At 34.2% G+C, this 118,471-nt stretch overlaps 11 protein-coding genes, 1 non-coding gene and 1 pseudogene across 19 annotated transcripts; 5 read left to right on the forward strand and 8 right to left on the reverse strand.

Annotated features, from left to right (window-relative positions):
• The first annotated feature begins 1,848 nt into the window (after positions 1-1,848).
• LOC140822710 (poly(A)-specific ribonuclease PARN) lies at positions 1,849-6,733 on the forward strand. The gene is made up of 7 exons (XM_073183559.1): positions 1,849-2,259; positions 2,903-3,033; positions 4,096-4,424; positions 4,611-4,724; positions 5,078-5,204; positions 5,285-5,555; positions 5,777-6,733. The coding sequence occupies exons 1-7, from the start codon at positions 1,865-1,867 to the stop codon at positions 6,387-6,389; spliced, it is 1,980 nt and encodes a 659-aa protein (XP_073039660.1). The 5' UTR covers positions 1,849-1,864; the 3' UTR covers positions 6,390-6,733.
• Positions 6,734-8,245: 1,512 nt separating this feature from the next.
• Positions 8,246-10,845, reverse strand: LOC140822711 (probable L-type lectin-domain containing receptor kinase S.7). Its single transcript, XM_073183560.1, is given in 2 exon segments — positions 8,246-8,572; positions 8,574-10,845. Coding segments are annotated over 2 exon segments (1,962 nt in total). The 5' UTR covers positions 10,437-10,845; the 3' UTR covers positions 8,246-8,473.
• A 2,874-nt stretch (positions 10,846-13,719) lies between these two features.
• Positions 13,720-18,642, reverse strand: LOC140822712 (oxaloacetate tautomerase FAHD1, mitochondrial-like). Of its 4 annotated transcripts, none has more exons than XM_073183563.1 (8): positions 18,414-18,642; positions 16,459-16,678; positions 16,206-16,371; positions 15,603-15,655; positions 15,390-15,452; positions 14,896-14,946; positions 14,709-14,826; positions 13,720-14,068 (listed from the first exon to the last, which is right to left on the reverse strand). In XM_073183563.1, the coding sequence occupies exons 2-8, from the start codon at positions 16,660-16,662 to the stop codon at positions 13,971-13,973; spliced, it is 753 nt and encodes a 250-aa protein (XP_073039664.1). In that variant the 5' UTR covers positions 16,663-16,678; positions 18,414-18,642; the 3' UTR covers positions 13,720-13,970. The 4 variants fall into 4 exon arrangements, with proteins under 4 accessions (XP_073039664.1, XP_073039666.1, XP_073039662.1 ...); XM_073183565.1 differs by having other exon boundaries at positions 16,459-16,643; positions 18,414-18,594; XM_073183561.1 differs by having other exon boundaries at positions 16,459-16,701; positions 18,414-18,594.
• Positions 18,643-21,967: 3,325 nt separating this feature from the next.
• LOC140822713 (glycerophosphodiester phosphodiesterase GDPDL3-like) lies at positions 21,968-29,043 on the forward strand. Its single transcript, XM_073183566.1, has 9 exons — positions 21,968-22,359; positions 23,440-23,733; positions 23,920-24,035; positions 24,134-24,635; positions 25,664-25,702; positions 25,844-26,128; positions 26,533-26,675; positions 27,278-27,761; positions 28,426-29,043. Exons 1-9 carry the CDS (start codon positions 22,257-22,259, stop codon positions 28,716-28,718), a joined length of 2,259 nt encoding a protein of 752 aa, XP_073039667.1. The 5' UTR covers positions 21,968-22,256; the 3' UTR covers positions 28,719-29,043.
• A 657-nt stretch (positions 29,044-29,700) lies between these two features.
• LOC140822715 (uncharacterized) lies at positions 29,701-31,806 on the reverse strand. Its single transcript, XM_073183569.1, has 2 exons — positions 31,529-31,806; positions 29,701-30,846 (listed from the first exon to the last, which is right to left on the reverse strand). Exon 2 carries the CDS (start codon positions 30,790-30,792, stop codon positions 30,607-30,609), a length of 186 nt encoding a protein of 61 aa, XP_073039670.1. The 5' UTR covers positions 30,793-30,846; positions 31,529-31,806; the 3' UTR covers positions 29,701-30,606.
• A 2,124-nt stretch (positions 31,807-33,930) lies between these two features.
• On the forward strand, positions 33,931-36,022 carry LOC140822714 (probable serine/threonine-protein kinase WNK11). 2 transcript variants are annotated; one of them, XM_073183567.1, is made up of 3 exons: positions 33,931-34,085; positions 34,503-35,006; positions 35,456-36,022. In XM_073183567.1, exons 1-3 carry the CDS (start codon positions 33,999-34,001, stop codon positions 35,831-35,833), a joined length of 969 nt encoding a protein of 322 aa, XP_073039668.1. In that variant the 5' UTR covers positions 33,931-33,998; the 3' UTR covers positions 35,834-36,022. The 2 variants fall into 2 exon arrangements, with proteins under 2 accessions (XP_073039668.1, XP_073039669.1); XM_073183568.1 differs by having other exon boundaries at positions 33,954-34,243.
• A 2,548-nt stretch (positions 36,023-38,570) lies between these two features.
• LOC140824518 (heterogeneous nuclear ribonucleoprotein 1-like) lies at positions 38,571-39,828 on the forward strand (annotated as a pseudogene).
• Positions 39,829-39,933: 105 nt separating this feature from the next.
• Positions 39,934-47,438, reverse strand: LOC140822716 (UDP-glycosyltransferase TURAN). 3 transcript variants are annotated; one of them, XR_012116018.1, is made up of 17 exons: positions 46,974-47,083; positions 45,495-45,528; positions 44,993-45,048; positions 44,775-44,915; positions 44,173-44,321; positions 44,007-44,096; positions 43,848-43,914; positions 43,713-43,776; positions 43,504-43,618; positions 43,091-43,257; positions 42,865-42,975; positions 42,726-42,787; positions 42,523-42,575; positions 42,365-42,440; positions 40,635-40,763; positions 40,489-40,566; positions 39,934-40,155 (listed from the first exon to the last, which is right to left on the reverse strand). XR_012116018.1 is itself a non-coding variant. In XM_073183570.1 (17 exons), the coding sequence occupies exons 2-17, from the start codon at positions 47,064-47,066 to the stop codon at positions 40,543-40,545; spliced, it is 1,431 nt and encodes a 476-aa protein (XP_073039671.1). In that variant the 5' UTR covers positions 47,067-47,083; positions 47,283-47,438; the 3' UTR covers positions 40,325-40,542. The 3 variants fall into 3 exon arrangements, 2 of the variants coding, with proteins under 2 accessions (XP_073039671.1, XP_073039672.1); XM_073183570.1 differs by lacking the exon at positions 39,934-40,155 and adding an exon at positions 47,283-47,438 and having other exon boundaries at positions 40,325-40,566; XM_073183571.1 differs by lacking the exon at positions 39,934-40,155 and adding an exon at positions 47,194-47,218 and having other exon boundaries at positions 40,325-40,566.
• Positions 47,439-48,274: 836 nt separating this feature from the next.
• LOC140822718 (kinesin-like protein KIN-14Q) lies at positions 48,275-54,050 on the reverse strand. The gene is made up of 17 exons (XM_073183572.1): positions 53,811-54,050; positions 53,630-53,701; positions 52,747-53,339; positions 52,475-52,643; positions 52,309-52,376; positions 51,989-52,199; positions 51,805-51,881; positions 51,621-51,720; positions 51,373-51,471; positions 51,111-51,287; positions 50,731-51,016; positions 50,452-50,613; positions 50,141-50,356; positions 49,973-50,010; positions 49,700-49,863; positions 49,485-49,610; positions 48,275-49,289 (listed from the first exon to the last, which is right to left on the reverse strand). The coding sequence occupies exons 1-17, from the start codon at positions 53,890-53,892 to the stop codon at positions 48,450-48,452; spliced, it is 3,480 nt and encodes a 1,159-aa protein (XP_073039673.1). The 5' UTR covers positions 53,893-54,050; the 3' UTR covers positions 48,275-48,449.
• Positions 54,051-55,457: 1,407 nt separating this feature from the next.
• Positions 55,458-75,705, reverse strand: LOC140822719 (alpha,alpha-trehalose-phosphate synthase [UDP-forming] 1-like). Its single transcript, XM_073183573.1, has 18 exons — positions 75,480-75,705; positions 74,394-74,815; positions 74,157-74,254; positions 73,641-74,029; positions 73,065-73,179; positions 72,792-72,893; positions 72,324-72,474; positions 72,085-72,173; positions 71,537-71,585; positions 67,777-67,877; positions 67,156-67,343; positions 66,109-66,226; positions 58,035-58,214; positions 57,845-57,967; positions 57,687-57,774; positions 57,464-57,594; positions 57,237-57,335; positions 55,458-56,121 (listed from the first exon to the last, which is right to left on the reverse strand). The coding sequence occupies exons 2-18, from the start codon at positions 74,743-74,745 to the stop codon at positions 55,720-55,722; spliced, it is 2,775 nt and encodes a 924-aa protein (XP_073039674.1). The 5' UTR covers positions 74,746-74,815; positions 75,480-75,705; the 3' UTR covers positions 55,458-55,719.
• An 8,181-nt stretch (positions 75,706-83,886) lies between these two features.
• On the reverse strand, positions 83,887-92,465 carry LOC140822720 (probable leucine-rich repeat receptor-like serine/threonine-protein kinase At3g14840). Its single transcript, XM_073183575.1, has 24 exons — positions 92,229-92,465; positions 91,955-92,120; positions 91,156-91,227; positions 91,000-91,068; positions 90,833-90,904; positions 90,629-90,700; positions 89,997-90,068; positions 89,837-89,908; positions 89,670-89,741; positions 89,412-89,483; positions 89,253-89,324; positions 88,941-89,012; positions 88,240-88,305; positions 87,753-87,815; positions 87,631-87,663; positions 87,496-87,536; positions 86,914-87,293; positions 86,625-86,820; positions 86,374-86,523; positions 86,169-86,287; positions 85,845-86,055; positions 85,163-85,400; positions 84,921-85,071; positions 83,887-84,563 (listed from the first exon to the last, which is right to left on the reverse strand). The coding sequence occupies exons 1-24, from the start codon at positions 92,323-92,325 to the stop codon at positions 84,174-84,176; spliced, it is 3,018 nt and encodes a 1,005-aa protein (XP_073039676.1). The 5' UTR covers positions 92,326-92,465; the 3' UTR covers positions 83,887-84,173.
• A 3,565-nt stretch (positions 92,466-96,030) lies between these two features.
• LOC140822721 (uncharacterized) lies at positions 96,031-100,827 on the forward strand. 2 transcript variants are annotated; one of them, XR_012116019.1, is made up of 6 exons: positions 96,031-96,205; positions 97,220-98,098; positions 98,238-98,438; positions 99,405-99,600; positions 100,172-100,508; positions 100,611-100,827. XR_012116019.1 is itself a non-coding variant. In XM_073183576.1 (5 exons), exons 1-5 carry the CDS (start codon positions 96,089-96,091, stop codon positions 100,351-100,353), a joined length of 1,575 nt encoding a protein of 524 aa, XP_073039677.1. In that variant the 5' UTR covers positions 96,031-96,088; the 3' UTR covers positions 100,354-100,827. The 2 variants fall into 2 exon arrangements, 1 of the variants encoding a protein (XP_073039677.1); XM_073183576.1 differs by having other exon boundaries at positions 100,172-100,827.
• A 10,607-nt stretch (positions 100,828-111,434) lies between these two features.
• LOC140824856 (small nucleolar RNA R71) lies at positions 111,435-111,540 on the reverse strand. Its single transcript, XR_012116475.1, has one exon. It is a non-coding gene; the product is annotated as a small nucleolar RNA R71 (small nucleolar RNA).
• Positions 111,541-118,471: the final 6,931 nt, after the last annotated feature.

Consider the following 118,471-nt stretch of genomic DNA (forward strand, 5'->3'; position numbering starts at 1 on the left):
GATGAAACAGAGAGGCATCTGTCCCAATATCACAACACTTGCGGTTCTCGTCCATGCCATCTATTCTAAAAATAATTCTGCAATGGGCGAGCGCATTTTGACACATTTGGGGAAAGAGGAGCTGTCCCCGGGTAGGAGAGCTTCTAGGGGCAAGATTAATTTGATTTAACAAGAAATTCATAACAATTCTAAGGGAGTGTGCTATGAACTATGTTGCATGAATACGGGTATGGGTATCGTATCGAATACGATACAGATATGGCGATACAAAATTTTTTGAAAATATAAGACACGATACGGCTAGAACATAATAATTATTAAAATATATATAAATTTAATATTAAAATTATAGAGATATACATATTTATATAAATATATTGTAAAAACATATATGCACATTTATGTAAATATATACAATGTACAACTTCAGAACAGTGATTTAAAAAAAAGAAAAAAAATTCAGACTAAAAAAATTCAATTTTTTTCCGAAACGTATCCAAAAATGTGTCCACGCCTTGTCCATGGCGTATCCAACTGGTCAAACGTGCAAAAAGTCAACGACAACGATTTTACCGTATCCGATATCTGCATGTTGTGTCTGTATCCATGTCTTATCCGTGTCTGATACTTAAAAAAAAAATTTAAGAATGTTCGTGTTACATATGCTATGAAGCAATATGTTGGGAGAGAGAGCAAGCAAGTGGAGGTGTAACGCGTGAGGAGAAGCAAGGGTCACCGTGAAGAAACACAAGGAAAGGGAGCAAGGTCGTGGGTGTCGGCCACTCCCAAGAAGCCGAGCCTATGGTCGAGAGGGTGGGTGACACCAATTGAAGGTTTGGCCTAGGCTAACCCTAGAATGAGAGGTCCCGACACTTCACACATGCGGTCGTCATATTTTCTGCTATAAACATCATGTTTGAGAACCTCGTTTATTTATTCACTATATTAAATTCAAGCAACGCCCTTAGCTGATGATATATCTCTAATCTTAACTTGATCGTCAGATGAACTACTTCGGGATATCCTCTCGGTCCCTTCTAGCGGATTTTTCGTGATTTCAAGCTCAAACCAGGTCCGAAGGCTTAAACTAGGTCCAGAGTTTGGATTTTGACTAGTCTCATCCATCATAATTGAACCCTATATTTTTAGTGAGTATGAGATATCATATTATCGGAATATTAATGGAGTGACACATTTGCAAACTTGTTAATTGTATACTAAATTCTCTTTCAAAAATAAAAATAAAATAATACAATATACCAAATTCCATGATTAATAAGAAAGTAAACTCATTTTTTCCCCTTACCTTGAAGTACTTTCAACAATCTAAACTCCTCAACATCAGCGATCATCATTTGTTGAACTGTTTCAGACACTTTAGTTTTCTTACAAGTCCAGGTACTCTTGAGACAACTTCGGATACATCGGTGCTCTTACGTCCAGGTCATGACCACATGATGATCAATGCCACCAAGGAGGTGCAATAGTTTGATACCACTACCATCCATTTTCCCCTGAGTCCAAACATCATACATTTGAAATATTTTGTTATTTGCAGAACGACGTCTAAAATAACTTATAAGATTACATTTATCATAATTCATTTTCCTTGATATTGTTTATCAAGGAAAATTATAAGGTTTATGATCGTTATAATGTACAGTTATTTAATTTATTGTATCGATATAATTAATTGTAATTATATCTTAGTTTATTTCCATTCATGTATAAATTCTTCAATTATTTCATAGTCCGAATCAAGTAATCTGTCTTTATGCTTTCTATAATGATATCGAATTTTCCTTAAAAAAATATTAATATTGAACAATCGAAAATTCATAAGAATTAATATTCCCAAACTATTATGCTAGCGTTAGCGTTCTGGGCTTGGAGAATGAGCTATCACAGAGAACATTTGGTTCGGGCCCTCTTGAAGGCCCGAACTCGTACCCCACCGTTCACTCGCTCCATCTGCTGCCCGCCATCGGCTTCGAACACGGGGCTGAAGAATGTGACGAAGTCGAACTTCGAACCGGCTCTAGCCGAGCTGCGGCGCCACGTGAAGGAAGCAGACTTCGTGTCTATCGACTTGGAGATGACGGGGCTCACCAGCGCACCGTGGCGGGAGTCGTTCGAGTTCGACCGAGCCGATATACAGTACCTGAAAGTCAAAGACTCAGCCGAGAAATTCGCCGTCGTTCAGTTCGGGGTGTGTCCCTTTCGATGGGACCCTCAAGCCCAGTCCTTCGTCGCTCATCCGTAAGTGTTTCGGCTGTCGGTTAAACTGAACAAAAGCATTTAATTTGGTGATTTGTTTTACCTGTCAACGACATAAATGGATATTAATTTATAAATATATCGACGTATTGGAGGTTAATTTTCTTAAAGGAAGTGCCTTTGAATTTTAGAAAATTAATTTTCACATTTGTCTTGAGTATTATGTTTATACAATCAGGGGTATTAGAATTGGACATTTTGTTTAATCCAATTTGTATAAATGCATTTGGTTGGTTTGGTTTCTATCCTTAGGAAATTGATACTGTTGAGTTTGATCTGAAATACTAAAGATAGAGAGTGGGCAAAAGTTCCGTTAGAAATTTGTACGAGCTTGTAGTATATGCCTCTATAGGAGTAGCGGGTAAAGTAATAACAAAAAGGGAGAATCCATTTCGACAACCATTTACTTCTAGCAATAACCGATTGCTTTTAGCTCCTGTAAATCCTTGTACATGTTTTCCATCTTGTGCCTAGGCTCTATGGTACTCATTTACCTTAGTGCATCTTGTGTCTCTGACGACTATTATGTTTCCTTTTTCATTTGAATGTTTTGTTTTGAAATTGCAAAATACTGACTGGATGCATCAAGATGGTAGTTAAAACCATATTTTTTCTGCTTTGGCAGGCACAATTTTTACATATTTCCTCGGCAGGAAACTCCTGGTGAATGCTCATCTTTTGAGTTCTTATGTCAGACATCCTCACTGGAATTCTTGGCAAAATACCAGTTTAATTTCAATGCATGTATATATGAAGGTGAGCCGGATTCTCTTCTTATTACTCTTGAAATGGGTGACAAGCTTTTATGCTATATTGACGTGTGAATTGTTAAATGATTACGTCTACTGATTGAAATGCTTTGATGAAAATAGTGAAGCTTCATATGCAACACGAATTCTATGTTTTGAAGTTTATTTTAGATGTGCTTCCTGATAATTGTTCCGGATCTCTTCTGTCCCTCAATTTTTCCCCATTTGTACGGAAGATGATGTTTTTTCAATGTAATAAATTAAAATCAATTTGTAGAAGGCATGTTGATTTTGAGCTACAATATTCGGTTTCTAAAAAAGATTACTAATCCTTAACTTTTCGAGGAATCCTTCATCAGTGGTTGTGAATGACTGATTTTTTCAATCTTTTCGACCTTGGTTCCGTAGGAGCAAGTCAGAAAGTTTGAGAAATAGAATTAGATGAAGATTAAGATTTTTGTCATTCTTATTACACTTTTATAGTTAAGTGTAACTTATGATGCAGAAAATTTGATATCATTTGGATCCAGTGTTCTGTTATGCTAATGCTTGATACCTTTTCCAAACCACAGATATACAATTGGATGGTATGTAATTGTGTGGCATCCAATTTTGTATTGGGAGTAAGCTATATTTTGTGTTACATGTGACATATTTCTATCCTGTCGATGTTTTCAACTGCAGTATTAAAGGCGAGGGTCTTAGTAAGAAGGGCATTCTTGTGATTGATCATTTACATTCTGACATACACTGTTGTGATATATTCTTTCTTTCTGGCCTTGTGACCTCGGAAATAGTTTTTTGGAAGATATATGTGAAAAAAATTAGAAATACAAATGAGGATTTCATTGATGCATTAGATGTTTGCTTTTGATGGATCTTTAACTTGGACAAGGAACAACCACTTTATTTTACAGCTGCTCTTCCAGAACTTGAAGTCCATCTTCTAGTTTTATTCAAAAGTGATCCATCTTCTAGTTTTATTCAAAAGTGATCACCCTGGAGAATTTTCCTTCGTGTCTTCTATTTCTTTTATTTGGTAAATTTCTTCTCTCTTAAATAATCTCAGGAATATCTTATTTATCCAGAAGCCAAGAGGAGGAAGCGTTGAGGAGGTTTGATTCAATACACCAGAATGACGTATCTGATTCGCCATCTATCTTGAGAGATGTCATAGATACACAGTTTGTTAGGATGGCAGATGTACTATTTACCGAGAGAATGAAGAGTAAACTCAGTGAATGGCGAACTGAATTATTACATAATAAAAATGGAGGATCTGACATTTTAGGGAGTTCAAACAACCTGATTCAGAAATTTCAAACTACTTTCTTCCAGATGCGACCAGCATTTATGGTGAATGGCTTAACTTCTCGGCAGCTGAGGTTGATTAAATTGGTAATGAATATTTACTCCCTTGAATATGTATATTTTGTACATGAATTCCATATATTCTCATTTAAGTTTGGTTGGCTACCATTTTTTGAAGTGTGCAAGAGTTTTTTGTCTAATTTTTCTTCTGATCACTGATGTGTTACCCTTGTTGAAGTTTTAACTCAGTAATAGCTTGTCTAAAACATGCAGGTCACTGAAAAGAATTTCCAAGATCTTGTTTATGTCCAAGTGACTGATGAGACTTCTGGTCCACAACACTTGATCGTCTATACAGATTCTACAACAGATAGGGATAATTTAATGGTGAGATTAAGTTCTAAGATTAACTAGAGGTATCTAATGTTGGGTTTCTTGCCTGTATTTGGCCAATGCTGCCATATGGTTCTGCTGTTGAGAATGAGAAGAATATTCTCTTTCTTATCAAACTGTTCCTCAAGTTTATTTATCATTTGTAATTGACATTTGAGAATCTTAATGTTTAACATTCTTAGTCATTTAAAGAGCTTACAGTTACTGTGAAATTTATAATTCCAATGCAGTATCAGAAACACAGACTGTGAAGCCCCGCAAATTCTGCACATAAAATTCTCCGTTACTAGCATTTTGTTTTTTGCATTTCATGGAAATTTATCCAATTTTACCTTTATGTTGTGTAGATGGAAGTTAAAGCTTGTCACAGAAAAGTTGCAGAAAAGAAGATTAAAGCTGCAATTGGGTTTCGACATGTTATTGATCTCCTTTCTGCAGAGAGAAAGTTGATTGTTGGTCACAATTGCTTTCTTGGTACAAGTGTTGTATTGAGTTTGTATTGTTTTCACTTTAAATCCTCTATTACTCGCACATAATTTTCTAATGACATGCAGATATTATGCATGTTTACCGCAAATTTGTCGGTCCTCTTCCTTCATCAGCGGACGAATTTTTCTCAGCTGTTCAAATGTATTTCCCATACATAGTTGACACTAAAGTGTTGCTGAATGCGGATGATGTGTTGTTTCATATTATGAAGAAAGGCAGCACATCTCTTTCGAAAGCATTTACCTTACTCTGTCCACAAATTGCTTTCAGTGTCCCAGTCAGTGGTGTGGTTGACAAATCACGTATTAGAGTGGAAGTTCAAGTTGATGATCAGAGGTTTGCTTTCTTTCAGTTTTTAAAATTTGCGGCAAATATTGTCTATCTATTTCGATACTTAGTAACTCTTTATCTGTAGCTTGAGGAGAAATTCTCTTCAACAGTTAACAACTAAGGTTTGAAAGTAAATAGATTCGTGCATTTTCCTTTAGTAAACAAGAGTAGAATGCACAAATCTTTGGAAATCTTCTGTGACTCATAAGTTGAAGACTAATTGACAGTTTCTCAAATTGGAACTCGGGGGCCAAGCATGAAGCAGGATATGATGCTTTTATGACCGGATGTGTTTTTGCTCAGGCATGCTGTCATCTAGGAATTGATTTTAACAACCAAGCACCCCCTGTAGATTTACCAGGAAATGAGAAGCTCCAAAAGTATATCAACCACCTATCTCTTAGCTGGGTGAACGGAGATGTTGTTAATCTTAAAACAGGAAAGTCTGATGCAGAATCCTTAGGCTCTAATTATCATAAGAAGAATAAGAAGATTTTGTTTCCGAATATGGTATTATTTTGGGGACTGACTTCGGAACTTAGAGCAGGAGATATTAGAGACTGTATGCATAAAGTTTTTGGCAAGGACTCTGTAACTTCGATTTACCATTTGGATGACACTGCTGTCTTTGTTCAGTTCAGCGAAGCGAAACTAGTTTCTGACTTTCTTGAATTGAAGAACAGCTTAGATAGAGAAAATAATCCGCTAACTGTTTTGCATCCTTTGTCGAGAATTTTAGAAGGAGGGTGCGTCCGTGCTGCCAGTTATGAGACTTATAAAGATATTTGTAGTTCTCCATTGGCAGAAGTGCTATTTTCTGATCAAGCTGAGGCCGTTTAGGTTAAACGAAAACCACACTCGTGTAGTAACCTGATATTGAGGTTGAAAAGCAGGAAGACAATTAAGTCTGAGAAAGAAAATGAAATGAATGTTTCCTATGTTTGCCAAGACAGGAAAGAGATGAACCATAAAACTGGTGCAACTGCAATCTGTCCAGACGACCACTTCCAAGTGGTGAACTTGGAAACTTTTTGCGAGAATTTTTATATCTCTAACATCCTGTGTATTTCTTTCTTGTCTTGCAATTTTGATCATGCCTAATTATCATTTATCATGCTTTATTTGTCCTAAACGGTTGTTATGTTGTCTCAAAATTAAAAATAAAACCTTATGTGTATGGTAAATGTTTGGGAGGTGATTAGAAGTTGGCCAACCGTAGTTTTACATTTTTATTATTTTTTATTCGTCACATTTTAGGTTTTCATTTTACTCTTCCAAACTGTATCCTCAATGTGGAGTCTATTGAGGATGATACGTTTTGTATGCAGTATAACAAAACTGTAAGGCTACGTTTGGTTGGAAGGATAAGATAAACTAATGATTAGTATGTAAATGATAAAGAAAATGATTGTGGTAGGATTGTAATATATGGTGTAAAATAATATTATATTTGGTAAGATTTTTAAGTGTAGGATAATTTTGAATTTTTTGATGAAAATACAAAATTGCCCATCTCTTTCGCGGTGGCGGCGACGGCCGGCCGGAAAAATCGGCTGGCGCCGGAAATGGTCGGCCGGCGGCGACGGCGGTCGGTGGCGGGAAGTGGTGGTGAGTTTGAATATAAGAAAAAGGTAAAATTGGAAAAGTAGGAGGTATTAAGAGTTGGATAAATAATCCTAGGGGTGAAGAGGTATTATTTTAACCTACTTAATATAACCTAATCATTCATAAGAGGGATTGACTTGGTTAAATAATCACGCGTACCAAACAGCTGACTAGGCGGGATAAAAAAAATAATCCCGCCTAATCACGCGTACCAAACGCTCCCTAATTGAATATATGTAGATATATACATATATGTACACATAATTTTATTATAGTTTATAACTAAATATATGATAAAATTTTATATAAAATATATTCATTAGAGCACTTCTTTTCTTTTTTGTTTTTGTATTTGAGTTTTATTTGTTGTGTTTTTTATTAATAAAAATATGAGAAATGTCGAGGAAGAGGTATTTTGGGGAAGATCTTGATGTATTTTAAATAACAACGTTATTGCTATATGTGCTATTATAAATACAGGTTAGAATATTAATCCATGAGTTTACTCAAAACAAATGTGTCTCTTATTTTTATATTTATAAATTTGATTCTTAAATAGAAAAGAAAAGGTAATTATGAAATTAAATATTTTGATATATTTTAAAATCGTTATTCTAAAGATCCCACGCTTAATAATATAGTATAGATGAGACAATTTGTCATATCTTTGGCCTCATAATACCTGGAGAATTATTCCTCCATGTGGAAACTGATGGGCACCATGATTGCAGGGCATATGGGTCCAGAAACTTAATATTTTTCCTATTTGTCATTTCGGGTTTTTGAGTGAAATGATGATGGTATTGGAAGCATCATAGAGAGTTGAGGTTAAAATTATCCAACTAAATCCAAAATAAAATTTCATTGTCAGAGAATAATTTATCGTGGCTAATCTTATCCTCATTAATTCAAGTGTATTGTAAAATTACTTTCGAAATATCAGTGTATTGGATTGATAAATGTATTAAACTTTAAAAGGTCACTAAATGCAAGCCACATCAACGATCATTATTCACAGCAAAGTGAAGCAGAAGAAATATGGTATTTGTCCATAGAAAAATTTGCTTAAATTTAGGGGGGAAAAGAATGCAATGTCCTTAGAAATATATTTCTCGCATTTAATGAATTTTCAGTGCTTAACTTCAAAAAACATATGATCAAAACAGTTCAATTTTCAGTAACATTGAACTGTGCCTAGAATCCAACTCTATGTATACAGAAGTTAAAAAAAAACAGATCAGAACACCTTAAGTTCCTTTGGTGAAAAAGAACCAAAGAATTTTACATCAGAAAATTTACTTATCATCATCTTATATCAGTTAAACTCTTATTTCAATCTGAGATTCGATTATCCCAAATTCTTCCTCAGAATCTGAAACAATTTCATTAATGCTGAGAGGAAGACTATTCGAAAAGGTAAGGACTCGGTTTTGCTCTTGGCACAACCAAAGGTTCAGCTTCATTGTTGAGAATTTGGAAGACTTTCCTCATTGTCGGCCTTTCCATACTGTCTGGATTAGCACAGCTCAAGCCTAGAACCAACAGCTTTTTCATCTCCTCCTCTTCAAATTCTCCTTTCATTCGTTCATCGGCGGCTTTAACGATCTTCCCTTCAGAATACAGTCTCCAAACCCAATCCACCAAATTCACCATTCTTTGGCTTTCTTCTTCTCTTTCAATAGGCCTTCTACCACAAGCGAGTTCGAGTACAACAATTCCATAGCTGAAAACATCTGTTTTCTCGGTTGCTATACCATATTGAAGGTATTCTGGTGCAAGATATCCCATTGTCCCTGCAGTGAGGGTGGATACTGGACTCTTGCCATGATCCATTAGCCTTGCTAATCCGAAATCGCCTAATCTTGCACCATAGTTCACATCTAACATTATGTTACTTGTTTTTATGTCTCTGTGAATCACTTGTTGCTCACATTCTTGATGCAGATATGTGAGGGCAGAGGCTAAACCGACGGCAATGTTGTATCTATATGACCATTTTAAAGGGTTGCCGTTTTCAGAATCTGGATATAAGACATTGTCGAGACTCCCGTTGGGCATATATTCATACACAAGCAGCAATTCTCCCTTTTCAACGCACCAACCTTGGAGTTGAACCAAATTTTTGTGCCTCAAACAAGCTATGATCGTTAATTCAGCAAGGAATTCTGCTTTACCTTCGTGGGTATGCTTTGATCTTTTCACAGCGGAGATTGTACCTGATTCCACGAAGAAGGCCTTGTAAACAGTGCCGAAAGAGCCGTGTCCCAGAATCCTGCTTTGATGAAACCCTTTTGTGGCAGACTTGAGTTCTTTGTAATTGAATTGTCTAGGACCTGTTACAAGCTCCGATTTCAAGATTTTCTCTGATTTGACACCCTCCCATCTCTTCAAAGAAAACAATCCAAACACCACAAGAATCGCACAAAAGAAGGCTGGAAAACCAATGCCAAGCCCCAATCCAATCCTCTTGTGATGCCTGTTAGCAGAATCGGAAACTGGAATTGGCTGTGGCCGTAAGGGGACAGAACTTTCAGATACATTGTGAGGATGAATTCTTGGTATCAGGGGGCGAAACCCACTAGTTTTAAAGCTCCAATTCTCGATGTGATGCTGCTCCGTGGTTCCCTCTGTAGAAGCCGAAAACCCTACATACATAAACTCTTGTATGTAATCAGACAGATCAATCTGCACGGTCATGAGTGGCTTATCCGGCTTGAAACTCGAATAGCTCAAGAAAATTTCCACCTTCTTCTGATCATTCAAGTAATCAATCCAAGCGGTAATCAGATTTCCACTCCTCAAATCAATTTCCTGCAGCTTTGGATCAGCAGTCTTGATTGAGATCAGGCTGTCGATATCCAATCCAACATGATTATCATCAGGATCATTGAAATGCAAATCCTGTCGTGTATCAAATTCGATCGCTATGAATCTATTTTTGGTCAACACCGAGGAATTCACAAGACCGAGATACCCTCCTGGACTACCCAAAGTCTGGTTGTTCGGAGACAGGAAAAAGGTCAGCCCATCCCCAAACGAAGTTGGGTTGCTGTTATCGATCGAAAAAGCAAATCTCGTCGAAAAAGAAGCCGTGATATTCGTTTCTTGATCGAAGAAAACAACCGGGCAGTTGTAGATTACTGAACCGGAGCTTGAAGATGGGACTCCAAGCTCTCTTGTGAGTCCCACTATATCTTTCCGAATGAACGAATCTCCAAGAAGAGTAAGGTTTCTGATACTGAAAAATGGGAAATCAAGACTGACATTTTCTGACGACGCCATGGAAGGATAACCAAGAAAGCTGCAGGGAAACCAGAAATATGGAGAAAACAAAGAGATTTCTTGGAATCATGGTATGATTTCTCTGTAATATATTTTGCAGAATTTTCTATAAGCTTCAAGGACGACAATTGAGCTAACGAAGGCGAAGAAGAGGAGAAGTAGAAACAGTGGAATTTTAACTGTGTGTCACGGATTTTCGTTGGTGGGGGAGTGGGAATCTTCAGTTGGGAAAAATGGAGTTCAAACAGTTTTAACAGGAATGGGCTCGTGGGTCGCTTCTTGAAAATCGAAAGAAAAAGAAAAGATAACAATTAGATTATGATCAGGTTTTATAACGGTAATATAGGGGTGTGGATGGGTGCAGGTCCCTACCAAACGACAGCGTATTCACACTGCATTATTGAGTCTTGGTTAGATAATTACCATTTATATAAATATACTATAAAATTCAAAATTAATAATAAATATTATAATAAAATTAATATATATATATATATATATATATATATATATGTGTGTGTGTGTGTGTGAGAGAGAGAAAGAGAGAGAGAGAGAGGCTATCGAAAAAAATTGTTTCCCCCTAATACTAATTTATTACACTTTATTTATTATTTGAGTGACTCTCATGTGAGACCGTCTCACGGATCATAATTCGTGAGACGGGTCAACCCTACCCATATTCACAATAAAAAATATACTCTTAGCATAAAAAGTAATACTTTTTCATGGGTGACCCAAATAAGAGATCCGTCTCACAAATACGACCCGTGAGATCGTCTCACACAAGTTTTTGCCTTATCATTTTATCAGAGAGAATCTAGTTGGACATATATTTAATATATGACAAAAATCTGTGTGAGACGGTCTCACGGATCGTATTTGTGAGACGAATCTCTTATTTGAGTCATCCATGAAAAAAATATTACTTTTTATGCTAAGAGTGTTATTTTTTATTATGAATATGTGTAGGATTGATCCGTCTTACATATTAAGACGGTCTCATGTCTTAATATATCAGTGATTAATTGTTTATATTGAAAGGATTATAACGCTCATGTGGATTTCTAAGTGGATGGACATGACTTTGTAAGCTCCATTTTCACATGAGACAATATTTGAGTTATGGATGTTATAGTTTCGTTACGTTGTTTATCAATCGTGTTCATTTATGTTTTCATCAACGAGATGTCATTCATTTAATGATGAATTATATCAAAATTGTATATCCAATAAGTGAGTATCACCTCATTAATCATTAATGAACACAAAAATTGACAGTAAACATAATGTAAAAACTAATAAATGACACTGGTGTAGATTTTTTCCCTATTCTTTCTATTTAAAAAAATTGAATGTTGCATGATATTATTTATCTCGTCTATATTTCACATGTATTTGGCTCTTGCTCTTCGTATCATTACTCCAATAACACCTACTAATATTAATACATGATGTGGCAAATAGGTAGTGTTTTACAGCTAGTGCAAGTTGGGCCATCATTGTTTTCTAAATTTCAAAAGAAGCCGTTGTATAGTCCAAGATTTGACCGATTGATAAGATGTTACATATTTAAAGTTTATTATTATTATTATTATTATTTATGGCTGCCGCATGCGACCCTCATAATAGAGATGAACATTCAATATCGTGAATTATATTGTTGAATATTTAAGAAGATCATAAAATTAGAATATAAAATAAAAATAAAGATTCTATATTAATATTAATCTATACAAGATTGAGCAAATCAAGAAACAATAGAAAAATTTGCATATGCAGCAAAAATAAATAAAAAATAAAAAAAAACTCGAGATGTAAAGTTTAAGTTTTAAATAATTGCGTATGAAATTTACAAGTAATTTATTTTACAAGATAAAAATTTACATAGAAATTTCTGGAGTGAATGATTGAGAAGGTCACTTTTTTGTGGGACTTTTTAAATAAAGAATATTAAGATGACAACAGGGGGAGCCTCGGGAAAAGGCTTCTGAATACAATAAATAAATAATAAAGGTAGCCCAAATTTAATTCACTGAAAATCACGGAAAAAGGTACCTTACCTATTCTCAATTAATTAATTATTAATATTAATAAATATATGAATCATGCTAAAAAGATTCAATAAATATGATCTTATCATTCTTATCAACGTAAATATCGCAAGATTCATTATTTTATTTATTCAATCTAATATTATGTTTGATGAATCATATTATTTATTTATCTATCTATCATTTACTTTACATCAAACAAATTGAATTGAAATTACAATATTACTTTCAATAAATAATATTATAAATATTTTGTTAATATTTTCAAAAAAAAAAAAACAAAACATTAATATCACATTATTTTAAATTTTATCAATTAAATCAAACATTACGTTAACTATCATTTTTATATATTTTATTATTAAAAAATATTACTTATATTCATACTATTTTTCTTATATTAGGAACATAACTATATATTAATACAAGACAAAAAAGACGTCATTTAGCCGTTGCAAAACAATCTTGAATTGGATCACACAAAAAAAAAAAAAAAAAAAAGATATTTCCATTCATCGCAATTGACCAGTCTGAGTTTCTAGTTAATATATTCCTTTCGGTTGTGTTTAGAAAGAAATTTTTATTATAATTTCATTATTTATAAAAATAAATAAATCAAATATTAAATTCATATTTAACTTATCCACATAATAACGCAAAATAGAAAAGTAAAAAACTTAAAATTCATCGTAATTAACTTAAAATATTATATAAATAATTTATTTGAAATTTATGATTTTACTTACTTGAATAACAAAAATAATTCGAACAAGTAGGAGAATATGTGAGTTCGTGTTAGTTTAATAGTAATATTTTGTTTAAAATACATGATAGAGAATTAGGCCAAAATCTTGCACATAATAAGGTAACAAGAAAAGCTAAACAAAACAATATTAGAAAGAAAAATACTAGGGAAAAAAGAGTCAATACACAAGAACAAAGTTAACATTAGCCAAATTGGTTTCAAAATGAAGGTTAGAGAATCGAAGATAAACTTACGTAAAAAACACAGAGCTAAACTTTTCATTCGAGGAGTCTTTTGTGGTTAAAGAATTGGACTCAAAGGGGATTTATACACATATCATATCATCGAAAAATTACCTCTAGAAAAGTAACGCAGATGTTCCTTGGGCCAAATTGCTCCCTAATCTGTGCCAGTGGTTGAACCTCATTATCCATCTCACAGACATGAATGAGTATGTGCATGCCAAAAGCACATGAGTCGAACGACATCCACAAACTGATAGTTGCTTAGTTTCATTCAACAACTAAAAGTGCCACAAGTACAGCGGTTTCAATTTCCAACTCCAGGTTTTACACCAAAAACAACAGATTAAAAATCTTGTGCCAGGTTCATTCTGAATTTATTCTTTAGCTCCAGATTGTACAGTTAGAAATAGAAATTGAAAACAAAGCGAAAACATAACTTCAAGCAACACACAAGCCTTTGATGTTATAGTAACGGATGTTAATAGGATTCTCTTCATCTTCTTCCAACATCGAAGTGTATGTCGAACAAGCCTGTAATTCCAGCTTCAATCTTTTGACCTATCTTAACCGGACCAACACCTTTAGGAGTGCCTACATTAGCCGATATGTGAATGATAAGTGGATATGTGTGGTAACAAAAGTATTAATTCAATCAGAAATCTAAAATAATAGAAATGGTCGAACTGGAAGAGATTAAGAACAAAATCAGGGTCAAATGCTACTGACATTCATTGTTAAAGGTGCTTGCAAGAAATTAGTAGAATATACAAAGAGTAGAATAAAAAAGAATGCCAAGTTAACTTGGCTCGAAGTTAATAGACGCGGATCACTGAATTGTTTTTTCAGACATAGGACATGGGGGAAACACGTCTATTTAACCAAATCTTGCTTGCTTGAGATTAAGTAAGACGTGTTTCATAACGATTATGCTAATGATAACATAACAACGTAAAGCTAGATAGATGCAATGCAACATTTTTTTGCATTCCATTCTGTAGTGGACTATTTCTCAACGGGATAAACAAGAATACTCGCAGTTGACTTAGCACGTAGAAAAAAAGAAGCAATATGCCAAAACAAGATTCACGAGTTCGTTTTGATTTTCAGCACCATCAAAAGATAAAATAGCTCAAATAGAAGGTAAATAAATAGTTTCGAAAGAGACATAAACACCGAAGGGCTTATTGTCAAATATTTAATCTAAGCAGGGCATAGTTTAACATGTCCATACCTGTCAGAATGACATCTCCCTCAAAAAGCGTAAAGAGAGAACTGATGTGGCTAATCAAGAACGGGATCTTAAATATCATATCACTCGTTGAGCCTTTCTGTCGTATATCTCCATCAACCTTCATCGAAGAATTCATTCATATAAGCCCGGAATGTCAAGCACGTTAAGAGTAAAAGAATTGTCATACCTTTAACCATAATTCTAAATTATGAGGGTCAGACACATTCGAAGGGGGCAACTGCATTGATAAAAAAAGAAAATTTTAAAAATGATGCTTTAATGCTTCAGAAGCAAAAAGTCATAAGAACAGATAATTGTCAATTTGACACAAAAAACTGAAAATATATATAATAATTTGGTTCAAAAAGTTTCTCCCATGGATCTATGGGACTAAAAAACACTATTCGGTTTAACTTTCACTAGAAAAACCGTGATGTAGCAACTTGACAATAATTGCATTCAGGAAGGTTACAGAAGAGGGAGTCAACAATGCATTTCATATGGGCATTTCAAATCACTAAACAAAGTAGCTTTCTGGTCAAGTTCTTTTGTGTAAAAATAAGTTAAAACCCGAACGAATGGTGATACCCCTGGGCTATAGTCTTATTAGACCTTAAAGATTAGTGGCACCATTCATCACATGATATTTAAGGCGATATAATATACTGATAGCAGCCTTACAACAGAGCTGATAGGTGTGAAGGTATCTCGGCCTTTAGCTGTGGTCCAAGGAAGACCTGCAGACTTTAGAATGAAATTAATTAGGTAAAAATACTTCGAGAATGGGCATAGGGACATGGCACCGAAAAATTAAAACAGCACTATGAGCATTCAAAATTATTTCATATATAACTGATTTGTAATGGACTACTGCAGCTGAAAATATACGCAAACCTTTGCAGCGGATTGGATCTCCCTTGCAGTCATATCCAAAGCAAGAGCATAACCTGCAATGGCAAAACATCAGCAAATTCATCATGTGAAAATGCATACACAAATTAAAGTATGCTTATCACAAAACTGCAAAAGCATTAGAGCATAAGCGGATGAGGGACCCAATTGCCCACTCATACAATAAAAAAGGATTTTTACATGTCATTTTTCAAAATTGACAGTTTTACTTCCACAAATCCATTAAGCTATCTCCTCACCTCATCTTGCCCTCTTCTTTAACTTTATAGATCTGTCCCTGCATTATAGGCCTCACAATCATCACCTTTCTTCTGGATGCAACGTGGGAATATAGTCCAGGACTATTTGGGTACATATCTAACACTTTTCGGTCCTATAGTACCTTTTGGGTGCGCTTAAAATTGGACAAGCAATCATATACGTACATTTCAAGCAGTTTCACAGTTTATACAGTAAATGAAGTTTCAGGCTTCAAAATTGGGAAAAAAAAAAAAAACTAACACGAGCATATTGCTAGCTAAACCACATAATCTCAGCAGGGAACAATGACTTCAGCTATCAACATGGGATTTTCCAAAACAGTACCTCCAACATAATTCATGGCCACTGCTTCAGATACATTGCGGGCACGCTGACCAATGACCACAGCCAGCTCAACCTCATGATCCAGTGCCTCCAGCGGCTCCGGCACCTCAATTTTCCCACCATTTTCCAGATACGATGATGTCGGCTTCATAAAGAGCACTGGTTCCTTCAAAAGACATCATTAATCAAATTTAACTACTCAAACATATCCCATAAAAGATGTAACAGCTTACAAAGTAAATTTCAAATTTACTTTAGGAATGGCATTTCCAAGTTCTTTCGCATGTGCGGCATAGTTGCGTCCAACAGCAATGATTTTTGTGCCGACGGCGAGGAGCTTCTGACATGCTGATGCTGAGCTGGCCATTTTCAGTGGTCTCGACAATGTTTTAGAAACTCTATACCTCCCCAACAGAGGGTTACTCAACGGCGATGAAACTTGTATCAGGGCAAACATACATGTATCAGCTTGTCTGTATGGGTTTGGTAAGAGAATCTGATGAATACTATTCCATAATTAAGGCTACGAAAGCACATGAAACACATATACAGTTAAAATTTACATGAGAAAAAAACGCGAAAATTAAAAACTTGAGATTGATTATGGTGCATAAAAATCAAACTAGCTGTGTTTTGTTCTCTCTGGAAAACGCTCCTCAAATTTATCATTTCCTCCTATTCTATTGGTCGACTCACAATCAAACCAATTCTTAGGTGGAGTTAACATAAATAGTGAATTAGTGGAAAGAGTAGTTCGAAAATTATCAATTATCCTTCTACGGGTTGAAAATGCTGACTTTAAAGAAACTAATGATACTTGACCAACCAAAATGTCTCGAGCTATTGGTGCATGTACAGAGTATTGTCTTGAATTTTCTCTACACCATTGTAGGATTAAGCTTTTCTCGTTTTTATTGCAATGGAAACAAGATGGTATTCACTTCATAAAATGTTTTCTTTTGTTTTACTGGACAAAATTATAATAATTCTTTTTATAATAGTTTTGCTGGCGCAGAAATGAACTATCAGAAAAGAAAGTGGTTTTCAATAGTTTTGCTAGCAAAGAAAAGAAAGCGGTTTTTTTTTTTGAAAATTGTGTTAAATCGTTTTTCTACACTAGAAGCTGATAAATTTTCTGGCCAAAGCCACTTATTTTATTCCTTTATTTTTTTTCAATATTTGACACATTTCTTTAATTTTGAAAAAAATCCCAAAAACTATGTCATTTCAAAAATGAGAAAGGAAGTACTGGGAAACAGTTCCCTAAGTTATCTGTAACGCTACTCTACTTTATACATCTCAACGGGAAGCACATTCATATGTTTTTCTTGGATTATTATACCCAAGTTCTCAGGTCAGGTCTTAAATCTAATCAAAAGCCACTATAATGAGCACATCTCAAGAAATCTTCGATAATTACTTTGGTAAGCAAGTTCTGACCATGGCTGCCAAAGAGGAGATTGATGAAGAGAGTAATGAAGGAGGTCTCTCAGAGCAATCAAAACAGCGGCAAAAAAGAAGTTAGATAGAAAAGAGCAAACACCAACGTTAACTTCATCAAGGAAGCACATAGATGGAAAAAACTCAAAAGAGCTAAATTCGTATTTAAGCCCGCATTTTCGGTCAGAGAAGAAATTTGAACTACAATGATGGAGAAAAAAATTCAAGGGAATACTCCATGCTAGTGCCTAGCATCAATGGCATGAGACATGCTTCCAGTACAAGAATCATCAATCGCATCAGATTCAGGATTTTTGATATTCAGGAGGATAACTTGTGATTTCTGAACATTACTTTTCAAATCCACCGAGTATGCTAGCACTTAGCAACACTAAAAGATTGGAACAGAGGAGGATTTGATGGATTTGAGGACCATATTTTAGAGGAAGATGACGAAGTAAAACAAATCAATTGCCTGAATTCTAGATCAAATTGGTTTGTTGAAATAACCCTTTTAAACAATTTTAACAAAATATACATGTATTTGAGCTAGTGTTCAAAGCTTTGAAGTTTGAACCCACTATACATAATTCAGTCCAATTTCACCAAAATCTCAACTCCAAAAAATTCCCTGAATCAATTTGAAATGATATCAGGCCAGGAAAAAAAAAAGAAAAGAAAAACAACAACAAACTCCAGAAACAGCAGGACGAATAAAAGTAAGAATGTATGATATCCAAGTAAGAAGAAATTCAAATTGAGACATACCCTTGATTCGAAAACGCCAAAAAGCTGAAGGAGAAATCCAAATATCGAAGTATCCTTGTTCACGAGACGAAAATTGACATTGATCAGAATGCCAGATAATATCTCATTGAAAATATTTTATACAAATCGAAATTGCCCAAATAAAAATTATATACAAAGTTTCTGCTTAGGGTTGGTTATATTCGGATACCAAATGGATTTGGGCCAGCAAAGAAAATGGGTCTTTTTTTTTTTGGGTTAAAAAATTCAAATTAATTTCAAATCGAGTGCAGTTAAATTCATCAAGTACACATGTTTGTATTGTGTGAAGTTCAGAAAAAGAAAGTGGATTTTTTTTTTCTTTTTATGATTTGTTATAATTGAAAATTGAATATCCAAACTTGATATTTGATATCAGATGTGGTATAAGTTATAATCCGCGTCTGACATGAGATTGTTCAAGGATATTTGAAGACCAGTGCTATAATTTCCGGATAAATGAAGATTACAAATTTTAGGAAAAATTGTTTTTTTGGTCATGTATGTTTCTCTTTGCGATTTTTATCATTTATGTTGTCAAATTTCAATTTCAGTCTGTTATCTTTTTTTTTTTTTTGCAATTTTATTATTTTTTTCCCGTCTTGACGTGTGACACCAAGGCAGTGCTAATGTGACGCTGATGTATATAGTGTCACATAAGCACTTCTGATAAAAAATATAATTTTTAAATCGGCAAAAATGACAATGGATATTTTCGATATTGGTGGACAAATGTGGTTTATATTTGTAAGTAGCCAATGAATTTCAGGGCAATTTTGTTTTCGAGTTATTTTAGAAAACACATGCAATACATGGGTTCATGACTTGTTCAATTTGTTTTAGTTCCATGATAAAGTTGTTGCGACCATTTTTCTTCTACCAAAGCTTTTAAAATCGCATGGTCTCACGAGTTAATTTTGAGAGACATATATGTTATATGGGTCACCCGTAAAAAAATTATGTTTTTTGAGAAAAAAATTTATTTTTTATTGTAAATATAAGAAAGTTCGACTAATCTTACGAAAAAAAATATATGAAACAGTTTTACTTATATACACACACATAAATATATTAACAACAAATCTCAGTTTCTTTTCATTTGTTGCGAATATATTGACTGTTCCATATAAGGGAATGATTATTAAATAATCATTCTCTTATCATGGCTACCAAACATAGCCATTTTTAGTGAATTCAATATAAAGCACATTTTTCTCAAATCTCAAATATATGTTTATGCATTCCAATTACTTATAATACATATAACACACATATCCGATAACAATTATCTGGTTAATTGAAATAAGCATAAAAAATAACAAACTGAGGTGCAATTTATTTCCCCAAAAAGACACCACGTGACTACACGTCTGTCCATGTCAATCATGTATCTAACCTTCGTGCGATTTGGGGGTGGACAGAGTAAAAGCGAAAACTTGTGTGAGACGGTCTCACAGATCGTACAGATATCTTATTTAGGTCATCTATGAAAAAATATTACTTTTTATGCTAAGAAGTATTACTTTTTATTGTGAATATCGGTAGGATTGACCCGTCTCACTCTCACAGATAAAGATTCGTGAGACCGTCTCACAAGAGACCTACTCCAGAGCAAAGATTGATGCTCGGTTTGAACAAATATATTAAAAAAAAGAGTGAGTCTCATGTGAGACCGTCTCACGGGTCATAATCCGTGAGACGGGTCAACCCTATCCATATTCACAATAAAAAGTAATACTCTTAGCATAAAAAGTAATACTTTTTCATGGGTGACCCAAATAAGAGATCCGTCTCACAAATTTGACCCGTGAGACCGTCTCACACAAGTTTTTACCTAAAAAAAATTAGCGTTTTATAAGAGAAAAAATTTAAAGTATGTATTTGGATAATATTTCTGTAAAACGTTTCAAAAATTATTTTATTTAAGTGTTATCCAAGTATATTTTTAAAAAACAAATGACTGTTTTATTTTTAGAAATGAAGACAATGCATAAAATAAAAACATATTGTTTTTTAAATGTAAAAACATTTTTATAGAATAATTGTTTAAGCATATATTTGTTCTTAAAACAAATAGTTTTATATAAATATTTGTAAGTGATTGTCCAAACACAATATCTCGTATCAAAGAAGCGAATTTTTAAAATTAGCAATGTCAATTTAAATTTTGAAATTTGAAAATCTATTTTTTTAATTTAAAAAAAACCAAATTTTAAGTGCCGATAATGGCCCCATGAATGCGTAGGGTCTCTTGCGCGTGGGGTTTTCGGTCCAGCTGGTTGTTAGACAGAGAAGCGCTGACCCATTTTTGGGGTCGCCAGCTAGCTTTCACGGCTTATAATCGCCGGCTCAAGCCGCAAGCTCCGGTCCAGGCTGAAACAGATTCCAATGACAATTCTACGTAAAAGAGTTTATCCTAACGTGAAATGCTAATTAATTTGCTACCTCCATGTATAATCAAAATCGAATTTATATATTTTTCCATACTGAATTTAAGTCGAATCCATTCAAAGATCGGGTCGAAGCATGCGGTTCGATTTCGGGTTAAATAAAAAAATTTAAGTATGTTAAAATTTTCAGTATATTTGCTTACTTTTAAGTAAAGAATTGAATCAACAATTTTTTTATACTAATAAGGTAAAAACTTGTGTGAGACGGTCTCACGGATCGTATTTGTGAGACGGATCTCTTATTTGGATCACCCATGAGAAAAAATTACTTTTTATGCTAAGATTATTACTTTTTATTGTGAATACGGGTAAGGTTGACCCGTCTCACAGATTATGATTCGTGAGACGGTCTCACATGAGACATACTCTACTAATAAATATATCTTAAGAAGAAATAAAAATTTGGAAATTTTGATTCTGACTTATTTGGTTTTCATGCAATTTGAATTTGGTTTTTTTAGTTTAAACCGAAGAAAATAATCTATCAAGTGTTTGATAGATTGAAACTTGCAAAGTATTAATCAAACCAAATAATTTACATTTCATTTGGAATTTGAATAAAAAATTTCACTTTTGGTAACCAAATAGACATGATATTCATATAAAAAAACATGCAAAGACTAAAAAAATTGGGAAACGTTGCGATAATGATTCAAATGGTAGCATTGTTTTGTATTTAGCGAGATCAAGTAATAATTATTTTAAGTATATAATTTTTTCTTCACTAAAAATGAAAGATTATTAAAATATTTATTTTAGACCATTGCATTGATTAGTTAGTCAATGGTTTAATTTATACATGTTGTTTGATTAAATATAATCAAACTCTGACCTGAGTTAATATATGTTATATCATTAATGTTTATCTCTATTTCAATATTATTAGATCATGTAAGTTTTTATATTTTTACGAAAATTGACTTATATGTTGATGATGCGGAAATCTTGCAATAACATGAGTAGGTAGTATTTAATGTTGCCAGTTTAATGCGAAGAAAGATAATATTAAGTAACAGCCCAAATTTAACTAATAAACAAAAAACTATTTAACGTGTTCGTTGTCGCTTTCGGACCGATTCAGCAAGCCGCGGCTCGGGACAGGACAGCTGCCAAACCGAGCCGCTTCGGACAAAACATGCTGACAACCTCAAAAAGCCCATGAGAACGTGCAAGCTGGGCATTAAACAAAAATTCAACCCCTTCGCCTGAATTTTTCTCCTCCTTTTTAAGCCATTATCGAAGCTAGAATCCGTAGATTTGCTGCGAATCATCATTTTTCTGCTTCGATTTCTGCAGTTTTCGGTGTCTGGAAGATCCGGTGAGCCGTAGTACTTCGGGTTTTGCAGGATATTCACCGGCGGGGGTGGTACCGGCAATGTGGGAGCTCCAGCCTGTTGCTTGCTTGTTTTCGGTTCTCCTGCTTTGCTCTTCGGTGGAGTTGGTTGCTGCTCAGAGATCTAAATGGCAAACTCTTAGCGGTATGAGATCTCCATTCTATCAGTGTCCGTGCGTTTATGTGAACTTTGCTTAAATTTATTTTTCTGTTATATTCTTTATTCCCTGGGGTCACTCAGTGCATTAGCTTTAAGTCCGAACCTTAACTTTTAGCATTCGCTTAAGTGAGAAAGGGAACATGATTTAGCTTGAATCTTGAGCTGCATTTTCTACTTCATAGATAAACCTTTTTCCATCAACTTGAGAAAGGTGGATGTTAAGGTTTTGTTTCGTTGTTTGCGTTGGAATTATTTTGTGGCTCAATCAATTTAATTAATTTTATATGGACACGATATCTAATGTAGGACTCAATGAAGTTATCTAATTAATTATGTGTTTTCAAAGTATTAAATACATTGGTATTGTCCAACTAATGGGTAGAAACTCAGCCTAAAGTCTTCTATGATTGGTCGAAGACTGCTAAGGTTATCATCTAAGACAAAATAAGTTGGTCGATAGGCTCGACATGAATTCCTGACGTGTTGTGATATATGGATTTAATTACATGATTTATATATTTATTTTTTAAATCTCCAACAGTTTGGGCATTAATTTTGTCATTGTCACGTCTATAATGGGAAACTGGAATCAATTTTTGTGACGCTTTCGGATTTTTTTTTGTGTTTGTGTGTGTGGATGAGTTTCGGAGGCAGATAAATTTTGACCTGAATAAAAGTCTCCTTGAAATTAATGACTTCCGTGAATCTAGATAATCATAATTGGATTCCAATGTCCTCTTCCATGATTCAGAAAATGGAGGGTCCTCAAGTCAGATGAGTGAAACTTGTCTTCATGGAGTTCGGCATATTGTCTGCAAAATGTGATAATTCTGCTAGTGTGCGAATTCAAATTCAACCCACCATTCTGCTGTGGACGAATTAATTAAAAACCTAAACATTTCGATATCCGGATTTGTCCACGGTATTACAGTTGCTATTGGGAGTATACATATAATAAACTGGCTGTAAAAGCTTGTAAAATCCCGGTCTCTCATCTTTGCTATTTGGTCATCCTCTTATAGATGTTGGTTTGCGCTAACTTATGTATCGGCTATGTTGTCGCAGGAGATCGACCTCTGGTCGTTGCGAGAGGTGGATTTTCTGGGATATTTCCAGATTCAAGTGATTTTGCATATGGGCTTGCGATGCAAACTGGACTACCTGATTTGCATGTATGGTGTGATGTTCAACTGACAAAAGATGGATCTGGAATTTGCTTTCCAGATATTTTGCTACAAAATGCTTCTGACATTGGAGATTTGTACCCAAAAAGGGACAATACATACACTGTGAATGGGAACTCCATGAAAGGATGGTTTTCTGTTGATTTCTCCCTCAATGAACTAGTGCCTGTCAATCGTAAGTTCGATTAATCAGTCATATCTATATGTTTTACATTGTCCATTTATTACTGGTGTTATTGGTTTATTTATTTATCTTTTTTATGCTGTAAACCAAAATTTTATGATAAAACGAAAGTATTAAGTTATAGCTTTGTAAGTTAGATGTTGCTAAGTTTTTAAGTCTCTTTGATACATGGGACAGTGATACAAGGGATTTTTTCTCGGCCTCCAAATTTTGATGGTAGACAAATGCGAATTCTCACAGTTGATAACGTGGTTAACCTTACATATCCAGCAGGATTATGGTTAAATATTCAGGTAGATGATATTGAATCATTCTTGATTGCAAGCCTAATTTATAATTTTTTATTTTCAAAGTTCTGATAATTGTTACTTCACATCAAAACCTTGTGCAGCATGACATATTTTTCAGCCAGCATAATCTGAGTATGAGAAACTATGTTATATCTCTTCCTAGAAGCTTGATCGTTAATTATATTTCGTCGCCGGAGGTTAACTTCCTGAGAAGTATCGCAACGAGATTCAAATCAACGCCTACGAAGCTCATATTTCAACTTCTGAGGCGTGACGATGTGGAGCCTTCAACCAATCAAACATATGGCTCCTTCTTGACTAATCTTACATTTATTAAAACCTTCGCTGCTGGAATTCTTGTTCCTAAGTCTTACATATGGCCAGTGGACAACAGTCTATACTTGTCGAAATTTGATCCTCTTGTGCTGGAAGCTCATAAAGCTGGTCTCGAAGTTTATGCATCCAATTTTGTGAATGATGCGCCTTTGCCTTACAATTACAGCTACGATCCTGTGGCTGAGTATCTCTCCTATATTGACAACGGCCAATTTTCGGTTGATGGTGTGCTGTCTGACTATCCTATTACTCCATCTGCTACCATAGGTAAGAAATAATCTCATATAAATTGTGTATGATGTTCTGAAAGAGAATATGCATTAAGCAAAGGCTCTCAGAAGAACAATGGAAAAAATAATAAAAAACCATTCAAGGGATTTAATGCTCTTTGGATTGGAAGAAATCAGTGTCATGCAATTTCAATTTTGGATGGAGATAAAGCTAGTCAAAAAATTGAAAGGTTGGGGTTTGGAATTTAAATTAAATAATTTCTGGTCTGTGTGTAATAAATAATGTATTTTAATGAGGGGGTAATTAAGTTATTTTATGGCTCTCATTCTTGCTTATTTCTTGTAATTTTTGGATTTAATTATTTAGAATATGTCAGTGGTTCTATTAATTAGCTCGAAAATTGAAAGATCGGGAGTTGAAAAAATTCAAATTAATTTATTCATGGACAATGTTTAATAATGAATTTCAATTAGGGGCTAATCGAGTTATTTATGGCCCTCATTCGTGTTTATTTCTTATTATTTTCAGAGTTAATTATTTAGTATATGTTATGGGCTCAATTAAATCTTATTTTAAGCTCATTTAGCAACCACACATAGAGTTCTATACCTGTAGAAGGCACATTGGGTGAGAATTATTAAAGATCATATTTTATATTTTAGCAATACAATGGAAAGTGATTCTCTTTTGCAAAGTGATTTATCAAAGGTTAAAACCTTTATTATTTTCACAGATGCCTAAGGTTTGTGCTTTTAATCGAATTCAAAGATTCAGGCCCGAATTTAACTAATCCTAATTTTTTGTTCTTGATTGTTTTGTTCAACTGAATTCAAAGAGCCAGGCTCGAATTTAACTATATCCTTTTTTTGTTCTTGTTTCTTTTGCTTGATTTTTAAGCCATAGGCAGATAATGTTTTGAAATATGTTTCTTGTGATTTATTGAATCAACTTTACGAAATAAGCTTCAAATCAGTGTCGCTTGTGGCTCGTTCATTTAGAACATTAAATTTGCATATAACTTGTTATTTTCTCATTTGGTGTTGGATACTTTTTTCTCATTGCAGATTGTTTCTCACACTTGGACAAAAATGCGAAAGTGCAAGGTATGCATATATGCTTGCTTGCAATTTTCTGGTATCCAGTTGGAAATGTCCTTTTAGATTTCACTTGGTTTCTGCATAACGCTTGTGCAACTTTTGAGCTGTCCTTATTGATAACATTGCTTTACCCTGCCATAATTTCAGCAAATTTTTCGATTATCTCATCTGAGGGAGCAAGTGGTGACTATCCTGGTTGTACTGATAAGGCATATAGCAAAGCTGTATCAGATGGTGTGGATATACTTGATTGTCCTGTTCAAATAACAAATGACGGGATACCTTTCTGTTTGGGATCTATCAACCTCAGAGACAGGACAAATGTTGCCGAGTTAAACTTCAGTAACCGCACGACAACTAACCCAGAACTTGATATTACGAATGGAATTTTTTCTTATGATCTCAAATGGAGCGAAATAAATGGCTTGAAGCGTAAGTGAACTCGTAACCGATTTAGTATTACTGCAAGTTAGATAGAGATAATACACAGACTTGCATATGGAATGGATGACTTCTAAAGTTACCGAGTTAATAAGCTTGGGGGTTGGTTTTCAAACCGTCAGTTACGTAAATGTTTCGCATGAAGTGAAAATTGACAGAACTTATTTATAAGCTTGAAAACGGAAATCCTTTTGTTTGAGGTTTGCACCAGATTTGAGATCCAAGGAGCATATGATGCTTCATCAAGACAATTGCCCACCTTTTTAGTTGGACTAACTTCTACCAATTATAAGATTTCTCAGTTACTAGCATATCCAGAGATACCAGCCATCTTAGTATTCATAGAAGGATGCATGTGTGAATTTTCTTTAAGGCATGTTTTCTTTGAATTGCAGCTGCTATATTCAATCCTTATACAAATTTCTCGCTGTTCCGAAATCCAAGAGCCAAGAATGATGGGAAGTTGATGCAACTGTCTGATTTTCTGGCATTTGCAAGTAATGCATCTTCTTTATCTGGAGTCTTGATCAGCATAGAGGTGAGTGTAATCAATATATATGGTGCTGGATCTGTTTTTAACGCTTCCATCGGATTCAAGTGTTGAAATATAAAAATAATCTCCAGTGCGTGCAAGTTAATATTCTTCTTATTAGATGTTATATTGACCTGCGATGAATTTAGAAAATGCAGTCAATAAGCATTGTATTCCATAATGATGCACAAGTGTGCACCTACACTTAACATAGGCTATAGTAATCAAGATCTTTATCAATAGAATATGCGAAATAAAACTATGTTACTCATCCGCTTGCTTTGTAAAACTTCAATTATTAATAAAATCTAGTTTCTTATCCAAAAAAATATGTGTACAGTCTTTTGTGAAACTTTGTCGCTCGGAAGAGTTCTGACTTCTTCCAAAAAATGACTAACGTCTCAATGTCTTTGCTATTTTGTCAGTGCCTGTTTTGATCTGAATTTATTAACTTTTCAAACTATCATTCTTGTGGGTTTATAACTTGATTTATTTGGAGGGATTGAATGACTTCATTTTTACTATTCTCTTATTTAATAGTTCACTCTGACTCTCCACTCTAAGTAGAAAACTTATCTATTTTGACAATAACTTATTCCTTCGAGCAGAATGCTGCATATCTAGCTGAGAATCAGGGACTAAGTGTAACCGATGCAGTTTTGGATACTTTGAGCAAATCTGGTTACAGCAATCAAACAGGAAAGAAGACTATGATACAATCTAGCGATAGTGCAGTGCTAAAGAAGCTCAAAAGCAGCACTGATTACGAACTTGTTTACCAAGTTGACGAGGACGTTCGCGACATTTTAAACTCAACAATTTTGGAGATAAAGAAATTTGCTAGCTCTGTGGTCATTAATAAAAGATCTGTCTTTCCAACTGATCAGGCCTTCCTCGTGGGTGAAACAAATGTTGTTCCGACATTGCAGGCCTTTGGTCTCCCCGTCTATGTCCGATTATTCCGAAATGAGTTTGTATCTCAACCATGGGATTTCTTCTCTGATGCATATGTGGAGACTAACCAATATGTTTCTTATATGGGTATTAATGGTGTCATCTCCGAATACCCTGGTACCGCTGCTAAATACAGAAGTAAGTTCAACCGTAAATGCTTATATTTCCTTCTCCTTTTCTTCTTGTTTATTTGAGGTTGTGATTTTATAATGAACAATTTTATTGGGTTCAAGAAAACACATCACTTTTCATGTCCCGTCATATTAATACCGGATACGTACATTGCTAGTAAATGCTTATGTTTCTTCATGTTCATTAGCATTTGCATATAACCATTATGATTAGGATTGTTCTGGCAGTTTTAATGAAATTGAATTCATTGAATGGACATAGAAGAAAGTCCCGTGGCATTCTAGAGTTAATGGTTAAAATAAATAAAGCGATTATGTTATACAGCGATTGCGAGTTTGTATGTATGATCCCTGCTACGAATATGTTACATCAGTCAAATCATGATCCTGTTGAAACTGTGCAAAACTTGTTATTGCTTCTCCTGCTATTAGAATCTGTCATGCTCTGGCACCACTGAGTGGAGACCCATGTATGTGAGCCTGCATACATTAGACAATGCTGGTAACTATTTTGTCTTTGTACTCATAACCCAAGTTAATTAAATGGTCTACTGTACATCCTTAAAGTCTATTATTATTGCCTTGCCAATCTTTATTTTATTTGACCATAACAATCGCTTAAGATTGAATTTTCTTCCACTTTGAATTGAACTTTTTTGTCTGGTTTGCAGAAAACAGATGTTTAGGGTATAAAGACTTACCCGCATATATGACTCCAGTCCTGCCAGGAGGCCTTCTCCCACTAATGGTGTCTTTACCTCCTGCTCAGGCTCCGAATCCAGTCCTTACAGACAGTGACATTGTCGAGCCTCCTCTATCTCCTGCCAAAAAGCCCCCGGTCGTGAACAATGGTGATGGTTCTACAGTACCTGGACCGACCCCACAAAATGGGCAGTCTTCTGTGGTGGCCAGCATGGTCCTGAGCGTCATTGCTATTGTTCTTGCAGCTATTGTGGTATCCTGAGAATTATGCACGACTATCGACCATCACCCCTGCCTATTTTATATCTGATATTGTTGAGCTTCTTACACGGCTAGTGCAGTCAGATGATCGTTCCTCCTGTCGATCGATCTTGTAGGTATTATGGTTTTTGGCCAATATATTTGATTTAATTGGATGTCTTCTTAGTTAGGGAACGTAGTTGTTTAATGTGTGGATGTTAATTGTTCTTCGTTCACTGTGGACCTCTTGTTTCCCGTCGTAAATTTTGTATTCATAATTATTTTGGTGTGGATTGATACTGATGTCAATTTTTACATAAATAAAATTTGAATTTTTTATGTAGAAATTCAGGTTGCTAAAAGTTACAGCAATTTGCCGAAGGAATATGAATGTAATTTAAATTTAACTTAGCAATGGGGTGGGCGTTTATTTTCCGGTATCGGGTACCCGATCCGACCCGATTGTGTCGGGTATTTTTGAAAAAACCGGTTCGTCGGGTACCCGATATCCAAAAATAATTTTCGGGTTCGTATTCGGGTATTTTACTGTTGGTACCCGAATTTTTTTTAAAATTTTTTTTTAAGGGTCTATCCGTCTATTCATTTAAAAAATACATGTATTTTTTTGTGATTAATCACAACCCGATATAATGACAAATGACCAATCATAAAATGATATAATGACATGATATTTTGTGAAATTTGAAAAATACATGTGTTTTTTTAATTTACTAGTCACAATATGATATAATGACTAGTCATAACTCGATATAATGAAAAATTTAAGAAAAATGTTTTTTTCTTCCGGGTACCCAAACCCGATCATTTCGGGTACCCAACATGATCGGGTTGGTGTCGAGTACCCGAAATTTAAGAAACCCGAACAAAAACCCGACCCGCGTCCACCCCTACTTAGCATAATGTAGAAATGTATTGGAGGTGTGAATTTTTCAGGAAAAAATTGCAATTGTACTTTAGAGATTAAATAGTTAAGTTTGATCTGACTTGAATATTGTCTATACTAAGAAGTAACTATTTACCCAGAAACTAAAATATACGGATAATTTTACATGTAACACACTTGAATTATTTATGGATGTCAAGGGTATCTTTTTTCTTATTTCTAGTAAATGTCAATATACAATTAGCTTTCTGACCTTAGGAGGTATTCCCTCACTAAATTGGATTCCACGAGACATTTGGGATTTCTTGGACTGAACCATGCAAGTGTTTGTCGGCTGCTGTGCCAGTTCGGCTAGTGCGTGGAGCCTTGCATTTACCGATTCTTAACTCCATGGTAGCGCTTAGCTTAGTAGCTTAAGATCTCAATCAATGTATTGAACTTACTCAAGGATGCTGAGACGCCATTTATGAGAAGTCTAATGAGAGTTGCATCATCATATTATTGGTAACCAAAATCAGGTGACTGCATGCTAATGTATACCCGTGGAGGTATAGTTAAGCGTGGATGAGGATATCCGATCAGAAACTCATTTCCAAGTAAATTCGTGCACTGGCTGCATGCATGTGAAAAACGGCTAAGTTGAGTTGAATTCCTATTGAAACGTTCTACAAGTGTTGGTAATGATTGCACCTGTTCGATTGATGTATCTCACAACCAATTTAGTCCCTTGGTCCTTATTGAGATGAACGGTTCAGATATCCTATATATTTCTAATTAAAGCAGTGGTTACCCTCTTACGTCCAATTTTGCCATTTCAGAGCTGTCTCTCTGACTCCTTTGCGTTCATTATCACTATACCCTGCCTTCTTACAACTTAAAAACATCAGAAATCTTCAAGAAACTAGGGATCTTGAACTGCCACCGTTTCTCTCTAAAGCATACAATGAAATGGGATAACTGATGAGTGATGGCCTTGCTAATCAACGTATAATACTTGTATGATGTATCACTTCCCAGATTTCTTTCTTAAACGCTCTTTGACAAAGTCAGTTCGAGCTTTGATCCGAGCTTGTTGAGGAGCAACATTTACATATGACAAATGCAAGCCTGCAGCAAACAACGAGCCACCAGCAAGGAAGAAAGCTACAGTTGCTGCCAATTTCTTTGGTGTTGACGGGAAGCACAACACCATTGGATGATTAATGCTTCTAAATATCCTCAATAGAAGTAATTTTATCGCCTCAAACTGGACAAGAAGATGGAATGGATCATCGCTCACATTACACATACAAAGAAGAAATGTAAAGAGGTTCACACGCACTGGTTGAGAACCAATGACTAATATTTGTAAGGAGGTAAAAGTTCCCATTTAGAAAAACCATACAAATTCCAAGTTTCTTCATCAAAAACATCTCTGAAGACAGGTTTGTCCTTGTAGCATTTTTCAGAAAGAATTTGCCAAGGAACATTTGGATTCAAGTAATAAGTGGATTAGACTTCAAATTTCAAGTACAAAGCAAATCATATTGTTTGGATAATTTCGACTTCAAATGATTGAATTTTAACTTTAGTAAAACAAGGCATTTCAACATATCGGAATTGCTTCAAACCTTTCAAATTCATTCTTCAAACAAAGTTATTCAATAAAGACACCACCCGAGCGCACACTTTACATAATTATATTTCACCATATGAAAAAAAAGTAGATTCAAAAAACCCCAAATATCATATAATCAAACAAATAATAATCTAAAAACAAAATCGCAAACAAAAGAGTAGGTCGGATCCTAGCAGCAGATCAAAAGAATGTTTTGCTATCACTAATAAAACTTCTTCCGTCAGAATTCATCAAACACTTGGCATGCAGCTGACAACAACTATTACTTGCTATATGCGAAAGTTCACCGAGAGGGGCAATAAAGATTTACCTGATATCAGCTGGAAAATAGCGGATTTCGGTGAAAACAGCCATAGCCATTCCCAAGTAAGATCCGAGCCCGTCTCAACAAATAACCCGGGTCAGATTGAAAACCTATATCCATCTTCCAAATTCACGCACGCCATTGCAATTTTTTTTATTTTTTTTAGAAATTTAGGTTGGAAAGAGGGAAAATTGATGGTGGTTGTTTCCTAAACACCGATTATCGATAGGGTTTGAGGGGTGGTCGCCGGTCGGGTTCCAATGTGCTTTAACTTTTAATGCTATTTTCTGAAACTTTAAAACATATTGGGAAATTTTTTTAGGAAAATTGCAAATTTTCGCGGCGGTATATTTTTTTATTTGTGATTTTTGATAATTTTTATTATCAAATTTAAATTATAGTTTTATAATTTTCGATTTTTAAAAAAAATTAGTCATTTTTTATTACAAAAAAAATATTGATACGACATTATATAATTAGTGTCAAATAAAATATCAAATTTATATATATATATATATATATATATATAAACTAGCGAAATATCGCTAGGGTTTGGGAAGGTGGATTCCAATCTGTTTTAATGCTATTTTATAGAACTTTGAAATATTAGAAAAAAAATAAATATTGAAATTTTGTTATATATGTGTGTTTATCACGATTTTAGTAATACTCGTTATCAAATTTCAGTTGTAATTTTTGTCAGTTTTTTTTTCAATTTTATAATTGAGAGGATTGATGCGATACTATTAAATTCATACAAATATATATGACCAAAATCCCAAGAACATAATTATATAAGAAGAAATATATGTGTTTTTGGGAAAAATTGCATATATTGAACATAATTATATAAGAAGAAATGACAAAAATACAATTATACATTCAAAATATGCAATTTTTCCCAAAAACACATATATTTCTTCTTTGGTTATTATCTAATTTCTTGATATCGGGATATTTGATCGAACCACATAATTCTTATGTTTATATACATTTTTGTTTGCGCTCGTTATTGTTCATCTTGAATTCATATCGAGTTTCTATAACAAATTAGTTCGATGTAATCAAAAGTTCAACGGTTTAATTCTCAATATAATAAAGATTTCATCGAAACGAATGTTCAACCGGAACGAACAATCACATTAAATTTGATTGCACGATCTACAATTGAATCTTAATCAATAATTACTTTACTAAATAAGTTTTATTTCTCATTGTATGTGTTATCATATGTTCATTTTAAAACAGGATATGAATATATTTATAATAATTAAAGATTATAGCCTTTTTTTAATCATATATACACATATAGATCAATGCAATTGGTCTCCAATTTCTCACACGTAATCAAAACTATAATTACAAATTATAAAAAAAATTATAAATATTTTCAAAATTAAACTTCAATATATAAAGTGTCAATAGATTTTTAGTGACTTTATAAAAGTTTAATTGTATGTAAATTTTTGTAAAATTTTAAAAAGTAATGTGATATTCAAATTTGACTTTAAAAGCTCTACAAAATTCTATAGGTATTCAAAATATCAATAAACTTTTAACGACTCCATGAAATTCTATAAAGTGCAATAATTATAGCTTAAGGTACAACAATAAAATGTCAAAAAAAGTTTTTGATTCAACCTAAAGATTTAGATGTACTTAATTGAAAAATCTATCAAACTCACGTTCTCAATACAAACACTAAAATTTTCATTCTCTTTTAATCTATTTATTTTTCCTTTTATTTGTACTGTTTCAAAAAATATATATTTTTTTATTCCTAACAATAGTTTAAAATCAAAATTATTAGCATCGTTCATTTTATTTTTAGAGTTCCAATCACAAACCTTAATAAAATTTAAAATTATATTTATTAACAATTTTAAAAAATTATTACAATGCATATTATTTTTTATTGACTTATAAATAAAAAATAATAATTATTTTTTATAAAATTTTATTATGAACACATAAAAATATTGTTCATTAATACGTTGAATTAACATAAAAAATTGAAATTTATTTCAATAAATTGGATAGTTCATTGTCGTTTTTCACAAATTAAATTGATTTAACTTTTAAATAATAAAATTCATTTATATTCATAAATAAAAAATAATTTAAATTTGAAAAAGTTATATATGTACAATAATTATTTTAAAAAAATAAATAAAAAAATAAATCCCACAATTATAAATTATAAAATTCACATAATTATGTGAAAACGTTTACAAAAGTATATAAAAATATTGAACAAAATTCTATAAAAGTTTGTGAAATTTATTTTATTGTATGAGATTTTTTAAAAGTCTACGAAAATCTATAAATCCACAAAAATCCACCGTTTAAAAAAAATCATTAAAAATCTTATAAACCCCTTTTAGTTTAATTTCATAATAGTCCAAGAAGCAGAGGTTTACCAACCATTCCAAAGCTGGTACTATAAATATCTCAGCCTCCCCCTCTCTCTGTCTTCATGTTTCGCACGAAAACTTCGGGGAAAAGCGGTGGTTTCCGTCATTCATACGGCATCGAGAATTCGCAAAAGGGCTTTGATTTTTTGGTAGGATTTTCAAGATTTTGCTGTCTCTCGTGCTTTTGTATGATGGGAATTGTGGGTTCCGGGATTGTTGGTAGTTTGGTTCTGGGTTGTGGAATACAGTCAAGAACTGTGTATATTCTTTGATCGATACTGTGTGGAGGAAATATACGTGGTTTTAGGTGAAAGTTTATACCGATTTATTTGAATGAATCAGTTGTTTATGTCGGCTTGAGTTGGAAAATTTTGGGATTTCTTTGCCTTTCTTTACTGATTTTTTAATCAGAAGTTGAGAAATGCACGTGAAATCATTTCATTTTCTTTTTTGGGACAAATTCATGTTCTTGATTATCATTAAATGAGTGTTTTAAAGTTCTTATTAATATTATTTTTTTATCATAATCAATCGCTATGTGTATTAAAAATAATAATCTTCTGTAGATGCCCAGTATGAGTTCTGATCTTGCTGATCCAGATAAGGAGCCTTTTGTGGAAGTCGATCCCACGGGTCGATATGGTAGGTATAACGAGCTTCTTGGGTCTGGGGCGGTGAAAAAAGTTTATAGAGCATTTGACCAAGAAGAAGGTATAGAGGTGGCATGGAACCAGGTGAAATTGCGAAACTTCTATGGAGATGAAGCCATGATAAACCGATTATATTCTGAGGTTCGATTATTGAAGACCTTGAAAAACAAGAACATCATTGCGTTATACTCGGTTTGGCCAGATGAAAAAAGGAACACGTTGAACTTTATCACCGAAGTTTGTACATCAGGGAATTTGAGGGAGTATAGGAAGAAACACAAGCAAGTTTCGATTAAGGCGTTGAAGAAGTGGTCAAGGCAAATTCTTAATGGTTTGCACTACATGCATACTCAGGAGCCTTGCGTGATTCACAGGGATCTCAATTGTAGCAATGTCTTTATTAATGGAAACATCGGGCAGGTATATATTAATTTGTCTCATTTTTCCTTTGTTTTCGGGTTCTTTTGCTTTTATTATGAGGATTTGAGTGGTTGCTGGAAAATTCTGGAAATCATATGAAATGATCACCAAATATGTGCAAATACTAGTGTTGCTTTTTAGTTGAACCAGGTCGAAAGATTTCACTATTCATGGTAAACATATACATATATGTCATTGAAACTGTCATTATGTTCTGATTAATGATCAAGAGAGTAAATTATCGGTCTGTTTCACGTGATTCCTTAGCCGTTTACTATTTTTCCGAAATGATTTAATTTTATGTGCTTGCCATTCTTAGTTCTCTCCCTTGAGCTTAACATAAACATATATGTCCTTGAAACTATCATTATGCTCTGATTAAATAATCACTGCTCTCAAATCAATCAGGTGATGCTGATTTACTCTTTAACACTGCTTCACTTGAATAGGTGAAAATTGGCGATTTGGGCTTGGCTGCAATAGTTGGGAAAAACCACTCAGCACACTCATTACTTGGGACACCAGAATTTATGGCACCGGAGCTCTATGAGGAAAATTACACCGAGCTAATAGACATATACTCATTCGGCATGTGCTTGCTCGAGATGGCAACTCTTGAATTACCTTACACAGAATGTGACAATGTTGCCAAGATATACAAAAAAGTAACTTCCGGTGTGAGGCCTCAAGCCATGAACAAAGTCAAGGATCCAGAGGTGAAAGCATTTATCGAGAAATGTTTGGCTCAGCCGAGAGCTAGGCCATCAGCTGCTGATCTTCTTAAAGATCCATTTTTTGATGGAATAAATAATGATGACGACGAATAAGAATGTTGTTAGATAACGCTAGCAGTTAGCAAGTGATTGAATCAAATGACCCTGGATTTTGTTATGGTTTAGTGTATGTAAAATTTCGTTTTTCTCATGTTTTCGTGTTTGAATCACATCTCAAGTTGTATTGATTTGCATGACGTTTCTTCCATTTTCAGTTTACTTGAAAATTTGAAATTTTCTTGATCTTGGAAGCGTTCCGTGTGATGTGGATTTCTGCAATGGAGTTTGGTAAGGCCATCTCCAAGACTGCACCAAAAAACACAATTTTGGTGCAGCAAATATTCCTCCAATGGGACTGCTATTCTTCTTTCTTTTTATTCTTTTTATTTGTATTTATTATAAATATTTGTATTAAAATTATAAATATTATTTAAATAATAGTATTATATTTTTTATTTTAATAATTAGATATTTAATCATATATATTAAAAAATAATTGTTGATTTTTAAAATATTTATTTATTTATGTTAATTATTAATAATTAAGGACTAATTTGATTTAATGATTTATAATTAATATAATTTAATGCAAATACAAAAATTAATATAACAATATAATTCATAAATAAATTAAAAAATAATTAAAATATAAATGCAATTTGAAACACGTAATTCAAATACAAATGCAAATACAAAGACAATAATCGAAAAGAAAATACATTTAGAAGATTTGAAGTAAATGAGTTGGTGATGAATGTTGTATTTAGTGCAGAAATCGCATTATTTTAGTGTAAAATTTGCATCAAAATAGATTTTATGGTTGTAAATGATCTAAAAATCTCATTTTATTTGTCTAGTCCCTAACAATAGCTTTATTTCAAGTTGGTAGAGAAAAGTATATTTTTTTTCATTCAATTATATCACCTAAAATATATATTTCAGATAATTTTTGTTATCCAAGCATAACTACATCCTCCTATAATTATAGGATCAAAATCTATAATCAATCATAATCAAATATTTAAATAATATTTTCAAAAAAAAAAAAATATTTAAATAATACAATTTATAAGACATTTCCTCTCTGCAAAACGATTGAAAATGACTTTTAAACTGTATTATTTAAATATTTGAGTTATATAATTATTATAGTTTTTGACAAAATGGATGATGTTTGATTTGGTATCGAAACCATTCTCATATGTTGGATTTTTTTTTCTCGAGTTGGAATGCATTGCAATTATTGAGAAAATGATCGCATGAAACATCATTATTATGTTAGAAAAACGACTTAAAATATTTGTGTTGGATGATTAGCACAAATTCATGGCAAGAATTAAATGCATTAAGAAATAAAATTACCTAGACTAAATAGAGAACAACTGAAGCACCTGGCTTTCTAAACATAATATCAATCTGGCTCATACTTTAAGGCAAATGATATTACGCATCATGTACACAAGTTGCAAATCTCCGACTACAATGCACAAACTACTAACCAATTTTTAGCAACACCATCTACGTGATCCTCGTGAAGTTGGGAAAAAAACAACATGAAATGCTCGTTGAACGAAGCGAAAAATGATGCACAACTATAATTATAAATTTTCTATTCAAATAGTAAGAATAACTTTGGTTATGTTGGAATAAATGTATCTGACTTGATGAAATATTTGAAGAATGAATTTCAAATGACTCAAATTAAAATGTATTTGAAATCTACCACATTATTATTGAAATAACACGACTTTTTATGAAATGAAATTTGAAATTCACTTCCATTTTATTTATACAAGCAAGACAAGGAATGAAATAAAAAATTCACCCTATAAAATTTATCGATCTAATCGCAACATTAACAAATCGATATATAGGTAAGTACTTTTCAATACTCATAATTTGAGCATTTGGTTGGATGTGAATATCATATATCATATCATGTATATTGATCTAGAATGAGCAAGTTGATATATTTTTTTAATAGACTAGGAATTGATTTGTAGACTTACTGAAAATTATATTCAATGATTAACAACATTTGCACAAACCACATTTCACAAGTCTAATAAATCTATATTAAATATGAATCGAATTATCTAATGATTCCATTTCTTTTGATTTTGTTTAAAAGAAGCGGAATAAACAAGAAAAAGGGGAGGAAGAGGAGGACTATTGGTCAGAGAAAAAGAAAGTGCGAGGATGTGCAAATCCTCTATTTTTGTTTAATGAATAATATTCCTCTCATTAGATCTTGCTTTCATCCAATCCTTCCTCATCCTTTTGACAGTGATTCTTGATTATGAATCAAGAGTTAATTTGATTGATTATATGTTTGTGGGTTCTTTTGATCTGTGCGAAATTTGTGTTTACAGTATTGCAAGGTGCGGTCTTTTATTGGATGAATGAAGGATCCAAGATTTGTATATTAAATCCAGCATTTCCCAGTTGATATTTTATCAGTGGTTGATGCTGGTTCCTGCCTGATTTTCTGGATAAGGTCTGATTTTCCCTCCCCTTGTTTTTTGGTTTATGATTACCTTTGGATCTATTAGATTTTTCTATTGATTGATTGTATGTGTGATTGTTGGATTCTTGAGGTTCTGATGCAGCAATCATCTTCAGACTATTTTGATCGAGCTAATGTTTTGTGTTGCATCAAATTATCTTATGAATTGATTCGAGCATTGCACAGGATGACAACTTTTTCCTTGATTTAATTGTATTTATTGTAATCGGATTGTTTGTAAGCTTATATTGCTTTTGGTTGTTTTTCTTTGTCATTTTCCCATTTATGGATTGTTTGGTCTGTGGAGGACAATTGAGCATCGAGGTAATTGCACATGAAATTGCAGAAAATATGGAGACAGATCAAGGTAAGCTTTTTATTGGTGGCGTCTTGGGACACTGATGAGGATTGGTATATGGACAAGTAGTGGAGGCAGTGATTATGCGAGACAGAACCACAGGTCGTGCTCATGGATTTGGTTTTGTCGTCTTCGCCGACACTGCTGTTGCTGAAAGAGTGGTCAAGGAGACACTGCTATAAATTATTGAACATTTAAAATACTTGAATTTGCATTGGCAGCAATACTTAATCATGTAGCTAAAAGTGTCTTAATGCGTGCGTAAAAATCGACTGGTAGTAAGTTTTAGCTAGTATCTATGGCGAGTAGATGATGGGGGAGTAGATTGTTTCTTGCACTTGGTTAAGTTTCATGATTCACGTGATGATAAAATGGATGTTGTCTCATGGGTCTAACTACTATTTTTCTTTCATCTTTCAGGTGGAAGCAAATAAAGCTGTTCCAAGAGACGATCAACATTTAATAAACTGTAACAGTGGCAGCATCCAGGGATCACCAGGGCCTGGACGCACTAAAAACATTTTTGTAGGAGGATTAGCTTCTACTGTCACTGAGAGTAACTTCAAAATTACTTCAATCAGTTTGGTACCATAACAGACGTTGTAGTTAATGTATGACCATAACACTAAAAGGCCAAGAGGTTTTGGATTTATAGCTTGTGATTCAGAGGAGGCATTCGATGGGGTGTTGCACGAAACCTTGCATGAACTCAACAGTAAGATGGTCGAGGTAAAACGAGCAGTTCCAAAAGAATTATCTGCAGGTCCTAGCCGGAGCCCTCTTCCTGGATACAGCTATGGATTAAGTAGAGCCAACAACATCCTCGATAGCTATGGCCAGGAATGTAATATGAACTCACTTGGAGGCAATGGAGTTAGAATGGATGGCAGATACAGTTCATTAGCAGATGAAAATCTTATAAATTTATAAGAATGGATTGGAAGAAGTTCCATGAAAATCTTAATTTGGAATTTTCCAGCAGTGAATGGAGAAATCATTCTAACAAGTTCAATTTTTTTATTTTTGGGAAAATTTGAGCTGCAATTTTTAAGAGAGAGACATTGAAGGAGAAGGAATGACTTACATGTGCACTTCAGGTGTAAGGAAGTTCAAACAAAACTGGCATTTTATATTTTAAAATAAATATTGAAGGGACTGAATCAAAGTAAACATATTGGAGGGAGATTTTAGTGTAAAATTCCCTTTATTTATTCTAAGTAGATTAATTGTTAATATTTAATACATGTCCGTGAAACTTAAAAATCTAATATAATATAAAATACGATAATGTAATCTAAATGGATAGAATTTAGCCAGCTAGAAATCTAATATAATATAAAATACGATAATTGAGTACACCACCAATATTCATCATATAAACACTCGAATTTGTTCCAAAAATGAATCTTTACGCTAATTAGAAGGAAAAACTAACATAAAATTCATCGTTTCAAATCCCGGCCTATCAAAAAACTGTTTTGCCACCAGTAATAAGATGCCACCAAGCGGGGTCTGTGCAAATGAGAAAAACGAAAGTGAAAATGGATCAACGACAAACGATACCAGCTTTTCAAAAAAAAAAAAAATTAGTATAATTGAAAAAATTGTACAATATTTTTTAAGTTTGTCTAACTGAACAATGGGCACACTTGATCGTCATGCTGACTAAACTACACAAACGTAAAGAAATTTGTTAAATGAAGATGCATCGCCGAAATCTTTGGAGATGAAAAGGGAACAAGCGTGAGAACCAGAATTCAAGAAATCCCGTGTATTTTTTCAACTTGAAAACTTACTATCAAATACAAGTGTATATAATAACAGGCTTAAAAATCATATTTCTACCAGTAAAAGCACAGATTTTTACAACTCCAAGATTCGGCCTATCCTTATGGCCGTTCAGCTGGAGTTCTCAGAGATAACCTGAAAAATTTCATGCTACCATCAGAATTAGTCGAAATCCAGCCTCAAGTAAAATTAATTAATGTTACCCGATGAATTAAGGGCTTGGCATTCTCCTCCCATTCTGTTGCCCACCTAGATGAAGATCTCCTTTCAATCAAACTTGTCCTCATCGATTGTAAAGCATCACATCTGTTAGGGAAACCCTCAAACAGCATCTGTAGAGATCGAAACATAAGCGTAAGGAATTTCCTACACATTAATTCAGCCATTCCACAGAAAAACTAATTACATTATGCAAGTAAAGAATTCTTCCACAAAACAAGTTGCAAGACCCATTTCTCTCCACAGTGATAAATCCCTTAGAAAATATTTCATGAATTGCAAAATGATATGTGACACTCACAATTGGTCATACTCCACACAAAATGCTTCTTTTTGTCTCAATTTGGCAGCATTGGTTAATGCACAATACTAGGTAAGATAGACTACATCCATAAGCATCAGTGCTGATACAAAGGCATTATGCATTTATTCTTTTAAAGGGGGTTTCGATTTGGACCTTTACAAGTAAATAGATACAAAGGAAAGTCCATCAGGTTGGAAAACAACCCAACAGCCTTTAAAAAGGTACCAATCCTAAACATGAGAGGACCGATCCTATTTAAAGGTGCAAGTGACTCAAGCTACTCGCGAGTAGCTCATGAGCAACTCGGTCAAACCGAGCTCGAGTACTTTTTCAAACTCGAGATTCAATTATTGTACTCGAGTAACTCAGTATTAACAATATATATTTTTTATTCAGATGCGTGAAAAATAAGAGATATTTTTGTCAATACATATCAAAACCCGTTTGATCAATGTTAGAATTCAAACTTTCGAGCTCGAAAACTCGATATATACACTAGTCGAGTCAAGCTCGAAAAGCTCGAAAGTCTGAAATCTAACATTTAAATCTTAGATCGAACTCGAGCTCAGGTTTGGTACTTGAGTTCGACTCGGCTTGTTTGCACCTCAAATCCTATCTAACAAAATACGAGCACAATTATCTGTTTGACGAACTTCACCAAAAAAAAGTACCAGGTTTCCATCACGATAAGCTGAGTTGGCGAAATTGAAAACAAAACAAGAAGTAGAGACGAAGACAACAAGCATACTTATTAAAAAGCTCAAGATGTCTCAAAACACAAAGATGTAGCTCGGCGTACATGCGACTACATTAAGGATCATATGCTCCAGAAACCTTTTCAGCCTTCAGGAATCACGTATATGAGGTTGCAATATCAGCGTCAACACATATTCATGAAAGTTGGTAAATCACGACATATTTCAGAAAATTTAAGCAAATTACAAATAATTCAGCACATATATAAACCAAGAATTCCAGTAAAAAATAAGTCTTAATTATTAGCAGTCATATATTTCACAAATTTTCACATTCTTAGGTTAAATTCAACTAAAATCCAGGGGCAGATAAATAAGGGCCCAAGCATGGGTTTCGTCTTAGTACACAAGGGAAAAAACGAATTAGATATCGGATCAGGGAGTGAAAAAAAAGAAAAGAAAAGAAAAGAAAAGAAAAGCAAAACAGAAAAGAAGAGAAGAGAATGTGAAAACGGGGAAATAAGAAAAGAAAAAGGACTTGCGAGTTCCCTTAAAAAAATCATGATTGCATTTTGAGCATATGCATGTGCCATCAACTAATATGATCAACAGATATTCTGTATCCTCTAATTTAGAATATAAGCTGGCCCACTAAAGGAAGAAAGAGTGTGAAACTATGGTTGCATGCTCTACAACTTGTTATTAACAGGATTACCATGAGTTCATCAGCAAGTTCTGAGGATGACGAGAAAAGGAGGCCATTCTTTCCAGTTTCTACCAGCTCCTTGATGCTTAACGCAGATCAGAAACAGTTAGTATAAATAGCACTAGCAATGGCACAACCACACAAAACGGTAATTTACTGAATCTTACCACGAATAAGAAACAGCACAGACTGGCAGTCCACAGCCAAACATATCCACAACCTAACAAACAAAAATCCCCAAGAAAGAGATCATTTACCCCAAAGTAAAAAGAAAGTTTCTTAAATGAGCGATTTTTTCCCAGGGGTGTTTGACTAATAAATAGTGGTAGTTCACTATTACAAAATGGATAAATTCAGGAATCAAATAAACCTTCATGGGTAGATCCAACCCTGATGAGGATGTGTGGAGGCAGACACCTAAGTCTGAAGAACCTGCAAAAATAGAAAAGGAAGACATAAAACAGTTCTGGTAGAAGGCAACATATTAACTACTTAGATATAACACCTACCAAGAAGCAACACATAATCCTCTGCAGACAGCCACATGGTACGGAATGCTACACGTTTGAGACTAAGTTTCTTTAATATTTTCTCATACTTTTCCTTTTCAGGTCCTTTACCTACGTGTATTTAAAAGTATTCAATCATCAATTGTGTTAAACAAAATTTACTGTAATGGCTCCACAAATTTTAACAGATCTGAAAAAGAAGCAGATGCATAAAAAGCCTCTTTACCAGTGATGATAAACAACAACCTAGGGTAAGCAAATCCCTTTCCAGAATGAATTTCTTCCCAAACAGTTTCATCCCCAACTGAGTCGTCCTCATGTAATAGTGCTGCAACACGCCTATCATACATAACAGCAGCTTCCAGAAGCATACTAAAATCTTCATCCGGAGTCCTAAAAAGTTATCGAATATCATCGAATCATGCTTATATGAAATATATGCTCATCAATTTCCATTCTGATATTTCTGATAATTATCATGACAAAACAATGTGAGTTTCTCAAGTTAGCTCCACTGATGATATATCAGAGTCTAAACTTTCTAATTTTGGACATTTTAAAAATAATGAAAAAGGTAGTGGATTGAAGGAAACGTTCGAGTAAAGTAAGAAAGCAAGCATTTAATGGATATGAACTTACCAGCTTGTACTACTAACAATTAGAGCAGGTCTGTTTTCCTTCAAGGAAATATCACTGTCGATTTGAGTTGTAAATGGAGTTGTAATAGGATAATTGCTATCTGGTTCTGCTGATCCTGCCATATATGTGCATGTCTGATTAAAATTAGTAAGAACACTCGACATTAATTTAAGAATTGAATTACAAACACTATTGTTTCCCTCCTGTACCACTACTTATGCAATCTCGAAGGCCATATGGCTGATTGAGGCTTTTACTAATCCTGCAAAATAACTAGATCACAGCAGTCACCTAAGTTTGCTGATTCAATGTATTATTGAAGCTTTTAATGACAATAGACTCACATCATGCCTCTCCTCAAGCAACGATGGCCGGAAAAATTCAGGAGGTTGATCATACAAAACTGTGGTCCTACAATACGATAATGAGGCTAAAAAATCTATCAGCATATGAAATGCCAGCAGGTTCCAATGCACGGTGGATTAAACATATCATGCTCTTACTTTATACCCCAGTTCTGAGCCAATTCATGTTGCATAGCTCTAGTCACACACAAAGAACCATGGGCCATCTTGCCAAAGTGCTTCTCTATCCTAGGAATAATCATACATTCAGTCTGCAAACAAGGCCACAAATTCCATTTTAATGTAAAAAACAATGATAATTTACCATCGATATACAGCTACAAAATAACTACTCCTTCCAAGGGACATGGCAAGTAGTGTGTATCCAAAATTATGCCAATCCACAATGAATGCAGAATGTCTCAACCAGCTGGCCCACTTCACAACCACTAGCGTAGGAACTGAAGGTGGATTCTGCAGCAAAAATGTACAGAGCTTGATGTTTAGAACATATTTGCACAATATGAATAACAGAATAATAATTTGACATTCAAGTAAACCTCCAGCAAACATCATTAGGTCATGATGTCCGGGACCAGTAACAGATTATTATTCCAGTCACAATAATATAAATAACAGAACAATAATTTGACAATCAAGTAGACCACCAGCAAACATCATCAGGCCATGATAACAAGGAGACCAGAACAGATTATAATGCCAGTCACAACAATAAAAATAACAGAATAGTGATTTTACATTCAAGTAGATTTCCGGCAAAATCTGACCATGAAGCCAGGGACTAGTTAGCCTCAAACATTTTGATTTTTACATTACTGAAAAGTACACCAAACTAACTCGGCAGACCTCATCCTCCCATCCATACCAAAGAAAATAAAGACTGCATACACAAAAGATAAAGCTCACCTGCACAATGAAAACATCAGGAGCAGGTATCTTTATACAAAGATACCACAGCAGCATGAGAAATTGAATAATAGGCTTGCAAATAAGTACTAAGGGACGAAGAATCTTCGGAAAAGTTTGAGGAACTGTAGGCCATTGTGGCTGTGAAAAGCGAGAGTCTTGTCAATGATCATCTATTTCAATGAAATTTAGTCCGGAAATAATATAGTTAATCATACCACTTTGTGAATATGGATAGATTTGTTCTCTAACAATGAAGTGTGGGGATCCGAACCTATCCAAAGGATGAAGTCGTCAATCAGTAGAAAAATAAAAACTAGCAAAAAAATCTGTTTAAGTAAATACATTATGATTTATGCGGTCAAGTGATACACTCATTTTCAGTGGCAAACGCTTGAAAAAATACTGATCAATCCACTATCTTTTGTGTTGAAAAAACACTCATTTCCACAATATGGGAAGTTGCAAGTACTTGTGGAATTTACTGAATAATGGACATGAAAAAGAAGACCCGAAGTTGAAGTCAACATAACCTCCAGCTCCAGAGTATTAGATAAAACATGAATTTCAAGTACACAAAAATATGGTAACACCGTAACAGTACGAAAGCTTGCAATACAGTGTAGTTACTGGTTACATGACACAGAAACAATTCAAAAGTTCATGGGGGGAAACCTGAAAACTCTAAGTAGTACAAAGAATAATCAAATGCAACAGTACCTCCGTATGCAACTATATCAACCTCTAGAAAACCCTGCAAAAATTGGGAAGTTCCTTATAGAAGCAATCCAAAGGATAAACCATGATCAATGGCACACTTGCAATTATTACAGCTAGTTATTTAGAAGTTACAAGTTACCTTCAGCCCATTTTATCATTTCTTTTTAAGACGTTTCCCTTACAACCATGGTTCGCCGGAACGGCCGTTATTCGGTCGGAACGGCCGGAACAGAACGGGAACGGTGACCGCCGTTGCAAAGTTCCAGGGCAAATCGGTGATTGTCTTGTAGCGTTGTTTTTCGACGTTTTTTCGGCGATTTATCGGCGAAGCGGAACGGAACAGCCGAGCGGAACGGTTTGGTGTTTAAAAAATATGGTTATGAGATATTCATGGTTCATTACGGTAAGGTATGATAATGGTTATTATAGATGGTTATGTTTATTGGAATGGTAATAGAATGGTTATGTTATTGGTATTATATTTCATAGTTGTTGATAATTATGGAAATGAACGTATAGAATAGAAAGTTGATTTTAAGCCAAATAGGAAATGGAAGTGCAGAAACGGTATGAAAATTGTGGCAGTAGTTGTGGTTTTTAGTATAATGTCTTGTAAATTGATTCAATTGTTGTGAGACCACTTCCATTAGAAAGATAATATATAAGGCTATAACATTCATGTTTTGATAGATCATTTGATTTTTCAACATCTGGTATACATGGAATTAGACATCGTGGATTTGATTATGAGTCGTCTCAATATATGGTGATAGATACAATGAATTTTCATCATCTATATAGCGGAGTGTTGGACGTCATGGTCCCGAGTATAGATCTTCAAGTACAGCTGATAGTTCTACTGTGTATCGTGGATTCAGATACTATAATCGTCGTGACGAAACACTATTACAAAATCAGTCATCCCATTGTAATGATCTTTCGTCATCTCAATCTAATCAATATCTCTATGGACAATCACGTCAATATCCAAATGTTCGAAATCAATTTAATCTACGAGATAGTGATGAAGAATATAAAAATGATTTCGCTCCTCCGCGTCACTCTTCATGGTATTAGCTTTGGTATGTTATAATTTTTAGTGTGTATTTCTTATTGTGCTATTATTGTAAAATAGTTTTGTATTGATATATTAATTTGTAATAACTTCATATATTTTATTTTTTAGTATGATGTAATTTATATTTAATTTTTTTTACCAATTTTTTGAATTTATTGATTTTTTTATACAACCGTTATGCAATATAACATTGGAACTGGAACGGTAGTTGCCGTTCCAAGCACCGCAACCGTTCCGGCGAACCATGCTTACAACTCTCATCACATGTTTCAATATTTCAAAACTGATTTAACATATTTTCCGAGAAGAGTATATTCCATAACCTTTTCATGAAGTCTAACCAGCCATCAAACAGAACTTTTCTAAATCAACAAGAAAACAAAAACAGAAAATATGTGCACCTGCCGAGCAAGAGAAAGAGCATGGTATTGCATTCGCGGGCTGCGACCAATATCACCAAGAACCACCACTGCGGCCCTATTTCTCGGCGCCATAGCCAATGATCTGTCCACTATAATAAAAAACTCAATTCAATATACTAAATCTTACGTAAACTGGATCAAAATATGAAAACACGTGCATAAAACGGATACAAAAACAACAAGACAAATAAATGAAAACCTCCATTCTCAAAACCCTAGAATTACAAATACCGTGATCCCTCAAATCCATGCCTACCTCACAGATAGAAAATAGAACAACATACTCACCGCGAAATAGAAAAAAATCTCTCCCCTCAATCCGCGAAACAAAGCTCCAAATCAACTGTGTTACAAGAACCTGGGCACGGTTGGTCTGAAAAACCGTCGATCAAAAGCACTTTTTTCGTCTTCGCCCGTTTTCAACGAAGCCAAGGGGGAGTTTTTTTTTCTTGTGTTTTATATATTGTTTGAAAAAATAAATAATTTTTTTTAAATACATATTTTTTTTATAAAATATGGGCAAAGGCAAAAAAGCGCATAAAAAATATTTATATCCTGCTTTTTAATTAAATTTTTTATTTATATATTTGATTTAATTAAAAAATAGGATACATTAAAACAAATTTCAATTAATAAAATTTTAAATAAACAACAAATACACGATTGAACAAATATTGTCTAACTAAATCAATGTGATAATCTTTAAAAAAAAATTAGAAGAGGTGAATATTGTCATTTATCAAAATAAAATATGTGGCACAGTGTAAATAATCGTTTTTTTTAGTTGGTATGTGAGACCGTCTCACACAAGTTTTTGTCTTTTTTTTTTTGTGCAAATAAACATTTCTCATTTTTATATGATGTTTTTATAATTAAAAAAAACAAACAAACTGTATGTATTTATAATTATTTTTATTAAAAATAATACTACAATCCAATCATTGTTTTATCAAATAAGTAATTGTAGTCTAAGGAGAATGTTAGAATTTGAGGCCATGGATTTTGCACATGAAAATTTGAAGAAAAAGGTTATGGGATTCAGGACAATGGAATTTCTTAACTCTCCCACCACATTTATTTAAAAAAGATGGCATTTAAGTTGCTAAAAATAGCAATTGTATTATGCAATTTTAACAGCAGACGTCAAATACGGAGAGAATGTATTTTTCAAAATTTCCCAACAAATTCTCCAGATAGATTTTTTAAAATAAAAATTATAGATTAAAATTCCAATAATTATGGGTATCAAAACCATTTGAATTGAAATCAAAGGCCGTGTCCCAACACCAGCAATCCCATTAACTGTAAACCAACCTCTTCACAGATGATAAGAATGATCATCATCCAAACACAATAAACTATAATCTTTCTCCCAGAAAAAGGTTAAAAAAAACACCAAATATCTTCACTCACTGTTAGTTTCAATAATGCAATGAAGATATTGCAACTGATCCATTATAGTGTTCTTCCCAGTGTTCCAATATTCCATCCTCTTTCCTTTTCTCTATGACTTTGCTTCTGCTGAGCATCCCTCCTTGTTGTCGTTCTTCTGGCCGTGCCAAGCAGCATGCGTTGGCCATTTCTCCCTCTGCTCCCAATCGAGACTCTCACCTTCTCCATCCCAACATTCACTCCAATACGTCTCATATGTGGCTGCATTGGAGATTTGGTGTTAATTTTCTTTTGAAGGCTTCTTCGCAGTGCACTACTTAGCTTCTTACTTGCATTTCTATACTGTTTAGGACTATCAGACGGAGTCTGCTCGGGCAAAAGCTCATTTTTTTCTTCTTCATAAGTATCAGCCTCCTTATCTGATTGGATTGTTCTTAGTGGTAGAAAAGGGGGATGTAACTTGGCTGTTCTGAGTGAACTAGGAAGTGGGATTAGAGAGCTACGCCTTGGAGCGACTGGTGCCGTGTAAATTTTTGGTATAGCTGTGCTAAGAGATGCACGGCCTGTTCTCTTTGGAAGTTGTAATTGTTCAGCAATATCAGGGTTATTTTCCTTCTCTGTCAAGTTATCATTCGTGGCATGTTCATCCTTGTGAGTTAGGTGAAATGGGACTTTGTTGTTGTCTCCTAAAGAACAAGGGGCGTTTTCAAAATGAGCTTTTTGATCACCAAGAGTTTTAGTTGCAAGTGGTGGTCTCACTACTTCACAGCTATGCTCCTCTTGTTGTTGGTTCTTTTCTTGGTGTTGCTGTTCTTGTTGCTGCTGTTGTTCTGCTATTTTCGAGTCCACATGCTGCCGTGCTAGCTTTCTCTCTACCAGAAGTTGTGATTCCAATTCTTTGATCTGAAATGTAAAACGAGGTAATATTGCCAGGATATTTTGATTATTAGAAGATCTAAATTATCAAAAAAAGTATAAAGAATATAGTCAAACGAAGCAAATTGAGAAAAATGGGGATTGGGAAAATTGATTCAAGAAAGTTACAAAGGAAACATGATATAACCTCTTTGGAAACCACATATTTTTTTAGATGTATACCTTTTCTTGAAGAATTTTATTTTTCATGTCTTTGTCTTTCATCTTGACCTCAAGACCATGATTAATATCCTCCATCTTCTTAACTTGAAGATCTTTACTCTTCAACTCTTGTCGAAGTTTATCGACCTTCATTTTTTGAATAAACCAGAATCGATACCAGTATGAAATTTGAGGAACAATTTATTTTTAAAAAACAATCATAATTCATTCATTACCACTTGTTTGAATTTGAGGATCTCGGTGTTGTCCATTTGCCTCTTTGCAGGACCCAGTTCTATTCCTCGAACTCGACTGGCAAAATTTAATGAGCAAAGAGTCTCAGTGAGGTCATTTTCATTTGGACTGATCTGTACAAACATTAATGTCTTTGAATCTCCACCTGTAATTACAAAGTCCACGTATTTTGTTATAAACACTTTCCCAGTACTACTTCTTCAAATAACAAGAACATATTTATAATACACGACATTACTTATAAGAGTTGATACCTAATGAATCTTGGAGCAAGTGAGTGAGTTTCGAATTCCTGCACCCAAAGGAGAGCAGAAAACTTAGACAGACTGTCCAAATAGAATGAGTATACTCGATGTCTATATCTCTGGATTAGCATAAAAACGACACAAAGAATTTTGAAACATAATATCATCTATGCATACCTGAAGGGGATGTGTGTGCACTTAGCTGCAAGTGCGGATATCACATCTCCTAGTGCAGAAAGCGATCTATTGATATTCTGTGTTTCTTTTAATCTATCGCCCTGAACTTCCGTTTTAGCTATTCTTTCACTTCCTGCTAAGTCAACCAACCATAGTTTGCTTTTGGTGCATTCTCCATTTAGAAGATTCTCTCCTTTCACAATCACACAATGCATGCTGCATTTTTAAGAAACAACAAAATTTTAAAAATTAATCATTCTTTTTTGTGACATTGCTCCATCAATAAGACGACATTCAGAGAAAAAGCAGACCAATGTGATCGGCTACTATGCTCATTAACGTTAGTTGATCCAACGGCCCTGAAATTGCTTCCTGTTTGAAGGACTTCCCACACCTCACTCACATTGTTCACGCGAGCTTCGGTTACTCCTGGAACATGATGCCCTCCATCACCTACTTGTTTTATCTCAAGCCTGGATTTCAAATATTCCAAGTCTTAGAATTTTTGGATACATGCTTTTGGACTTTGGTGATTATACATGACTTAAAAACATGAAATAAAGACCCTACGACTTCAACAAGGCTAGTACCTCTTTGCAGTGAGTCCAGTTTGTGAGTCTGAAGCTAATAAATCCCTTAGTTGTTCATTGTAAACTTCCAAGACACTTACTGATATTTCATATCTAAATGTGTTTTTACGCTCTTCAATTATGTGAAATAGCTTCTCAAGAGTTCTATAGTTAACCCCCCGAGCATCTTTTGTTCCTTCCATAGTAAATGTTTTACCAGTTCCTGTTTGGCCGTATGCAAATATACACGCATTGTATCCGTCTAGAACTGAAGTTGCAAGTGGAGCTGTATCCTCAAAAACATCAACTACTCAGAAGAAAATGCACAATGTTACATTAGTTTTTTGTTAGGACAAGAATGTAACTATTGTCAGCACAAGATACTGGTCGATTACAATTACCTTGGTTTGCCTCTGGACTAAAAACTGCATCATATTTAAAGGTTTTCTTTGAGATCCCATTTGACTTGATTGTTAGCTCGCCATCCTTTGCAGATTCAAAGTCAACAACCTGTGAAGCTCCTCCAGCAAGCTCTTCAGCATTTAAAGGTCGACATCGACAAAATACTCTAATGTTTCCTGAGGAAGTATGATTATAAATTGAGTCTTTTCCCAGTTTATAGTCCTATTTGACATGATACAGTCAGTTAATCCATTTCTCTACCTTTTAAGTCCAGAACCTTGTTATAAAGTTCTTTTGTCAATTTCGCCTCCTTGAGGTACTTGCTTTTTATATCTTCATACAATTCGAGTTGCTGTTGTACTGTCAACAAAGACACTTACAAATAGAAAAAACAAGCACGCAAATATACAGATTTGACAACCTTTTAAGATACTATGCAGTTGATTTTGCAAGATGTAGATCTCTGGATTGAGTTAGGAAAAAAAAGTCCAAGATAGAAAAGAAATTACTTGTGGACTGAACAATAGACTTAACACCCTCCATATCTGCCACATATTGCTTAAATATTGAAGCCTCTTCTGAAAGTTTGATTTGATCCATCTTCAGAATCTGCAATATCGAACAAGTTGATACAGTAAATATATGTTCCACTTGAGTGGATTATATCAGATGTCAAAATGGTCATTTCATTACCTTTGATTTTTTAGTCAAGTATCTCAGTGATGAAAACCATCTACTCTTTTCTTTCACCTGGCCTTCGATTGCAAAAGCTGATAAAGAAAAAAACCGAAAAAAATAAAAATCAATCTGGGTGGCAAAACATATAATTTTATAAAAAATGACACACTAAATGTCACTCTTTTCGCGACTTCCTCACCCAAGGATCCCACATGCATTGATTTACGCATAAGCTCGTTTTGAAGCTCTTTCAAAGACTTCCAAGCTTCTTGACATTCTAGACTCTTTAGTTCATTGTCCGTCCTTAGCTTTTCAAGAACCTTTTTCGTTTCTGATAGTTCCTTCGCTTGTGATTCATGTTCCACTTGAAGCCTCCAAAAATTTCCATCAACGGAATTATCACAGATATCCTAATTACATATCATTAAAAGAGAAAATAAGTTGCCAAGTAAAATCTACATATGTTTATGATCCTACTTTTGAAGTATCTAACAAGCATTCGATTAATGTTGAAAGTACTTTCGACAACTTGAACTGTAGCATGCCGGTTGATCCCACTCTGCCAAGTAATTTTCCATCTCCAAATACTAGAGGCAATAAAAAAAAGAATACATTCCATCAGCAGGTCATGGATGTCATAAGCAATTGACCAGCAAGGTTTTTTTAGAAAATTAGTTCAGCTTACTTTCAGAAGAATCTTTTCGAATAGAAATGCCACAAATTATTGGGGATCCATTTACACCTTCAAATCTAATAGATAACACGTTATCCCTATCAACATAAGTTTTAAGATCCGATATCACCAAGGCCTTGTTTGCACCCACACTTGCATAAATATCTAAACTAGATATAACCTGCAAATATTGAATAATTAAGCATGTTATATATCCTCATAACATGTCGCAATTAAAAAAAAAAGAATCAAGCATGGACTATTATGATCATCCAACCCCACACCTTTTGCTCTTGTAAGTAAATGTCGAATATTCTCATTCCCAGAGGACCAGCTGTAAACACGAGCTCCGCAAAATGTAGATCAACCAAGTACATTCCAGACTCCAGATTCTCAAAATGATATGAACAATTCCCTAACCGAGCAGTCTGGTAGAGACCTGGACATTCTTTTCCATCACTAATGATGGGATCTTCAGTCTTTATAGTTACACCTCCACTGAAACCTCTGTCCTCTGAAAATGGTACGCCATCTTGAAATGGAAGACTCGTAGAAGATCCCACATTAATTCTCATAACATATTCTAATAAATCTTCACGGACTAATGGTGGTGCAGCAAGCTCGAAAGAAGATTCAGTGCTTAAAGCACCCATCTTCGCTAATGGGGTTTCAATGGAGTCCCTGATCTCAGACCCCTTAATTCCATTTTCTAAAGAAACATTAATTGGGCTTCCACTGCTAGGGTTTTCAGGTGAATCTTCGTATCTCTGGTTTGAAATATCAGGTGAATCTTCATATCTTTGTTTAGAAATATCAGGCGAACCCACACATAATACCAGATCAGGCGAGGTCAAAGAAAATCCCAAGACAGATCGACCTAAAATAATGAAAAGACAACGTATAATTAACTCAACAAAGATCAAATGAGATTCATTTTGGTCGACTTTCTTGAAATTGTACTAGCTTATATACTTTAGCCCGACCCAAAAAATTATATTCTTTTAAAGCTTCGAACATTTTAAAAAACCATAAACTAACAAAATCAAAACATGTAGGAAACTACATTACAATCTTTCATTACCAAGATCCAATAAGTGCCCATATTCGAGAAGTCTAAAATGAGGAACTAAATCATGCATAAAAAATGGGGTTATTAGGGAAGATTACCATCAATCTTCGTTGGACTGGAATCGTCTAAGTTTCCCGTCATTGAAGATTCTAAACTACACTCGAATTTACCTGCCAAATGAAAGCGAAATCAATAAATCAAAAACCCATTTACACTTGGACCAAAAAAGTGTAAATCTTAAATAATTCTGATAGTAGAAATGAAATTTGGCGATCTTACAATGATTTTGTATTCGATCTTGTTCTTCCTGGCGAGAAACATCGGTCATAAGAAGTGGGTCATGCCACTCAAAATCTCCCATTGATAAAGCAGCAAAGTTTTTGAAGTTTTGAACGCAAAAAGATCTAAATTTGGTAGAAAAAAGATGAAAAAGGGAATTAAATAAATGCTTTTTCTATGTATATACACTCTCAGTGGAGGAGAGTGGTATCAAAAGAAGGTTTCCCTGGAGAGACCGTTAAATTCGTTTGGGGCCGAAGCCTGCTTTTGAAATTTTGAATTTTTAGAACCGGGAGGGAGTAACGGATAGATTATAAGATTTTACTAATTAAATTGTTTATCAAGTAGTTTAATGAAAATAAAAGGTACTAAAAATAGGAGATTAGTAATTCCACTTAAAATAAAAGTTTAAATCTATATTACATTTTAAACAACCGTTTAAATAAACGGATAAATATACCATCTTTTCATTTAATAAAAATTACATAATTTAGGAAATTTGTATTTTCATTTTAACTTGGGAAAAAAATTGTGTGAGACGGTCTCACGAGTCGTATTTTGTGAGACATATTTTTTATTTGGGTTATTCACGAAAAATATTAATTTTTATGTTAAGAGTATTACTTTTTATTGTGAATACCGGTAAGATTGATCCGTCTCACAAATAAAGATTCGTGAGAGCGTCTCACAAAAGACCTACTCTTTTACTTGGGCTAATTCCAACTTTTCAAAACTTTCTAATTTAATATAGGACAAAAACTTGTGTGAGATGCTCTCACGGGTCGTATTTTGTGAGACAGATCTCTTATTTAGGTAATCCATGAAAAAGTATTACTTTTTATTCTAAGAGTATTAATTTTTATTGTGAATATCGGTAGGTTTGACATGTCTCACAGATAAAGATTCATAGGTACCGTCTCACAAGAGACATACTCTTTAATATAATATTTTCCATATGTATCTACGTTTTTTGAATTTATAAAATCGAAAAAATTCTAGAAAAGAACTAATTCATTTGAAAAAAATCGCGAGACTTTAGGAGAGAAAAAAAATTACATATATGTATAGTGGACAAAACTTGATAAAGTTTAATTATATAGGTTAAAAAAAAGGGTACATGTATTTAGTATCATGAGATATTTTTACATGCCAAAGCATTCAAATTATATAATATTTTAAAATTTCAACTATACCCATTATAAAAACTTTTATATCCAAAAAATCCTATAAATTTATAATTTATTTTGAACACCTCTTTATAATTTTTAATAAAGTTCGGAAAATGTAAAAATATATTTTTTGATTAACAAACACTCCTAACTTAAACGTTATAAATAAATAATAGTGTCATATTTTGAATATTTATTCTAAAACTTCACTAATAAACGTAATTATAGTCTTTAATTAATTAATCTACTATACCAAATTTATTATTATTTTTTATAAGGGGCTGTGAGGATTTCCTATCCTTAATATAATAATATTTAATATAAAGAGTTACTTATTTTATTTTAATTCAAAATATGCTGGTACATGATCTGCCTTTGCATTATAATATGGTGTAATATACTGATAAATTTACGATAATTTAACATTAAATAAAAAAAGGACTATAAAACCAAAATATAGTTTAATTTTATAGTATAGATATCATTTTTGCCCAGTACACTTGTTGGTTGTCATGCATTAAACCAAACAACATGATTGTATCCACAAGTCGACATTTTAGATGTGCTACACAACTATATTTCATTTCATATATCAAAGACAGATGTGCTACGAAAGCAAGTCAGGATCGATGGCAAGGGCGGGGTAGAATTTTAGGAAAACAGAACTGTTGATTTCATTACTTGAAGCCTCCAAGTTTTGGCACAGATTCTTGATCTTACAAGAAACAAATCATACGAACTCAATCAGCAGACGGTGAGTTGGTTAAGGACGCTTCAGACATGTCCTTCAGGAATGCAACAACGTCGTCTGTTGTGTTGATAAGATATCGAGCATTAGTACGGGTTCGATTCACAGCACAGGAAAAATAGTTCTCCTTTTTCAGATCAAGTACATTCCAAGGAGCATTTTCTGGGGACGACTGGCTGCTGCTACCTGAGGAACTGGCTGCTGATTGCTTTCCATTGTTTGATCCGTCAAAATGATTCTCACCCTGAGACTCCGAGCTGTTTTTTCCTGATGGAAGCTCAGGAGACGATCTCTTCTCATCCGAAATCCTAATTGTATTGGGTATTTTGTTTCTTGGGGTAATCATTGAGTCATGTGGAAGCTCTGGTTCGAAAAATGTATAGACGTCCTCGTCCTGAAGCAAGGAAGGTTATAAAAAAATTGCTATAAATCCTAAATTGATTTAGCAACAACCCATAGGCAGAGGTGGGGAAATTTTCAACAGGTTGAGCCGTGAATGAATTGGGTAGGACCAAACAGAATTCGTGTCAATGTACTCTTAACAAGAGGAACTAGTGAAATAAACACTACAAATGCTAACTACTGAATCAGAGAATCATGATCCAGCAATCCACCTTGTATCCCCTATTGTTTTTTCATATTCTACATTGTAAATTCTACAGCATTAGGTCATATGCATGTTACGGACAAAATCAACGAAGTAGGTTGTTAAAATTCAGGGTAAATTTAGAACACCTATCCAATATGGCAAGGAATCTGAAAACCAATCCCACGGCAAACCACAAAATTAGTAATACCACTGAACTTAGCAATATACAAAAACCCTTATTGATTAACAACTTCCTATAGCTAAGTTCTGTTGATAAGGCAATCAAATTCATTTTCTCAAATAAAAGTTGACATCACTATTAAGCGAACAAGGATACATGGCACTCTCGATTAAGAAACAAAAACGAGGACGGAAATTTTAGAATGAATCACCGCAAGCTAGTACAGACATACTGTCATGCATGTGTATGAATATAGAAATGGAAACAGCTAGGAAAATGTGCACCCCAAAAGAATATTTAAAAAGATCATCATGGGATTTAGAGATTACTAGCCATTTTCAAATATGAAGTTAACTGATGAAGATTAAAAAAAATTATTTATGGATCCATGAATAAATATCCTAGACAATTATAAATGTACGAGTTCCTCAACTAATTTCTATTTTTTTCATGTCTCAAAATATACTACACAAATTCATAGTTAAGAACATAAGATTGAAAATCTTGGTCATTTAGCAAGTACAAATTGTGCCTTCACTGCAATCCACTATTAAAAGATCCCAAATCTAGAAGTTCACAATAGTCAAATAGTTAAATGCTGATATTGTTTCTTATCATGTGTTCTCTCAAGAGGTAAGTTTTTATTAATTACTGAGTCTGCTGGGATTTCATTTATTTTATCAGTCAAACAAACTAGAAAACAAAATCCCATCAATTGCCATAAAGAAATAAGATGTACCTTTCCCAAAAAATGACCTATGCACAAGACATAATCAATTGGTGCATTGATTGGTTTACTGTGAACAATCTCTCCAAGTATGCGGTCCATCGCTGCTCCCTGTAAAGAAAAAGTATAATATATGAAAACAAAGGAAAAGGCTTGCCACATAAGTGAGACGGTACATCCACAACAAGGTGTCCCATAAATATAAAAAAAAAATTGAGTTATTGGAGGAATGTGACTACCTTTGAGACACCACAAGTTCTAACCTCAATTGAGGTTTTCCCTTGGACAACATCAACAGATGAGTTAGAAATTGGACCAGTCCAGAGATGTTGCAGCATGTCCCTAGCTTGCAATCTTCCAAATTCAACATCTAATGTAATAGAGAAAAAGCAAGTAAGAACAAAAAGATACAATAAGGCGTAAAAACATTGACTTATCATACAATATTATTTAACTCATCACCTGCATACTTGTAATTCCATACGAGTGAAGTTTCGCGACGCTCAAAATGTGATCTCGGGGTTCTTTCAGTGAAATACTCAAAAACATGCTGCATAAAACCGCAGATGATTTAGATGTGGCATGAGAATATCATAACTATATAACTGTAGTTTTAATACCTTTACACTATCAACCCAATCCATATTTAAGTGCTCTGGCATTGTTGTCCTCCATTCTCCTTTCGTAGATCGTAGAAACATCCCATTCTCGGCTGCCAACCACATGTCATAATCACCAAAGTTCTGCAAAAGCAATAACATCAGATAGTATACAGAGGAGAATACAGGGGAGAGAAAATAAATGGCATACATCATCTAGGACTCTTCTCTCACTTCCACTGAGAACTATAACTGTTGAATTTGGAATACTGCAAAGCTTTTTCAGAGGTCCTTTCAACTGGGGATGCAATTTAAGTTCCATTTCTTTTAACTGATCTCCCCCTCTTCTCTCAGGTGCGTCAATAGGTTCAGTGATCGTGGCATTGAAACCCTACATAATTGTTAGATAACAAGACAAAAAAAATTATCAACACTTCGTATTCGTAACATCAATAACCCATCACCGTATTCATCGCAACTTAATAGGTTATATACAGTACCTACAACAAATATGTACTTCACATTACTTTCAAGTAAAGAAAAAATCGATGCAGCTCGGAAGAGCAATGGTTGCGGAATCCAGCTTATCGATAGAAACAAAGTAGGTTTAATTTGTAGGGTACTCAGCACAACAAGACAATTTCAGTATTGCTAAGGTTTATCATATATTTTTTCCAACAAACCACTCATACAAGCCGATCATAATTGAACACATTCTTACTTTTGTAATGATAAACAAAAATTCACTGATAGCCCATCCTTAAAGCCATGTGGAACAAGCCAAACCACCATTACATCATTGACATAGAATCTAAGATCCTTAAAAATGTTGAAGGAAAAATCCATCTTTATTGATTATTATGATTGATATAGAAAAGGATTTATCAACTACTTTATTCCTTTAATTTAGGAAGAAATCCCCACAAAAGGAAACTTATATATAAAAACTATTACCAGTTATATTTAACCTACAATCAAAGAAAGTAAAAACCTAATCCACAAGTAATTTAGTTCCATAAAATCAGGTTAAACCTTAATTAGGCACTTCCCTCAAGCTTGGACAAATACCATGAAACATGGATACTAGTTTCGTCTTAGATGGATTACTCTGTGATTCATCCTGACTCCCACTTAGAAACAACTTCATGTTTGGTCCATAATTTTTTTATTGCTCTATAAACATCTTCACATAATTTGCCTCAGAAAAATTGCACATAACAACAAATTTAGCCGACATAGGTTTAAAATTTTGACATTTTCTTTATGTCACTTGGTCCTAAACAGAACCATTTTCCAACACAGATTGGAACCATATGAATTTATTGATGCACATCCCACTTGATAATTACTTTACCATACTCAGGATCAACGTTTTTGCTGCTCGTCTTGAATAGTAAGGTAAATCAGAGGGAAAGTAAAATGATGTGTTGCGTTGGAATCTTTATATGTGGTGAATGACAAATATTTAATTATAATCCGTTATTTGGATTTGTAATTCGCCAAAGACAAGCTTCAACTTAGAAGATGGAAGTTTTCCGAAATAGACAAGATTTCCAGCAAAGAAATACTTTATAGCTTAGAAAGGTTTGAAGAAAGCCAGCAAATATCAGAAATGGCTTAGACGCTACGGTACAGAAGGTGGTAGAAATACTTATGCCTTAGGTTAAGTGTATAAAAATGGCTCAACAAAGTCAAGAAGCAGCTTAAACATCCAATATAGACAATACAGAAGAAAGAGAAACTAACAGCGAAGACAATCACTTAGCACACGGATTGGTCCAAAATATTCAAAGAATAATGTTTGAACTTTTAGGTAAAATTAATGTATTCGTTGAAACATTATAGAATAATAACTTGCTCTGCATAATAGTTTCATCGCGTACTGACATACTACTTGTCTGTTTTAAAGAATGTTGGATGAATCAGCTGATGCCATGTAGATTTTAACTTTGAAGCATTCTGATGATTCAAGTCTATACATAGCCAAAGGTTTTAAGAGTTAAAGCGAAATGAATTTACTGAAGTGAATTAAATAATCGAGCTATATTATATAAGCAAACAAGTCTCCAAATCTCGCACACTCATAATTAGGTCTGACAACGGTTCCAAAACCGACAGTTCAATTAATTTACCGAAGTGAGTTTAATTATTAAGCTATATTATGTAAGCAAACAAGTCTCTAAGTCATGCAACTCATAATTTGGCCTGATCACGGTTCCAGTCCCTAACGGTTTTGGTTCCAGCTTATCTTTATGGTTTAGAAAAAATAATTATACAATTCGTGGAGTATCAAAGTAATTAAAATTAATATTTGATAATTATATTACAAATCATTATGAATGTTTAATTTTTTTTACTAAAATATTAGTTAAAAGCTAATACTAATATATGGTTCTTGACTGTTTCAGTTCCTAAAAATGAAGAACCTGAACAGAACTGTTAAACCTCAGTTCCAGTTTCAAATAGATTTGATTGCGGTTTCTTTGAGACGGTTTCGATTATCGTTTACAGTTCTAAGAGAACCATGGTTGGGTCTACTCGTAATGAAGCAACACTGTTGTTTCAAGATAAAGAGGTTCACTATTGTTAATTGTTTAAGGAACTTTTATATCATCGAATTCGTATAGTGCTTAAGTGTCTACTATAGATTTTCCAAATGCATTAAACAGGGTGCCGCTTAGACACAATTCTAAATGCGTGGAGGTCTATTGCTTCAAGAGTTTGTGACCGAGTCTAGTAATTCAAGACATGTGGCGTAGATTTCATAGATCGGCATAGATCGAAATATTCCGCTCAATATTTGAACCTCTATAAAAATCTTGATTCTTTAAATATTCTGCTCCATATTTTTATTAATCAATTTTAACAAACGCTTCAGTTTTTTAAGAAAATTAGTTCGAGAAATTCAGTAATATTTATCTCAATCGTTATTGATCTAACTTCTCCTGTTCCATTCAACTTAGTAGTTTAAGAACCATGCTATATTGCAGCGCTACCACAAACTGTGTCAGACAATTTGGAAAAATCTTTTGAAATCAACTGTCTTTGAAATGATTTATTCACCTCTTCTATGCTGTTCTCATAACTTTTAGGACCAGCAAGATGATATGAACATAACAGGATTAAAAATGATGCTAAACGAAAACCGCTCTATCTTGAGTAATTCAATTTTATTTTTACTATTCAACTTCTGAGTGTTGAATGATCAATGGTCAAATCTCTAACAAGGTGTCATGGACTTAATTGGACATGTAACATTTGGTTCAGAATGTCATAGAGCTAAGCGATGTTCAAAAAAGACATGAAAATTGTGTGATAGTACTTAGAAGATGATGTTCAACAACATAGGTGTAGGTTTCTAGAATGAGGAATAATGATAGGAGAAACTTGGCACATTTAGATAAGTTAAACTCATACATGAACCAAATAATTAAACATAGGAATCTAAACTTGGTAACAGGGATGTTACTAGACCAAATCAGACCGGTTCCGGACAGGATTAAGTAGGCTCTGGATTGAGGGATAACAGAACCAAATCAATCCTGTAGGATACCGAATTAGGAGTATAAAAAAATCCTAAACCGAATTGAACCTGATTTAAACATAATTGGAATCCATATTTTAATATTTTTCAATCACTATTTAAAAACATGTGTTATTTATGAAACAAAATAAAAAACTAACTATATTATTGGATTGGATTCAACCGAGCCAGATTAAAATAATTCCATATTTGTTTTCAAGTAACCCAATCCGATTTCAACATTGATGTTGGATTCAGTTTAATCAGCGTATTAAATCGGACCGGTTCCATATTTCAAGTCTGATAAACATCCCAACTTGGTAACCCTATGAATAAACTTTCAAAACCTAAACTATTGTAGCTATAGTTGGTTGTTGTCGGGACCACTCGAACATGATAGCATCATAGTAGTTAATGTTGTAGATCTATTTTTAAACCTTACGGCTTTGATACCATATGAAAAGATGTTGGAAGAAAATAATCATCTTCGTTGATTATTATGAATAAAAATTATATTGGATTTATAGGCTATTTCCTTAAATTTACGAGGAGATGGACAACAAAGTAATAATCTATCAAATCTAATACCAATAAAATGTATGCTACAATTGACACAAGGATAAACCTAATCTAAGATCGATTTAGTTCCATAAAAAATCGGGGTGAAATTCAAACTTTCCAACAAGAATACAGCTTACATTAGACTTATAAATGGAAAGCTTAAGCTTCATCATCTTGCAACATTTTAACCTTTAAACACTTACAATCCAATGATTTCTGTGAAGATGGATAAGCAGCGAATTGATGAAAAATTAGATAAGCGAGATGATTTAATCAAGGTAAAAATAGAAATTTGAGTGAGTACTTCTTGGATATATATTAGCAATTACATTGCTTTCTAAACAAATTTCATCAACTTTTTGTTACCATATTTGTTTATTTTCATTTGAAAAATAAACTAACATCTATTTTACAATCAGGCTAACATTTATCACATCTTTGGTCTATTTCCTTTCAGATTTTAGGAAATTTATTGTTGTATAGGGGTTATAACACTTGGCAAAATGGAAGATGCCCGCCCATTCCTACAGCTAATATTAGTCAAGGGACGTGCTCAACAAAAATGAATTCAAAGTATATTGAAATGGAGATTGTTGCAAAAATCATTCCCAATGGCGTAGCAATCTAACTGAAGCAGTTGGATCACTGTACATTTAAATTGTACAAATGCCGTAAATTATAGGTTTTGATACAACATAAACTTGATCCTATGCGGACTAAAATGTAAGTGAACAACGTTTAACTTGTAACCAAATCCCAAACTTAAATTAATCTTTTGCATTAACTAACATACAATTATTTAAGCTTCTACATATTCAGTATTCCTGCTAGAACCACATTCGACATTCCTTGACATTATTTGCTTTAAGCAAGCTTTCTATCTGACTGGAGTGACCAGTACCATGACCTTTCTTTCAGGAATTGACATGGTAGATTGTTAGATAAAATAATGGCAAATAGAAGTAGAGCAGATCCAATGTTACTATGCCAATACATAAAAAATGCAGTTCTATGAGATCATGGTTTTCGCGGTTTGAAAATTCAGCAGGAATAAGTTCCATATTCCAGATTTTCTTGATTTACCATATCAAATAGCTAGTTATCTTAGAAGGGTGTGTTCGTTGAATAGGTTTGATGACTTTTTAAAATGACATACTTTTGTGGAGTTGATAAATTTTTACTGATTTTCACAGAATTTTGTAAATTTATTTTGCAAGAGTTTTATATATATTTCTAAACATTTTTTATAGAATATAATACGTTTTGTAATTTATGATTGTGTTTTTTTTTTAACTAGCAATTGACTGCAATTAACTTTTATTTATTTAAAATATTTTTATCCATCAATATTAATTTTACTTATCAATTTGATTTATGAAAGAATAATTCAATATTAAATTTATTGTAATTAAACTTCAATTATTCTAGTCAATTTAACATATTTGGTTAATTGATTAATATTTTTTAAAAAGTACTTAAAAATAATTTTTCATATTATCAAATCAATATATTCTGCAAGGTTTCATTCTTACATTTCACAACCAAAAACATAGGTTTTCATGCCACTTAATGCGATTTAGTATAGTCACTATTTAAGTGTAACTAATAAAAGCATGAAAGTGATTTTTTAAACCAAAGAACAGTAGTTATGATGTTTATATAGTAACTTGATCAATCAAACTGGTGAGAAAGAGATGTTGTATGAATAGGTAGCTGGATTAGTTAAATTTAATAACTCTATCACTTTATTTGAACCGTATAGTGAATTAAACTTAGTAAGTGGTACAAACAAGGTATGCATTGAATATAGATAAAATTTGGTTTGGAATAGGTTATCTCTTTAGCTTGACATATGAGAAAATGTTGAAGATACTATCTTCTCCATCGAATGTTGTAGACAAAATTATACTCGATTTATAAGCATCCGTCTTCCAGAAATTTAGGAAGAGATATCCACAATGACAAAAATTAATTTATCAATCTTTGATTGGCAATTATTCTAAAATTATGGATATTTGGCCACTAGGTGGAAATCTGTTAAAAGTATTGTTTTGGGAGCCTGTTCTTTCCATGATAACCAAGAAGTTAGCGAGTCGGAGAAAAACATTTCTATCTAGAGGGGGTAGATTGACTTTGATCTCGGCATTGTTGAATGCTTTGCCAATTTACCTCATGCCTCTCTTCAGGATTCCACGGGGCATAGCGGAGGTCATGGAGAGGATTGTGAGTGATTTTTTGTGGGATGGAGCTGATGGGGATCTACATTGTCACTTGGTCGCTCGGGACCAGGTTTGCAGACCGAAGGCTAGAGGAGGCCTGGGTGTTGTAAACATTTGTTGAGGAATAGAGCCTTTTAGGCAAATGGTTGTGGAGATTTTCTGGTGAGACAGAACAACTATGGAAGAAGACAATAGTGAGCAAACATCGGTTACATGAAAATGGATGGTATGCGGGCTTAGCGAGGAATGTTACATTTAGGAGCCTATGGAAGTTTATTTATAGGATTTATCCGGATTTTCATCGGATAGTGAGGTTTATGCCTTATGGTGAAAGGGGGTAAGAAGATTGGGTTTTGGGAGGACAGGTAGTGGCGTGATTCATCTTTTCATGAACTTTATCCATCTTTATTTCAGATTTTTATGGCTCATAATAAGCCAATTGTTCATGCAGTAGATCTTGGACGCTAACTAGGTTGGAGGGGTAGAGATTTTTGGACCGTAGTGGTTCATTGTATTTGTTGGTAAGTTTGGTTGGAGAGGAATATGAGGACTTTTGACAATCTAGAAGAACCGCAGGAAGAATGCGAGGAAAGGATAAAATTTTAGGCCCCTAGCTGGATCGAAAGCAATAAGAATTTAAGATATTTTCGGTTTCAGATTTATATTGGAATTGAAGTCTTATTTGTTGTTAATATGATTCGAGTTTTTGCGTTCTATTGCGTGCACCACTTGCCCATTTTTGTAATTATCAATTTTATTAATATAATATTGTTTCTTATAAAAAAAAATAATGGAAATGACTAATGCAACCTTCAACTAATTTAATGTCACAAAGTCAAAAACGATAGAATGGTAAGTTGAATTAAGAAATTAAAAACAGATGAAGAAATACATGGCAGATGAGCATTAAAATCAGGATTTATGAAAGTGCTGCAAGTGCAAAGTGCATAATTTGACTCAGCTGACATACATAAATATATAAACCTTCGAGAACAATGAAATTAATGGATTTTCCAAATTATTACTTTCTCCAGCATCCTCTACAACACCATAGCATAGTGGACTGAAAAAAACTCAGCCGGGGCTATATTTTTTCATTCTTTTATTTACACTGTAGCAAAATGTCCGTTGGACACCAAATAAAATTTGGGACATAGAGTTTACAATTAAACAAAAAGCTATAATTAATTGCGATAGTGCGACTCAAATTTTTAAAGATAACAGTTCAATTATAATGTTTTGACCATTGTGGTGTCGTATAGGAAGCCAAGCAATGAAGTAGGAGCGACTGTTGCTTCTTAATACGATATTTGGTGATTGGAGTCATAGATCTGACACTAGTGCCTCAACAAAAGGATTGATGGGCAGCAATGCAATGAATTGGGCTTTCACGAAGATTGTGACACCTAACAAAACTCCATGAATGGAAAATGGCAGAGATCTGGTTTATATCTACCAATACATGTTTTCTGTTAGTCTTTTAGAAAATCTTGTTGAAAAATATCTTGATGACATGCTGTTGCTACTCATAATTATATTGTCATCACAGTATTTTGGCAGCGGTGATTGGAATGCACGTTGTTTTTATTTAATTTTCAGAACCTTCGAACTCTGCTACTATACAAGAGAATGTGGAAGAAATAACATTTTCTACTGATTCTTGTCGCTAGAAAATGAGGAAGAAACAATATTTCTCTGATTCTTGTGAAGGAAAATTATATTGGATTTATTGGCTTCCTTCTTCCTGTAATTTTAGAAGGGTCGAAGAGATGATAAAAGAAACTAATATGTCAAATATGTGATCGACAATATTTAAGCTATGATAAAGGAATGAAATAATACAATCTTGAGCTTATTTAATGTATAAAACCATTACGAACTCTGACATCTCACTTTCCACCAAAATTTCAAGATTTGAAATAACCAGAAGAAAGTAGAGACTTTGCGCGCTCTACACAAGCATTCAATTAAATGGGACATACCAGTATAAGTAATCGACTGTAAGACTGCAAGTAGCGCTTGATTGCATCACTAACAACAAGTTGTGGAGGAACTTCTCTTATCCTGTACTGAGCTTCAATAACAGCATCATTCATTTCACTGCAACCATCAGCCCACCTTGAGATTTTAGGCACCCCCAACACAATTGTAGTTCAAGTTTTAGATAAAAAGACTTGACTCTTAGTTATAAGAAAGAAAAAAGTGTCAAAAGATCGACCAAGCATTACAAAATTTAAAACTAAAACATAACGAATATATAAATTTCCAATATTGTCCATCGTTTATGTGACTCCAATATTAAAATTAGACAAAGCTTGAAAAGTTTATGATAATTATATGCTATCAAAAATCATATTTTCCACAATTCAGCATGAAATAAGTTTTTTTCCGAAAAGTCCAACAATGGTTCATTAAGCAACAAATCTGAGGGAATTTAGTCCATTCAGTACCATGACCTTTTATTAATGTTGCTTATGCAGCATAATTTTCTTAATAAATATCACAAACAAGCACATATTTTATCTTCATGATTTTTTTTGACTCTTTGAAAATGAAAAATCTGTGTGTTTCGATTCTAGCATACTTCATCTATTTTCCAAAATTTAATATGGCATGGTCAGCTGATCATAACAACTAAAAATAGCGGTCGCCGCATCACTCACAAGCAGAGTAAAAGTACCACAAAACGATACTTCGGTCTGATGTTCAAATGAGTTTAAATTCAGGATCTAAAAGCAATAAATTGCATTCATGACCGCAGAAGTATAGAATGCTTTTTTTTGGTAGTAGGAAATCTCACAATTTCAAAGAAGGCAAAAAATCCATCCATTAATATGATAAAAAGGAGTAACTGGCTAACTGCTACTAGCATAAACCCTATAGTTCAAATAGCACTTATAGTTCCTTTAGCACTTGAAGAGAAGTGCTATTTGAACTATAATCTGTTTTAATTTGATTGACATATGATACATTCTTGAAGTTTACTAGATAAAAATTACAGTGACAAAGCCATCTTATCACTTACACACCTTACAAAAAATTCAGCCCATCGCTGAGCAGTATGAGTAGTCACGTGCTCAAAGTTGTGTTGGTGACGTTTTTCTCTTTCTTCAGCTGACATATTCAATGCTTGGCCTATTGCAGCAGAAACTTCTGATATGTTCCAAGGATTCACGAGAATTGCTCCAGCACCAAGGGATTGTGCTGCTCCAGCAAACTAAAAGCGTGCCAAAACATTTCATCAATGACGAAACCGAAAATACAAATAGAAACAAAAACATAAAAAGGTAAGTTGTAAAAAAAGATCGAGTTAAGAACCAAGGGATAAGAAGGTGGCGTAACAACAATAAACATGAAGCAAATTTGATAATTATTATGAGATTGTACGCAACGGCTAATACAGAATATTAGGCTCAGCTAACATCGTGAAATAAATTTTAAAAATCTACGAAACTTTATTTTTCTAAACACACAAGTCAAGAGGAAACCAGGCGTTGTATAAGTCATGAGCATTTAGAAAACAAAACGATTACACCAAACATTGTTACTTTATATATTTACCTACATGGAGTCAATAATCAAAGTCGAGTTGCAATTATCTCACAACATAGAGCCGAGCGCACAATAAAATTGCAATGAATGATGCTTACTTCACTCAGGATGAGAACTCCTCTTTTGGAATCTTGGCAAGCCACAAACTCATAGCTGACAAGATTCATTCCATCTCGTAAAGACGTGACAAGTGCTACATCTGATTAATAAAAAACAAAAAGCATGTCATCATAGCTTGAAATCAAGAATCAGATAATCTAACAAAAATTTTAGCATTAGAGGACCATTAAATCAAAACGTGACTCTCTAGTTCAACAGATTATGAATATAAAAAATAGTGTTAAGACAATTTATGGCTCTGAGTACATCATGAAATATTGTGCATCCAAGTCCAAAAAAATTGATCGTATGGAAATTCATTCAATCAAACTTGAAACAGAATGAAGTATAATATTGAAAGTTTTATTAGGAGAAAAATATTTCATTCTTATTTTTTTCGGAACAAACAACTACAATATATATATGGGAAATAACTAATTTATTTCCTAAAATCCACAACTCATCCCCCCAGTCCCATAGTTTGGAGCATAGATATTTATCATGCCAAATTGCACACAAAGAACTCAAAACTTGTAAGCTCCTTTGATGAAGAAATCAACTATTTCCTATGTCGAAGGAACAAAAGGTATGAACATAGCCCCACAATCAATCTTTTCCTCTATGAAGCGTCAGGTCTATCTCCACATGCTTCATGCAATCGTGTTGCACTGGATTTTGTGCGATATTCATGGCAGCTTTGTTGCCGCAATACAACTTCATTGGCATATCTATCAACATATATAACTCTTCAAGAACTGTCCTCAAACAAAGTATCTCAAATACTTCATTAGCCATAGCCCTATATTTAGCTTCAGGTACTTGAAACGACATTTTTTTTCTTGTTTTGCCACGTGATCAAACTTCGTGGATCTCGTCTATGTTTTGCCATGTAATCTTCAAGATTTTGAGTGGGGTTGATTGGAGTGACGTCTGGCCTTCAACTACTCATACGAATCTTCTTAAAGGAGATCAAAAAACACACTTCTACTGGGAGATGATAATCCCTGTCATAGACCTAGAAACTTCCATGCCATAGGAATACTTCACAAACAAAAGTTTTTGAAATTTATATCCTTGCCACGGTATAAAACCATATGCACATGGAAGTCATAGTTTGATAAAGATTTTAAGAAAGAGTTGATCAGCAATTTTTCCCACACGTAATGTCCTTCGATATCAAACATTGATGACAGACAAGTCTTCAATCAATTCAATATGAATTATATCATGTACGAGCGCAATTGGTACGACATTTTTCCCATTCTTCGTCTAAAAAACATCATATCCTTGCCCATGAGTATACATACGCATGACTTTTCACAAATTTAGAGAATTTTTCAAAACAAGCGCTTGGAGACTAACTCAACCCAATGGAATTCGTTGGTTTACACAACTTTGTAACGAATTTCTTTTGAATCCTAATGGTTCATCCACTCTTCCTCCTCTAGGTCACTGCCAAGAAATGTTTTTACGTCCAACTGTTTTGGGGACCAGCCAAGATTAGCGGCAATTGACAAAAAACTTATAATTGGGTTTAGTTATGCAAGTAGGGCAAATGTCCACATGTAACCAAGGTAGTAGGTCTAAGTAAATCACTCATTTACATCCTGCCGTTTCTTTCCCTCATTGTAGATCAACTACCTCCCAAGTGCCATTTTTTCAAGAGCTTTCATCTACTCGAAGACAACCTCCTTCAACTCATGAACTCTTAGAGCATGCTGCACATTATTAGGAAACTCCATACAAGACAGTAGTGTTGTAAAAGCATGGAAGACATGTGATATAACACATATTTAGACAATGAATGTTGGATACATGACGTTGCATCTTTCCGGACACCAATAGGAAGATTAGTATAATCGAATTCAAAATTGGAACAAAAATCACTTTCAGGAATAGTAGACTCTGAGCTCGACGATGAAGTATGTTGATAATGAGGTAGAGGAACAACGAGGATACTACCTAGAGGGTTCACGGTTCTGGGCTCTTCTTTGAGTTGTAATACATAGATGGCAATAACGTTGTTTTTTCCCAGCTTCCCCTTTGTCAGTCAATATAGGATCATGAAAATCATGAGCTGGCTTCGCATGGAAACTTACAATTTCAGTTTGTATACTAAAATATAGATTGTCAGCTTGGGAAAAGATCATTTTTTGACAATTGGAAGAACCGGTAAGAGCAATAGGGTTTCAGTGAGAGCCGATCATCATCGAGTGATGTAAATTGACATCCCAAATCGGGAATTCAACCAAATCAGTAGAAGAGAAATGGAAATATTCCTAATTCCATTCCTAAAAACCCGGCATGTGTTTAAATACTCTGATTTGATTTCAGAGGTGTATTCAATCTAAACTTTTAATGACTTTTTTTAAAAGATTCACTTTTGTGGAGTTGATGGATTTTGATTGATTTTTATAGAATATCATGGAATTGTAAAACAAATTTCATAGACTTTTATAGACTTTTTTTTCAAGATTTTTGTACACTTTTGTAAACTTTTGTAAACTTTTATAATTGTGATTTATTTTTTTATTAATTTCTTTTAAATAATTATTGGACATGTATAACCTATTAAATTTTAAATTTTTTTTATTTATGAAAATGTAAATAAATTTTACTTATTTAAACGTTAAATAAATTTAATTTGTGAAAAACGACAAATGAACTATCCAATTTATTGAAATCAAAATTTCAATTCTTTATGTCAATTCAACATATTAATGAACAATTATTAGTTCATAATAAAATTTTATTAAAATGAACAATTTATGAAATACAATAATCATAATGATTCAAGAAAAAAACAACAATTTATCTATTTTTACACATAAATATTGGCAATATAATAAATTCAAGATTGACCAATCATACCTTTGAATAGAAGAAATTTTGAGAGAGAGAGAGAAGAACCCTAGAGATGGCTTGAGATAGAAGAGAGATAGCGTATTTTTCAAAAAAAAAAAAAGTCCATCAAAATCTTTGGTATAGGTGGAAGAATATTTTAGATTTTCTGCAATTGTACATAAGGCTTCAAGGTTTGTACATGAATAATAAAATAAAAATCCTTGAAAATCTATAGATTTTTTGGATACCTCTTGACTTTTGTAGAGTTTTAAAAAGTCAAGTTTGAATACCACATGACTTTTTAAAACTCTACCAAAATCCATATTGAATACCACTAAACATATATAGAGTCATTAAAAGTTTAGATTGAATACCTCTAGATTTTAAAATTCCATAAAAGTCATTAAAAATTTAGATTGAATACACCCCCCTTTAACTACATGCTAGACTAATAAATAACATGTACTCAAGACCAGCTTCCGTGTCTAGTCAATTTGCGAATTTTTATTAGAAGAATATTTGAATTTATCGAATCCGGTCTCGAATTCCATTATAGAAATTTTGAACCTTAATTTTTTTTAAATCAAATACTGTCTCGATTCAGTTCATTTACTATCTCTAATTCTACGGATTTTATTTATCTCACACATGATAAATATATAAAAAATTCTGGCCCTACAAACAAGAATAAATGAAATATCTTGTTTGACAAATTTTCAACTCGACTAACTCCATGAAAAAATATTATTTTTTATGTCTACCGGAGCCTCAGCCTCACAATCTAGAATAAGATGGTGCATAGTATATACTCATGGTGACTTACCATTTAATGTATGATTCATCTATTTATTTGTTGTGCCGCAACAAAAAGTAGTAGAAATTTAGATTGAAGACACATGTGACATATATCATTACCAGTAACAGAATAAAGAGCACATAATGCATGGAAGTCGAGAGAACGATCCTGCAGAAACCAAAAGTTTGTCAAATATTCGTAAAGAAACATGATAAATGGCAGGTATGCCATAAGCAAAATTCGAAAAGAAACCTGCAAATCGCTGTGGAACGGAATTCAGAATTCTCATAGTTATGGAAAGGAGAGTTTCAACATAAGTTTTGCGGAACAAGAAATCATTCAAAGGTAAAAGTACATGACAAAATGCTATGCCATAGAAGAGCTGTATTAAAGTAGGGAGAACACTGAGGAAGTTGAGATGAGTTAAATAAATGTTTCTGGGATAAAAGCAATTATTCTGGCAAACATAATGTTGGAGATTTAATAAAATAAATATATAAATCATGTGATTAAATCTTTATATCACAACGCGCATAACTAATTAGATTAGTTTATTGGGTCCTTTATTAGATAGTTTGTCTATGTACAATTAATTAAATTATGTGAGTCCACAAATAATTCCAATACATAAACCATAACACTGAAGGCTTCAGTGAAAAGTACTTACCAAATGATGAATTGGAACAGCAGTCAAAGTTCCAAACCTCCCATTGATCCGACCAACAATTTCATGAACTTGGCCTGTTAGCTTTTGATCTTTAAAAAGCATATAATATAAACCACAAGTCATGTCATAGCGATTACAGAAGAAAAAATAAAGCACAAGGCAAGTAAAATAGAAATGAATAAATTCAAAGGAAAATTTGGAAGAATAAACATTTCATGCCACCAGAAGACCATACATACATTCAGGAACATCAGTTCTTGTTGGGACAGCAATTTGAAGCAAAACCACCTTATCGCGCCAGTACGGGTTCTCCTCTAGAAACTTCTCAAATGCTAGGATCTTTTGAGGGATACCTTTTATCATATCCAAGCGATCGACACCAAGCATTACCTATAAGAAATGTCAAGTTCGAAATTGTTGTAGGAAATTAAGTTTATTAACGAGAGAAAAAGGCCAACAAAGCTCCATGAGATGAAAAGAATCACATGTTATTGAACTCTGCAACAAAATTGATCAAGTAAAAATGGAATCTATTTTTGATCTAACACTCTATATGTTTCTTTTCTCCTTAAATTTCGATATGGTTCAAATGTGAGAATACTGACAGTTGTCTCTTAAACAGGCACCAGAGTAGGGGACGGTAAGCACATGCATATCTTAACACCTCCTGCCAGTGTGTAGAAGAAAGATAAAGGTAGAGAAGAAACCTTTCTTCCAGAAAATCTTTCTTTTAATTCTTCGATGTGTTCCTGCACTTGAGGAGTCTCAAGAGCATTGGTGAATCGATCTGAATCGATCCCAATAGGAAACTGAACAGGCAAAGTAAGAAAATAATGTGAGACATGGATTATATATATATATGGTTAATTTTTGGGGTCAATTCGCAGATTGTTAAATGGAACACACACAAAATGAATTAAAATGAAGAAGCTGAATACCAGGAACAGGGAGATGATCTAAATTGAATCACGAGAACATACCGCAGACACTCGAGTTAGTCTCCCTTGATCCTCTACTCCATAAGGAGTACCTTCAAGTCCAAGAATCCGAGTACAAGCACTAACAAAATGTCTTGCATAATCATATGTGTGAAAACTGAAAACAAAGTCAATGATAATTTAGTATGTTGTGCCTCAAATGTAAGAACCACAACAGATTTCAGCAAAGTTTCGAGAGGCCGGAGTTTATTAAAATAAAGCATAAAGTTGTAAACTAGGATATTTTGTGGGTCTCAGATACAGATGTTCAAATATGAAAAGGTTGATACGATCTCAGATACAGATGTTTAAAAAATGAGAATACTCTAGGACCAAATTACAAATTATGCAAAAGGCATTTAACTACACAGGTTGAAATATGTTGAGGACATCTACTAGAAATAGAGCAGGATCTATTCTGTCTTTAATTAAACTATTGTGGAGTTCCTGTATCAGTAAGACATACTATCTTACAACTGAAATCCACAAACTGCAGTACTTACAATTATAGTAACATTCATCAAACAGTGACAATCGATAGAAGTTATGACCAATTATCGGATTGATATGTGTATTTACCCAATCAAATCGGCAGCTAGAACCGCACGTAGTAGTTCAGATCGAGATGGCAGTGTTCGGTGGATTTCAGAAGATGGAAAGGGAGTATGTAGAAACCACCCAACTTTCATCTTGCTGTTGTAATCCTTCAGGAATTTTGGAAGAAACATGAGATGGTAATCATGACACCAAACAATATCGCCTTCCTCGTGGTGTTTGTTAACAACATCAGCAAACATTTGATTTGCCTTCTTATATGCGGCAAACTGTGACTGAAAACTCCTGGTTGTTGCCAGACGGTCTTCCTGTGGAAGTCCAAGATAGTGGAATAGAGGCCACAATATGTTGTTGCAATAGCCATTGTAATACTGGTGCACAGTCTCTTCATCCAGGAAAACAGGGATGCAACTCTACAATCCACAAAACAGAAAAAACATAAAACAAATATTGTCCACTCACAGAATCAGAAAGAGTCGAGTATGCACTCTGTGTGAAAAAATTACAGCCAAGAAGACCCAAAGCCCACAGGTATTTCACCTTCTCAGCCAATGCTTCAGTAAGTGATTTTTGCCCAATTTCATCTGTTACATTTACACCGGCCCAACCAATCCATCGTGCGTCAAACTCCTTTACTCCTGCATGACGCAAAACCTTCAAACATTACACTAAAAATGGGAAAGTGCCAATAAACAGCTTTACAATCTTCGTAGAATTTTGTAGAAACATCAAGGAACAACATGTGGGAATATCAAATAAAGCACACAAAATACTCACCCAGAAGAGCGCTTACTAGTCCCCCTGCACTTATCTCTAGTGACCAGGAATCCTCGCCTCCCCTTACTGCAGACACAGGGAGTCTATTGGAAACCACTAACAATCTCTGTCTGATAGGTCCATCAGACCTTTCACACATGTCATCAAGCGCGTGTGCAGCTCCTTCCGTATACTGTTCTACAAAGGAAGAGCCAGAGAAATCATGTTCAGATATCTCAATTCGATTGTTTACATCAGTACCATCTATTGTAGAAGGAAGTCCGCCACTTATTCTCAGCTCTCTTTCTCTCAAGAGCCTTCCTATTCGAGTACTGGGAACCTTTGAGTCATCACTAGACTTGTTTCCAGGCATGTGGGCAGTTTAGAAAGTAACCGGGAAAATGGATTATGCTATAGTTCTAGTGCACCAGAAAACCTTTGCCCTGCATTTTGAGGTACATAAATCAAGAACTAATCAACCAATATTGTCTCTTATCTGTACTCCAAGCATAACTCTAAAAGCAAGATTCTCCTTTTGTCTGTAATTGTGCATGTGGAAGGCATTTTTCATTAATAGAAATAAAAATTACGGGAGAATAGACGGGTACAAAGAAAGTGATAACATGGAAAATGGGATACGCAGAAGTATTGCAACCGTAAAACCACACCATTAATACCTGAGATTTAAAAACTAAAATTTAAGTTAATATCCAAAGTTCATCTCAATAAAACAACCAAAAGCAACAGAACTCAAAAAATTATGAAGAAATATGTTATTTGCTTGTTGATGTAATTTCTGCAACGAACAAACACATTTTAAAAAACAAAACACAACAAAATGAAAACAAAAACGGTGCATGCGGTAAATCACAGGGTGTTAGATAGCATAAATTTCAGGTAAAGCAAGCATTCTTTAGCTACAACGAATAAAAATAGCATCAGCTATCACACACACACACACACACACACATTATTCCATAGCAAACGATATGGTAAACTGGAATCCCTCCGATCAAAAGAGCACAACTATATTAAAAAAAATGGATGTTTTTAACCAAAAACAAGGCAATGCGAAGACGAACAAGTCACGACTCGCCAGGGCCTTACCCAATTCGATCCCCAAACGCTGAAGAAAGCTCCTGCACCGCACCGCGCAACAGGCTCTCAACTGTACAAAGTGAAAACCAAGAAGTGATCACCTTGCGTAAGAAATAAAGATCGAAAAGCGGTAGCAATTGGAAGATTCTTCGGAGGCAGATAAATAGCATGGTCAGTGGTGACGTGAAGACGAATCCTCGTGTAAGCTTTACAACATATGTAGAGCCTCGCGGCCATGCAGATGAATCCAAGGAAATTACAAAAACTTCTCGTGTTTCTTTTTTCCCCGACTGAAATAGATCAAACATAAAGGCAGTGTGTAGGAGCACGTACGTGTACGTGACTACGAAGAAATCAGTGGCGGTATTCCGCGAATCCGCCTCGGTATCAGCAGGAATCAGGTCGTGCTTTTATTATTATATATATTCCAAGTAATGCGGGAGACAAAATGCGTTACATATAAAAAAGAAAATATATATATATATATATATATATATATATATATACATTAAAAATTATCATATATAAATTATACAGAAATATGTAATTTAAGATTGTTTTTATTTTGTAAGAATATCACCTGATATTGCCTATTATTCAGATATTTTTTAATGTATTAGATTCTTTTTTTTACCGGGTCCTGAAATGTTAAGTTAGCAACATTTGATTTAAATTTTGTACTTTGAGCAAAAATATTTTGGGAGAGGACAAAAAGTTGTGTGAGACGGTCTTACGGGTCGTATTTTGTGAAACAGATCTCTTATTTGAGTAATCCATGAAAAAATATTACTTTTTATCGTGAATATCGATAGAATTGACACGTCTTACAAATAAAGATTCGTGAGACCGTCTCACAAGATACCTAGTCCTGGTAAGAATATATTTGTAAGCTAAAAGGTGCAGTTATTGAGTACAGGTCAAATCATGTATTAGTTTCTTCGGCAAGAATTATTAAACAATATCTAGATTGATATTGTTTCAATATTGATCTTTAGTGGCGTATTTGATATTTTTAAATTGATTAAATTATTATATGCATTGCATTAAAGCATTATATTATGAGACGTGGGGCAGGTAAAAGAAGAAAATGAGTAGATTTTTTCTGAAACAGTCTATATTTAAGCAAACATTTATGTGAGACGATCTTATATATCGTATTTTGTGAGATATATTTTTTATTTGAGTCATTCATTAAAATATATTATTTTTATGTTAAGAGTAACTTTTACATTTAATACTCTTCAAAAGAATCATATTAAAAACAACTAACAAAAATAAAATAAAATAAATATGCCCCTGGGCCGAAAACACAAATTGGTTCATGGCATCATTTATTTTTGAACAAAACGAAATACTACTTAAATAAAAAAAATTAAATCAATCGAAAATCGAGGTATTTCCATATTCCATATATAAGACACAAACATGAAATATTGCTTAAATCAATCAAAAATCGAGGTTTTTATTGGATGTTTTACTTTATATGTTTTTTGTGGTCCCAAATGAATTTGCAATATTGGAAGGGGAATCCTCTGTCCATGCATGGATGACATTCTCGAATCGTAAGTTTGGATCATCTTTAACTCACAAACTTCAAGATAATGTAATTTCTACACCAAATATAAAATTAATCGTTAACTCATCGACTCTAAAATGTACGCTAAAATGAATATTTTCAAAATATTCCCTATTATTTTATTTACAGCAACTAATTTACTCCACTTAGATTAATAAATCAATACATTAATATTATCTTAATTAATTGATATATTGAAATTGATTTTAAAAAATGACTAATTAAATTATTATTACATGATTTATATAATTATAACAAGTTTGCATATTTTTTAGAATTTTTATCAGATATATATAAATAATATTATAAAAAGAATGAGTACTGTAATTATTTTGTCGACTGTTTATTAAAATAATCTAATAATATTATAAAAAATCAAATAAATTTAAAGTAGAATGAACCATGCAATTAAGAGCATAGTGGATGAACGTGATCCGAAGATTAACAAATCTAAAATCTAAAAGATTAGTTTAGATATTTAGATATGATCGGAGATATTAACTAATAGAGTAGGTTTCTCGTGAGATAATCTCACGAATTTTTATCTGTGAGACGGTCAAGTCTACCGATATTCACAATAAAAAGTAATATTTTTTCATAGATCACCCAAATAAAATATATGTCTCGTAAAATATGATTCGTGAGACCGTCTCACATAAATTTTTGTAACTAATACGTGGATTTTCAAATATTTGTCGAGTATTAATTATTGTTTTGCTGCTTCTCATTTCTAGCTCATCCCCTCCCTTATTCTCCTTCCCCGTCCTGATTTCTCTCTTCTTTCCTTGTCTTCTCCCCATTCTCCGAAATCAAGAATTCAGGTGATATGTGAGACTTGTCCACATGAAATCGATCTGATTTGAAATTCAACTTACTTAATGGGAAAACGATCGAGTACTCCACCGATATAGATGCATATATATATATATATATATATATATATATATATATATATATATATATATTTATATATATTTATTACATGTGTTGTGTATAAACATGTCATACGAATATAATAACTATATATAACTAATTAACCATGTAAACACGGAAAATGCCTGAATCCAACGGAATATTCAGTAATAAGAATGATAACAAGGTGTCAATTAGCTCGAATGGAACACAAATAATCTTACGAAATATTAAAGAAATATATACAGAAAAAAAGAGAACGTCGACTGATGAGTGGTGAGAAATAAGAGAAAACGATCGGATTGAAAAATTGAGGGTTAATGACCCATTATACATAAAAACCTTATATTTAACAAAAATATGGCCAGTTCGGTTTTTCGATTTTTTTGGGGCTTAAAACCGAAAACCGAACCGAAAAACCGAACTTTATATATTTTAAAACCATAACCGACCGAAAAACCGATAAAACCGAACCATTTAAACCGAATTATTCGGTTCGGTCGGTTTTTTCGGTTTTTCGGGTTTTATGCCCACCCCTACTCCACCGATATTTTAGATGGTGTAAGAGATTTTGCTGGGGCACACGAAATCCCAACAACACGCCCTACGCCCTACCTACAATATTAGCACCAACAGAATGGGAAGATTGTGTACAGGGGACACAGAAAAGACGCAATTTATATGTGGGCTTGTTATTTTGTCTGCCAAACATGTGCTAGTGGGGGAAACGTATGGTTTCCGTATCAAAGCACGAATGTCCATGAAGACTACGTTGTAGCAACATCGGTATTGCAGCTCAGTAAAAGACACAAACCATTTTCACTGGCAACCCAGGACCAGTACTTCGGCCCTCGGGGGTCAACAATATCATGCTACATCAAAACGTGGCCATTTTAACAAAGATCATGAGATAATATATATATAACCAGAGGAAGATTGGAGGACTGGGATTAATGGTGGGCTAAAATACGTAGTTAACAATTAAACAAACTTAGAATAAGTTAATTATCTGACAGAGATATTTGCAGTATATCCCTGAATCTCCGCTGAGTATTGATATTCTTTTGCGAATGAGTACACTAGCACAAAAGACAACAAAAACTTTCCTGGGATTATCTCATAGATAATAAATATTTATGAATTTATTTCATAAAAGTTATTAGAATTCCATACTGAAATCACATTGTAATTAATCATATTTATTTTTTGCAGATAAAATGAAGCAATTGATTTCTTGGTAAAGTTGACTTCATAAAAAGGCAAAAACTTGTGTGAGACGATTTAACGTATCGTATTCTGTGAGACAGATCTCTTATTTGGGTCATCCATTAAAAAGTATTATTTTTTATGCTAAGAGTGTTACTTTTTATTGTGAATATCGATAGAGTTGCCCCGTCTCACATATAAAGATTCGTGAGACCGTCTCACAAGAGACCTACTATTATAAAAATTTAGTTTGGAATCATTGTTTAGAACTATTTTCAGATTATATTTTGTATGTTGATAATTTTAAGCAAAGAATCATTGTGCATCTACACGTGTATAGAGTTAGTATAGTTGAAAAGAAAATTAGTGAATGGAGCAAAAGTTATTTAATAAAAACAGAATAATATAATTATATATACATATAGTACACAAATAAATTATATATAACACAATTTAATCAATTGAAAAATGTAGAAAGAAACTAAAAAACAAGTCAAAAATTTGTGTGAGACGGTCTTTTTATGGTGAATATGAGTAGGATTGACCCGTCCACAGATTGAGATCCGTGAGACGGTCTCACATGAGACCTACTCAAAAAGCAGTTGTAACGTATACATGATCAACAATCACAGGCAACCTTAGATGAACGAATCGGTCGAGAACTTAAAACGGAAAAACAATAACCATGGAAACTTTCTAGACGTCAACATGCATCAGAATTTACGAGATTCAATATATATTTCTCAGCTCGTTCAGATTTCACAGAAAATTAGAGGTGTCGTCGACGAACATTAATCTCAGACAATTGAAAAGTAAAACTCCAACAAGAAATAAGCATAACTATACCATAAACACGCAGTTTTACACAGAATTTTTTTTGGAAATTGCTAATAAACCCAAACTATACGAGCGCAAAAATTACCTGGAAATCGATGGGTGATCAGTTGACGCCTCCATTGATCTGCAAGTACGTATACCGTGAGAAAGCCCAAAAGCGTCGCCGGAATAAAAAATGAGGAGGGAGGAGCTTTGTGTTCGTATACATGGCGACTGGCGTTGTGCAATGCGTATCAGTTTGCGTTTAGTCGGTTAGTTGTTTCGTACTTATAAGGAACAACTTTAACTACAAATCCAATTTTTTTTAATATATTTTTGTGAATTTCGATATTTAGATATAATAATATAACACGTTTTTTTTAAAAAAAAGTAAAAGTCTAAAAATAACATTTTCTAACTTTTGGAGAATTTTTTTTTTAAAAAAAAAATGGGCTTTAAATCCAAGTCCTAAAAGATGATTTTAGAGAAGGGAAAGACTGAAAAAATCAGGAAGGAAGCTGATGCTTATGGCCAAGAAATTCATGAGAAGGTAATAATCTTCAAGAGATTCAATCGAAAATTACGTCAAAAAGTTTTTGATAAAGATTTTGGACAGCAACAACAAAACTGTAAATAATCCACGTTCTAAAAAGCATGTGTTAAGCACGAAGCGAGAGTGAAACGCTAAGCTTTGAGCAAAAGCATGGAAAAAACGATCAACCTTAAGATTTGATAACATTAAATGCGAAAAACACGGGAAAAAAATATTGAAAAGCGTAAATTTTTTATATAAATTTTTTAATTACTATTTTTAAAAAAATTAGTTGATTTTTATTTTATTTGTTCATATAAAATTTAAAATTTAATGATATGAAATTTCTAAATAAAGAAACCTTAAAAACACCTAAATGTCCATCTATTGATTGAAATTATATAATTAAAATTATAGTCAAAATAAAAATATTTTTTTTACGTTTAATCTTTTACTAAACTTGCATAAATTTATAAAGCTTAAAACAAGTTTCGTCACGTTTCACGATTTATATATATATATATATATATATATATATATATATATATATATATATATATATATATATATATATATATATATATATATTCGGCAAGAGTTGCACAATAGTTGTGTCTACAGCAGGGACTCAAAGACAAAATATTTGTACATAAAACAGGTTGTATGTACATACATAGACAGATCTATAAATTAGAGTTGGAGAGCTTGAATATGTAATAAATCATATAATATTACCAAAAAATGTAATAAATTATATATATAACAAAAAACCATTACATTGTAATGTTTAACAAAATTGTGTCACAAACCCTTCAATGATTTATCGTCTGCCTTGCTTGAGGAATAGTTTCACGAAAATGGAGACAAACCGGAATAACGTCCTGCTTTATCGGGATCACTCTCACTTTAAGTCCGAGCCCGACAGCATGGAGTACTGATAAAATTCATATATAATAGGATATATATATATTTAGCTAAATATCTCTTATTAAAGAAAAATGATTGTTAATTTTATTTTATTTTTTTTGCAATAATTGACGTTTTATTTTGAAATATTTCAAGTTATATCCATAAACAAGTAATAAGTATAACAATCAAACAAGTAATCGTTGATAAATGACTCGTCAACAAATATTCAATATTTTAGAATCAACGACTCATCAATAAATATTAAACAAGTGAATCATCTAAATAGTTTTCTATACATTATAATTTAAAACACATATGAGAATTTTCACGATTTTAGAGTCATACAACAATAAATACAACTTATATATATATTTTTTATTTTTCCAACTCTTATAATTTAGTTTGATCCAACGTCGAATCATCGATCAAAATTAACAAATTAAATTTACGTTATCCAAAGAATTAAATTTTTTAATATCCAAGTCATAAAAAAATCTCACATTTTTTCATACATTAACATTGTAATATCTAAAAAATTAATTTGAAACAAAAGAGATTGCATTTGTATGCTTGTATTTGAGACTTGAGAGGCCGAAATAATGAGGCTGAAATGCATAAAATTTCAGAAAAACATTGCGTGCGTAAGAAGACAAGGTACTATATATTAACGAATAGTTCTCTTGTGAGACTGATCTCACTGAATCTTTATATATGAGACAGATCAACCCTACTGATATTCACAATAAAATATAATACTCTTAGCATAAAAAATAATATTTTTTCATAGATGACTCAAATAAGAGATCTGTCTTACAGACATATTTTTGTCTTAATTATTTTGGTCCCCTTCACAGATGAGAGGTGGGCTGGGCTTTGGGTGTGGAAGATGTGTGCTAATAGATAATAAATAAAACATTGGATTGAGTTAGAGCCCAAGAATGACCAAATGAAACTATTTTTTGGTATGGGTATTACACTTTGTATATTAATTGTATATAAAAATAAAAAAATTTGCGATATATTTTGGAAGTTAAATATATATCAACTCAAAGTAATCACTTTATCCAAACTCATAGCCAGAAAGAAAATGACCTAGTTCAGCTACGATCATCACTTCTCTCTGCTGATCTCTTCCTTCCAACCTCCATCATTTTTCTTTCCTTTGTAAAAAAAAAATGGTTCTTATCAGAAAGAGGGATAAACGTGTAAGAAATAGCGACGACTATTGCCTACAACTTTTGACAAAAGATACTACGCCGTCTCAACTTTAGAAAATTGAGACACACATGCACCTCTTCTTTTGACAATCAAGCTCCCGCAATAACTCAGTGATGGTATAAGATGCCTATAAATAACATCGATTGAGGTATCTAAGCATACATCTCATAAAAAAATATACACCATCTACAGATAGCATGAAGTGCTCAGAAGACTTCAATCGGAGTTAAATCAAATAAATTAAATTTTTTTTTTATAATGACCGAAAATAAGACTCGATTTATTTTCGCATATTATTTATTATGTTCACTATATACGTAGAAACATGATTTTGAGAAGAATCTAGCATCCCTTTCTCCTTATCTTTCTCTCCCGACTACCATCCGACTTCTTTTGTCTTTGTGCGTCCTCAAAATTCACATATTTAGGAGCAAATCATAGCTGCGAGGAGAATTCTTGACAAAGGATTTGAAAAAATCTCCTTCCCAAGTCCCCGTGTAAAGGCATTTACTAGAGTATCGGTAGTAGTTGTCGGCACCTCCAAGACATAACTGTTGAAGTGTTGGATAAACTCTGCCTCAATTTGATTAAACATGGCCAAAGAGGTTATCAAATATTTCTTGTTGGTGGCATATTGGTTCATGAAAGCGGTGTTGAAATCACGGAAGCTCCTGATAGATTAAGGATGTGATAGATTTCCCGGCACTTAACCCCATCCGAGTGCATGCATGTTCAGTAATGCAGGATTCTTGAACCTCCCCAGGTGTTCTTCCGGATCCGTGCTCCAATCATAGTCCTCAATGGTAAGCTGTTGGAAATTCACCGGGAGGTCTTCGTTCAGTATAACTAGGGAGAAGGGGAATCATATTGATAAAAATGGTGATACCTATCAAAGGGTTGGAATGTGTTCCAGGATATCAGCTCGTACCGTAAAATGAACTTAAAACAGAAGAAAGAACGTGAGAATGGGAACGAAACGTCTAAAAACATAAACTAAGGATTATGTTAAAAACTATAGATCTGGAATTGAAGCCAGCCGAGAGGGATTATGCCAAAACAAAATTTTGCAGAGTCAATTTGATGAAAACCGAAGCCAATTTGTCCACACAAGTGGGCGTATGTACATTTTATTCTTTAGTTTTCAACGATGAATCAGCATTGGTGATCAAAGGCGTGTCAAAAATTAGTAGATTTTTTCTATATATATTTAAACCCCCTTCGTCAAAACATACCTACAAAGATGAAAATAAACCAAAGGAAAATGGATTGTTGCACAAAGAATATACAGTTTCACATCACAGTGCAGTGCCGAAAAATAAATCACAAAATACAAAAACAAAGAAAAGAAACCTCCTTTCAGGTCTACAAAACATTTCCATTCATCAAAAAATAATAAAAGCCTAAATGTACAGTGCAGAAAGGGACAAGTTCATTACAAGAAATACTATAAAACAGACAACCATGGGAGCACCATGAAGAATCCAAGGATTTGATCGATCACGGGTCACCTTTGCCCCGCCCCTGTTTATATCAGTTACGACGCCCTCCTTTCCCAGTAATCACTATCCAAAGGGGCTGGATAAAGATCAGTAGTAGCAGCAGATGAAGCAGTCCAAGGCACGTCCATCGACATACTGTGTCCCCGAACATCGTTAAACTTAGCCACCCTGTCCTCCTCAGTTCCATTTTTTTTGGGTTTAATCACGTCCATCGGGATGTTCAAGTTCGAAACAAACTGTTCAACACGGGTCTTTCCTTCGAGTATGCTGACCACAGATGACATACTTGGTCTTTCTGCGGCTACAGCACTCGTACAAAGAAGAGCTATGTTGATAGTTGTGAAAACTTCTTCTGCATCAAAGTTTGATTCCAATCGGGAGTCGACTAGTTCCATTAAATTTCCGTCTTCCTTCAAGGAATGAGCCTGAATAATAGAGCCAGAGAAGAGAAGAGAAGAGAAGAGGGTGATTATATATTTGAACATCTTTGAAACTATATATACATCCCAAAACCCCGTTTTACTTCTTAATCTAAAATGTAAAACAATTTTTTGCAATCTAACTCAAGTTTAAGTTGTATATTTGTACTATTTACCAGTTAGAGTTATATATTTAATTTGGTTCGTCTCTATTTATTATCTTTTTAGGAAAACTGGAAAATGATCGTTTAAGTAGGGGTGCTAATGAAATTACGCATACAGTGTTAGAGATGACGTATAATTGCATGGAAAATTAATTTTGGTAGATGTATGAAAATGATTAGTAATATTTAGCTATGTTACCCAGTCGAGAATATAGAAGCATTCATCCTTTGGCCTGATGCTTGTATTGCTCTTTCCACTAACAATCTCCAAAAGAACCACCCCATAACTGTATACGTCTGCTTTGTCAGTCAGATAGCCTCGCATAGCATATTCAGGCGCCATATATCCACTGGAAAATCAAAGAAAACGGTAAATCTCCTTGTATATAAGAAAGTGAAGTTGTGGGATGAGTATGGATTATTGATTGTCTGGTTACTCACTGAGTTCCAGCGATTCGTGTGCTTATATGAGTATTTTCCTCTTCGTCAAGTTTGGCAAGCCCAAAATCGGATATTTTTGGGTTAAGATTTTTATCGAGAAGTATGTTTGTTGCCTTGATGTCACGATGAACAATTTTCAATCTTGATTCTTCGTGCAGGTAAGCCAAACCACTTGCTATACCAATGCAAATCTTATGCCTCGTAGGCCAATCCAAGTGCAACCGGTGTTGTTCTGGACCTGTACACATTGAGCTTGATATTCAATATTTTTACTAGAAGTTAAAGTATTTTAAAATTCCATGGAAGATGAGCAGTGTCTTATTGTAAACCTTCAAAATTTAAGGATGTCTACCTAGTTGGGGTCACTCATTCATGTATGCTGTTTTACTAATTGACTTCGTAAAAACTTTACAAGCTCGACTAAAATAATTGAGCTCAAGCTCAAGTTTAGGAATAAAACATAAAATAACTTGACATTTTTATATGATAATAGTAATAGTTATTTACTTATATAATATTCAAAATATTTAAAATTAACTATAAGTTTGTGAGCTCACTACTGAGTCGTGAAAGTTTGACTGAGCTCGATTCAAGTAGACTCGACCCATTTTACACCCCTAGTGTTGCATCCATCATAAACAAAAAATATGTAGTTAAGGCATAAGAGCATATTGAAACTCACCAAATAACGCACGAGCGAGGCTATTATTCTCCATGTACTCATAGATAAGCAAAAGTTGGTTTCCTTCGATACAACATCCATGTAGTCTCACGAGATGAGGATTTTGTAGAGCTGAAATCATGCCTATTTCATTGACAAACTCACGGTTGCCTTGTTTCGATTTGGAAGAGAGCTGCTTTACAGCAATCATAGTACCATCCGCCATAGTTCCCTTCACAAAACATCCAATCCCAAACCAAAAAATCAGAAGATAAACTAGAAGATTCCCGATGAAAAACAAAACTGATGAAAACAAATTTGTAGATTAGTCGTTCTTCAGGTCACCTTGTAGACAGGACCAAAACCACCTTCTCCAATCTTATTGGTCGGGTCAAAATTCTTTGTGGCGGCTTTAATTTGCTTCAAGGTAAATGATGTAGTTTGGAGGTCTACATTCTTAAACTCTGCAATAAAAAGAGAGATATTTGTTGTCTAATTGTGTGAACTATCATGTTGCATGTTTAGAAAGTAGAGACCAAAATATAAGTACCGTTTTCCAGGGTATCTTCTTGCCGACAGAACTTCCACCAAAGAATGAACATAACCAGCAAGACCGTCGAAAGAACTCCAAACACTATTCCAGCTATAGCTCCTCCAGAAATGCCACTTTTTCCACTGTTTTCTGGAGGTGGCTGAAAATCTGAACAAATATGAGAGAAAGAGGTAAATTGTGAGAAACATTTACAATTTTCCAACAATTCAATCAATTCGTCTTTGTGAAAAGAGAGAAGCACAGCTTACCGGGATCTACAGATATAGCTGAAATGAGTGGGCCATACACTCCTCTGTCAGGTATGCCAATTGTTCCCTTCCCAGCCCAAAAAAAGCGGATATCCAACGTGTTATCAGTCACAACAGCTGTGAATTTTTTTGTCAGCGGTTTGTTAACTCCACCGGCTTCATCTTCGATGTTGAAATCCTTCAGTACAAGCTTCCCCTGAAAAAGAAGCATCACATGAAATTATCAAACTATTTAATGCTAAATTTTGACTTCTTCTTTGTATGATGATTACAGTGCTGCATCTAATACCTGAATGTAAACATCGAAATAACGCCTCCCAAGACTACTGTATTTCGGGCCACTAGTAAACATTATTTCAGCAAAGTGAAGGTTCACGGTGTAATTTCCGTTTATCAGACAAAACCCGTAGTAAGTCAACGACAGGGGTGAGAGTCGTGCATCCATATACAGCTGAGGATTGTCCCCAACCATGTTTGAGCTGTTGGCCCAGATGTACGAGTCTAGGGGACGAGCATCGTCCAAGAAATGTCCTGTGCTACTAAATGCCCAATTCGACGTACTTTGGAAGAAATTCGAAGGCCCTCCAGAATTCACATCACCATCATAGGTAGTACCTTTGTTGTCGACCACTTGTTTCCCACCGCAATTTATACGGATGGAGTAATATCCTGTGACAAAAGAACGTAAAAAAGGAATTCTTACTGATGGTTTCTAAAATAAACTAAAAAGGTAAGGCGTTTGATCTTTGATCATCACATTGTGTCATCCATTGGTAGTTTTGAAACGAAAAATAATATTTTAAGAAATGGAACATAATCAGCAAACATGAGAAAATGGATGGGAATAATCTGTCTGAAAATATAAACTTACGTCTACTGCAATGAAAGCTTCTCAAGCAGGAAACGACACCACTGGCAATGCAATACAAAGTGTACAACTAGTTAGCTCAATATATCACTGAATGCTATTCGTAAAATCCAAACTCTGACAAAAGAAATAACTTACGGTGTACTGGCCTTTGAGCTTGCAAATAAATTCCTGGTAGAATAATAGGGTAAGTGACAAGTGACATTAATGATAATAATAACAAAAAAATGATACTAAAAGATGAGTAAAAGCAGTCTCACAGCTTGCGCGGCTGACAATTTGAGGATGAATTTTCATAAGTCAGATTGTTGTATGAAAGATCGCTGCAACAAAAAAGTAAATCAATTTCTGAACCAAATAACAGTCCATTCATATTGGTTTTTGTTTTGAGGTTTCTACGACTAGTGTGGTATAGGCCTTTACCATAACCTTGTAAAGAAAATAAAGTTATAAAACATCTTGTTCTCCCTCTGTAATCTAAAACTCGATACAATCTAGTGAATTTCACCATCAGTAGTTTTTTGAAATTGAAACTAAGCAGGAACTGTAAGCCCTCGTAGCATTGCCAAGACTGGGGCTACAATATTGTAGGCATACATCATCAAGAGATTTCAAGATCCCAGCTTTTTTACATCTTCATACGAGACATGCATACGCTTGGAATAAAATTAAGATAAATTTTACTAAATAGTACCTCTTATTGAGAAGAAGTGAGAGTTGAGAGAAGTAAAATCGAATAAAACTTACATGACGTCTCCATCTGTCTGCATCCAAGAAGGTAATGGCCCAGAGAGGGAGTTTCCAGTTAGATAGCTGGAAAATAGCTATCACAAATTAGAGAATCTCAAGATATTTTTTTGTTACGCAATAAATTTGTCACATTTAGACATGGAGTAAAATCTAGATTTAAGTAATATTTTGTACAAGGATCCTATAAGGACGTAAAGGAAAGTGGAACAAACAACTCACAAGAAAGCAACTTTTAAAGAATCTAAGTTCACACTTGTTATGCCACCATAACCATTTAATCTAGTAACATGATTGTGATGCTCATGTTATACAAACTCCAATGTGAGTCATTTCTATCGAGAAATTTCAGGTGTCTCGGAGGTAAAAGGACTTGTTTAATACAAACATGCCCAAAAGCCTCCCCTGAAAAGTGAAGAAAGAAGAAGATGGTTGAGGGCAATGAAAGGATCCTTTGGGGTTCTCAGACTTGCATAACGTGTTGTTCCCACACAAAGAATTGTCAACTTTTACACCTTGTTTTTTGTCAATGCAATATTTTCCTTTATTAAAGTTGCAGTGGAGCTACCTATACATCTTCTTCAGGTCACATATAAGCTCTTCGCTTCAACTAGAACAAAATTTCCCATTTTGAGCTCAAATTATAGAAGCGACTAATTCAACAACAATGTGGCAATAGACTTGCTCATGAAAATCATTACATGTAATCTGTGTTAGATATGCCACTGAAGCTGTTCGGAATCGGTCCAGTTAGGTTGTTGAAACTGACGTCTCTGCATAAGAGATGTCAAAAACTGAATTAATGAAAATACCACCAAGAAAAAAGAAACACTTCCATGAGTTACTTCGTTTCATACTTCCAACCTTCGAATTTTTTAAACGAGAAATCAATACTTAGTATTTTTATGGAGTACGATTATTTTCATCGAGTACGCAAAATTCAAAGCATTTTAAAATATAATGAAAAACAAAATCTCTCTATAGATTCTCATAGAAGAAAGGGGTTTACTAACAAGACTTTCAACTTTGTCATTCTTCCCAGATAAGCTGGCAACTGTCCAACAATGTTGCAACTCCTCAAAATCCTGTGCAACCAAATCCAACAGTTACATCTGGGCGGCGATTATTTCTCAACAAGACCACATTGTTACCATGCCATGAATCATACTCACAGTGTCTTAAGGTTTGTCATATTGCCGAGATATGGAAAAGCCGATTCACTGCCATTGAGGTCACTAATTCTCCTGCATATATAGAGTCAAATTTGTTTATCACGACCTTTTTTTCCTTTAGCAATTCATTTCATTGCATTTTGAAGCAAGTGTCTATCATCCTATCAAAATGTCTATCATCCTATCAATCAAATCAAATACTATAAATATCTAATAATACGAGGTGCAGCTCACATATGAACCATATCATATACTTACAAGTCGGTTAATTGGGTAAGGGTAGCAATACCGGAAGGAATTGGTCCCGACAAACCACTTCCCTGCATCACTCTGACATGATCAAGTTTAAGTTACAGGAGGGTAAAAATCAATGAAAATAAATCAAAATCAAACGATGGCGGCAATGACGGTCAATTAAGTCTTACATTTTCGTTATGTTTGTCCAGTTCTGAATAAAGTCTGGAATTCTTCCTGTGAAGTTATTATCACCGATACGACTGCATCAACAAAGATGAGCTCAGCGAATAACGTTTAAAACAAAACAAAAAATTCCAAATGCAATTTAATAAAAAGTAAGGAAGTTACAAGTCCTTAAGCGTGGTCAACTTTGCTAGCGTCGCCGGTAATTCTCCAGTTAAATTGTTCGAGGTAAAGAGCCTTTAGTCATAAAAATATTGTAAAAAGATCAGCTTGAGAATCAAATCAAGTCAAGGATTCACGCAAAGAAACATAAAACACAGACTATAAAGGCATAAAAATAAGGGGAAAATAGTTTTTGATCCACTAATTTGTTTAATTTTGGGTTTTGGTCCTCTGAGTTTTCAAAGTTCGGTTTTAGTACACTAACTTCTAATTTAGGCTATTTTGGTCTAATCGTTGACGTGACACCAGAAAATGATGCCGTGACTTTGGAAAATGCTGACTTGTGAGGTTATCTTGTCAACAATTAGACCAAAATAGTCGAATATTAAAAATTAGTGTACGAAAACCAAACTTTGAAAGAAAAAAAACTAAAACCCAAAAATGGACCTGATAAAAGACCAAAAAATTCATTTTCCCTGAAAATAAGCATCCACGCAGATGTTGGAACTAGAAGAAAACTTTATTTCTCAGAAAATTCAATTCAGGTACCTTCTTCCAAACAAAATCCTAAATATACCCCTAAATTCCAGGAAAGAAAAGTTGCAGTTAACATAATGCAAATCAAAGGGCTTTACATTTTCTCTATGACAGGAAGATTCCCGAACTCCGGAGGTATAGTTCCTGTCAGCTGATTGAACTCCAAGGTACTGTAAACATTTTCAATTTTAATGAAAAAAAAAAAAACAAGAAAACCTTAATCAACATATAAATCAGATCAAAATTCCATCTTTGACATGAAAACTGTAATAAAACACAAACGGGTATCCAAGAAACTTTACAGATTCGCAAGCGTGCTGATGTTTGCGAGTTCTTTCGGGATCGGACCCGTTATCCGGTTTCCGAGGAGGGAACTGCGTCAGGATATCATTGAATCAGTGCCAAACTCAAAACAGATGCAACAATAGTTCTTTAGTGGAATTTAAGGACAAAGAGAACAAAGACATACATGTTTACGAGTTTCATAGAACCCCATTCCGGAGGGATTGTGCCGTTGAGGTAGTTGCGAGTGAGATCACTGCGTATAATTTTTGACAGTTAAAATCAGTTGAATTAATAATAATAAAAAGTAATAAAAAGTAATGCTCGCCAGTGGTTTACTTACATTTGCTGAAGAAAAGGGAGTCTCGCAATATCTGCTGGCACTGTTCCAGTAAGCGACTGTCCTTTGAGAATGCTGCATTCGGGAGCAGACAATGTTTCCTCAAATATATATTCACATATAAAATTATATTTATATATATAAAAAAACTAATTTCCACAAAAATTTAAAAATTTAAAATTAAATTTAACTGCCAAATTTCCCAAAAATAAAAAGGCATAACTTATTTGTCAAATTAAAATGTCTGGAAACTGTCTTTTCAAAAAAAAAAAATTTATTATTAGAATCCAACTTAGTATATACACTACTTAATTTATTTTCGAAATATATATATATATACACACACTTTTTTTAAAAACTATATAGATACTATTAAATTTAAATATAATTAAATTTAGAACATTAGTTTGTACATCATTATTAGCGCGATCGATATTAAAAAATTGCACAAAAGATTAAAAGATATATGGGTTAAATGATTTAGAAAAATAACATAATATTTTTTTATCACCCAATATAGAAGAGAGATGACTCGAACTCGATCATTCAGCAACATAAGTGGAGTTTTAATAATTTTTTAATATTTTAAATTGATATATCCAAATTAATGTTAAATTAATCTAAAATTATACAAAATTTATATCTAATTTTTAAAAAAAAACAAAATTAGAGCCGAGGGTCAGACTAGATAGACTAAATCTCGATCTCTAAAAAAAATAACATAATATCGGAGATCTATGTTACACCTTGCGAACCTCGTATATTTTTTGTTTTGAAATGAAACGTATAGTTGCATACTTACATACTAACAACATGGCAAACGGTGTTGTTTGTGCAGCTACATGTGACGTTATTCTCGTATGCTCCGGCCGGCTGGGAAATCCAACCCCCCGTCCCGCTGCACGGATCCGCGCTAAAATTCCAATCGGTCTTCCCCAGAGTGTTCGCTATTAAACGCAGAGACAACTCTGCAACAACAACAACAAAAACCCGCTATATTTTCTTGTTTTTCCACAACTCTTCTCACAAACAAAAAAAAATGCCACAAATACTGGTAGATGTATATTGTAACTTACGCTCGTCGAGAGGCAAGAGGGTGGCGCTCGAAGCAAAACCCACCAAGAAAACGAATGCGACGAGCCTAATTATCGGCAAGAACATGGTGACGATCATGATCTGATTTTCAGATGAATCTATGAAAGGAGTTTTGGCATTTGTGTATGTATAGTATACTGCAAGTAAAGAGAATGGATACAGAGCAGAAAGCAGGAGGAGAAATGAATTGTACTTGGAAACTTGGAACTTTTCTTTGCATGATTAATTAATAATGCTCGTTGACTATTTATTTTCCAAATTACGCGTTTTTGCTTGTCTTATTATTATTATTATTATTGGACGATATTAATATTTGTATGGTAAATCTTGAATACTGTGGATTACATTAAATATGTAAATTTTTTGACGAGTAACATGTATTGTATTATAAAGATCAAGATTAGGTATTTACTCCATAAATAATGGAAATATTATTCAACGCTGTTAGGATTTAGATCTGGATTTAAATTTAATAATACAAGGAACGGTGATATTTGGGATTAAATTAATTTTAAAACCCGTTTTGTCAAACAAGTTGTTTCAAAACATGTCATGTATATATATATATATATATATATATATATATATATATATATATATATATATATATATATATATAATAGATTGTACTAATGATATTTGTTATCAAGAATACGACAAAAATTTTGTGTGAGATGGTCTCACGGGTCGTATTTCGTGAGACGAATATCTTATTTGGATCATCCATGGAAAAATATTATTTTTTATGCTAAGAGTATTACTTTTTATTGTGAATATAGGTAGGGTTGACCCGTTTCATAAATAAAGATTCGTGAGACCGTCTCACAAGAGACCTGCTCATTTAGAAAATAGTTGTTTTATTTTTATATTTAAATTTATTGTTATAATTTTTAATCATCTCGTTTAACGTGTCAAGTGGTATCTTAGGACTTGTGGTACTAAACATGCTATCATGCCTCGTTGTAAACCTTTATTTCTCTATCTAATTGCCTTATTAAGACTAGAAGCTTTACTAATTGTGCAGACAAATCAACGTCAAGTTGAGATGATTAAGAAACAAGAGAGCGATTTATGATTTTCTTTAAAAAAAAAATAATTCAAATTTGGATTTTATCTATTTTTGTTTCGAATTCGATATCGATTTTATGCTAATAAACTCGAGCTAGGCTCATGCCTGATTTTTATCTCGTGAACAAGTTGTGTGGTGGTGGTTGTTGTTCATCATTGGTTCCAAAATATAAACGTTTTGGCCGATGAGCTAGAACAAGTTGAAGGGTTTATATATGACAAAAATTTGTGTGAGACGGTCTCACGGATCGTATTTTGTGAAACAGATCTTTTATTTGGATCATCCATGAAAAAATATTACTTTTTATGTCGAGAATATTACTTTTTATTATGAATATATGTAAGGTCGACCAGTCTTACATATAAGTTTTTTTTATTGCTGATTATAAATATTTTGATTATTGGACTTAGTAAATCGTGAAGTAATATTGATAATAATTTAATAAAGTCATCGTGGGCAAGTGGAGGCTAATTTTTTTTTTTTTTTTAATTCATAGCATGCGAGGCTAATATTTGATAATTGGCCAACACAATGTGAACTGTTTTGCGGCGACGAGGACAGCTCGGAGTTTCCATGGCCCATATTTTGCCTTTATTCAATATATATTTTTTTGTAACGATATGAGTTTCAGTCCATATTATTCATGCATCACTTTTGATAAAAGATAATATGTTGGTTCAGCGTCATATAGTCGAAGCGAAACTATTAATGATGTGTTTGAGATATTGTAATAAGAAAATAAAATATTATTCGATGATATACATGAACTATTTTTCTCTCTACGATATAGTCAGTTGTCAGTGCTTGAATCATCAACATATATGTTAACTTTCATAAATATGTTACTGATGGGTAATGATTAATGAGGCTCAAATTAATTATAAAAATTCAAGTCCACTATACACTCTCCAAAAAAATATATAAATAAGAGAGTATTCTCATTATTCGAGGAGGATTTTTTGGATACTTAAACCTTTTAGCTCTCAATTACGAACGAGTTATTTCCGGACTTGAGCCTCGGAGTGTCAACTCCGGCGCCTCTGACGTTTTGTTTGTGACGTAGGTGATAGCCCACAAAGATTTCTCTCCACCAGTTACTTGGAAGACCCGATTACAAACCAGTAGAGTAGTTCGAATAATCATAATTTTTGACTACATCAGTTACAGACCCACGTAATCTAATGTTAATTTTTCTGCATCAGTCCAAACTTTTAATAATATAGTGTATATATATATATATATAATTTTTTTTCAAAATAATATATATTTGAGGTGAGTCAACTTCTTGACTTGGTCAATAATTGTACGATCAACAGTACTAGTTGTTGTGCGCGTATTAATTAATTAAAGGTACTATTTTAATAATAATTTTGTAAATAATGTTATGGGGGTTAAAAGTAATTTTAATGTAAAGAATCTAAAGATTATACTAATATTAATAATTAGATTTTCGATAATTTATCAGAATAATTATTTTGACATGGTAATTTTTTTTTTATTTTAAAATATATATTCTTTTTAAAATAATTTGTGGATTACAATTAAATGTGATCGTTTAAATCTAAATAAGGACTCAAAACAATTTTACTTGCGGTTAGTTTTAATCAAGACATGTAAATCTTTTTTGCCTTTGTAAAATTGCAAGAGTCTTTTTAATATTATATATAATATATGATTTTTTTCCAAAATAATTTGTGGGGTCCGACCGTGAACGCTTTTGCAAAACTATTCAAATTAATTTTGATTTTTTTTTAAAAAAAATATTAATAGATATGTATGTTGAAGTTTTTTTTTTACAAGTGAAAGTAATATTTTTTTATATAAAATATAATATTTTTCATGATTCTGATATTCGTCTCGCAAAACTAATATATCAGACGGTCTGATCAAGCATAAAGTTTTGTTAAAAAAATAATATTTAGAAGTCAAAATAATTTTTTAAATATATATATTTCCTTTCCCATTGTCGCTCTCATTTGCAAGCTAATGATTTATCCTTCGGCCTTATGTTCAAAGATTGGTTGATTATGAATGTCAACCGATACCCAAAGAGATTGAGATTCGTATGTTGGACTCTATATGGTTTGTAAATAAGAGTTAATCTTACATGAGATCGTTTCACACAAGTTAAACTTGTCTGTAAATATATATATATATATATATATATATATATATATATATATATATATATATAATCACATATTATTTTATCTATAAAAATGTCAAAGAATGAATAAGCATTTTCAAAAAGTAAAAAAATATGGTCATGTATCAGATAAACAAATATGATAAAAAATTTAATTATTTTGTAAAATATGATAAAAATATTTATATAAAGTTATGATTAAGATACATAATAATAATAATCATATCAACATATGGATATTTAATATACAAAAAATTCATTATGACAGTATTCACTAAAAAGTTAGAAAATGTAATATTATGTAAAAAAAAATTATATTTTAGATATTCGTGAAATTTTTATATATAAAAATAAAAAAAATCAAAATCGTAATTGAAATTAAATAAAATGGTATGCATACGTGGAGACGAATTTTTTAAAAAATTTAGTATATACAATAATATATTAATTTATCATTTTAAAAAAAATCAGATAGTGTACATGTAATTGTAATGATTGGGCCGATTTGAATAACCACAAGAAGGCCCAAAATTAAATATAAAATTTAATTTCATATACGATTTACCTAAATACAAGTAAATACATTAATCTTTCAGCTTCCCCAAATTCATAATCATCTGAAAACCATGTATAACGATGAATCGACGATGGAGAAGTCTCCGAACAGCTTCTCGGACAACACACGTGCGTGTTATCCCAAGATTGATCTCGATGATTACGTGCCCGGGATTTGCTCATCAAAGGTAAAGCTTGAACAAAAAGAATATTTGTTTGTTGCGACGTATTCCTGATTTTTTTTATTTGTTTATTGTCCGATTTAGGTTCTTATTTGCTATCATTTAAGATGGTTGATTATTTGTGTTTTTTGGAATTGGTATGATCGGCACGCGTGGATAACTCAGTTTGAGTTTTCTTAGTATTGTGCATTGTCAATGTGTTTTTAGCAAACCTTTGAATTACTGGTTTTTCAAAAAATCATATAGTATTTCTGCTTTCGTTGATCTAGCGTTCACTGTTTGCCCGCTTGATGTATTCTCGTATGTGAATGGCAATGTTTGTTATAACTATGTGAATTGTGAATTACGTGAGACAATGAAGGATAATATGGATGAATGTACTAGGATTTCCTATGTTTGCAAGAATTGTGTTCAATGATCTACTGTGACTGAATTTTATAAATGTTTGATGCGGGAAGCTGTGGCTTGGTGGCAATTCACGTTGGAATGAAAATATGTACATTCAGACTTCAGTGCATGTATTCCATAAGTTATTCATGCGTTGGAAGTAGACAGCTATGTGGATCATTTCAGATAATGGGTCATCAAAAGGAGACTGGGAGATACTAGTAGAAATCTTGGAATTTTTTTTTAAAATGTGTTCCATATTTTTTCCCTATGGCTATGAGATAATGAAGATTGATTTATCAATTAAGACATTCTGGTTCTAATTGTCAAGTCTCTGTCATGTAGGGCCTAGGTTAGTTGGACCTTGTTTTGTGTATGTCACCTCCCTGTGTCACCTTATGTTTCCATAAATGTTTGGCCCTCATCTGATTTCACTGTAGCGTATTCATTTACTTGCTCACCCAGTACTGTTGCATCAACTACCGGATTGTGAAATACGTAAAATGAAGTGAAAGTTGCATGCATTTATAAAAAGTAGCAAGCCATTGCAACTGAGCTTCATATTCTATTATTTGTGATGGTTTTTCATAACTGGAAATGATTTGATGTAATGTTCTTGTCTTCTTGATTCAGTTTTGTGAAGGTTCTGAATCAGCCAGTCAACTTGTTCACGGAGAGGGGACTTTTAATAGAGATGGTACGAGTGAAATAAGTGGGTTGGATGTTAGACATAGCAAATATTTGGTTGCCGTTGATGAAAAACCGAGTAAATATTTTTATTACGACACACCTCTTCATGAAGAAACTGGGGTATGGATACCTGTATCTGTTCCACCTTTACCAGAAACGGAAAGAGAAGAATGGAATAGAAGCTTCTACTTGAATGGTGGATGCCTGCCTGAGGGTGACATGGGTTGGAATGAGTGTCTCGGGGAAGATAAAGAGATGACCATGTGGGATGTTGTTCTCGACATGTTGCTAGCAGTCAGAGGGAGAATCTGGTCACTGACTTCAGGTGATATTTATGGATATAGCATTACTTGGATGTCTAACCAACTTCTAGAGCAAGCCTGGAGAGAGATGGCTCAAACTCTTACGGATGCCAACTTTGGTAAAATGAAGGAAATTCTGGAAGCTGAGCCACCAAAGTGGTTGCCTGATAGCGCTGCTTCTGCTTGCATGTTGTGCAACGTGCGCTTTCATCCAATTATGTGTTCTAGACACCACTGTAGATTTTGTGGTGGCATTTTCTGCCATGGTTGCTCCCAGGGACGGAGCTTGTTGCCTGAAAAATTCAGACTTGGGAACCCTCAACGAGTTTGTGATGTGTGCTGTGTGCGGCTTGAGTCTGTCCAATCATGCTTGATCAACCAAGTAAGTCGTGCCTCACAGTTTCCGACCCATGATTTGACGGACCTAAGCACGTTACGTTCTTGGCTTAATTTTCCATGGGGCCAATCTATGGAACACGAAATATACAAGGCAACAAACACTATTCTAGGTTATACTAAGGTATAATTTATCTTGCATACTGCCAGATACATGCACAGCGCACCTCGTTTTCGACTCTCATGATTACTAATTTCAATACATACTGATTCAAACTGCTGTGTTATACGTATTGACAGTATTGTATTTGTATTCGTTGTAGGTTGGATCTGTGACACCTGAAAAGTCTATACCTGGTGCAATTCTAAAGCGAGCCAAGGGCCTTGCCATCATAACTGTTGTCAAGGTTGGCTTGATGGTTACTTACAACGTCGGGACAGGGTTAGTGATTGCACGTAGAAAAGATGGATCTTGGTCTCCGCCGTCTGCTATCACATCCTTTGGTATTGGTTGGGGAGTGCAGGTGAGTGAATGATTGGACCTGATTTCTCAGTTTTATGCCCTATTGTTTTGTACTTGCCATAAAAGGTTGTTATTGTGGTAATCAGCTTCTTAAAGTCTGTAGATTTTTCTCTTCTTTGATACAATATCCGGAATACCGTTTGATGCATCTTTGTCAATAACAGTTGTATATGTTATTTGCAGAAAAACCTAAGGTCAGTTGATATAGTTCCTTACTAGTATTGGTGGAAAAGATTTAAAGCTTTTTTCTAGTTTTGTATCAGTGTTGCTCGTGTTATTGTCTAGTGTGGGTGTAGCTGAAATGCATGGAGCCCATTTTACCTGATTTTGGCCGTTTTGTTAAATATCTCACATCGACTAGATTAAGTTCTTGGGAGTTGCGTGTATGGACTTGCACAATCTTTCTCTCTTGAGCTAGCTTTCGGGTTGAGTTGTTCCAGGTCTCAATTTTAACATAGTATAAAGACGGTTCTGATCATGATCCAGGCTCACCGTTATGTGTTGGACTGCCCTATGGATCATATGATAATGTCTTGTAAATTTCACGTTCCAGTTGTTCATTCCTGGGCGTGATTTAGTGTGTTAAATGTTTTATTTCGGTTGAATTAAGTTATTGGGAGTTGTATGTATCGACTTGGACAATCTTTATATGAGTTTGTTTTTGTTATTGAGTTAGGTCCAAATCTCAATCTTGTTAACACTTTCTTTTATCTATTATATGCATTAAGAATTATTTTTGTGTATAAAAGCATATTGCAGAGGGTCACAGGTTGGTACTGAAATATTTGTCTAGTGCAAACTATTAGACATTAAGCAAGTAATCATTTGATAAGTCAACTGTTGTCGCCAAAATGCATTTAATATTTTGATGTAAAAAATATTGGTTTATTCATTATAAAGATATTACTGAAAATTTTAATATATTGATGCCTAACTGCAACCAATATACGTGTCTTTTTTTTCGCAGGCTGGTGGGGAAGTGACAGATTATATAATAGTGTTGAGGACAGATTCTGCTGTGAAGACATTTGGTGGTAACGTTCATATGTCCGTTGGAGCAGGTTTAAGTGCTGCTGTTGGTATTATTGGAAGGGCTGCTGAAGCTGACATAAGAGCAGGTGATGGTGGCTGTGCTGCTTGCTATACTTACAGTTGCAGTAAAGGTACTTGATTGATATTTCTGTTGCTTTGACATGTTCCAAATTAGGTTGTGCTTGCAGTGCTAGTTAGACAATTGAATTGATTTACTTACTAGAGGAGATGAGTCAGAAATGAAATGGCTCGGGAAGGGGTACAATGGATGCCTTATTGAGATTCTAAATCGAAGGAAATTGTATGGAACATGTCAGATCATGATTCCAAGTGTTGGTCCGGCCGTGCGGACATAATAAACAATCACTGTGTCACCCTGCTTTTATCTTTGAAATGGATATTATAGGCGGAAAGCTCGCCGAGGCTTATGGCCCTGAAGATTAGATATTTTCACAAATTCAAAATCCTTGAGCGTATTAAAGCAGCGTCAAGGCCAAATTTTACTGAAGGACCTCATTCCTTGGGGCTAAACACATGCCTTGTTTGTGTTTAGTAACTAAGGCCTTAATGTGTGTGCTTTTATAGTATTCTAGAAATTGTGGTATAACAGTTAGAATGGCTAGCCAAAACAAGCTAACTGTTGTTCTGATCCGGAAACATCGTACCAAAAGATGATTTAACGGATATGACATTGTTTTACAGGTGCATTTGTTGGTTGCTCTCTTGAAGGAAATGTTGTGACAACACGAACACGCGAAAATTCCAGGTTTTACGGTAATCCATCCATCCCTGCAGCCGAGATTCTTCTCGGTTCTATGCCTCAGCCCCCTGCAGCTTCCACGCTCTATCGGGCATTGGCAGACTTGTACCGGAAGCAGCAGTAGTTGGTTTATCTGGTGAACGGTCTCCATTTCATCATCCTTATGTTACTATTGGTTCGAAGAAAGCAAAATTCATTTGTGTATATATTATCCTTTACGTGTAAATTATTCCTTTCATTTCTCTATCCCCCATTGATAAAGTCTGGAAATGTAAATGAGTCGGAAGGTGAAGTGTCCAAAGTGGTCGAGCCAAACAGTTAAACGAGCAGGCTCGACTTGTCTAGTCTCGTATCCGATGATAATCACATGATGGTATATAGCCAAAAGAAAGAAAAGAGGGCGGAAAAGGAAGAAGGCCCTTGATTTTTCAGGCTTTGAATTTCAAGATTTATCCACACGAGAATTGAATGTAATTTATGGTACAAAAAGTTGATGTTTGTAAATAAAATCACATTGGATTGATGCGATTGAATTATATCCATGATTTCATTTATGACTTGTTTGAAGAAAATTTTATAAATTAAATAATTATATTAAGTAATTATTCTCCATTTCAAATATGTTTTATAATAAATGTCACTTGAAAACTCTCGTAATTATTTTTTCAAATCCATTAATTTAAACAGAATTGAATATTATTTAAAAATGTAGAGGTGATGACAGTGTGGTTTGGTTGGGTTTTCCATAAAATTGAAAACGAATCGTCGTGGATGGTTATGTTTGAAGGGTGGGTATCATGTGAGACTGTCTCACGGGTCTTAATCTGTGAGACGTGTCAACCATATCGATATTCACAATAAAAACATAATACTTTTAGCATAAAAAGTAATATTTTTTATGGATGACCTAAATAAGATATTTGTCTCACAAATACGACCCAGAGATCGTTTCACATAAGTTTTTGTCATATTTGAAAGATTTTTATAATGAAAATATGATCTTAATTTAGACAACGCAATCAAAATTAAGAATTATAAAAATAATTAACACATGGTGGTACATGAGATTGATATGTGTCAATGGAAGAAGAGCCAGCTTAATATGATAGATATATAAAATAAAAAAGCTAACTTGGGTTACAGTTCATAAATAAGTTGGGTTAAATTGGACCAAAATGATTGTATTCTTTTTATTTTTTACAATTTATATAATTATTAAATTAGCAATGTTTTATATGTTTAATAAATACCCAATGAAATATTACACATATATAAATATTAATATAAATTCAAAAGCTACCGTGAGACGGTTACACATATCAATTTTGTGAGACGGATATTCTATTTGAGTTACCCATGAAAAAATATTAACTTTTAATGTACATATATGCCGAGTTGATTCGTCTCACGAATAAAAATATGTGGAACCGTCTCACAATACGTCTTCTCTTCTTATGGTATCTCTTCTAACTTAATGGATTATTATTTTAATTATAATCTATTATTAAATTGAAAGGTTGCTTATTACACAATATTTTTAAGTCATTACTTGTTGCATATAATTCAATTTTTTCCTGTATATAAAATGCATCTAAAGGGGTGTATTAAAAGTATGAAATTTAAAGATTTTTATAGATTTTAAAAATCTATACGTATTCAAGCAAAATTTTGAATACTTTATCATATAATGATATTCAAAATAAATTTTTATAGAGTTATAAAGAGTAAAATGGTAACATTTATTTCTAAAAACTCTATGAAAGTATGTATTCAAATTTTCAATTAAATAATTAAATTTATTTAATAATAAATTTTTAAAAAATATTTCAAACGTAATATATTATCTATGTAAAATAATTATTATTTTAGAAAATTAATAAAAATAATATGTTATAATTAAATAAAAAAATTTATAGGATTCTATAAAACAAAATCTATAAAAATATTGCAAAAACATTTACAATGATTCACATAAATCTTTTTATAAATCTGTTAAATTCTGTAAAAGTCAATAAAATCTATCAAATTATATCATCTAAAAAATCATTAAAAATCATCAAAACTCTGAATTAAATACATTTCACTAAATATATGAGTACATATTTATGAATAATTATATATTTTCATTTTAATCATTTTAAAATTTGTCATTCAAAATTTAAATATTTGAAACAACTAATTAAATATAATAAAAATAGTATTTTTTTTACGAGTAGGTCTTATGTGAGACGAGTCAACCCTACCCATATTCACAATAAAAAATAATATTTTTAGCGTAAAAAGTAATATATTTTCATGGATGACCCAAATAAGAGATCCATCTCACAAATATGACCCGTGAGACCGTCTCACACAAGTTTTTGCCATTTTTTTACCATCAAGTAATATAACCATGTCAAAACATTGATTTTATATCTACTTAATCATCTCATATACTTTATCTAGTTCATAATTAATTTCAATATTTTGTTGTCAGTATTTCACTTCAAAAAATATAAAATCATGAAGAAAAAGAACTTGGAACTGCTGATGCTATACTTTGACTGGACTTCCGTGGAACGGGTCCAGTAAGCAATTTTAGAACATCGGTCGACACACGGTTAAGCCAGCAATCTCAATTGCCACGTCGACACCTAGTATTTATATAATAAATCATAAATAAATAAATATCATTTTTGTTAAAAATAAAAATCTACGGCAAAAAATAAAAATTTCAAACTCACAAATATATTAAATTATACACTTTATAAAATTTTGTTTACTCAATTATGTTTTTCTTCACATATTGAGATATCTATTTATAGAATTTCTTTGGAAATTATTCAAAAATATATACATAATTACATACATCATAACACACCAATTTTCAATATTTACAACTCTTTTTTCAACACTCAATCTCTTACTTTCAACACTCTCTTTTGTGAAGATGATCGTGATACAATGATTGTCTTCATTATGTGTTTTTATATTGCCTCGTTAAAAATCTTACTAGGAAAAATCCATTAAGATAAAAACTATAGTAAGGAAAAAAGAATGCAGTCACGTAAACTCCCTATCATGTTAACACAAACGATTTCTTCACAAATTTTGTAGATTGTGCATACCAATATTGTATATATGTTTTTTGAATATTGTTGTAGGAAGCTCCTTTATGAAGACATCTGATGAGGTTTCACTTGACTAAATGTGACGAATATCAATATCTTTATTCTTCTCCAGCTCTTGGGTGAATACGAAGAACTTATGAGAAATATGTTTAGTTCAATCGATTTTTATGTATCATTCTTTCATTTGAGTAACACATGTAGCATTATCTTCATATAGTGTCACATGCTTCTTGTCGAATGATAATCCACATGAGATTTGTATGTGTTCGGTAATTGATTTTAGCCACACATATTCACGACTTGCTTCATGTAGTGCAATAATCTCGGCGTGATTTGATGAAGTTGTTACAAGTGTTTGTTTATGTGAACGCCAAGAAATTGCACTGCCTCCACGAGTAAATATATATCCAGTTTAAGAACGTATATTGTGTGGATTAGATAAATACCCAGCATTAGCATAACCAATTATGCTTTGATTGATATATTTTGAATACAAAAATATCAAGTTTGTCGTTCCTCGTAGATAACAGAATATATGTTTAGTTCCGTTCCAGTGTCTCTTTGTTATATATGTGCTAAATCTTGCCAATAAATTTACAGCAAAAGATATATCAGGTCTTGTACAATTTGCAATATGTGGGGACCCGGACGCTAATCAAGTTCTTAATCATATTTGGGACTAATTAATCAATTATAAAACAGGGTCTAATTTTTTTTTTTCAAATACAAAGCGGAAACGTAATGTAATTTACTCAAATTACATATTAAACATGAATATACATCTCAGTATAAAAGTACAAGTCATGTACAACATACATTTATTCAACTAGGGTTTAACAACTAATATCAAGTGTCTAACCCTATCTCTACCAAGTCCGGAATCACCACGCTAAACTCGTCATCTCTCATCCTCTTCTTGACCCTGATCCAGCCCCACCTGTTGTCATGCACACATACAAAACAAGACAACAGCCGGATAACTCCGGTGAGATATAAATATCCCAGTATAAACAATGTAAACATGCAATCATATAAAAGCATATACGAAAGCATATATAAGACATATTCTTAACCTGTATCAAATCAGAATACATAAATCAATATCAAACATTCAATAATCATGAATGGCATAACCAATGTAAATCAACAGGTCATATCAGACTCAACTCAACCGACGCGTCGTCATCAGACTCGACTCCACTGACGCGTCGTCTCAGACTCGACTCAACTCTATCCTAGGGATCCCGATGTCTGGATATAGGAATTATATCGAATCTCAGTCGATAGGAATGAATCAATCCCTAAACGGCATCGATATAATTAATATCTCCAGTGTCTGGGCGAATCAGCCGCCGAATTGACGACTCAGTCAATAACCTGACGAATCAGCCAGTAATTAGGCGAATCAGCCAATAACCAGACGAATCAGCCTGTAATTAAGCGAATCAGCTTAGGTTTAGACGAATCAGTCTATGACCCGACGAATCAGCCGGTGACTAGGCGAATCAGCCTATAATAAGACGAATCAGTCAATAACCCGACGAATCAGCCGGTGACTAGGCGAATCAGCCTCTGACTCAACGACTCAGTAATCAATACATACAGTCACTATCTAAGCAAATCAGTCAATGACTAGCGAATCAGCAGTCATTACATGCAGTGGCTATAAATCAATAGACTGCAATCATCAATCTCATCAATTACAAGAATCAATGTAATAAACTAAGTATGTGATTTAGGGAAACTCGAGTCAAACCTCACTCGAGTTGTGCAATCCCAACTCAACATTAATTTATACCTTTCTTCCTGATACTCTGACTCTGTCGAAGTCTCGAACTCAAAACCTGTCAATATCGATCTGACAATAACAATATCGAGGGTTTGGTATCAATACACCACTCAATTAATACTGGATATAAACAGAATTCAATCAAATTCTGTTTCAATAACATAACATCATAATCTTAATATATCCAGCCCTATCATATCAGTCAGATATCAATTCTAATATCTCATAATCGATAACCACTCAATCTGGATATCAATTCTTATTCAATCTTATTCTGAAATCATAACAAGTTCATATTCAGTCCGTTTCTAAATCTGACTTCGATTCTACGCTGTCTAACATGTCAAGAACAATATATATGAGTTCCATTCAATTCTGACAATACCATAATTTCAAAGCATGTCAAAACGTAGTAAAACTTACGTCCAGTTGTAGCCTACGTCGCTAGGAACTCGATATCGAAGTCGGATTCAAAATCAGACGGACGGATTTCTTCTTCAGACCCTTTTCAATTTCTGCTGAATGATTTTCGAAGGAATTATCATCAATATATATCAGTGCATGCATGTCATGAGGTGTCCTCATTTTCGCACAACACGTCGCACCGCAGGTGCGGTAGGTGTAAGACCACGGGTGCGCTCATGGTTCGACAATCTTATCTTTTCTGAAATTGCATGACCGCGGGTGCGGTACATGTCAAGACCGCGGGTGCGGTACTGCACCGCGGGGGCGGTCCCTGTTAACACCGCGGGTGCGGTGAGGCTTCGGCCTCCTCTTCACAATTTCATTAATATCGACCGCGGGTGCGGTCCTTCTTCAACTGCAGGTGCGGTCTCGCTTCGCATGCCCTCTTACACAATCTCATTTTATCAACTTAAAATCTTGGCATTACTTTTCTCCAGCTAATCCGTTCTGTCTATAATCATTTCAGATTAATCTCAAATTACTGTAATAACATCTCGGGCCTTACACAATATATATAAGGGCACAATAACATTTAGATATGGTACTTCTGAACCAAGAATAACTTCATCATATTCAAATGGACGAAATGAATCTTTTTCTATGTTTAATGATCTAACAACCATTGAAGTACTTAAATGACTTGATTTATCCATATTAAAACATTTAAGGCCATTTTCTGTATAATTTGACTGGTAAACAAATTTTTCACATTCTTTTTGTTCAATTTGCAACTCAGACAATACTTTGTTTTTCCAAGGTCTTCCATTTCAAATTATTCCTTCAAGTACAACACAACATCTTGAATTTCCTTGTTCGTTCCAATGATGTTTAAATCATCAAATATACAGTAATAATTACGCATCTGGATGTTGTTTTCTTAATGAAAATGCAAGGACATATTGAATTGTTTACATATCCCTTTTTCATTAAATGTTCACTTAGCCGATTATGCCACATTCGACCGAATTGATTTAACTCATATAATGATCTTTGCAATATCACAAAATAACATTGTCTGAGTTTTGAACTTTGTGTTTGAGGCATCTTAAATCCTTCAAAGATTTATTACTATCGAGTGATTTGTATAAGTAAGCTGTGACAACATCAATAATATAAATTTCTAAACTTTCAGATATCGTCAAACTAATTAAATAACGAAACATAGTTGTATTCACAACAGGAGAATACGTTTCTTCATAATCAATTCCAGGCCTTTGAGAAAAACCTTGTGCAACAAGTCGATCTTTATATCTTACTATTTCATTTTTCTTATTTCGCATTCGAATAAAAACTCATTTGTACACAACAGGTTTTACACCTTCAGGTGGAAGGAATATAGATCAAAAAATGTTACGTTTATTTAGCGAATCCAATTCAACATGGATGACGTCTTTCCATTTTATCCAGTCCTGTCGATTTTTACATTAACCAAAGATTTTGGTTCATGATCTTCATTGTCATTTATGATGTCAAATGACACATTGGAAGAAAATATCTCATCGATTTCTTTTATATTTTTTCGGTTCCATATTTTTCCAGTATTAATATAATTGATAGAGATTTCACGATTCTCATCAGTTAATGGTTCTCACATAATTTTTTTTTATCAAAATGACGTAATGTATTTTTATCGGAATATTATTCTCTATTTTGTGATTATCGTGTTTCTCTATACTTTTTCTTTTTCGAGAATTTTTATCCTTAGAACCGATTGGTCATTCATGCTTCAAGCGTTTAATGACATCATGAGTGTTTTCAATTTGTTTCTTTAGAATTTAAATTCGAGTAGGGGCATTTACAACATTTATATATGATTTAGTTACCTCTTTTGTGTTTGCAAATGCATCTGGTATTTGATTTGTTATTCTTTGCAAGTGCATAATTTGCTATACATTATTTTAACATTGTTTAGTTCTTGGATCCAAATATAACAATGATGATGCATACCATATAATTTTTTTTCCTATATATTTCTTTTCTCCCCCTAAAATTGGGAAGATTTCTTCATTAAAATGACGATCAGCAAAACGTGTTGTAAACACGTCGTCTGTCTGAGGTTCAAGATATCGAATTATTGATGTACTATCATAACCAACATAAATTCCGATTTTTCTTTGAGGTCCCATTTTTGTTCATTGAGGCAGTGCAATAGACACGTATACCATACATCCAAGAATTCTCAGAAGAGAAATATCTGGTTCTTTACCAAAGGCAAGCTGCAATGAGGAGTATTTATGATATGTACTTGGTCTGATGCAAATTAATACAGCATAATGTAAAATTGCACGCCCCCATGTAGAAACATAAAGTTTTGTTTTCACAATCATTGGTCTAGCAATCAGTAGACGTTTAATCAATGATTCAACTAATCAATTTTGTGTATGTACATGGGCAATATGATGCTCAACCGTGATTCTCATTGACTTATAATAACCATTGAAAGTATGTTAAGTAAATTCACCATCATTACCAAGTCTAATTTTTTTAATTGTATGATCGGGAAATTGATTCCGCAGTTTTATTATTTGAGCAAGTAATCTCACAAATGATACATTTCGAGTTGATAATAAATATACATATGAGCATCTGCTGGAGGCATCAATCAATACCATAAAATATCTAAATGGTCCGCATGGTGGATGAATTAGCCCACAAATACCATCCTGAATACGTTCAAGAAACACAAATGATTCAATTTGGATTTTAGCTGGTGATGGTCTTATAATAAGTTTTTCAAGAGAACATGTTTTGTATTGAAACTTATTATCTTGAAAGATCTTCTGGTCTTTCAGCGGATGCCAATGTGTATTTTCTATATATTTTTGCATCATTGTTGAACCAGAATGTGCTAATCGATCATGTCAGTTGATTAATATTGAAGAATTATCAGCTATCATGTTTGATTCAATTGGACTTGTATGTGTATAATGCAATCCAGTAGGGAGAATTGGTAGTTTTTCACCTACAAATTTCTTTCCTGATTTATATGTGGTAAGAATATATATTTCTCATTTCCTTCCTTTATTGTCTGAGTATCATAACCATGAGAATATATGTCATTAAAACTCAACAATTTTTTTTTTCGATTGTGGTGAATACAAATCATCATTTATCAGAAATTTTGTACCATTAGGTAACAAAAATATTCTTTACCACAACCTTTAATCAAGTATACATGAGCTGATATTGTATTCACCATTGTTTTTGTTAGTTTTAGTTCCAAAAAATATCTTTTATTTCGGATAATAGTGTGTGTTGTACCACTATCAGGTATACAAACTTCCATTAGATTAGTTCATTGTTTAGCTTTGTTCATAGCAGTTTTCATATTTGAACTCAAAAAAAATATATGCAATAAAAAAAATTACTGACAATACATATGTAATTTATTGAAAAATATAAGACATATCATAATTATACAATAAAATATTAGCTTATGTGCACATTAAAAATAAAATATATTACATTTCAATTTCATCAATATAATGATCATTTTAAATTTTCATTAATACTCATGTTCTCATGATGTCTTTTCAGTGGGTGGTTCGCGATGCCCTTTTCAGATGAGTTATAGAAGTAACTACCTCGATTGTTTTCAAAACCACGGCCGCGACTGCGACCACGACCACTTCTACGTCCACGACCACAACCTCTATTTCGACCTCGACCAAAACCTCGTCTTTGAATTTGATTTTGGTTTCTGATAGGGGGTGTTTTTACGTGTTTATTGCATTAGTTTTAATTGTGTTTACATTGTGCATGCATGCATTTCATTTACTTTTTGTTCATTTTAGAGTAATTAATTGCTTTTGATTATGTCTCACTTGTGTGTGATGAATTTGTAGGGAAAATGACCGGAAGAACTAAAATCGGAGCCAAGTGCCAAGACAAGAGAATGAAGTGCAGCAAGGCCCGCGCTCGAGCGGTAGTTTTCTACCGCCCGAGCGCAGGAGGTGAATGTCCGATCAGAAAGCTCGGCGCTCGAGCGGTAGTTTTCTACCGCCCGAGCTCGAATGTCACTCAACTCAAGAGCTTCGACAGAAAGGTAGGCGCTCGAGCGGTAGTTTTCTACCGCCCGAGCGCGAATGATACACATGCCGAGGAGAATTACAGAGAGTGTGGCGCTCGAGCGGTACTTTTCTACCGCCCGAGCGCCATCTATTTTTGGCAAGATGTGGTGTGCGATTCCTTACCTTTTTTTGAGAGGAGAATGATATGAAAAGCTTCTTGGCCGACTTTGGAGGGGGGGGGGGGGACATAATTTTGAGAGCACAAAGAATTTTGGGAGAGCTTTTGCACTTGGATTGAAGATTCAACGGTTTCCGGGCATCGTTCTTCGCAGATTTCGTCACGCCTAGTATTTCTAGTTTAATTTCCTTTGTTTAAACATTGTTTTGCTTATTTTAATTATGAATTCTAGTAGCTAACTTCAATTATTTGTTGGGATTAAAGGGGATCCTACCCCGAACTTTTAGTTGGTTAATTTATATGTCGGTTTGTGATTTATTCTTGATTATTCTACGATTTTCATTGTGTCGTTGAGCGTAGCTAACTTTAACGACTATTTTATATCACGAGTGAGTTCGAGAGAAAAACTAGTGATAGGATCGAGTGGTGTAATTCGCGGATCTACAATTTGCATAGATATATGAAATTGGATACGTGCCGATAGTCATAGTCCTTAGGGTCGAAAACTAGGGGGTTTCATTAATCGAAATGCGATTCATTCTTGATAAATAATTAAAGACATTTAATTACTTCATTGAGTGAATTAGTTTGACATAGCTCGAGAGAGTGTGTTCAATTGAATAGGAAATCCTGTCGGAAGCGTAGAACACAACCGAACGAATTAATAAATTAATAAGGGGTAGGTGAACCAGAATTCCAAACAAATTCTTTTATCATTTGAAATTTAATCCATTGATTTAGCATTCATATTTCATCAATTAATCTTTGATCTTGTTTAATTAAATTTTCTTGAATTTTATTAGTCATAAAACAAACAATCAAATTTCGTCGCTAAAGTTTTAATAACTAAAATAATAATTGTTAAATACAGTCTCCAGTGGAACGATACTCGTATTCATATACACTATACTATTACTTGACATCGTGCACTTGCGATTACATTTTGAGCATACAAAATCATATTTTCTTGGGGAATTCATAGTGCAAGTTTTGCTCGATCAAGTTTTTGGCGCCGTTGCCGGGGACTGTTAATCTACAATTATATTTTTAGTTATTTTCTTTAGTGTATTTTATTTTTACCGAACTAACACTCCATATTTTAATTCAGATATCTCTTCCGGTGCATGCCAAAGTCACTTGACTTGGAGCTTGAGTGTGACCCTGAAATTGAAAGGACTTTCCGCAGGCGAAGACAACAGCAAAGACTTAAGGAACTGATGGAGAGGCACGAGCCAGAGCAGGAGGCGGAGCGCCAAAACGAGAGACGAATTGAGATGCCACGCCGCATACCCATGTTAGAGTATGCCCAGCCTTCTTTGAATGGTGCACGCCCCAGCATTGTGAGGCCGATTGTGCGGGCAAACCAATTCGAAATAAAACCAGCCATTATCCAGATGATTCAGAACACCGTCCAATTTGGAGGAACTGCTGTGGACGATCCAAACACACACATCGCGGATTTTCTTGAGATTTGCGATACTTTTAAATTTAATGGAGTTTCTGATGATGCTGTTAGACTGCGTTTATTTCCTTTCTCTTTGCGTGATAAAGCTAAAGCTTGGTTGAATTGTTTACATGTAGGTTCGATAGCTACATGGGAGGACATGGCGAAGGCGTTTCTCATCAAATACTTTCCTCCATCGAAGACCATGAAGCTGCGGGCAGACATCACAACATTTGCTCAGTTCGATCAAGAGTCACTATATGAGGCATGGGAGCGTTTCAAAGATCTATTACGAAGATGCCCACATCACGAGTTGCCACTTGGGTTAGTCGTTCAAACCTTCTATTATGGTTTGCTTACTCCTAACCGTACTATGATAGATGCTGCTGCGTGTGGGAACCTGTTGAGGAAGACTGCGGAAGAAGGATATGAGTTGTTGGAGGAGATGGCTGCTAGCAGTTATCATCCTCAATCTGACAGAAACAACCAGCGGAGAAGTGCAGGAGTGCACCAGGTAACTGATTTTTCTGCTATTACTGCACAACTTGATGCTTTAAACAGGAAAATAGATGGCTTGAACTTGGGTGGCACGGCTATGCGTTTGCAAGAGGTATTCTGTGAGAAATGTGGAGGTGAGCACTATGTGAAGACTGTCAAGATGATAATCCATTCTATGTGCCCGAAGGAGCACCTGTACATCAAGTGGGAGTCCAAAACCGTCCACGGAATGACCCTTACTCGAATACATACAATCCGGGATGGAGGCAACATCCCAACTTCTCATGGGGCGGTCAAAACAATCAGAATAGGCCGCAGAGAGGACAAAAATATGGGAAACAACCGATGTACAGATCCGATCCTCCTAGAGAAGAAAAGTCAAACTTGGAACAAATGATGACTAAGTTTATCTCATCCACTGAAACTCGACTCCAAAACCAAGATGCATCAATAAAGGGGCTCGAGAATCAAATTGGACAATTGGCCAAGATGATAGCAAGTCGAGAGCCGGGCACCTTGCCAAGCAACACCGAAACTAATCCAAAAGAGCAAGTAAAGGCCATTGAGTTGAAGAGTGGAAAGATTTTGGAGCCTAGAGAGAAAGAGAAACGCCAAGTACCGGATGAGCAGGCTGAAGCGTCAAAAGGTAAGTCACCTAACTCTACACCAGCACCCACGGCACATCCTAAGATTGTTATTCCCCCGCCTTTTCCTGCAGCATTAAAAAAGGCAAAACTAGATGCACAATTCGGTAAGTTTTTAGAGGTATTTAAAAAATTACACATTAATATTCCTTTTGCCGATGCTTTAATGCAAATGCCTAGTTATGCCAAATTCTTGAAGGACATCTTAGCTAACAAGCGAAAATTGGAGGATCACATGACAGTGAACTTGACTGAGAGTTGCTCTGCTTTGGTGCAAAACAAAATCCCACCGAAGCTAAAAGACCCAGGGAGCTTTTCTATCTCTTGCATGATTGGTGATGTTGTTTTTCGTAAAGCGTTGTGTGATCTTGGTGCAAGTATTAATCTGATGCTCTTATCTGTTTTCAGGAAACTCGAATTAGGAGAGCCTAAGCCGACGAGGATGTCTTTACAACTGGCGGACAGGTCTGTCAAGTACCCCCGCGGAGTGATTGAGGATGTGCTAGTAAAAGTGGACAAGTTTATCTTTCCTGCGGACTTCGTGGTGCTCGATATGGAGGAGGATGAAGAGATGCCTCTGATTTTGGGTAGACCGTTCCTTGCGACTGGCAAAGCACTAATTGATGTGCAAGAAGGGAAGTTGCGATTGAGAGTGGGCGACGAAGAGATTACTTTTGATGTGTTTAATGCACTTAAGCACACACTGCATTCTGATAGTTGTTTTAGAATTGATGCTTTTGACTCTCTTGCGTCTAACTATGTGCAGGATGCTCTAAGGGACCCTTTGGAGGCCACTATCGATACTGAATTGGGAGAAGAGGAATTGGATGAGGAAAGAGCCGAAATTGTGGCACACTTTAATGCCAACCAACCATGGAGAAGGCCAATGAGGATGCGACTAGAGGATCTAGGAGAACGAAGAGATTTGACCCCTCAAAGGTCAAGCATCGAGGATCCCCCAACACTTGAGCTGAAGCCGTTGCCTCCACACCTCATATACGTGTACTTAGGTGAGAATAACACTTTACCTGTCATTGTTTCTGCTGCTTTGACAGATGTGATGGAGGACAAACTGTTGGAAGTATTGAAAGCACACAAGGGTGCATTTGCGTGGAAGGTGGCGGATATCAAAGGAATCAATCCGTCAGTCTGCATGCACAAGATCTTGATGGAAGAGAAGTACTCACCTCTTGTGCAACCTCAGCGAAGATTGAATCCTAAGATGCAAGAGGTAGTGAAAGCTGAAACGATTAAGCTTCTCGATGCAGGTATTATCTATCATATATCTGATAGTACATGGGTAAGTCCTGTTCAATGTGTGCCAAAGAAAGGTGGGATTACTGTTATCACAAATGAAAATAATGAATTAATACCCACTAGGACTGTTACGGTGTAGTGACCCGTTCCAGAATCACCTACTAGGCAAGAACTAAGCATGCAACTAACTTAATTAACAACAATCAGAGATAACAGCGGAAAAGTCAACAAAAATACCGATTATACAACCCAATCGAAGTCTAGAATAACTCAAAATAAAATATCCAATACAACCATATCGAATCAAAACAATACCGATAAACTAAACCAACCAGATACTCAACGTCCTCCTCCTGCTCCTCCTGAGCTGTCCAACCTGAGGCCTGCCCCGTGGGAATGGGGTGTCCAAGAATAAACAAAACCGAGGACGTGAGCGATAAGAACGCCCAGTACAAAAGTATGAGTATACAAACCTATATGAAATGCACATGCTATGATCATGATACCGGGGTAGTCAAGAAACAGGAGTCACAAAAGGATCTCAACAATGCTCAGTCTAGAGGCGCCAAGTGGATAGTGCCGCGCGGTCCAACCTCTGGGTCACTGCATCCACTACAAGACAGACGTGGACCTAAAATGTCCCGGACCACCGAAGCCCTCCCGACCCGTCGGCCACTGTGTACTCTCGGTGTCCATGCGTCCACAAGACAGGGCTGAGCGGCCCCAAGATATAGCTTATCTCGAAAGAGATACAGCTCAACAGTAAAGGCTATCTCGAAGGAGGTACGGCTCAACATGAAATGCAACATGCAGTAATAAACGTGACATAATAGCATGCATCATATGACATATATCAATGCACCACATAATCATGCAACACATATAAGAATGTATACTCAACCAGGATATCTCGGATAGTACTTTCGTACCTCTATCACAGCAAGCCTAGCCTTACGCAACACCGCTAATCAGGTCTAGAACAAGCCTACGCATCAAAAGCATACTCAATAAATACTACCATGCTCGACTAGCAAAACCAGTACTCCCTAGTACTACCAAAGGTTTAGGGTTTACCTTCATCCGTCGACAGCCCTTTGATGTCGATTGCCTTGAAACTCAGGCGCCGCTACGCTACTACTCCTGGCAGCTCTTGGCTATCGCTCGACCAACAACTAACCCTAGAAACCTTCCAAACTCTCCAAAATTAGAGAAAACTCAAGAAATTGGCAAGTCAAAAATGAGAAATCCGAGCACTATTTATAGGCCATGTTCGGATCCTCCGAACAACACTTCGGAACGTCCGAACGCTACGTGTCCATTGGCTCTTGACAGCTCATGATCGGATCCTCCGATTATACACTTCGGACCGTCCGAACATGCACGGAAAATGACGTGTCGATCAACACTTGACACCTATGATCGGATTCACCGAACTACACTTCGGATCGTCCGAACTCTTCGGTGCTTCCGAACCCTCTTCGGTCCGTCCGATCATGACCATAGCCAAAATTACACCTTAAACCTTCTTAATCACCATTACTCCGTTAATTACCCAATTTGGAATTCGGGCTACTACATACGGGATGGCGTGTGTGCATTGATTATAGAAAATTGAATGATGCCACCCGTGAAGACCACTTTCCCCTTCCCTTTATTGATCAGATGCTTGAGAGGTTAGCAGGTCATGAGTTTTATTGCTTTTTGGATGGGTATTCGGGGTACAACCAAATTATGATTGCGCCGGAGGACCAAGAGAAAACCACTTTCACTTGTCCTTACGGCACTTTTGCTTTTCGCCGCATGCCGTTTGGCCTTTGTAATGCCCCTGCCACATTTCAACGTTGCATGACCGCTATATTCCATGATATGATAGAAACTTTCCTTGAAATTTTTATGGATGATTTCTCGATATTTGGCTCTTCTTTTGATGATTGTTTGCAGAATCTGACGGTGGTGTTGAGGAGATGTGAGGAGACAAACTTGGTACTTAATTGAGAAAAATGCCACTTCATGGTACAAGAGGGAATTGTCCTAGGGCACAAGGTTTCGGGGGACGGAATCGAGGTGGACAAGGCGAAAGTTGAAGTGATTAAGAACTTACCACCTCCGGCGTCAATAAAGGGAGTTAGAAGTTTTCTAGGCCACGCCGATTTTTACCGGCGTTTTATCAAAGATTTTTCTAAAGTTTCCAAACCTCTATCTTCCTTACTTATGAAAGATGTGCCATTTGACTTTAATTCTGATTGTTTGCAGGCATACGAGAAGTTGAAGGAGCGCTTGGTGACGGCTCCTGTCTTGGTATCACCGGATTGGGATCTACCCTTCGAGATCATGTGCGATGCTAGTGATACTGCGGTAGGTGCTGTCCTTGGCCAAAGACAGAACAAGGTATTCCACACTATATACTATGCAAGTAAGACTCTAGATGAGGCACAATTGAATTATGCTACCACCGAAAAAGAGTTACTTGCAGTAGTGTTTGCACTTGACAAGTTTCATGCATATCTTGTTTTGTCTAAAGTCATTGTCTACACTGACCACTCTGCACTAAAACATTTACTTGCTAAGAGAGATGCAAAACCACGCCTACTTCGGTGGATTCTATTGTTGCAAGAATTTGATTTAGAAATAAAAGATAAGAAGGGTGTTGAGAATGTGGTTGCAGATCATTTGTCTAGATTAGAATGTATTTGTAATGATTCTGTTAATCATGCTATCGATGATTGGTTCCCGATGAGCAACTATTTGAGGTGAGAAATTGTCCATGGTATGCGAATTTCGCTAATTTTCTTGTCACAGGCACACCTCCACCGAACCTATCTTTTCACCAACGAAAGAAATTCTTTTCTGACGTGAAATACTATTTTTGGGAGGAACCGTTCTTGTTTAAGATTTGTGCAGATTCCATGATAAGACGGTGTGTTGCGGAGGAAGAGTTTTATAAGATTCTCAACCATTGCCATGACCGTGAGGTAGGTGGTCACTTTGGACCAACGAGAACGGCATCTAAGGTACTCGAATGTGGCTTTTATTGGCCAACCCTCTTTAAAGATGCTCGTTCTTATGTGCTACATTGTGATAAATGCCAACGGTCAGGTAACATCTCTAACCGTCACGAAATGCCTTTAAATAATATCATTGAGTGTGAGGTTTTTGATGTATGGGGGATAGATTTCATGGGACCGTTTCCCAGTTCTTTCACGAAAAAATACATTTTGGTGGCGGTGGATTATGTGTCTAAGTGGGTAGAGGCGGAAGCATACGCCACTAATGATGCTCAAGTGGTTCTAAAATTTTTGAAGAAAAACATTTTTAACCGTTTTGGAACACCACGAGCAATCATTAGTGATAGTGGCACTCATTTTTGCAACAAACTTTTTGAAAAACTTTTGAGCAAATATGGTGTCACACATAAAATCTCTACCCCTTATCACCCACAGACGAGTGGTCAAGTGGAAGTGTCGAATCGCGAGATTAAGCGAATTTTGGAGAAAGTGGTAGGTGTCAATAGGAAGGATTGGTCGGTGAGATTAGATGATGCTCTTTGGGCGTATAGGACTGCTTTCAAAACACCGATAGGCACTACACCGTATAGGTTGTTATTTGGTAAAGCATGTGATTTACCTGTCGAGTTGGAGCATCGGGCATATTGGGCAACAAAAGCGCTGAACTTTAATTTTACTGATGCAGGTGAACAGCGTTTGCTTCAATTGGACCAATTGGAGGAGTTCCGGAATTTGGCTTACGATCTTGCACTTTCGTACAAGGAGAAAACAAAAAAAGCTCATGACAAGAGAATCATCGAGAGAGAATTTAAGGAGGGTGAAAGTGTTCTGCTCTATAACTCCCGGTTGCGCTTGTTTCCCGGTAAATTGAAGTCGCGATGGTCCGGTCCATTCGTGATCTCTAAAGTTTATCCTTCGGGAGCTATCGAATTGAAAGATGGGAAGGACGGGACATTCACGGTCAATGCCCAGCGCCTCAAGCACTACTTGGGTGGCACAGTTGAGCCACTACTTGGAATCACACGGTTCCAAGATCATCTGAACTGAGACGGACCAACAGTCAAGCTCTCGACTATAAATTGAGAACTATTCTTTTTCTCTTATCTTGCATTTAATTCAATTTTAATTATTGTCATCTTTATTCGTATTTTTTGTTCATCTCGTTTCTTGTTCTTCATTTTATGTTTAAAAAAAAAATGTGATTTGTCCCGAGAACTCGGCGCTCGGGCGGTAATTTATTACCGCTCGGGCGCGAAGTGAATGCAAATGTCCAGAGAGCGTGGCGCTCGGGCGGTAATATTTTACCGCTCGAGCGCGAACATCTGCCTCTCAAAAATTTTTCCTGAGGACTCGGCGCTCGAGCGGTAACTTTTTACCGCTCGAGCGCGACTGCCTTTTAAGTCGCAGATCCCCTTTCCCCCTTTCATTCTCTGCACGCCCCAACCCCAAAAAAAAAAAAAAAATCCCTAATTCTTCTTCACTATCTCCTTCAATTTTTGTGTGCAGGTGGGCGATTTCTTCTCCCAACCTCGGCAAGGCGACTCTTCTTCGTAGGAACACACGCCTAGTTCATCAATCGGGTCTTTGCTCCGGCCATCGTCTTCCTCTTCCATCCTTCCACTCCTATGGCTCCTAAAAGACAAAAAGGTAACCTCGGCTCTTCTTCTTCGTCTTCCGCTTTTGATAGAACACGTTTTGTGAGTGTGGAGGCTCGGGCTAGATATGACCACGCTAAAATTCACCGAAACCCCATCACCGAGAGGGGATTTCGTCGGACTTTTGAGGATCGATATCTGCCACCTTTGGTGGACTTAGAAAGAAGGGGATGGGAGAAATTTAGTG

This window comes from Primulina eburnea, chromosome 2, assembly GCF_022965805.1.
Source record: "Primulina eburnea isolate SZY01 chromosome 2, ASM2296580v1, whole genome shotgun sequence".
Classification (NCBI taxonomy): domain Eukaryota; kingdom Viridiplantae; phylum Streptophyta; class Magnoliopsida; order Lamiales; family Gesneriaceae; genus Primulina; species Primulina eburnea.

Coding starts and splice junctions, on each gene's coding strand:
- LOC140822710 (XM_073183559.1), top strand. CDS start 1,865: ATGCTAGCGTTAGCGTTCTGGGCTTGGAGAATGAGCTATCACAGAGAA. Junction 2,260..2,902: donor CAGTCCTTCGTCGCTCATCC/GTAAGTGTTTCG, acceptor CTGCTTTGGCAG/GCACAATTTTTACATATTTC. Junction 5,205..5,284: donor TGGTCACAATTGCTTTCTTG/GTACAAGTGTTG, acceptor AATGACATGCAG/ATATTATGCATGTTTACCGC.
- LOC140822712 (XM_073183563.1), bottom strand. CDS start 16,662: ATGTTTGCCCTGATACAAGTTTCATCGCCGTTGAGTAACCCTCTGTTG. Junction 14,947..15,389: donor TCACACCTATCAGCTCTGTT/GTAAGGCTGCTA, acceptor TTATCAATGCAG/TTGCCCCCTTCGAATGTGTC. Junction 14,827..14,895: donor ATTTAGAATTATGGTTAAAG/GTATGACAATTC, acceptor TCTTCGATGAAG/GTTGATGGAGATATACGACA.
- LOC140822713 (XM_073183566.1), top strand. CDS start 22,257: ATGTGGGAGCTCCAGCCTGTTGCTTGCTTGTTTTCGGTTCTCCTGCTT. Junction 24,636..25,663: donor TACTCCATCTGCTACCATAG/GTAAGAAATAAT, acceptor TTCTCATTGCAG/ATTGTTTCTCACACTTGGAC. Junction 27,762..28,425: donor TACCGCTGCTAAATACAGAA/GTAAGTTCAACC, acceptor TCTGGTTTGCAG/AAAACAGATGTTTAGGGTAT.
- LOC140822715 (XM_073183569.1), bottom strand. CDS start 30,792: ATGGTGTTGTGCTTCCCGTCAACACCAAAGAAATTGGCAGCAACTGTA.
- LOC140822714 (XM_073183567.1), top strand. CDS start 33,999: ATGTTTCGCACGAAAACTTCGGGGAAAAGCGGTGGTTTCCGTCATTCA. Junction 34,086..34,502: donor AAAAGGGCTTTGATTTTTTG/GTAGGATTTTCA, acceptor AATCTTCTGTAG/ATGCCCAGTATGAGTTCTGA. Junction 35,007..35,455: donor TTAATGGAAACATCGGGCAG/GTATATATTAAT, acceptor TCACTTGAATAG/GTGAAAATTGGCGATTTGGG.
- LOC140822716 (XM_073183570.1), bottom strand. CDS start 47,066: ATGGCGCCGAGAAATAGGGCCGCAGTGGTGGTTCTTGGTGATATTGGT. Junction 44,916..44,992: donor CTATCCATATTCACAAAGTG/GTATGATTAACT, acceptor CGCTTTTCACAG/CCACAATGGCCTACAGTTCC. Junction 42,976..43,090: donor GTTGTTGTTTATCATCACTG/GTAAAGAGGCTT, acceptor AAATACACGTAG/GTAAAGGACCTGAAAAGGAA.
- LOC140822718 (XM_073183572.1), bottom strand. CDS start 53,892: ATGGGAGATTTTGAGTGGCATGACCCACTTCTTATGACCGATGTTTCT. Junction 51,721..51,804: donor ACTTGACTAAAAAATCAAAG/GTAATGAAATGA, acceptor TCGATATTGCAG/ATTCTGAAGATGGATCAAAT. Junction 50,357..50,451: donor CATAGTAGCCGATCACATTG/GTCTGCTTTTTC, acceptor TTAAAAATGCAG/CATGCATTGTGTGATTGTGA.
- LOC140822719 (XM_073183573.1), bottom strand. CDS start 74,745: ATGCCTGGAAACAAGTCTAGTGATGACTCAAAGGTTCCCAGTACTCGA. Junction 57,775..57,844: donor ATTGGGTTGATAGTGTAAAG/GTATTAAAACTA, acceptor GGTTTTATGCAG/CATGTTTTTGAGTATTTCAC. Junction 57,595..57,686: donor ATGGAATTACAAGTATGCAG/GTGATGAGTTAA, acceptor CTATTACATTAG/ATGTTGAATTTGGAAGATTG.
- LOC140822720 (XM_073183575.1), bottom strand. CDS start 92,325: ATGATCGTCACCATGTTCTTGCCGATAATTAGGCTCGTCGCATTCGTT. Junction 89,742..89,836: donor TGGACAAACATAACGAAAAT/GTAAGACTTAAT, acceptor TGATCATGTCAG/AGTGATGCAGGGAAGTGGTT. Junction 85,072..85,162: donor ACACGAATCGCTGGAACTCA/GTGAGTAACCAG, acceptor TTGATTTTCCAG/TGGATATATGGCGCCTGAAT.
- LOC140822721 (XM_073183576.1), top strand. CDS start 96,089: ATGTATAACGATGAATCGACGATGGAGAAGTCTCCGAACAGCTTCTCG. Junction 96,206..97,219: donor CCGGGATTTGCTCATCAAAG/GTAAAGCTTGAA, acceptor TTCTTGATTCAG/TTTTGTGAAGGTTCTGAATC. Junction 98,099..98,237: donor CTATTCTAGGTTATACTAAG/GTATAATTTATC, acceptor TATTCGTTGTAG/GTTGGATCTGTGACACCTGA.